This window comes from Stegostoma tigrinum, chromosome 37, assembly GCF_030684315.1.
Source record: "Stegostoma tigrinum isolate sSteTig4 chromosome 37, sSteTig4.hap1, whole genome shotgun sequence".
NCBI classification, from domain to species: domain Eukaryota; kingdom Metazoa; phylum Chordata; class Chondrichthyes; order Orectolobiformes; family Stegostomatidae; genus Stegostoma; species Stegostoma tigrinum.
Genome location: NC_081390.1, coordinates 18,814,861 through 18,959,039, shown reverse-complemented (window position 1 = coordinate 18,959,039; position 144,179 = coordinate 18,814,861). Strand labels below are relative to the sequence as shown.

General features: G+C 42.2%; 2 protein-coding genes across 11 annotated transcripts in view; both read right to left on the bottom strand.

Moving 5' to 3' along the window:
* polr3a (polymerase (RNA) III (DNA directed) polypeptide A) overlaps positions 1-44,182 on the bottom strand; it is a 62,575-nt gene extending 18,393 nt beyond the window's left edge. For 2 of the 3 annotated variants that reach the window (XM_048563603.2, XM_048563602.2), the window contains exons 1-20: positions 44,069-44,182; positions 38,744-38,879; positions 37,888-38,025; positions 34,310-34,481; positions 31,770-31,924; positions 31,111-31,350; positions 23,939-24,101; positions 23,146-23,282; positions 22,961-23,064; positions 20,135-20,276; positions 19,518-19,658; positions 16,756-16,825; positions 15,567-15,694; positions 12,979-13,117; positions 11,341-11,505; positions 10,992-11,164; positions 9,803-9,914; positions 8,578-8,696; positions 4,207-4,344; positions 991-1,161 (exon numbers count right to left, since the gene is read on the bottom strand). In XM_048563603.2, the coding sequence (XP_048419560.1) occupies positions 991-1,161; positions 4,207-4,344; positions 8,578-8,696; positions 9,803-9,914; positions 10,992-11,164; positions 11,341-11,505; positions 12,979-13,117; positions 15,567-15,694; positions 16,756-16,825; positions 19,518-19,658; positions 20,135-20,276; positions 22,961-23,064; positions 23,146-23,282; positions 23,939-24,101; positions 31,111-31,350; positions 31,770-31,924; positions 34,310-34,481; positions 37,888-38,025; positions 38,744-38,879; positions 44,069-44,112 (2,787 nt within the window). In that variant the 5' untranslated portion in view covers positions 44,113-44,182. Of the gene's footprint in view, positions 1-990; positions 1,162-4,206; positions 4,345-8,577; positions 8,697-9,802; positions 9,915-10,991; positions 11,165-11,340; positions 11,506-12,978; positions 13,118-15,566; positions 15,695-16,755; positions 16,826-19,517; positions 19,659-20,134; positions 20,277-22,960; positions 23,065-23,145; positions 23,283-23,938; positions 24,102-31,110; positions 31,351-31,769; positions 31,925-34,228; positions 34,482-37,887; positions 38,026-38,743; positions 38,880-44,068 lie in introns of those variants that run through there. The other variant, XM_048563604.2, reaches the window with a different exon arrangement.
* Positions 44,183-57,753: 13,571 nt separating this feature from the next.
* LOC125467516 (annexin A4-like) lies at positions 57,754-133,361 on the bottom strand. 8 transcript variants are annotated; one of them, XM_059640234.1, is made up of 16 exons: positions 133,210-133,361; positions 105,600-105,720; positions 103,824-103,992; positions 100,573-100,673; positions 94,449-94,865; positions 89,492-89,579; positions 87,909-88,003; positions 86,680-86,793; positions 83,184-83,274; positions 75,627-75,706; positions 73,109-73,165; positions 68,891-68,984; positions 67,500-67,595; positions 62,835-62,893; positions 60,788-60,910; positions 57,754-58,956 (listed from the first exon to the last, which is right to left on the bottom strand). In XM_059640234.1, exons 3-16 carry the CDS (start codon positions 103,957-103,959, stop codon positions 58,897-58,899), a joined length of 1,611 nt encoding a protein of 536 aa, XP_059496217.1. In that variant the 5' UTR covers positions 103,960-103,992; positions 105,600-105,720; positions 133,210-133,361; the 3' UTR covers positions 57,754-58,896. The 8 variants fall into 8 exon arrangements, with proteins under 8 accessions (XP_059496217.1, XP_059496213.1, XP_059496214.1 ...); XM_059640230.1 differs by lacking the exon at positions 105,600-105,720 and adding an exon at positions 132,723-132,790 and having other exon boundaries at positions 133,210-133,360; XM_059640231.1 differs by lacking the exon at positions 105,600-105,720 and adding an exon at positions 132,723-132,790 and having other exon boundaries at positions 103,824-103,960; positions 133,210-133,360.
* Positions 133,362-144,179: the final 10,818 nt, after the last annotated feature.

Below are 144,179 nucleotides of genomic sequence, written 5' to 3'. Positions count from 1 at the left end.
ATTTAAAAGGCATCTGGATGGGTATATGAACAAGAGTTTGGAGGAATACATGTTAAATTTTGGTAAATGGGACTAGATCAGATTGGGGTGTCTGGTTGGTGCAAATGAGATGGACCAAAGGGTCTGTTTCTGTGCTGCATGACTCTATGACATTAAATGCATGTAAGTTAGAAAGTGAAAGAGGCATATAATCCTTGAAAGAAGTTAATGGCTCTGTAGGAGCACGCCAGCAAAATGTGAGATTTGCCCATGGCCGCCTTCCATCAAAGGAGACCTGTGGCAAATCACCTCAGAAAAGACTGGGACTTAACAGAGTCTCATCCTATAAATAACAGCACATAACCTTGTTGCAAAAATACCGTTGCTTACAGAAGAAACAACTGGCACAACACTGAACTTAGCCTTTGGTAAAAGGAATGAAACTGAAGAAGAATTGTTCAGTAGCAATATTGACAGAGACAGGAAGGTGGTTGCCTACTGGACTTAAGTGAGGCCAGAAAATAATTCTGTGGGAATGCATGGTGATGATGGCTTAAACTGCAAGATCAAATATATTTTGATACAATCAATTAATCCTTTAGAATACAAGTTTTAGAATTAAATCTTCATCTCAGATGCTTCCAAAGTTGAAGAATTCTTATTAATTCGGAAAATCCACAAATCTGAAAACAAAAATGGTGAAATCAAGATATGGGGCTTTGGTTTCTCCTATTGCCCAGTTAACACTACTTGAAATGGATCCTGATACAATAGCAATAATTTTAATAAGATCTTCTCTCTAAATAGGAACCACAAAACTCGTCGATACGTTTTAACTCATTACAATTAAGCCCGTAGTCAAAGTACATTATTTAAATATATTTGGCCTCAAGCAGGCAGAATCCAATTTAAGCTGGATGTTGTAGAAGCAGAACAACTTCAAGTTTGACCAGGCCCCACAGCATATTACAACTTGCTGCATTTCAATAGCTATCAACAGAAAATCATTACCCGAATATTATCCAGAACCCTCTTAAATTCTAAAGGTTCATCTTTGCCTTCCATAGCTGCTGGATCTAAGCCATCGCCACCATAGATAAACTGGATGATATCACCAGTTGAGCTGCGAACAGTTAAATCATACTGTGTGCAAAGATCCTCCAAAGATTTAACCAAACGTCTCTGGAGAAAGGCAAACAGAAAAAAAATTCAGACAAGATAATTAAACAGTAAACATTCCAACCGTTTTCCAAATGTTTGCTGGCAATGAACATCTACAGATATACAAGCAAGACTTGTACACAGGACTGTGTCACTTTCAGAAATGGTTCTTAAAACCAGATGGGGCAGATATTCAGCAAATGCATTTTATTTATTAGCACTTAGCTCTGTGATGTACTCCAAAAGATAAATGTAAAGTCAGTGCAATTGTAGAATATACAATTATAAAACATTTTTATTTAATTCACTCTTGGGACTGGGTGCTGTTGGTAAGCCACCATTTATTGCCCATCCCTAGTTTTGCCTGTGAGGTGATGGTGGTCAGCTGTCTTGAATCTCTACAGCAAGTGATCTACAGCAGTGCAAGCAGGCAGCTCATTGCCACCTTCAAGGGCAACTGAAGACAGACCAGTCAGTAATGACCACGTCCCACGAGTGAATAAAACAAAACTGGGTGCTGAAGTTTTACTAAACCTAACCTAACCCATGGTGCATGCAGGACTGCATAGGTATACGCATGTAGAGGGAGGGGGAGGGGGAGGGAGGGGGAGGGGGAGAGGAGGGAGAGGGAGGGAGAGGGAGGGAGAGGGAGGGGGAGGGAGGGGGAGGGAGGGGGAGGGAGGGGGAGGGAGGGGGAGGGAGGGGGAGGGAGGGGGAGGGAGGGGGAGGGAGGGGGAGGGAGGGGGAGGGAGGGGGAGGGAGGGGGAGGGAGGGGGAGGGAGGGGGAGGGAGGGGGAGGGAGGGGGAGGGAGGGGGAGGGAGGGGGAGGGAGAGGGAGGGAGAGGGAGGGAGAGGGAGGGAGAGGGAGGGAGAGGGAGGGAGAGGGAGGGAGAGGGAGGGAGAGGGAGGGAGAGGGAGGGAGAGGGAGAACAAAGGCAAGTGGGTGAAACAGAAAGCTTGTTAACAGTGACATGCAGATTAGTTGGGAATAGGCGTGCTGTGTAATGATTTCAGCTCAGCTTGTTCCAAACCATTTCTGTCAATGGTTAGAGCATACCCGGCAGTGTCAGTTGGTCTCAAGATGAACTGCGGCTGACATCACAGTGATTCCAGTACAGGCAACGGGTCTCCAGTGACACGTGCCATATCAAATACTGGTAATCACCAAGTGTTTCTCCAGAATGTCGATCAGATTTACTTTCATTTAATGATCTCATGCATTTAAGATGCAGCATGAAAATGCATTGGTTTCAACTTTGGAAGCTGGAAATGTTTTCTTGTTGGTTCAGTAAATAAACTTCCAAATTATTCTTGTACAGTTTTAGAGAGCTCCAGAAAGTGAACAATACAGATAGTAAGTAGAACACACCTACCAGGTTTGAAAATACATTCAGAGTCCCCTTAGATCAAGCGGTCAAAGCTAGATTAGTCAAAAACCTCAGCCACACAGGTGTACAGGTGAAGCAAGTTTTCACAAAGTTGTAGTTGCATTGTTGAAAATTGTGACTTTAAGTGAGACAACTAAGTAGACTATAGGTACTCACAGAAATCAATGCTTAAAAAAAGACTGAGTTAGGTTCCTTCATATATTTATTGCCCAAAGGAAACAATGTATAGGTTGAAAAACTGTACTTTAACTTGCCCTGAACAGTTGAAATGGCACAACTAAATTAAGTCAAATGTAGAAGAAATACATTTATATTGTAAATTCTGTAAATAAAATAATACTTGCCTGAAGTTTTAACTGACAGGGCTCTATATAGTAACAGGATTTGAGTGATGCAGATAGTAGCTGAAGTCTGGAGCTACTTGCAATGACCAAGGTCTGCCACTAGGTGGAGCACATAATGGGAGTTGCACGAGGAGCAGCAAACTTGAGACAACCCAGAGGCTTTAAAGTTAAGAACAAAATGAGGGAGGGAGACTGACAGTAGTGAAAGAGGGACTGACTGCAGGGGCAGGAATGGGAGTGGGCAAAAAAAAGCAACAGGAGTCGTCTCCCCTGGAGGCAACAAATGCAACGGATTTCTAAAGAAAGAATGAAGAGTAGGAATAGGAGAGCTGGGGGAAGGAAGAACTTAAGGATTGAATAGGAGGAGCAGAAGAGCTGGCATAAAGGTTTTGAGAACACAGGCAATAAAACAGGAAATCTGTAGCAGATAATGATAGTGAACGTTCACAATATTAAATGATTGAACTTCAAACAAATTTACTGCATACCTAAAACTGAAAGTGTTGAAACATAATACATCAGTTAAGTCCCATTTAATTGTTGGTAAGATACTGACAAAAATTTAATGTTAAATTGTCTTCAACTGTATAAGTTATTCTTCCAAACAATGGCATGCCATACATTTCAGACACTGAACAAGTCATTAAGACTTGCAGTAAAGTTGAAGATCATGGCATAATTGAGGTATTCACAATACTTGAATGCAGAGATTCAGAATTACGAGTATTCAACAAGGGTTATTAACAACTGTTAACGTTCACATCCTCCTTATAGCACAGGACTTTTCTCATGTCTACCCTGAATAATTATCTGCATTATGCCAAATTATCACAACAATTTATCATTAATTAGTTCAAGCATGACCCAGGTTCATGGCCACCTAGGTGTGTGGTAGACGTAAGGATGGAGAAGAGATAGAAAAGGAAGTAGGGCAGCACGTTATTCACACTGTGTAAATGTGAATATTATTGTTACAATTGTGCACAGAATTTTGAGAACTTACATTGAAGATTATATTACCATTTCTTTTGCTGTCCACTGGAATGGAAAATTTCACCGAGATAAACAGCATTTGTCAATCATAAAGATTTATTTACTAGTAGAGTGCTACACAAGTTATATATACTTAGAAGCAGAATTACACCATTGGTATAACCAAGTGCTAATATGATAAGCTATTTACTACGACAGCCAGCAACATTTTCCCAATTTTGACTTTGTTTGGATGAAAAAAAAAGTGGTTCAAAGTGAGTAGTCAAGCATCCTGTTTGTAGAGACAACTCAGTATTTTTAATACCACTCATTATTACAAAGATGCAAAATTCTGCCATTACCTGCATGTACCCAGTCTCTGCTGTTTTTACAGCAGTATCCACAAGGCCCTCGCGACCAGCCATGGTATGGAAGATAAACTCTGTTGGAGTTAAACCAGAATAGAAACTGTCTGCTACAAATCCCTTTGCGGCTGGAAGCTGCACAAACAAATTTGCAATTTTAATTAGAAGTTAAACATTTTGCAAAGCAATTTTTAAATTAATTATTAGAAGAATCCATTCTACTCACTATTGTAGATTTACAGAAATAGCCACGTAGCTACTCCCCTGTGGGGAGATCACAGCAGGGGAACAGCTAAGCGGCTAGTATTTTTTTGTAAATCTACAATAGTGAGTAGAGTGGGCTGTTTTTGATTATATGTTTTTATTGAGATCAGTTTCTTGATTAAACTCTAAAAATATAAAACACAGGTACTAAGTTAGCCTGGAGAAGTGTTTGTAGAGCAGTAAAACTGCACTATTTTCTGGGCCTTTAGTAGAACGATGCGCTCTTTCTGTTGGATATGGGAGACTGGGGAGAGTCTCCATGCTAGTGATGATTATGTCTACAGGAAGTGTGCTTGACTGCGAATCGTATCTGTTCACATGGATCGGTTGCATCAGCAGTTACTACTTCCTGCAAATTTCTCATCGCTTGAGAGTGTGATGGAAGTCAGTTGCAAGAAGGACAGATGGGTGATCTCCAGGAAAGATAGGAAGAGGAGTCAGGTACTGCAGAAGTCTCCTGTGGCTATCCCCATCTCAAACACATCCGCTGTTTTGGAAAACATTGGGGGCGATGGACTCTCAGGAGAAGATGGCACTGACAATCAGGTTTCTGGTACTGACACTGGCTCTAATGTATGCCACGTTCCAAGCGGGTGATTGTGATAGGGGACTCACTAATCAGAGGCGCAAGAAGAGGTTTCTGTGGCCAACAGCGAAACATCAGAATGTTGTGTGGCCCTCTTGATGACATGATCGAGGACATCTCGGACAAGGCTCAGAATATTTATAAAGCTGAGAGGGACCAGAAGGAGGCTATTGTACACGTTGGAGCTAACAACACAGGAAGACACATGGACGAGACTCTGAGCAGAGAATATTCAAAGTGAGGTAAGAAATTAAAACGGGAGGTCCTCAAGAGTAGTAATACCTAGATTACTCCTGATGCCACAAGCTAGTAAAAGGTTAGGAACAGGAGGATAGAGCAGATGAATGCATGACTGTGGAGCTGGTGCAAGGGAGAAGGATTCACATTTTTGGATTACAGGTATCTCTTCTTGGGTAGACGTGACCTGTATAAGAAGGGCGCATTGAGCCTTAATTGCAAGGGGGCTAATGAACTGGTGAGGAAATTTGCTAGAGCTGCTCAGGAGGATTTAAACTAGTAAAGTTGGGGGGGGGTGGGGGGAGAGGAGGAGACTCAAAGAGACAGTGAGAAAAGAGAGCTGTCTCAGATGATACAGTTGGGAAAAGCAGTAAGTCTAACAGTCATGGCAGGCAGGAACAAAGCAGGACTGATTAATTAAACTGCTTTTATTTCTATGCGAGGCCTCACATGTAAGGCAGATGAACTCTGGGCATGGTTGGGAACATGGGACTGGGATATCATAGCGGTTACAGAGAAGTGGCTCAGGGATGGACAGGACTAGCAGCTTAACATTCCAGGATACAGATGCTCTAGGAAGGATAGAAAGAGAAGCGGTTATTTTGATTAAGGATAACATTATTGCTACACATAGGGAGGATATTCCTGGGAATACCCCAGGGAAGTTTATTTGGGTGGAACTGAGAAATAAGAAAGGGATGATCACTTAATTGGAACTGTACTACCACAAAACAACAGTCTGCAGGAAACTGAGAAACAAGTTTGTAAGGAAGTCTCAGTTATCCGTGAGAATAATAGGGAGGTTACGGTAGGGAATTTTCATTTTTCAAACATTGGCTGGAACAGCCATAGTGTTAAGGACTTGGATGAAAAGGAATTTGTCAAGTTGCCCATGAAAATTTTCTGATTCAGTATGTCTAAGTATCTACTAGAGAAAATGCAAAACCTGACCTACTTTTGGGAAATAAGGCAGGGCAGGTGACTACAGTGACAGTAAGGGAGCACTTTGGAGCTAGTGTCCATAATTCTGTTAGTTTTAAAAATAGTGATGGAAAAGGATAGACCAGATCTAGATGTTGAAGTCCTAATTGGCCTTCCTGCAATTTTCAGCGGTATTAGGCAAGAACTTTCAAAAGTTGACCGGGGTGGGGGGTCAGATGTTTGCAGGTAAAGGGTCAGCTGGAAAATGGGATGCATTCAAATGAGAGATAAGGAGATTCCAGAGACAGTATGTTCCTGTTTGGATGAAGGGCAACGCTGATCGGTGCAGGGAATGCTGAATGATTAGAGAAGTTGAAGCTTTGGTTTTGGTCAAGAAAAAGAAGGAAGCATATTTCAAGTACAGACAGCAGGGACTGAGTGAATCCATGGGAGAGAACAAAGGTAGTCGGAGTACACTTAAGAGGGATATAAGGATAGGGTTAAGGAAAATCCAAAAGAATTCTACAAATACATTTAGGGCAAAACGGTAACTAGGGGGAGAGTACAGCCTCTTAAAGATCATTTACGGGGCGGGGGGGTAGTAAACGAGTATTTTGCATCAGTGTTTAGGAGGAGCTCATCGAAGATACAGAACATGGGGGGAAAAAAGCGACATCTTGAAAAAGGTCCACATTCCAGAGGTGGTGGTGCTGGACATCTTAAAATGCATAAAAGGAGGATAAATCCCCAGAACCTGATCAGGTGTACCTCAGAACTCTGTAGGAATTGAAGGAAGAGATTGCTGGGACCCTTACTGAGATATTTGTATCAGTGGTAGCCACAGGTGAGGTGCCAGAAGGCTGGAGGTTGGCTGTTGTGGTGCCATTTAAGAAGGAGTAATGGTCACTGGCTCCAAAGTGCTCCCTTACTGTCACTGTAGTCACCTGCCCTGCCTTACTTCCCAAAAGTAAGGAAAAGCCAGGGAACTACAGATCAGTGAGCCTGATGTCAGTGGTAGGCAAGTTGGTGTACAGAATCCTAAGGGATAGGATTTACATGTCTTTGGAAAGGTAAGGACTGATTGGGGAAGAGTCAAAATGGCTTTGTGCATGAGAAAACAGTCTCACTAGCTTGATTGAGTTTTTTTGAAGTAACAATGAGGGCAGAGTGGTGGAGATGATCTATATGGACTTCAATAAGATGTTTGACTAGGTTCCTCAAGGTAAACTGGTTAGCAAGAATAGATCACATGGAATACAAGGAAAACCAGCAATTTGGATACAGAACTGGCTCAAAGATAAAGACAGAAGGTGGTGGTGGAGGGTTGCTTTTCAGACAGGAGGGCTGCAACCAGTCGTGTGCCACAAGGATCAATGCTGGGTCGACTGCTTTTCATCACTTACATAAATAATTTGAACATGAACGTAGGAGGTGTGGTTAGTAAGTTTTCAGATGGTACAAAAATTGTAGTGGACAGGGAAGGTAGTTACCTCACAGAGTACAACAGGACTTTGATCAGATGGGCTAAGAAATGTGAGGTGCTGCACTTTGGAAGGGCAACTCAGGGCAGGACTTATACACTTAATGGTAAGGTCCTCAGGAGTGCTGCTGAACAAAAAGACCTTGGGGTACAGGTTCATTGTTTGTTGAAAGTGGAGTCACAGATAGGGTAGTAATGAAGGCGTTTGGTATGCTTACCTTTATTGGTCAGTGCATTGAGTATGGGAGTTGGGAGGTCATTTTGTGGCTGTACAGAACTTGCTTACAACACTTTTGGAGTACTATGCATAATTCTGGTCTCCCAGCTATAGGAAGGACACTGTGAAACTAGAAAGGGTTCAGAAAAGATTTACGAGGATGTTGCCAAATGGGAGGGTTTGAGCTACAGGGAGAGACTGAATAGGCTTGGGATATTTTCCCTGGAGCATTGGAGGCTGAAGCAGTGACCTTATAGAGGTTTATAAAAGCATGAGGTCCATGGACAGGGTAAACAGGCAAGGCGTTTTCCCCAGGGCAGGGGAGTCCAAAACTAGAGGGCATAAGTTTAAGGTGAGGGGGGGAAAGACAAAAGGGATCCAAGGGACAACTTTTTCACACAGAGGGTGGTGCGTGTATGGAATGAGCCGGCAGAGGAAGTGGCGGAGACTGGAACAATTACAACATTTAAAAGCCATCTGGACGAGTATATGAACAGGAAGGGTTTAGAGGGATATAGGCCAAATGCTGGCAAAAGGGACTAGATTTATATAGGATATCTGGCTGGAATGGACAAGTTAGACTGAAAGGCCTGTTTCCATGCCATATATCTCTGTGACTCTAAGTGATAACAGGAGCTTCACCTGAGTAAGTCGAGTGCTCACCTTAGAATGCTTTTCAAAGTGAGGTAAAGATCTGTTCTCAAAACCATCAGGAACACGGGATCCACTAATAGCCTGCTGTCCTACACAGGCAATCATCTGGGAGATATTGATGAAGGATCCTGTTAAGAGTGTTCATTGTCATAATCCAGTGGTAAAGTAAAGGTCAAATTGCAGATTTTAATTCTACAGACTAGAAATAGTAGTTTAAACAACATATTACAAATCTACATATCTGCTTCTATTCTGTGCCTTTCTGATTATAACTGCATTGCTACCAGGCAAACCAGTCGGAGGAGAGCCACTTCCTTCCAAAAAGGAACCATGCACAAAAGATGGCAGCAACCTGCAATCAACTTGAAACTTTAATTATGCCGTTTTAGTGGCAGAGGCAATGGAGCTGGCCTCTGCTTACCTTTAATGAATTATAACAGATTACATTTATAACATTTATGATGCAAAGTTATCTAAGACGATCCTTTCTTTTCACTGATAACCTTTCAGCTGGAGCCACAGGATAACTTTGGTTAGCTAGCAGAAACTGTGTTGAATTCTCACTCTTACTCACTAATCAATGACCCTTAGGGGATCCTTACGGCTCACAGACACTCAGTGTCTGTGGGCACTGTTGGAATGCTTGAATCGATATTTCAAAGGAGGCAAAGGCACATAAATCTACAGTTTACTTAAATTTAAAGGCAGAAATACTGCATTGAATCTAGTACTAGTCATTACACTGCTAAAGAAATGTGTTTGGAATTAACATTTTAACATTATAACATTAAAAACAATGTAATTGAAAGCAGATATCAATATTCTTTAAGACTTCACTGTTTATTTTGGCAGTATTCTCAAAAATCAAATAATTTGATTGCATTTATACATGTGAAACCACAACATTTCCTTTTGCTATTTTTTTCCTGTTTCAACATAGTGGCTTCACCAAGAGAGATGTTTCAGACTGCTTAGTGAGCATAAACACAGGCTGCAGAAAAGAAACACATTCATATGCAATTACTTAAGACAGAGAATTTTTACTGTGAATTCCGATTAATAAAAGATAACGTGACATTTCTCAATTATTAAATAGGCTGAAGTACAGAAGTTTTCCTTCTCGATACCCACTCAGTGTCCTTTTTTTTAAATATACGGTCGATACAAAATGCCTGTCCGCCTAGACGTTAATGATAGCATTTGTAATTTAACAATGACAAAATTGCCCAGTTACCTTTTGAACCACAGAGGGCCATAGTAAGAGGGCTGTTACTCTTGTCCAGCTCCCTAAGACAAGCACTGCCAGCATGGTCTCTAATCACAGACAGCTCCTTAAGGATCAAGGCCTGTAAGCAGTAAAAATGTTATGACAAATCTATTCACCAGAAATACATGTGGATATATTTTGCTTTTTCCACAATTTAAGTCACAGAAGTGAGAATAATAGTGTAAAGTTATTATAAAACCGAAATTCAGAGTGGAATGACTTGGATATTTTTAAAAAATAATTTTACATAAATTTGGGGATAAGTGGCATATGTCTTTTACATCAACTGTTTTCAGCCGTAGCATAAGGGAAATTCAATGACCTGTACTAAGACAAATGTAGTCAGATTTCCATGGATAAGCACCATATATTTATGAGATAACCAATTTTTTAAAAAAAACTTTTAATCTCTTGCTCTTGCAAACATGATAAAAGTTTGCAGTTTAAATTGTTGCTAAGTAACAAATCAACTATTATATAATAATCAGTGCTCTGATTATTTGTATGTTATAACTGGCAACATATTGGATCATTGAGAATATTTTTATCATTAAATGGCTTGTTTACACATCAAAAAAATTAGCCACCCTACATTATAATGATCCCTTTAAAGAATAAGGAATGCATAATGTTTAATGTGGTTTCACTTACAAAAGCACACAAATATGAAGGATTCTGATCATGCTCCACACCATTCACATTACAGAAGCAGCAATTTTTAAAACTTCATTTATAACTAGTTACCAAGTTAATGGCAAATTAGTTTCACACAGGTTTTTGGAAGGTTTAATCACAGGCTTACCTAAGTGTGGGTCTTTTCATTATATTCGTAATTGACTTTTTTTTAAACTAGTGAATTTTAAAGCAAAAATCTATGTTTTATAACAAATTTTTACAAACAATAACTAGCTAATTTAAGTGAGGCGTTTAATTACAGGCTAACAGATTTCTTCATAACCCCGCTAGTTATTCTACCCCCAATACAGATAAAAATACTTTCGCATTTAACTGAATGGAGTACTCATTATACCAGAGGAGAACCAAATACATTTGTAAATTAAAGAAAAGATGAAGAAATTATTTATGAAATTGACTAACAAATGAAATTTCAAATGTACACCTCTTTTTCCAACACCAGAAGGACAAGCCAGCTTACTTCTAATGTTTCTTCTGCTGTGCATCCAGGTTGTTGTTGAAGTTTGCCTGTGTTCAGTGCTTCAATGAATTCATCACACTTCTTGTAGCCAGCATCCAGTAATTCCTGTTTGGCTTTTAACAGCCCCTTACCTGGTGTTACATCACCAATACCAATAGAAAATCCTCGATTGGCTAGATTTTGAAAAAAAAACATGGAAAATTAAAACGTTTAAAAGAAAAAGTCTGCTTGACATGTTCCATTGCACAATATGTCCATTAAATTGTGAAGTATCAAAACAAAAGATGTCCTTAAGGTAGATTTAATGTTCATTCAGATAACAATATTTTACAACAAAATTAATACTTACACAGATAAACAGGAGCCAGTCGAGCAAGACGAGACATAGCGTCTGCGGCTGCCATCTGTCCCCAGTCTCTCAGCAGGATGTAGAAGATGTTGTTCTTGGAACCTGATCCCAGAGTTCCTTTATCCAGACTCCCAGACATCAGCTCACTGTTCTGGATTACAACGACTGCAAGATGACAAAAAAATGTAATAACACTTCAGGATAAAAGATTCAGAATACATTTTGAAGCCAAAGAGATAACTGTGTATAAAAATGTGCAAGAAACATTATTACTGTGCTTGCAACACACAGATCTGTGGTGAAATAGTTTCTGTATCAAAGTCCTCACACAGAGAAACCAGAGTGGAAATAACAAACTGCATTTTGACAAGTATATCACTAAAGTTTCAACTAATTTTCTAGGGCCACAGGCCGCTTCTAAACATTCAAGACATATTATGATCTTACACCATTTTAACATTCTCCTATGCCTATAATATTTTTGACATTAAATAACAAATATGTACACAACAACTGGATAATTGCCATGCAAGGGGGCCATGATCTGTTTTAAAATTGGCATGTTACTACTAAAGAAATAGCCATCATTTCTGTTAATAATTATGCAGTGACCAAAATCTCTTATTGAATTTTCTTACAGGATTTACTTCATACCAAATTTTAAATTGATTGTTTAATAGCTTCAAATGTATCCCTGAAAGCAGACAAAAGACAGAGAAATTCCAAACAGACAGAATATAAATAAACCATCGTTAGACTCATTTAAAACATCTCTCAGGATCTGAAAATAGGCTTCAAAAGATCATTTTCTAGCCAACTGTGTTTTTTTAAACAGTATATATTGTATTGCTGGTTGGTGGAAATTTAAAAGTGCAGGCTATATCAAATAATGTAAAGAAATGCCCCAAGTTGTTTCAGACAATAACACAGAAGCAGTGGTGGACGTCAAATGAAGATTCACCTGTGCGCCTAATAAAAGGAACAGACGAACTGTGGTTATTAGATAGTGAGCTGCATGTCGTAATATGCATTTCTGCAAATACATGCTTATCGAGTCATTGAGTCATACAGTCAGAGATGTATGGCACAGAAACAGACCCTTCAGTTCAACTTGACTAGACATCCTAAATTAATCTAATCCTATTTGCCAGCATTTGGCCCATATCCCCCTTAACCCTTCCTATTCACGTACTTATTCAGATGTCTTTTAAACGTTGCAACTGTACCAGCCTCCACCACTTCTTCTGGCAGCTCGTTCCATACACGCACCGCCCTCTGCATGAAAAAGTTGCCTCTCACCTTAAATCTATGCCTGCTAGTTTTGGACTCCCCTACCCTCGAGAAAACAGCTTGGCTGTTCACCCATCCATACCCCTCGTGTTTTTATAAATTTGTATACAATGTCCCCTCAGCCTCCGATGCTCCAGGGAAAATAGTCCCAGCCCGTTCAGCCTCTTTCTACAGCTCAAATCTTGCAACCCTGGCAACATCCTCAGATTTTTTCCGAACTCTCTTAAGTTTCGCAACAAAGAGTGTAAAGATTGGGTTATATTCTACTCTTCATTCCGCTTTCTAGAAAGCAACATTACGTTTTGAAGATTTTTTTTCTTTGTTTGAATAAAATTTTACATGACTTACAGGAGTCATTATAACAGAGGTCTTCGCCTTTTCCGCAGTACTGTTTTCCCTTGGTACGCAGGTTTGCCTTAATAGGACAGTCCTTGTTTGGTTTAAGAATGAGGCTAAAAATTTGCTTCCCTGTCCACAATGTCACAGGCTGTAAAAGGATATATCATAATATTATCTTGCACTTTAGCACAGAACATGCTTAGTTCTCATCCACATAGAATGGATTTACAAAGTGTACAATTCCAAATTTTCTACAACAGATTCAAGGACAGCAGCAGTTAAATATTAATTATGTACTTTATATCGTAAACATGGAATATAAATTTCATTGAATTGTATACACCTCTTAAAAGTCAGGCATTTGTTTGCCATGTGGAAAGCAACAAGGAATTTTAAGCTCCATAAGCTCGTGGGTAATTCAAAGCAAACTCTAGGCTTGAATGTATTCCTTTGTTTGCAGAGAAATGGCCTGTCTGTGCATATGCGCATGTGTGTGCGCACATGTCTGTGTGTGTGCTTGTGCATGTCTGTGCGTGCGTGTGCATATGTATGAATACATCTTGCTTCTAGTTAATTTTGACCTTTGTAAACACTGGTCATATCTTGGAATCTCCACATTGTTAATGCACTCAAAAATAAACATAGACCTTGGGCCAGGTAAAGCTACAGTTGCCATAGTCTTATTGGACCATAAGGGTGCTGACTCATTAGAGTGAGAGAGAAACAACTGGTGATGGTTTAGGAGAAGTTGGGAAGGAGAATCCTTCAAGGTAACCTCAGCCAGTAGAGGAGTTGTATCCATATTGTCGGTATCACTCTGCATCGCAAACCAGCCAACTGAGCTAACTGAGCCACATGTGCACCCTTTAAGAAACTTAAATTAAACTTGTCCCTGTTTCCAGCAGTGTTGAAGATTTAACTACTTTTATTAATAGAGGGATCGAGTTCCGGAACCAAGAGGTTATGGTGAAGCTGTACAAAACTCTGGTGCGGCCCCACTTGGTGTATTGTGTACAGTTCTGGTCACTGCACTATAAGAAGGATGTGGAAGCTTTGGAAAGGGTGCAGAGGAGACTTACTAGGACGTTGCCTGGTATGGAGGGAAGGTCTTACGAGGAAAGGCTGAGGGACTTGAGGCTGTTTTCATTAGTGAGAAGAAGGTTGAGAGGTGACTTAATTGAAACATATGAAATAATCAGAGGGTTAGATAGGGTGGATAGGGAGAGCCTTTTTTCTAGGATGGTGACGGCGAGCACGAGGGGGCATAGCTTTAAATTGAGGGGTGAAAGATATAGGACAGATGTCAGAGGTGGTTTCCTTACTCAGAGTAGTAAGGGAATGGAAGGCTTTGCCTGCAATGGTAGTAGATTCGCCAACTTTAGGTACATTTAAGTCGTCGTTGGACAAGCACATGGACGTAGATGGAATAGTGTAGGTTAGATGGGCTTGAGATCGGTATGACAGGTTGGCACAACATCGAAGGCTGAAGGGCCTGTACTGTGCTGTAATGTTCTATGTTCTAATTGCTATGTTACCTGCAAATTTACATATAGTTCAAAATAGACAGTTATCAGTGATGAGGTCGTTCAAGTTGCCTGCTATGAAATGTCCAGTGGTTTTGTTATCAACCAAATAATGTTTACAGATTGAGTTCGAAATTGACTAACCCCAAAACATATATTTACCAGTGAGGGAGACAGGGAATTCCACTTGAAAACAGGCTTATGACACCCAATTCACCATTACCAACTGGTGCAGGTGACCACCATCCAGCTCCCAATGGATATTATAATTTCTATTTGAGCTTCAAAGCCTCTTGGTTTTCTGGTCACCATAACGCTAGTTTGGAGCAGATAAAGAAACTGAAGGAGCACTACATATTTTAAAAACTATTTCTTCTTTTCCTCAAGGCCCCGTAAAAACAATTGGCTTTCCCTGTCCTCTGTCCAATATACTTTCTCCAGGCTTGCTGAATGTGGAGCTAGGGACTGCCTGATTTTATTTGGAGGCTGGTAGCTGTTTCTTATGTATTCTGGGTAAAAGTGGAATGGCAGCTTGTTACTCAGATCCAATGCCTGGAACTGTCAAGTCACATACTTTAATACACACACCATATAATGCAGCAGATCTGGGATAAAAGCTCACTATCAAGCTAAATCTTAATTCAATCTAAATTTTAATTCAATCACACCTCCTAAATCTCAATCTGGTAAAGCCTTGATTACAAACATGTTAACAATACGTGACAATATGGTGCAGCAATAACCAAAGTGGGAAGTATGCATAAATCTCAGTCATTTGAAATCTGCATGCTAATAAAGGTTTTACATAAGCCTGTAATGAAGTTTAAAAAAATGATTCAGTAGGAGATACATAAACTACTTGGTGAAAATAAGTTCAAGTTAAATTGTGTAAGTCATGTTGGTTGCACATCCTGCATAATCTCCATTTGTAGAAAATTACCATATAATATTATAAACATATGCTGCATAAAAACTACCTCTTATTTACAATCTTGTGAAACAAACTGCTCAAATTCTCAGCATACTCGGTTTTAACTGTTTCCTTCAGTTTTTCAAAGTAGTTGGATGTATTACCTTTAAGATAGCAGGAGGTGGAAGGCTAATTTTGATTCGCTCATCTTTGCCTGAAAGAATAGCAGCAGTGATCTGACATGTCTTGGCTCTGTCAAAGAAAGTGTCTTTCCTGGTAAGCAGATAGGCACCTGGACAAACAATAATGAAATATCTTTTCAAAACAGAATATTTTCCAGCAGCCATGGATAAAACCAGGTGTATGTGTGGGAAATCAGCACATAATTTTGCCACGTAATACTGTGTATAGACATGAAAAGTTACTTCAGAAGCTCCTTCTGTCTACACATAGTTCCAAACACCAAATTACTGAGCTCCATTCTATCAACTATGGGACAAGACAAGCATCTCCTATAAAGGAAAAGTTGTGATGGGAGGGGAAATATCCCTAAATCTTGGGTGTACTCAATGTGCCAGCTGGTTGCCTGTTTGAGGATAGCTCTGGTTACAGACTAGAAGAAAGCAGACCTTTACAAAATAAAAACAAGAAACATTGCTTTCAGGGTGCTTACGTTTTGGATCCAGATAAAATCCTGAACTGTATAGACTGATATTTGTCACTTGTATACTGTTCATAAATGAACAGGAAACAATAGTGAAGTTCAATGCCTCAGAAATGTAATCTTACAATATTTACTTCATTGAAACAAAACATGGGTCATGCTTTTGATGTTGATACAAAATAAGCTGTTGCCAGCCAATAGTACAATCTCACTTGCACACACACTTTCTAAGCATAAAGCAAGTCTAATGTAATGATTTTTCTAACAAGCAAACACCTCAATGCAATTACAAATAAATGCTAACAAAATAAATACTAATGTGCATGTTAGCAGTATGTTAGCAATAGAAATTCAGAAGAAGAAAGATTACGTGGTATATGAGCAAGAGCTGTTCTGGCAGAAGTGTAATGACCTGAAACAACAAGGAGTTTTCCTCTCTCAGCATGTTAGCCTGACTTGCCGAGTATACAGCATTTTCTGTTTTTAATTAAGTTATAATGTTTACTAAAACCTCAGTAAATGGTTGGTTACACGTACATTTGATCTAAACTTAGAAGAAATAAAGTGTGCTGAGAATCTAAATTACAGTTAATTCACAGGGGCTTTGTACTCAATAGTTTCATCATTCGTAACAGATCCTTTCCATGAAATCACAACGGGAGACCTGAGCAAACTCAAATCTAACTCACCTGTTAGAAAGTCCTGGATTGCAGCAATAAGAGGCTCCCCATTCCTAGGAGTTACCAAATTGGCTTTTGTCTAAAGAGAAAGGAAAATGAATTGTGTCACGGTAAACTAATTCACTTGCAATCATTTTTGTATATGTCCAATGCTCCAGAGAATGAGACATCTTTACTTGTTAGGCAAAGTTAAAGGAGAGAGCTTGGACAAACAATTTGTAGCTCAAACCGAGCAAAAAGGGCCTGAATATTAACCTTCTAGTTAAGATGGCCATGAAAACAAGGAATAAAAACAGAAGGTGCTAGTTAAACTCTGCAGGTCAGCAGTATCTATGGATGTTAACTTTCTGAAGAGTTATATTTAACTCAAAACATCACTCGTTACTTTCTCCATAGTTGCTGCTAGACCTTTTCAGTTTCTCTAGCAATTTTGTTTCCAGTTCAGACTTCCAGAATCCACAGTATTTTATTTTCATTTTAGAATAAAAATGAGGAAGCTGCCTTACAAGATTAGGATATTTGAAATAACAGTTTATCATTCCTCTGTTGTGTTCCAGCTTCACCCAAGTAGGTTTCTTGATATTTGCCAACTAAAATACTAAAGTCGATAAAATTGGTGTTTTAAACAACATTTTTCACACTTCTACAGAAAAAGTTGATTTATCGTATTCATTCTGTGGGGTGCTATGCTGTGCATAAAATTAGCCACGTTTATTTACAAAACAGCAGTGATCTCACTTCAAAAATGAATAGGCAGTTGTGAGCAGACTGGGATCTCTTGAGGTCATTGCAACATGGTGCACACGTACTTTCTTTAAGTTGCCTTGTCAATATTGGTAGCCCCAGATTTGGTAACCTTAAAATACCTTGTTAAACTACTACCAATAGTATCCTGTTAACAGGAGAAAGTGCTACATTACAAATATGAAGATTAGGTTAAATGGTTATTACATAGAAAGCGTGTTACAAATCCAGCTATCTAAACCCTGGGATTATCCCAAAACTAGGCATTTTCCACTGCGTGTGCTCCCAGACCACAGTAAGTTTAAGCATAAAGTGGCTATTCTTGGGCTAATGTCAGAAGATGGAATTAAAGAAATCCGAGCACAGACAGGGCTGGAATGTATTTCAGCACTTGAAATGGGTCCCTCCAGCCCTCCCTATTTTCTGAATACCAAACTACCTGTTGCACTGGCAGGAATGTTCCAATTAGAACAAACCTGACTACTTTCAGGTGGGATAATTAGAAATCAGCCATTGTACAAAAAGCGGAGGAATGGAATTGAGAGAGATATAGCAGGTTGAATCGGAAACTGGCTTGCTGAAAGAAGACGGAGGGTGGTAGTTGATGGGAAATGTTCATCCTGGAGACCAGTTACTAGTGGTGTACCGCAAGGGTCAGTGTTGGGTCCACTGCTGTTTGTCATTTTTATAAATGACCTGGATGAGGGCGTAGAAGGACGGGTTAGGAAATTTGCAGACGACACTAAGGTCGGTGGAGTTGTGGATAGTGACGAAGGATGCTGTAGGTTGCAGAGAGACATAGATAAGCTGCACAGCTGGGCTGAGAGGTGGCAAATGGAGTTTAATGCAGACAAGTGTGAGGTGATGCACTTTGGTAGGAGTAACCAGAAGGCAAAGTACAGGGCTAATGGTAAGATTCTTAGTAGTGTAGATGAGCAGAGATATCTCGGTGTCCATGTACAAAGATCCTTGCAAGTTGCCACCCAGGTTGACAGGGCTGTTAAGAAGGCATACAGTGTTTTAGCTTTTATTAATAGAGGGATCGAGTTCCAGAACCAAGAGGTTATGGTGAAGCTGTACAAAACTCTGGTGCGGCCCCACTTGGTGTATTGTGTACAATTCTGGTCACTGCATTATAAGAAGGATGTGGAAGCTTTGGAAAGGGTGCAGAGGAGACTTACTAGGACGTTGCCTGGTATGGAGGGAAGGTCTTACGAGGAAAGGCTGAGGGACTTGAGGCTGTTTTCATTACAGAGAAGAAAGTTGAGAGGTGACTTAATTGAAACATATGAAATAATCAGAGGGTTAGATAGGGTGGATAGGGAGAGTCTTTTTCCTAGGATGGTGACGGCGAGCACGAGGGGGCATAGCTTTAAATTGAGGGGTGAAAGATATAGGACAGATGTCAGAGGTAGTTTCTTTACTCAGAGTAGTAAGGGAATGGAACGCTTTGCCTGCAATGGTACTAGATTCGCCAACTGTGGGTACATTTAAGTCGTCATTGGATAAGCATATGGACGTACATGGAATAGTGTAGGTTAGCTGGGCTCGAGATCGGTATGACAGGTCGGCACAACATCGAGGGCCAAAGGGCCTGTACTGTGCTGTAATGTTCTACCCCTTTCTGTGAAAGCTGTGTGAAGGAACAAAATAGGTTGGTATCAAATGTACACAGTGGTCCTGGGTGGTCAGATCTGGGACACTGTACCTCAGTTTTTGGTTTATTCTTCAGTGCAACTTCAGAATTAATTGACTAATCCCAGCCCTCAAGGCACAGCTCCTGGATAAATTAACATTATAGGTGTATTAAACTAAGCCTCTTCATTATTTGAATGGAATATGTCATCTGATCGATTTAAGTTGCATAATAAGTCTGTTTTACTGATTCTGATCTCATCAAACCTTTGACCATGCTGAAGAATAGGCATTTAGTGATTAACTCGCATCAGTTAATAAAACAAAAGGTGTCATTTCAATTCAGCCCCACTATGTTAAAGAGTGCATCAACGGAATCAAATGGCACTTACCCCCATTAGAACCAGTGCTTCAGCCTTGGCCTCCTCGGTTTGAGGAAGATGAAGATTCATTTCATCACCATCAAAATCTGCATTATAAGGTGTGCAGACACATTCATTGAACCGGAATGTTCTGTGTGGTTTCACCTTGGCCTGAAATTTATATCAATACATAAAACTACTATTTCCTTTTCCCCACCCTTGACAGACTTTACATTTTGTAAAAAAATACTGATCTTGGTTATAACTTGACAAATACTGGGTCAACTATCAGCAAAATATTAGAAGATAATATAATTTGGGTGAGGGTGAGTTGAGGAATTGGAAGGTTTGAAAGAGTAAAAATAGAAATAATTACAAAAATTCTGCTTATGCAATTTGTACTGTATTTAAACTAAATATATTCCTAATTTTTTTTTTATCTTCCACACTGCACACACATGTAAAAACCACCAAGAGCACAAAATATTAGCAACACAGTCAAAACCTTTTTGCACTACTGGGATATAGCAGCCGATATACAAAATCTATTCAAGCTATTTTGATGTACTTCAAAAATAATGAAGTAACTGAAAAGATCAGTATGAAACAATTGGTTTATACCACCCAAGGTATTAAAGAACACTTACAATATGGGCCATGATGCTCAGTTTGTGCAGGGATGGTTGTCTGTTGAACAGCACTACATCTCCATCAATTAGATGTCGCTCCACAATGTCACCGTACTTCAGTTCCTGTGCCATTTTCTCCCTATTTCCATATCTTAGAAATCTTTATTTAAAGAGGAAAAACAATTAGGCAAATCATGAACATAATTTCTGTTTTTCTGTATATTTACATTCATCCCTAGAAGAGTAATTTATATTTTAGCACAACCAAAAAGTTTGGTACAAATATTGGGTAGCTGCTAGAATATTAGAAATCTAAAGACGTACTTGAATGTACAATAATATCCTATAACCCATTCAAATCACATAATGGAGTATTTTACAGATTATTTCTCCTTTCCAAACTTTCAGTTCAAAAGAAAGCCGGGAAAATATGAAAGAACATATCACAACCTGACAATCAGTCTGGGTTAGAATAGCGAGTGACAAAAATTTGCACTTTTTACGCTCGGCATTCATTTGTAAATAAAATAATGTGACAGTTCACAGAAATTGCCCTGCGCACAATGAGATGTCTGTTATGTTACAGTATGTTTTATGATATGCAGTTGACGTGGGTCTTTAAAAATTATTTCATGGGATGTGGGTCTTGCTAGTAAGGCCAGCACTTGTCCATTCTTAATTGTCCTCAAACTAAGTTGTTTGCTCAGCCACCTCACATGGCAGTCAAAAGTTAACATTTCTGTTGGTCTGGAGTCATTTGAAACTCAGACAAGGAAGCTAGACTTTTGCCCTACAGGTCATTAGTGAATCAGATGTATTGTTACAATAATCAAGGATAGTTTCATGGTTACTACTCCTGATAATAGCTTTCAATTCCAGATTTTCATATATTAAATTAAATTTAAACATAATCAACTGCCATGGTGGAATTTGAACCAAAGTCCCCAAGCCAATTACTATATCATTAACACTTTGCCACCGTCTCCCTATGACTTGAATCATCAATACTGAAAGCTGAACTCAACAACAGAGGCTCTAACGCTCTGCAAAAACTGCCTTTCATAACAAAAAACAACCAGCTGAAGGAATTGGGGGGAAAAAAAACAAATTACTAACTTCATCGTGATTTGTCTCCTTGCTGTACTGTGAGATATTGTAGAATGGTGCTGTGTTTACAATACCAGGTTTCCATTCATAAAACTGCATTTTTGGAGTACATTTTACTCTTACAAGATAAACTAAATTAAGCTTCCCTTCCTAGGCTGCCAACCCATTATTGTTTCTTTACACCTTTCAATTCTTATTGGCACCATGCTGCAAGCAGTGTTTAGGCCTGTTTCTGTATTGAAGGCTACCCCTGAATAAGCATTAGTTCTGCAATCTACTCAGAACAATGCTATCCCCACCATCATCCATAACTCACTCAAAACTATGGAAAGGTTATTACGATAATTAGCACATAGTAACCATCCCTTGGGATGTGAATAGGGTGTAGGACATCAGTTTTCTCCTCCAGCATGTCCCTGCAGTTTGCTGCTTTCTATCACTTTCCTTATGAAATTTCCTTACGCATTACCTCTTGCGAATAATATTGTACTACTTGTTTCTAACTTTTATTTAGGACTACTATCTTGTACTAATGTACAAACTTATACTTTTAAGTACATATTACATAGGGCTGCTACCCTCTAAGAAATTTACTATCAAAATGGGCGGCACGGTGGCTCAGTGGTTGGCACTGCAGCCTCACAGCGCCAGGGACCCGGGTTCAATTCCAGCCTCGGGTAACTGTCTGTGTGGAGTTTGCAAATTCTCCCCGTGTCGGCGTGGGTTTCCTCTGGGTGCTCCGGTTTCCTCCCACAGTCCAAAGATGTGTAGGCTAGGTGGATTGGCCATGCTAAATTGCCCATAGTGTTCAGGAGCGTGTGGGTTATAGCGGGGATGGGTCTGGGTGGGATGCTTCAAGGGGCCAAGTGGTCTTGTTGGGCCGAAGGGCCTGTTTCCACACTGTAGGGAATTTAATCTAATTTAAATCTGTGCTTATGTGAAAATGCATGAATGAATGCGGAAATATCAAAAACCAGCAATAATATATGAAATCTGACAACCCAACTGCGGGAGATCAGTTTAATATTCTCTATACTTGTATTTAGCACAAATATTTGTCACTTATTCAGATCATATTGGTCTAGTATTTTTACTAACGTTACTAACTTTAAAGACAAAAGGACGAACCCCTCCTAATTATGCAAGCTCAGACCGGGCAGACATTCCAATCCCATCAGGAGTGACAGCCAGCATTTAGCAAGTACTTAAAAATATCTCATGCTTCCCCACAACAGATGTTACACATACTTACGTACAATAGATATCACCATGGTGTCACACAGTTGCAAGTTTTTATATACATTAAAATTTATGTATAAAAGAGGCTACGGTAAAACAGTTCTTTGGATTCCATTGCCGCCTCAAACTGTGCCACTGCGGATGCTCAATGAGAGAGGCTATTTTTTGCCACAGAACAATCTCAATCATTATTGAACACAATCCCACAGTATCCTTGATAACTCAGTGTGGAGCTGGAGGAACACAGCAGGCCAGACAGCCTCAGAAATCTTTTCTGAAGAAGGGTCCCGAACTGAAACATCAGCTTTCCTGCTCCTCTAATGCTGTCTGGCCTGCAGTGTTCCTCCAGCTCCACACTGACATCTCTACTTCCAATATCAGCAACCCTACGGTATCATTGTTGAGAGAACATAAGCTGAAATGAAGACCAATTAATATTTAAAATTGGGAAGGGAAAGATATGAATATAAGCTGTAAAACTTAATAGAGAATGATTACCTCTTCAGATTTGTGTGTCGCTGTTGAATAAAATTAGCCCCTGGATGTACTTCAGGTCCATTACGTACAAGCTTCCGCATAAATTCCAGGTTGGCTTTTGTCACCTGTTGCAAAATATCTCAGTGAATACACTTTAACAGACACTTTACATACAGAGAAAAGAAAATCCTTAAATAAGAACTCACCCTTTCAGGATACGTCAGGATCTTTGCCACATGTACTGGAACTGCTACTTCATCTATACGTAGGTTGGGATCAGGAGAGATTACAGTTCTGCTGGAAAAATCCACTCTTTTACCAGACAAGTTTCCTCGAAATCGACCTGAAGTTCGATGTTAAATGAACTACCATTAATTATTAAAATTCTTCCAGTGCGGTATATTGTTAGATTTTAGGCCTTTCAGAAAACCAACAACTTTTTCAGTCTTATAGAACCCTATAAATAATATTCCCAGGTGTGTTGTTATGCCTGAATCACCGAACTTGCATATTTAACAGTTTTTTTTGGGGGATGGTTTTCGAGGGGTGACAGGGAGGGGGAGGGGGGTGGTGACAGGAACACAACAGAAATCAAGATGGAAACACGGCTTAATGAAGATCAAGATCTTAATGTTAAGTCAATGGAGTTAGTAGTTCCCAGATGAAGTGACAAAACCTAAGCACAGCTAACATTTTTTTAAAGCTTTATGCAAGGAATTAAGTTTACGGCTTCTCAAAAGGCCAGTCATTTAAAGAAATACACAGGAGATCATGCATTTCATGGCACCTGATGTTCGGATTAATTATCCAATTTCTTAAAACTTCTGGCCTAATTGAATTTCTATTATGTTGGAATATTATACTAGTATTAATTGTGGAAATACTCAAATGTACTGTTTTGTTCAGTCGTGGAATCACTGTGGGAAGCATTTGTTAAGTTATGTTTGTCATCTAATTACATTTAACAGAAAGAAATTCACTGTACTGTGAAGTAAGTACCTTGTTTTCCTTTCAGCCTTTGTACAAACCCTCTGGTCCACTTCTTGGGTGCCATGTTGAGAGGAATTCCAGAAAGTTCACTATTAATATAAAGTGCACACTGTAATTGTAGGAAATCCCAGTCTTCCATGATCATTTGAGTTTTTGCTCCAGACATTCGATGCTGAGGAAAAAGAAAATTCATCATCCAAATCTGTTTTTTGAAATGGAGGCATGCAAATTGATTTTGAACTGATATTTACAAATGGACTACATACTGACAGGGGTCAGTCTAGCTCATTTGGCTGGACAGCTGGTTTGCGATGCACAGTGCCAGCAGGGTGGATTCAATCCGGCACCAGCTGAAGTTACCATGAAGGATTCTACTTCTCAACCTCTCCCTTCGCATGAGGTGTAGTGACCTTCAGCTTAAATAACCATCATCTCTCTTGTATGAGACAGGAACCCTATGGTAAGACTATGGTGACATTTTACAGCAACAGTTCATAATGTTACAGCAATTTCTATATCCCTCTTTTTCAGAGACAAGATTTACGCTTGAAAAACCATTTTAAATCTAATTTTACCTCAAGAACACTCCTGTCCAATTCACTATATGGGTCTGTACCAGCATTTCCACACGTCAGTCCAAGATATCTTTTTGACATCATATAAATGCTAGTCAAATCTCTTTGTCTAAAACACTTTTATTCCTTAAGCTTTATTTCTTTCAAATCTTCTCTTCTTTCCATATCTTCTCTATTCTGTAGATAGTTCAAATATTTAAGTTATACATTTCGTCACCAACATTTCTTTGATGTTTTGCTGATAGTATGCAATGACTTTCATTCAGCAACATTCTGTGTCAGAAAAGAAAACTGATTTGGTGGCGAAGTTGGATCACAGTGAAACAAAGCAAAATAATAGTTTAGGCATGACTTAGGTTCTGATACAGAGAAGAAGCAGAGAATTTGGAAAGGCAGAGTGACTGTATACCAGATGTAGTTTTGGGGAAGCTACAATCTATCTATAGGGCTAAAGAGTACTAATTTCGCCACAGAAAAAAGCATAGTTAGAAAAACTATACAAAAGAACAGAAAGCTGTTGCTTTTGTCCAGTGTGAAATCTTCAAAAATTTCCTAACATATGTTTAATGCACTACTATGCTTAATATATAATATACCAATGTTTGGTGTATTATTTGAAGCTATATTATTGAATGTAATGTAAAAACAAAGTTAAAACATGGTCACAAGACAGTATCTAATTTGCTCTGCTAAAAGTCAAAATGCTTTTACATCATAGCAGGTAGCTAATGGGAGAGTTATGAAGTTTAGAAGACCATACTTAAAGGAGTCCTGCAACCTAAAGTCTGCCTGAACAAACTCTGTATGGTTTGATTGTTAGAGCTTAAAAAAGCCCAGACTGTCTTACAGGAAAGAAAGTGCAAGGTATTTATACTTGGAGATAGTTGCTGCCAGCAATGTGCTAACAGTGGATAGACTGGAGGCCTCCAAAGTTTCAGAAAAGTATTGTAAACAGGTGTGCTTTAAACTGCTTACTTCCAAGGTCAAAGAGAATTGGGTCTCAAGGATAGCCAAATGGCATTTTCACCATGTGATTAACACTGCCACCTCAAGAGGTGCAGAGGAGACCAGCGTAAAAACAAGTTTCCATGTTTTCTTAAAATATCACTGGCTATTGCAGATGATGGGTTAGTCTGTCAAGATCTGGGAGATAGCAGGTGAAGATTTAAGGTTTCTATGCTCACCGTGCAGGAACACAAGGAGAAGCACATGCTCAGATTAAAAAAAGATCAAATTTATGAGGAGTTGAAAAGATAGCTGAAAGATTTGTCTAATTCATGCTAGGTGGAAGATCTACACTCATACTTACACTTTGAAGATCAGTTCTCAATTTAGAAGTTATCAAGTTGAGAAAGGAAAACTAGTAAACCATCAGGAGCTAAAAAGCACTTTGGACTGATCTGGGAGAATTTAATGTCTGGTTAAAGACAGTATAATTTATACCTTATATAGTGTTCTTTTGTTGCATGAAAGATACGGAATGTGGGGGCATTCAGTTCTGTAAATTGAATTGAGTTGACTACAAAAATGTGTTTAGGTGACAGTGCAGTTAGTTTATTTGTTACAACAAGTTTAAAACAACAAATCTTGTAATCTGTTCGGCCAGTTTGAAGCTCAAATAATTTTTAAATATTATAGGTCTCTATGGGGATCTTAATATCAAAGACATTGAAAATATACCGAGGCTAAGAGGTCTTGAAGCTGCTACATGACAGATTTTCCAAAACTATTTCCTCGAACAAGTGTGTTTTGCACAATGCACAAAAAATAAAATTGCTGCATCAGATACATATACACAGAGGTAAAGCAAAAGCCACAGTTGCGCAGGTAAAACAAAAGCCACAGTTATGCATTCCTTTCATTTAACTTGATACCAACGAAAGTCCCTCTCATTTTGTGATGGCGAAGAGAACTTTATCACCAGAACTAGTTGCTTCACCCCCTCAAGAAATATTGCCTTGCTCAGACATAACTATAATGACTCAAGTTCAAATAGCAGCCAACATTAATGGTCCCGATGTCTTCACATTCTTTGACTTGCTCGTAAACATACACAGTCATAGAGATGGCTGGCATAGAAACAGACCCTTTGGTTCAATTTGTCCATGCCAACCAGATATCCTAGGTAAATCTAGTCCCATTTGCCAGCATTTGGCTTATATACCTCTAAACTCTTTCTATTCATATACCCATCCAAATGTCTATTAAATTTTCAGACGTTTCGTCACCATTCTAGGCAACATCATCAGTGAACCTCCGACGAAGCGCTGGTGTTATGTCCCGCTTTCTATTTATCTGGTTAGGTTTCCTTGGGTTGGTGATGTCATTTCCTGTTTTTTTTCTCAGGGGATGGTAGATTGGCTCCAAATCAATGTGTTTGTTAATGGAGTTCCTAGAAGCATGGCATTCCAACCGGAACTCCATCAACAAACACAGTGATTTGGAGCCCATCTACCATCCCCTGAGAAAAAGAACAGGAAATGACATCACCAAATGCAGGAAATGACATCACCAACCCAAGGAAAACTAAACAGATAAATAGAAAGCGGGACATAACACCAGCGCTTCGTCGGAGGCTCACTGATGATGTTACCTAGAATGGTGACAAAACGTCTGAAAACTAACCTTCCAGCTCAGCGAGCAAACTCACATCCAGAACCTCAACCTGAGCTACAAATCTTCTCAAAACTCGCTGTCTATTAAATGTTATGGTACCAGCCTCCACCACTTCTTCTTGCAGCTCATTCCCCAGCCCCAGCTTTTTCAGCCTCTCCCTACAGGTCAAATCCTCCAACTCTGGCAACATGCTTGTAAATCTTTTCTGAACCCTTTCTAGTCTCACAACATCCTTCCTGTAGCAGGGAGATCAGAATTGCACCATGTACTCCAAAAGTGGCCTAACCAATGTTCTGTACAGCCGCAACATGACCTCCCAACTGCTATACTCAATGTAAGCATACCAAACATCATCTTCACTATCCTATCTACCTGCGGCCCAACTTTCAAGGAACTATGAACCTGTACCGAAGGTCTCTTAGTTCAGCAACGCTCCCCAGAAAATTACCGTTAAGTGTATAAGTACTGCCCTGATTTGCCTTTCTAAAAGACAGCATCTCACATTTATCTAATGTAAATTAATCATATACTCTGGAGAATAAAATCTTCCAGAATTAAACACAATCTGAAATAGATAAACCCAATGAGAGGGTTTCTTTGATGAAATACAAAGTGCTGCTGTTTAGTAGGTGGGTGGATGAGTTTAGGAACTTACTCTGTTAAATGAGTGGGCAAATCAATGGCTGACACAATATAATTTGGATAAATGTGAAGTTATTCACTTTGAAGCAAAAACAAGGCAGCAGCTTACTACCTGAACAGCTGTAAATGGGGAGACAGGAGTGTGACCTGGGTGTCCTTGTGTACGAGTCACTGAAGGTAAGCATGCAGGTGCAGCAGGCGGTAAAGAAGGCACGTGGTATGTGGGCCTTCATTACGAGAGGTTTTGAGTACAGGAGCAGGAATGCGTTGTTACGGGTATACAGAGCCTTGGTGAGGCAACACCTAGAATATCGTGTCCAGTTTTGTCTCCTTTTGAGAGGAAGGATGCTCTTGAGGGACTGCAGTGAAGGTTTACCAGGCTGATTCCAGGGATAATGGGAACTGCAGATGCTGGAGAATTCCAAGATAATAAAATGTGAGGCTGGATGAACACAGCAGGCCAAGCAGCATCTCAGGAGCACAAAAGCTGACGTTTCGGGCCTAGACCCTTCATCAGAGAGGGGGATGGGGAGAGGGAACTGGAATAAATAGGGAGAGAGGGGGAGGCGGACCGAAGATGGAGAGTAAAGAAGATAGGTGGAGAGAGTGTAGGTGGGGATAGGTCGGTCCAGCGAAGACGGACAGGTCAAGGAGGTGGGATGAGGTTAGTAGGTAGCTGGGGGTGCGGCTTGGGGTGGGAGGAAGGGATGGGTGAGAGGAAGAACCGGTTAGGGAGGCAGAGACAGGTTGGACTGGTTTTGGGATGCAGTGGGTGGGGGGGGGGGGGGGGGGGGGGGGGGGGGGGAGCTGGGCTGGTTGTGTGGTGCAGTGGGGGGAGGGGACGAACTGGGCTGGTTTAGGGATGCAGTAGGGGAAGGGGAGATTTTGAAACTGGTGAAGTCCACATTGATACCATATGGCTGCAGGGTTCCCAGGCGGAATATGAGTTGCTGTTCCTGCAACCTTCGGGTGGCATCATTGTGGCACTGCAGGAGGCCCATGATGGACATGTCATCTAGAGAATGGGAGGGGGAGTGGAATTCCAGGGACACGTGGTCTGACATATGAGGAGAGATTGACTAGATTGGAATTGTTTTCACTAGACTTCAGAAGAATGAGACTTATAAAATTCTAATAGGACTGGATAGGGAAGATGCAGGGAGGGTGTTCCTGATGGAGGGGGGGGGGGTGTATCCAGAACCAGGAGTGACAGTAGGAGGATTCAAGATAGAAGATTTAGGATGGAGTTAAGGAGACATTTCTTCAACGAAACAGCAGTGAGCCTGTTACCACAGGAAGTAGTTGATGCCAAAACACTGGATGTATTCAAGAGGCAACTAGATGTAGCAACTGGGGCAAAAGGGGTTCAAAGGTTACGGGGAGAAAGCAGCATTCGGCTATCGAATTGGACGATCAGCCACAATAATGAAGAATGGTGAAGTAGGTTCAAAGGGCCAAATGGCCTCCTCCCGGTCCTACGTTTGTGTTTAATCAAACTTAGGCCAAAAGTTAACTGAATAAAAGGCATTTTGCATCAGAGTATGCTTGATATAAATATTTTTTGTTTAAGAAGGCAAAACCTACCATTTTTATAAACCGAGATCCTTTGACATTCAATTGCGTGCCACTGTTGAACACCACACTAACAACATCCTATGGGTTACCATTGAAAATAAATTGAACTTCACTATAAATTTAAATACCGTGGCTACAAGAACATATTCACAGCTAAGAATCCTGCAGGGAGTAACTTACATAGGGCAGGAAAGTGATGGAATGCAAGCATACCAAACATCATCTTCACTATCCTATCTACCTGCGACCCACTTGCTTGAATGAGTGCAACAACAGTCATCAAGCTTGATGTCATTAAAGACAAAGCAACCCATTTGATCATTACCACGTCCACAAATATTCGTTTCTTCCAGCACCAACACCCAGTAGCAGCAGTTGGTACAACGTACAGGTTGCACAGCAGAAATTCAGCAAGGCTCCTTGGACAACATCTTCCAAACCCAAGGTTACTGAAGTCTAGGATAAAGGTAGCACATACATAGGAACAGCACCTCTGCAAGTTCCCTTCAAAGTGACTCATCATCTTACTTAACACGTTGCCATGCTTTCATACGTCAAAATCCTGGAACTTCATCCTCACTGTGAGCATAAATACAATAAATGGACTGCAACAGTTGTAGGAAAGAGCTCACCACCATCTTCAAGGGCAACAAATTCTGGTTTAGTCAGTGAAGCGCACATTACTTGAATAAATAACAAAAGACTTCAACCCCTCTAGTATTCCTGAGGTTTCTCTGGAAAGTAGTTTTCTGCATTTTGTAAATATATAATTTCAGTACAAACAAAATGTATAAGTTTAGAATACCAGAATTCTGACGTCTTATAAACATTATACAGCAAATGTTTTATTAACTGGCAGCTATGGGACCAGGCGTTTGCCATTTGATCAAATGTTCTAATTGATCAAAAGGTCCACATAATCAATGCATAAACACATGCTAAGTAATGCAGGAGTATACATATCATTTTTATATTTTGTTTACCCCATCATTTAAATAAAAATCACCTGCAGACAGCCTTCTTATTCGCACCCTTGACTAACTACTTAGACATGGTAGAGATTGCGGTAATACGGTAAATGTCTGGCATTTTAGGCATATAATTTTTTGCTGGTTTAACAAGAGGGCCAGTTAAAACAAAGTTTGCTGTACATAAAACTTTACAGGAACTTTTAATAAAATTAGTTACTTGGGTAATGTATCATCTTAAATATGTACCAATTCTCTTAAATATGAAAATATCTTAATATTCAAACAATTAAAATATTGAGTATTTAACTTGATATTACAATCCTACATTTGATCCAAATGTCTCAATCCTTGCCAGTGACACAAAAAAGCCCCTTTGTAAGAACTGGAAATACACAGGGTATCATAATGTTTGGGTAGGAATGGGAATCTTTGCTCATTTATCACTCGCTTAACAAAGGCACTGGGAATGAAATGATGAAATTATATTAAATGTTTCACACTTCAGATCACACAATGAGAACATTAAAGGCCAATCCTCAAATATAAAGTCAAAAAGGTAAGTAGAGAACAAATATAGATAAGTAAGGAACAAAGTCAAACTTACACCCATTTTGGTTAATCTTATCTAATATTTTCAGGGAATGCCTTTTCAAGAAAGCTGTTATTTAGGATTTGTATTACTTAGTGTAATTATTAGATAGCAGATCAGTACACAACAGATTTGCATGTTAAACACAAGTGCATCATCAAATACTATATTACAATGCTGTACAAAATATCAGTACTAGAAATGTGGCCTGACCTTTTTAATTACATCATTTAAGAAGATGATTTCTGTCAGCTTCATTGTTAGGTCATCCTCGTTAGTTCCCGATTTAAGATCGCTGACCACAGAAGGCCTGATACAAAGTGGAGGAACTAGCAATCGAGTAAGGACCAGGTCTGCAGGTTTTCCTGCTTCCAGGTTCATAAGCAGCAGTGGGATATCTTCTGAGGGAATTCTTTTGAACATATTTAACACCACAAGGGGATTCAGATTCTCCTGAAATATGAAGTGACAGAGTTGTTAACTTCTTTTCCCCAAATGCTAAATTAATGTTGCTTTTAGAAATGTTCTGCAAGCAAACTTTAACAAAGTAGTGTGCCTCAACAGCATACTAATTAAAGTATATATCCAAAATATTGGTGGTGCAGTGTCCATATCTATCACAATACTCTAGTTAAAAGATTAGCTCTGTGAATACCTTTAGTGATTGTCAATTAAACATTTAAACTCTAATAGATACATTAGAATTTGAAGTGCTAAAGTTAATTTTATTGCATATTCATATTCTCTCTAATGAGTTATTACACTCAAGAGCACAGCAGGTTCTCAAATGGACCTCACATTATCAATCTTACCTATCTATACAACTGATAAAACTATACAAGAATATTCAATTTGAAGATCACAACACTAACCTGAGCTCTTCCAAGCAATGCCTCCACTTCTTTGTTATGTTCTATTGCAATATCAAAAGACTGGAGAAAATCTGATACCACAGGATCCATCACTTTCTTATTTGTCTTGTACTTTTCGTGAATAATTTTCAACAAACCACATTTTTTCACAGGGCCTTTTAAAATAAAGTGCCAACATTTTTAACAACAGAACTAGCTGAAAGAAAAACAAATACAGAAAGCTGTCCAATTTGGGATAAAGGGTGGAAAATGTTTTAAGTTCTTGGGATTTCTAATGCTCGTTAAAAATAATAAGGTTTACAAAATAAGGTACCAGTCTGGTGATGAGTAGTGATATTGGCATGGAATCAGTTTGGTTGTAAATAAGGAACAGCAAGGAAAAGGAGTCACGAATGGAAGTTCTCTATAATCCCTGGAGGGATCACTCACTGGAGGGACAAAACGTAAACTGCGAAGCAATGGAGGTGTCAAAGAAAGGCACTACAATTGGCATGGACGATTATACTCAGCATAGCGTCCGGACAAATCAAATGGGCTTGGTTAACATGAAAGCAAGTTTATAAGGTGCATCAAGGATTGATTTTTATTTGAAGAGCAATACATTTCAGGCATTTCCCAAAGAACAAGCTATTTTAGATCTAGTAACGTGTATGAGTTAGGATTAATAAGAGGTCCTGAGGATGCCTCTGGAGGAGTAGAAATTTCAACATGGTAAAATTTCACATTCAGTTTGAGGGAGAATAGCCTGGGTCTCAAATCAGTATCCTGAACTTAAGAAAGAGATATTACTGAAGAATGAGGAAGGGGTTGTCGAAAGCAAATGGAGAAAATAGATCAAGGGCATAGTCAGTGGATGAGCAGTGCAAACATTTAAGCAGCTATTTCATACTTCTGAACAAAAATGTATTCTAGTCAAAAATAAGGACTTGATAAGAAGGATAAGCTACCTGAGGGTTAACAAAGGAAGTCAAGGAGCGTATCCAAACAAAAACTAAGGCAGACAAAATAGTAAAAACTGGTGGTAGACCAGAGGATTTGGGCCTTTTATTTCCAGAAATTAGTAGTAAATGACTAAAAAGTTAAAGAATTTTGTCTCCCAGTTATGGATGTCTGTAATTTTCTACACCAGAGGGTAGTGGAGGTGAGATCACTGAAAACATTTAAATAAAAGGTAGGCAGATTTCAAAATATCAGGTGTACAAGGCAATGAGGAACTGGCACACAAAAGGAATTGAAACCAGGGCAAGATCAGCCATAATCTTGTTGAATAGTAGGGCAGATTTGAGGGGCCCAGTGCCCTGCCCCATTCTTATTTCTATGGTCTTGCCATACTTTATAACATTTCAGAAGGAGCCTGGAACAATCCATCTTGAATGAATCACATTAAAAATTCCATGTTGTTTACATACAAACAACAAAACTCTTCAAAGAACAAAATGAATTCATAGTTAATCTGCTTTTCGGCAGTCTTGGGTGAAGGAGGACGATTATAAGAGACTTATTCTTTGTTGAATAACAGTTTGAAATTTAAAACACAATTAATTGTCAGACCGGTTGAGGAAGTTTCAGTTTGACGTCTCATCCAAAAAAAATACCTTTGACAATCCAGCCCAACTTCAGCACTGGAGTGTCAACCTACATGTACTCAAGTTTTGATGGGGATCTTGAACCCATAGTGTTCTGACTCGGAGGCAACACTACTATCAACTGAGTCATGCAAAGTTGGCGATTTAAAAACCCATTTACTTTTAATATGCAGGCCAATTCAGAGACTGAACAGCTATTCTTACGCAAGGATCCTGTTATAAAATAAGGCATCTCATTTGGCTGACTGCCACCCAGACCACATTTTTACAAATTCTTCAAGATTTGATGCAAGATTTTGCCACGAAGCAAAAGGATTTTTTATCGGGTGCTATTCCAAAATACAAGTAAAGTTTTTTTTTGAAAGATTCGCAGGCTAACTAAACTCTTCTGTATGTTGCCAAAATGTCCACTGTTTTCTTCTTTTCAACCTCGAAGTTAATCAACACAAATACTTTTGGTGCAAAGATCAGGACTGTTTTGTTGGCAGTGTGCAAGCTCCTGATTATTTGTGGAAGATGCTCTTTTATTGGTCAGCTTATCCTCAAAGCAGGACACAAAGCAGAATACCTGAAGGTATCAAAGCATTCAGTGTGGCTTCAAAATGCATGCTAAACATTGAGTCAAACAAGTCATGAGACACATACATTAGGGATTCCAGTTTGTTGACCTTTCATATCCAGCTACCTATTTAATACAGAATTATGGAAAAGTTTGTGTTATGGACTCTTCTATTAGGAACTGGGATAAAATTTTGACTCATCAATTTTTCAGAAAAATGGAATGCACTACCCAGCAATATCCCATGCTTTACAACAGTGATAAAAGCGATTAATAAGAAACCATGTTGACATGAGGCAATCTGAAACACTCACAGATACGATAAGTTAAGGTTTTTTCGTGCACAGCTTCCGTAATTAACAGAATATCAGCAGTAATTTACAATGAACTCCCACCATTGAAGGATCCACAATATAGACAGAAGGTCCTTTTCCTGCATTTTTCAGAGACTTTCTTCTTTAGGCCTCGTTTCTGAAGATAGGTTAAACCAGGCCTTTTTAAAGTATCAAGAAACAGCTTCTTTTCTTCTTGAGACAGCAAGATATGAGAACATACTTTACAGATCATCTGGGAAAAGTAAACACACCAATGCGTGAGCAGCTTGAATCATTAGCTTCCTAAACAACTACAGATAAGTTTGCATGTATGACATTGGTGGACTAGACTTTTAAATCAGGGATTGGGAACTGAACGTGAAGGCAAGTTTTAGATCCATACCAAGGACAACCTAGCTGAAGGATATCAACTGCAGTTTACAATATCCCAGGAAATTAAATACAAGAAGCAAACTTGCTGCACAATAATTGACACAAGAGCAAAAGTAAGCTAACTAGCCCAAGTCTGCTCTGCTATTCAATGAGACTGTGACTGTACTGAAAATCCTGAACTCAACTTTCCTGCTTTATCCCCTTAATTCGCTTAAAACATTAAATATCGATCTATCTCAATCTTGAATATAATTAACAACCCAGACTGGACAGATTTCTGCCATAAAGAATTTAATAGATTCACCACCGCCAAAGAAGTTCCTGCCCATCTCAATCTTGGGTGCCAGCTTTCTGTGATTCATGCACAAGGACCCCCAAATTTGTGTTGCAGATTTCTGCAGTCTTTTCTATTTAAATAAGAATCGGCTCCTCTATTCTATGTGCCAAAGTTCATAGCAGATGGAATATAATGTGGGAAAATGTGAAGCTAAGTTATTCTCCTTACTAATTTAACCTGTCTATATCCCTTCGCAGACTGTGCTATCCTCATCACGTGCCCTCCCACCCAAAGTTGTGTCATCTGCAAATTTGGTGATAGTACTTGCACTTCCCACATCCAAGTCATTAGTATATACTGTGAATAGTTATGGCCCAGCAATAATCCCTCTAGCAACTGCCATATGATATTTGCAAAACTTTCATAATAAAATACAGGAAGAGCTATGTTATCATGAACATTCCAAATTATAAACTAATGTCTTCAATGCACCAAGTGCTTGTACAACTTAAATCACAGCCCATACGGATGCAACAAATTTTTGAAAAGAACAGTTATTGTATGTTCCCCCTTCCAACATTTTCAAAAACTCACTGGTACAACACATCCTACTACTGCATTTTCTTTTCTTCCCTATGACCAACCTAATGCCGGTTGAGTAAAACTGAAAAAACCTAGTTCATTATTCTCTGCTTGACAAGACAGCAGCTTGAGATCAAAATAAATAGTGACCACAAAATTCTCCCTGTTGAGCTGAGCAGGTGTTTCAACAATGGTACTTATTATAATTAGTCACAGAGTTATACAGCATAGAAACAGTCCAACTCGTCTGCGCTAACCAGATATCCTAAACTGACCTAGTCTCATATACCAGCATTTGACCCATATCCGTCTAAAACATTCCTAATAAAATCTCAGTTGGTTCTTCAAGATTGTTGAAATGGATCTGCAGCATATAAGATGATCATTTTGAAAATTAGGTCACCTAGAAACAAGGCGCACAGCCTCATTTTTGCTCAAGTACAGAGACATCTATCAAAGTCAAAAATGGCAAATACTTTGATGATCTCTGCCCACTTCTTCCCATACACTGACGGCATCAAATACTTCAATGTCAGATGGCCTAATCCACAAAGTTCAATCAAAAGTTCACAGAGCTTCCTGCTGCTCTGTAACATTTCCATCTTCCAAACTCTTTCCTTTGAGCAAGGTTTTAAAACTTTACATATGAAAGAGAAATGTAATGCAGACAACTAGAAACTAGTTTCAGAACATGACGCAGTTTGCCTTCACAGCTGAACAAACCAGTTTTAGATCATAGGTGATGGCGTAGAAAGACCCTACAACCCCTCATGTCTGCAATAACTGAATAAACTACCCATGAATTTAAGCCCACTTCCTAGCACCTGATCCACAGTTTTGCAGATTAAAGCATTTCAGATGAGGATTCAGGTTTTCTTTTTAAAGACTTCAACCACTAAACTGGGTAGCACCTTCAAGTATCTCTTCAGGTCCCTCTAGTTCTTCTATCAGTTACCATGAATTATGTCCCTGGGTAAACTGCCTCTCCACTAATGGAGAAATAGGTATTTCCTATCCACTCTACACAAGCCCAACCTGCTCTGTTCTAAGGAATTCAACTCTTGCCTATCTAATCTTCCTCGTATCTAAACTTTTCAAACCCTGGTTACATTCTTATAAATTCCCACTGTACAATATCCAGAACAATTATGTCCTTCCCACAAATGTAGCCAGCCTAATTGTACAAAAAAAAATTCAGCTGTGACCTGACTAATGTCTGACATAGTTCCACAATAAATCGCTGCTGGTATTCAATAACCCATGCAATGAAGGAATGCAGATCGCATGGCCTATAATTAGTTAGCCTATCCTTTGCACCCTTTTGAATATGGTACAACACAATTCTCTTCATGATTCAATTTCAATCCCATAGCTAACCAACAAGGTTACTGTTTGCAAAATCAGTAACTGTACTACAGCAACTGCATGTAACTTTTGAAAACCAAAAGAGTGGATGCTGTAAACCAGGAACAAAAACAAAGTTGCTGGAAAAGTTCAGTAGGTCTGGCAGCATCTGTGAAGGAGAAAACAGAGTTAACGTTTCCATCACATATTCCCCTCCCTTGTCTGCCTTCCGCAGGGAACATTGCCTCCAGGATACCCTGGGCCACACTTCCTTCACCCTCAACACCTCTCTGCAGCCCTATGGCACCTTCCCCTGTAACCGACGAAGGTGCAACGCCTGCCAATTTACCTCCTCCCTCCCAGTATCCAAGGGCCCAAAACATACTTTCCAGGTGAAGCTTCCCACTTGAACTTCCCAGAATCCAGTCTACTGCATTCATTGTTCACAACGTGGTCTCCTCTACATTGGGGAAACGAAGCGAAGACTTGGTGACCGTTCACAGAACATCTACGTTCTGCTCGCAAAAAAGACCCTGAACTACTTGTTGCCTGCCACTTCAACGCACCACCCTGCTCCCTGCCAACATCTCCATCTCTGGCTTGTTGCAGTGTTCCTGTGAAGCACAACACCTCATTTTCTGCTTGGGGACTCTGTAGCCCTCCGGAATCAATGTTGAGTTCAATAATTTTAGGGACTAAACTCTCCCTTGTCCCAGCCCCCTACCCCACATACTAGACCTTGTTATCACATAACCTACCATTACACACCCTCCATTGTTAGTCACTAACAGTTCCCAGACTGATTGTTAGCAATTCCTTTGTCTGTCCAACTGTCTTTCCCCCTCTTTGGGCCCTATCCTCTTGTTGACTCCCTACCCCACCCACCTCCCTATTTTCTGCATATAAACTGACGTTTTCCCAGCCACCATCAGTTCTGAGGAAGGGTTACTGGACCCAAAGCATTAACTCTGTTTTCTCCTTCACAGATACTGCCAGACCTGCTGAGCTTTCCCAGCAACTTTGTTTTTGTTGTTGTTGTTGTTGTGTATGTAACTTTGCCTACCTGCAAGATGCCAATAATAGCTTTAAAATAACCAACATGGAAACACGGCAACTCCAAGTCAATGTAACCATAATGTCCAATGCAGTCAGCCAGATTCTTTCCACATGTTTCACATGGACGATCCTTTTCACTGGTTCCCTATTGAAGTACAAGGGTTAAAATTGATTAAGAATATATTACAATTCAATGACAAATTATTGAAGTCACAAAACTGCTTTTCGATCAATTTAACACCAATATCCATTCCATCACATTTAAATGTATTTTTCTTCCAGGTTGCTATTGTTTGGTACTTAGATTTGGTCTTAGACAATAGAAGGATGCAGGAATCATAGAATCCCTACAGTGTGGAAGGAGGCCATTTGAAGGTGGCACCAACCCTCCAAAGCGTATCCCACCCAAAACTATCCCCCTATCCTATCCTGGTAACCCCACATTTTCCCGTGGCTAATTCACCTAACCTGCACATCTCTGGACATTACCAGCAATTTAGCATTGCCAATCAACCTAATCTGCACTTTTTGGATTGTGGGTGTAAACTGGATTACCCCAGAAGAAACTCATGTAAACATGGGAAGAATATGCCGACTCCACACAGACAGTTATCAGGGCCTGGGTCCCCCATGCTGTGAGGCTGCACTGCGAACCACTGAGCCACCCCGATAGATGGATACAAGATTAACACAGTTTATGACTGGTACTTCAAAAAATTAAACTCCATCCAGATAACGTCAGAAAGGAGAAATACAATACAAGCCAATTAGCAACATTACTTAATGCTTTGAGTTGATGAAGCAATCCTTAAGATACATGGTTATCTTACTACAATATTACTGCATACGAATTTTGACCTTACCATGCGATGATCCAATACGCCATGGGACAAAGGAGTATGACTGTTGTCTTGACTATACAGGTTCTTGCTGACTACCTGGATATGCGCTTGCTGCCTCATCTGTTCTGCAGACTTCATCCCAAAACAGATGTGGCTTCTATGAGAAAACAAACCAAGAGTCACTATGGTGTTGTGTGTTGCATTTAATAAAGGATCAGATCAGTCTGAATTAAAAAGATAAAGGGTGCAAAATAATCATGTTAAATTTATCAGTTTATATCTTTCCAACAAACATTAGTCGAATTGTCTGCTCACAACTCAGTTGTCAACAGGCCACTTCTAACCCCAGAACTGCACTTGAAATATTAAGTATACATATCAGGTACTCATTGATTCTTCTATATGACTTTGATGTATAAACCCTTGTATCTTTCAGCAAAAAAAAAATCAAACTTACTAAAACACACATGGCAATTCTACAGGGGACAAACTGCTTTTTTTAAAAAAATGCTTACTGAAGTTTCTGAATTATCAATGCCTGTTTCTCCTGGTCGTTGTATGCATGATGTTTCTACTATGAGCAAGAACTTTCTTGTGTGAATGCAGGCCCAGAGTGTTCCCCTTTTATTTGCCAATAAGGAAACAGCAAAAAAAATCTTCAAAACTCAAATGGCTGAAGTCAGCATTCTCACAAATATCATTTTTTAATACTTTTATAGAAGGTGGGCATCACTGATAAAGCCAGCACTTGCTGATTATCCTTAATTAGTCTTGAACTGCCTGGTGTATTGAGTTACTGAGAAGGCAGTTAGGACATGCAGACTAGAACAGGTATCCAACACTGAATTCCCTCATTAAAGGGCAGAAATAAACTAGGCTTATTTTATGACAATTGACAGTAGGGTGAAAAGTCAGACTGTAATTTAAAAAGCAGAACCTCAAAAACAACCAACTAGATTTACAGATAATAAAATGTGAGGCTGGATGAACACAGCAGGTGAAGCAGCATCTCAGGAGCACAAAAGCTGACGTTTCGGGCCTAGACCCTTCATCAGAGAGCTAGATTACAGACTTCAGCTACATGAAAAGAGGCAGAAGATAGATAAGAATCAAGAAGTGAAGGGTGGTAAATACTGAGAGGGGTAGCCTTAGCTTACAACAGGATGTAGACAGGGACGTCACATGAGCTGATCAGTGGCAAATGGAACTCAATCCAGATGAATGTAGGATGTTCTTGGGCAGGACGTACAAGGCAAAGGAGTACATGATGAATCATAGGACTCTGGAAAGCAGCAAGGATCAGAAGGATCTAGGTGTGCAAGTACATTGGTCCCTTAAGATATGAGGACAGGTGGATACAGTTGTTAAGAAGGAATATATGTTTAAAAGCAGGGTACTTCTGCTGGAAATATATGAACATTGGTTAGGCCAAAGCTATAGCATTGTATGCATTTCTGGAATCCACATTATAGGAGGATTGCAACAGCGGTGCAGAGGAGATTTACAAAGATGCTGCCTGGGCTGTGGAAAGTTTCAGTAATGAAGTGAGATTAGACAGACTGGAGTTGTTTCTCTTAAAGTAGAGAAGATTAAGAGAATATATGACCAAGATGTAAAATTTACAAGCAGACAGACATCAAGAAACCTTTCTCATTGACGGAGGGATTTAGGGAAAAGGACAAAGTTTAAAAGAGAGGCAAGAAAAAACATTTTCACCCAGAGGGTGGTGGAAATCTACCACTCTCACAGGCAGTGAGTTCTAGAGGCGGAAACCCTCATAACATCTAAGCATTTAGATGCTCACTTGCGATGGCATACAAGGCAATAATTCAAGTGTTGGCAAACACGATTAGAATAGTTAGGTGACAAAGTGTGAAGCTGGAAGAACACAGGAGGCCAAGCAGCATCTCAGGAGCACAAAAGCTGATGTTTCGGGCCTAGACCCTTCATCAGAGAGGGGGATGGGGAGAGGGTTCTGAAATAAATAGGGAGAGAGAGGGGGAGGCGGACTGAAGATGGATAGGAGACCGTAGGTGGGGAGGTGATAGGTCAGTCCGGGGAGGACGGGCAGGTAAAGGAGGCAGGATGAGGTTAGTAGGTAGGAAATGGAAGTGCGGCTTGAGGTGGGAGGAGGGGATAGGTGAGAGGAAGAACAGTTAGGGAGGCGGGGACGAGCTGGGCTGGTTTTGGGATGCAGTGGGGGGAGGGGACGAGCTGGGCTGGTTTCGGGATGTAGGGGGGCAAGGGGAGATTTTGAAGTTTGTGAAGTCCACATTTGATACCATTGGGTTGCAGGGTTCCCAAGCTGTTGCTGTTCCTGCAACCTTCGGGTGGCATCATTATGGCAGTGCAGGAGGCCCAGGATGGACATGTTGTCTAAGGAATGGGAGGGGGAGTGGAAATGGTTTGCGAATGGGAGGTGCAGTTGTTTGTTGCAAACCGAGCGGAGGTGTTCTGCAAAGCGGTCCCCAAGCCTCCGCTTGGTTTCCCCAGTGTAGAGGACGCCACACCGGGTACAATGGATGCAGTATACCACATTGGCAGATATGCAGGTGAACATCTGCTTAATATGGAAAGTCATCTTGGGGCCCGGGGGTGAGGGAGGTGGCGTGGGGGCAAGTGTAGCACTTCCTGCGGTTGCAGGGGAAGGTGCCGGGTGTGGTGGGCAGTGTGGAGCAGACAAGGGAGTCCTGGAGAGAGTGATCTCTCTGGAAGGCAGACAAGAGTGGGGATGGAAAAATGTCTTGGGTGGTGGGGTTGGATTGTAGATGGCGGAAGTGTCGGAGGATGATGCGTTGTATCTGGAGGTTGGGGGTGGAATGTTAGGACTAGGGGGGTTCTCTTTGGGTGGTTATTGTGGGGGCGGGGTGTGAGGGATGTGTTGCGGGAAATGCAGGAGACACAGTCGAGGGAGTTCTGACCCACTGCAGGGGGGGGGGGGGGGGGGGGGGGGGGGGGAGGAGAGAGTTGCGGTCCTTAAAGAATGCGGACATCTGGGATGTGTGGGAGTGGAATGCCTCATCCCGGGAGCAGATGTGGCGGAGGCGAAGGAATTGGGAATAGAGGATGGAATTTTTGCAGGAGGGTGGTTGGGAGGTGTATTCTAGGTAGCTGTGGGAGTCGGTGGGTTTGAAATGGACATCAGTTTCTAGCTGGTTACCTGAGATGGAGACAGAGGGGCCCAGGAAGGTGAGGGATGTGTTGGAGATGGCCCAGGTGAGCTTGAGGTTGGGGTGAAAGTTAGGTGGTTGTTTTTGACTGACACAGACTCAACAGGCTGAAGTGGGTTCTGATTTGTGGGGCACCAGTATGGGGAACGTGGGATCTGTGCAAATGGGATAATCCACACCCGAGCCATACTGGAATTGGTGTTCGTATAAGCCACATAGCGAGGAAAATAGAAATGGCTTGAAACTAAACAAGGAGAGTGAGAGATAAAGATTGGGCGATTGTAACATGACTAAGTATTACGAGATAAAAAACAGAACTAAAGAATCCGTGTCTCAATGTATACAACATTCATAATGAAGTTAATGAATTGATAGTGCACATTTAAAAGAATAAATACGATTGACAATTATTACAGAAACATGACATACTAGATCGATACATAGAATGGGAGGATTATCGTGAGAATAAACTGGACAGTGCTTGCTTTAACTACAGTTCAGAAGAACAAAGGACGACAGACTGAAGTTTAAAAATAGTCCTGACAAGATGGACATAGAAATAGTGTTTCATCTTGTGGCCCAGTCCAGGACTAGGGGACACTACTTTAGAATTAGGGATCACTCCTTTAGGACAGTGATGAGGGAGAAAATTTGCTCTTCAAGGGTTGCGAGGCTTTGGAATAACCTATCTCAGAAAGCGACGGAGATGGGACGACTGAACGTTTTCAAGGTGGAGCTCATTTGATCCATTTGCTTAACAAGAATTTAAGAATATTAGGGATAGATAGGAGCTTGGACTTTGGAACACAAACAGATCAACAATGATCTTAAATAAGACAAGGCAGAGCAGACTTGAAGGGCCAAATCGCCCACTTCCACGAATTCATACACATGCCCAGTGCCATTGCTACTATAACATTGCATCCTGTGTTAATTTTCAGAATGACTGATCCTGGCACTTCCACTGTTGAATTAAAGGGGATCAATTAATGGGGCTTGAGAGACATTTTGCTTACAAATTAGCAGAAGCACCATCTCTGAATTATGTTCAAGGAAGGTGGCATGAACATTAAACAAACAATGTCTAATCTCACAGAATGAGTTTTCAAAATAAACTTCAAATGAATAATTTCAGAGACCTGCACTCAGAAAGTCATACAACATTTCCACCAGCCCAAGTTGTCCATTATCGTGTACTCCAACTCTCAATCACATCTTAAACTCCCAGAAGAATCTAGCCCAAGCCACCTTTTTATCCAAAATGCCCTAGTCCTGTGCATTCCACTCCCCAGTCCTCTGCCAAACAAAAGGCTGTCCCCAGCATCGCTCCTACCCACCCTCACTTAGGATACCAGGATTAGCTGCCAAATGACTGATGGAGTCATCTAGTGTACTCCAAATTAAAAATTACAGACCAAGTCTACACCTGGCCGTGCCATGCCTGACCTTCAGCTGGTCAATATAGACCATAGATATTTGGGCAGCTGTAATGATTGATGGACCAAAAAAATACACGTACCACTGTCATTTACAGTACTTGGCCTTTAAACATCTCCTTTATCCAACTCCACATCAACTATTATTTCTATCACTCCAATCCTCCTCCAGTTACATCCCCATTTCTCAAACATCTCCCTCAACCCTTCCTCACACCTCTGCCTTCCAACCACCCAAAGACCTCTCACGATATGCCCCACTTCAAGGTCCACACCATCCCTCTCTGAATCACCGCATGTTCATCCCTCACCTTCTCATGTCTCCAATGACCCCTCACTTCACTAAAAACCTCCTCCTTACATTTACCCTCTGCTCTCCAACCCCCATGAGCCCCAAGAACCCTGATGACGAGGCCCTCCCAAGGCATTATGTCCAATCTCACCAAGACCTTTCATGACATCCCCACATTCCCCATCCAAATCATGTTCAAACCTCAACCTCTCATGTCTGTGATGACCACTCTCACATCTCCCATCGTGTCTCCCACCCACCCCCTCCATTTTCCCCTTAAGTCACCATCCCATCATGTCTCCCACCCACCCCCCTCAGGTGTCCAGCCCCTCCTCCTCTTCTACCTCATATCTCCCATCTTCCTCTCCTGTCTCTCTCTCTCTCCCAACCTTCCTCCTTCCACGAACAGGCCCTGCTCTCCAGTGAAGCTCCAACTGTCCCAACTCACATTTTCTTGGCCACATCCGTCTCCCTGAACTGCTCCTTCCCCATGCCGCCTGCTGTCCGAGCCACCACCTCCGACCATCACACCCCGACGCCCGGCACTGACCTTCCAAATACCCTCCCCCGACAGCGCCTCCCGCTGGCGCTCACGCCACCTCTGCAATTGCAGCGAGTAGCGGGCAGGAGGCAGCAGCACAACTAGTGGTGGGAGGATTGCACCGCAGCCAGCGTCTGAAATACACTGTCTGAAACAGACAAGTTTGTAGCGGAGGTTAAAATTGTATCAGTGATAATGGGAACTGCAGATGCTGGAGAATTCCAAGATAATAAAATGTGAGGCTGGATGAACACAGCAGGCCAAGCAGCAACTCAGGAGCATTGGCCTGCTGTGTTCATCCAGCCTCACATTTTATTATCTCTGAAATACACTGTCTGAAACAGACAAGCTTGTAGCGGAGGTTAAAATTGTATCAGTGATAATGGGAACTGCAGATGCTGGAGAATCCAAGACAATAAAATGTGAGGCTGGATGAACACAGCAGGCCCAGCAGCATCTCAGGAGCACAAAAGCTGACGTTTCGGGCCTAGACCCTTTATCAGAACTTTTTCTGTCTCGTTTTGGTGTAACACTGCGGAGAAAACGTGGCGAGTGGAAACTTTCCAAGCCCTGGAAAATACTATAACGGGATAAGCTGCTAAGGAAATAGCCTTGGCCCAATATTTGAAGTCTTCAACACCCATCTTTGGATTTTTTGCATATAAAAAAATTTCATTATCAGCAAAAGTTTTCATAATCTCTAGAGTTTTACCACATTGATGGTTCAAAGTCTGGTTTAGGTATTTTTAAGCAGCACCTTTTATGACAGACTGCTGGCACAGGGACGACTTGAATCTTCACCTGGATCAGAGGTAGTAGCAAAGTCGCTGCACCATCATGCTGTTTTAAATATTTTAAATTAACCTGTTCAGGGATTTTATGATGCAGAGATATTGTTGCAGAAACTCAGCAGGTCTGGCTCAATCTGTGGAAAGAAAGCAGGGTTAACATTTCAAGTCCAGTATCAGTAAAGATGGATAAATCCGTGGGACCTGATCAGGTGTACCCCAGAACTTTGTGGGAAGCTAGGGGAGTGATTGTTGGGACCCTTGCTGAGATAAGTTCTTCTTATGCTCTTATACCAATAAGAACCAGGAGTAGGAGTCGGCCAACTGGCCCTTCATGCCCACTCCACCATGTAGCCTCAGCTTCCCTTACCCATCTCTCTCTATAACCCTTAATTCCTTTACTGTTCAAGGAGGAAGCCTCAACTACTTTGCCAAGCAAGGAATTTCACAGACTCATAACCATTTGGGTGAAGAAGTTCCTCCTCAATTCAGTTCTAAATCTGCTCCTCCTAATACTCTTAATTTTGAAGCTATGCTGTCTTGTTCTAGTTTCACCCACCAGTGGAAACATCCTTCCTGCTTGTATCTTATCTATTGCCTTGATATCCCCCCTCATTGTTCTAAATTCCACTGAATATAATCCCAGTCTACTCGGTCCCTCCTCGTAAATTAATCCTCTCAACTCCGGAGTCAACCAACACAAAATGCCTGTTCAACGCCTCGTCTATTTCCTCATTTCCCATTATTAAATCCCCCTTCTCATCCACTAAAGGACCAATGTTTACCTTAGCCACTCTTTTTCCTTTTATGTTTGTAGAAACCTTTGCTCTCTGTCTTTGTATTCTGAGCTAGTTTACTCTCATAATCTGTCTTGCTTTTCTTCCCAGCTTTTTGTGGCTTTAAAGTTTTCCCAATCTTTTAGTTTTCTACTGGTCTTTGTCACTTTGTATGCCTTATCTTTCAATTTCCCTTATTTCCTTAGAAATCTGTGGCTGATTACTCTTTTTTCTACCATCCTTCCTTTTCACTGAAATATACTTTCGTTGAGCACTTTGAAGAATTGCTTTGAAAGTTGAGGCACTGTTCCTCAACTGTCCCACCATAAAGTTTTTGCTTCCAGTCTACTTTAACCAGCTGCTGCCTCATCCTATTGTAGTCTCCTTTGTTTAAGCGCAGGACTCTGGTGTTGGATTTTATCTTCTCACTTTCCATCTGTATTCTAAATTCAACCTTACAGTGATCGCTTCTTCCAAGAGGATCCCTAACTATGAGATCATTACTTATTTCTGTCTCGTTACACAGGGTCAGATCTAAGAATAGCTTGCTCCCTCATCAGTTCCATTACATACTGTTCAAGAAAACTATCGTGGATACATTCAATGAACTCCTCCTCAACGCTGTCCTGATGACCTGGTTCGACCAATCGACATGTAGATTAAAATCCCCCATGATAATTGCCGTACCATTTTTGCAGATATCAGTTATTTCTTTGTTTATTGTCTGCCACAATGTGACATTATTATTTAGTGGCCCATAAAGATTATGCTTATCAGTGACTTTTTCTCCTTAGAATTTCTAATTTCCACCCAAATGGACTCAACTTTATTCTCCATAGAACCTGCATCATCTCTCACTACCGCCCTGAGGTGATCCTTAAATGTCTGAGCTACACCACCTCCCTTACCTTCCCGTCTGTCCTTCCAAATAGTCTGATGCCCCTGGATATTTCATTTGCAGTCAAGACCATCCTGCAGTCATGTCTCCGTACTGGCCACTGAATTATATTCATTCGCAATGATTTGTGCCGTAAACACATCTACCTTGCTATGAATGCTATGAGCATTTGAGTAAAGTGCCTTTATGCTAGTTTTTATGCCTTCTTTTTGAATTATAACATCTCCATTAATAACATCTCCTGAGTTTTCCTTACTTTTAACATCTCTCATAGTCTTTGATGTAGTTAAACCCTCTTGCACATATTCACCTGCTTATTTCTTTTCTATTTCCCATTATACTTCTGTGGTTTTCCCCTTCCCTTCCCCCCAGTTCACTAGTTTAAAGTCCTAGTGACCACCCTATTTATCCTTTTCTCTAGAACACTGATTCCAGATTGGTTTAGGTGGAGACTGTCCCAACGGTACAGATCTTTCCTGTTCCAAAACTGATGCGAATGCACCATGAAATGGAACCCCCTTTTTCTCACTCCTTTAGCCATGTGTTTACTTCCCCAATTCTTTTTCAATCCCAAAGCCAATTTGCATGTGGCTTTGGTAGTAGTCTGGAGATTATAACTCTTGAGGAACTATTCCTTAATTTTGTTCCTAGTGCTTGATAATCCCCAAACAGATCTTCCTTCCTAGCCTCGCCTATGTTGTTTGTCCCAGTGTGGACCACAACAGTTGGATGCTTGCCCTTCTGCTCCAATATCCTTTCCAGCCGGTCAGAGACGACTCCCACCCTGGCACCGGCCAGGCAACACACCATGCAGGTCTCTCAATCCTGCTCACAAAGGATGCTATCAATCCCCCTAACTATAGAGTCCCCTACAAATACCATTGTGTTCTTGATTTCCCCCTGTTGAATGGCCTCCTGTACCGTGGTGCAGTGGTCAGCTGGTTCAACCTCCCTACAGACCTTTTCCTCATCCTCACTGGAAGCAAGTACCTCGTACCTGTTGGACAAGGTCAAGAGCTGAGACTCCTCTGTTCCTGAATTTGGGATCCTCCTACCTGTCTCGCTTGCAATCACACCCTGCTGTCCCTGATCACTGACTGAATTTGAAATATTTAATGTACCAAGTGTGACCACCTCCTGAAACAAAGCATCCACGTACTTCTCCCACTCCCAAATGTGCTGCAGTGCTTGAAGCTCAGATTCCAGCTCATCAACTCTGAGCCAAAGTTCCTCAAGCAACCAACACTTGCTGTAGTTGCAGTCAGTGCAGTTTGCAATGGGATCAGCCAGCACCCACATCATACAGCTACTGCACATCACCTGCCCAGCCATCTCGATTTAGCTAATTACTTTATTAATTTATACACATTTATTAATGAGTTAATTAATTTATGAATACTTCTTTGCTGTCTTCTTTTTCAAATTTAGTGCAGATTTCCTGTGATGTCGCTCCAGTTTTTTTCTCGCAGCTACAATGTGGCACCAGCCCAGTTAGTTTTATACTCACTCTGAGGTGCTGCTCCACCCTCCAACTGCTCCCTGCTGACTAGGCCGCGATCCCTGAGCTCTGTTTGTTTTATACAAATGCTCTGCTGCTGCTCCACTCCCCAACTGCTCCCTATCATGAGTAGGCACGGGTGTGGTGTGTGGAAAACTGAAGGTTGACCAACGTGGTGCCACTATTTAAGAAAGGTGGTAAGGAAAAGCCAGGGAACTGTGGACCAGTGAGTGTGACATGGTGGTGGGCAAGTTGTTGGAGGGAATTTTGAAGGACAGGATTTACATACATTTGGAAAGGCAAGCACTGATTAGGGATAGTCAACATGGCTTTGTGAGTGGGCATTTGTGTTTCACTAACATGATTGAGCTTTGTGAAAAGTGATGAAAAAGATTGATGAAGGCAGAGCATGGACATTGTCTATATGGATTTCAGCAGGGCGTTCGACAAGGTTCTGCATGGCAGACTGGTTAGCAAGGTTAGATCACATGGGATACAGGGACAGCTAGCCATTTGGATACAGAATTGGCTTGAAGGTAGAAGACACAGGGTGATGATAGAGGGTTCCATTTTGGACTGGAGGCCTGTGACCAGTGGTGTGCCAGAAGGATCAGAGCTGGGTCCACTGCATTTTGTCATTTATAGAAATTATTTGGATGTGAATGTAGGAGGTATGATTAGTAAGTTTTCAGATGACACCAAAATTGGAGGTGAAGAGGACAGCAAAGAAGGTTACCTCAAAGTACATCAGAACCTTGATCAGATGGGCAAAAGGATCGAGGAATGGCAGATGGAGTTTAATTTAGATAACTGTGAGGTGCTGCATTTTGGTAAAGTAAATCAGGGCAGGACCTGGGGAGTGTTGCTGAACAAGGAGACCTTGGGTACAGGTTCATTGTTCCTTGAAAGGGGAGATGCAGGTAGTATAGTGAAAAAAGTGTTTGGTATGCTTGCCTTAATTTGTCAATGCATTGAATACAGGTGTTGGGAGGTCATTTTGCAGCTGTACAGGACATTGGTTAGGCTACTTTTGGAATAATGCATTCAATTCTGGTCTCCCTGCCGTAGGAAAGATGTTGTGGAACTTGAAACGGTTCAGAAGCGATTTACAAGGATGTTACCAGGGTTGGAGGGTTTGAGCTACAGGGAGAGGCTGAATAGACTGGGGCTATTTGCCCTGGAGCTTCAGAGGCTGACGGGTGACCTTATAGAGGTTTGTAAAATTGTGAGAGGCATGGACAGGGTGAACAGCCAAGGTCTTTCCCCCAGGGTAAAGAATCAAAAAGGGCATAGATTTAAGATGAAATGGGAGAGATTTAAAAGGGACGCAATGGGCAACGTCTTCACAGAGGGTGATGCGTGTATAGAATGGGCTGCCAGAGGAAGTGGTGGAGGCTGGTACAGTTACAACATTTAAAAGGCATCTGGATGGGTACATGAATAGGAAGGGTTTAGAGGGATATGGGTCAAATGCTGGCAAATGGGACTAGATTTATTTAGGATATCTGGTTTGCATGGACGATTTAAGCTGAAAGGTCTGTGTCCGTGCTCTACATCTCTGTGATTCTATGATTCTTCTCCAGTGATTTCTGTTTTAGTTTGAGATCTTCAGCATCTGCAATCCTTTTTTCTTAATTTAGTGACAGACTTTTGGCACAGGTGTGATTTTATGGAAAGCTCCACTGGCCCAGCTGATTGTGTGCCGGATCTTCCCTTTAACGGTCACCTGTTGACAAAAATAACTGCCCAGGCTCAAGAAATGCTCAACAATTTCCAGGATTCCCACATCAATAACCCAACTGGTCGGGAAAACTCTTTGAGGATATTTTCTAATCATTCTGTTCAGAGATGATATGACACACCTCTAGAGCAGATGGGACTTGAACCCAGGCCTCCTGGCCCAGGGGTAAGGATACTACAAGGGAAGCTCTTGTCCTGTCTGTCCAAAGGCATGTGGCTCTAGGACCAGCGGAGTCCCCTGAAGGAATGCAAATCATCAACACTAGCAGCCATCAAGTTTACTGAAAAAATGACAAGTTGAGGAGAATTATCTTGGATATTACAAGCAGGCAAAATATACCCAATCCAGATATTTTGATTTAAAATCAATATTACTTCTATATATTTCTGTTCAAAAATTAGCTTTTTAGCTAATGTTTAGCTTTTAATTTTTATTTGTGGGGACATCTTGGCAAATATTTAATGCTTTCAATCAAATTGAGCAAACAATCATTGTTTTTCTAAAACTTTTATGAAAGCATTTTAAGAATAGCCAATATGGCTGACTTGAACTTGATAAAAACAGAGATAACACAGTGTAGAGCTGGATGAACATAGCAGGCGAGGCAGCATCAGAGAGGCAGGAAAGTTGACATTTCGGTTCGCCACCTGGAAGCGTCTGCTGCTGCCTGGCCTGCTGTGTTCCTCCAGCTCCACGCTGTTTTAATGTTTGACTCCAGCGTCAACAGTTCTTACGATCTCTGACTTGATAAAACAAATGTTTTAGGAAAGGACAGCTGGAGGTCAGGGTTAGTAACTGTAGGGACTAATGGGAGAGTTTTTACAGCAGGATGAATGGCCTCCCATGCTGAATGATTCTATGAATGCTATCGTTCACAGGTTTATTCCGTTTTGAGTAGCAAACTTTTTTTATTGGAGCAAATTCTAGGAGGAAGAATGTGAGGTGAGGTGTGAGCATGTCAGACGAATCAGAGAGCTCTACATGAACTAAAAACAGAAACATCAACAGGTGTATGTATCTTGCATCCTTCCAGAATCATCATCTTTCAAATTATTTATTCGATAAATTCAACACATCTTGGTCTAAGCCCTAGGTCTGAATCTCCAACCAACGAGACATGGTGTTTTATGAAGCGGAGAACACACAGATGTGGAGAAGAATTAATAAAATGAAGAATCATAGAATCTCTACAGTGTAGAGGCAGGTCATTTGGCCCATGAAGTCCACACGGGCCCTCTGAAGAGCATCGCACCCAGACCCACCCCCTACCCTATCCCTACATTTCCCACCCTAGACACTATGGGCAACCTAGCACAGCCAATCCACACCTTTGGACTGTGGGAAGAAACCAGAACAACCGGAGGAATCCCAGCAGACACGGGGAGAATGTGCAAACTCCACACAATCACCCGAGGCTCGAATCGAACCTGGATCCCTGGTGCTGTGAGGCAACACTGCTAATCACTGAGCCACTGTGCTGCCCCTTTAATGGTTAGAGCACAGCAGGCCATTTGACACATCACGTCTGTGCTAGCAACAGCAAGTCCCAGCCGCAAGCCCTTTCCTTTTTCCTGTAGCCACACAACTGCTGTTTTTCAATTACTATGCAAATTCCTTTTCAAAGCCACGATTGAAATGTTCCCTATTGGACTCTTAGCTGCACCTTTCAGAGCCTAAGTACTCACAACTTAAATATGTTTTTTCCTCAAATGCTATCATTGCTTCCTTTGCCATCTAAAATCAGTGTGCTACAGCTTGTAATTTTTTAAAAAACCCACTCGCAGGATATGAGCATTGTTAGCCAGGCCAGCATTTGTTTCCTGTCCCTATCTGTTCCAACAACGGGAGCAGTTTCTCTCCTTATGATCTTGGAAAGGAAAGAGCAAAACAAAGAGGTTTAAGAATAATCTCTAGAGGTTTAAGATAGTGGCAGATTTATCCAGCAAGCTGGGAATACAGGAAGTACAGGCAATCACAGCTGACCCAAAACTGAGGTGGCCTTGGTCTGCTTACTTGAGAAATGACGGACTAGCACTAGAGGGACTGCAGAGGAGCTTCACTAAGTTGATTCGAAAATTGAGAGGGTTGCCTTATGAGGAGAGATTGAGTAGACAGTGACTATACTCATTGGAATGTGGGGGGGGGGGGGTGCGGTGTAGGAAATCTTGTAGAAACATGTAACATTATGAAGTGAATAGATAAGATCAAAGCAGGGAGGTTGTTTCTGCTGGATAGTGAGACTAGAACTGGGGGGCATAGTCTCAAAATAAAGGGGCGGGGGGGGCGCAGATTTCAAATTGAGTTGAAGAAGAACTTGTTTACCCAAATGGTTGTGAATCTGTGGAATCCCTTGCCCAGTGAAAGAGATGAGGCCATCTCATTTTTAAGGCAAAGATTTTTGAACAGGAAGGGAATTGAGGGTTATGGTGAGAGGGTAGGTAAGTGGAGCTGAGTCCATGAAAAGATCAACCATGATCTTATTGAATGGCAGAGAAAGTTCAAGGGGCCAGATGGCCTACTCCTGCTCCTATTTATGATGTTCTTACTAGCTACCATTTGGTAGTGAAAGACCCTTCTGAAACACCGTCATGTAAACTGCAGTGGGCTACTATCACCACCACATAAAATATATTCTATGGCCAGAGAGTATACAAATGGAATGGATATTTTGTCCAGGACTACTGTATCAGTAGTGGATGCCATTTGATTTTTGAGATCCTCAAACAAATGAGAACTACCTAGCACACAAGTTATTCCAGCTCCTGCTGGCCCGGGAGAGAACAAAAACAAAAAAGAAGGAAATCTTTTTATTTCTATCAGATTTAAGCAGGTACAGAAGCTCAGACTAATTACTCCTGATTTCAATGATGTAACCTGGAAAGTGACCTGTAACTTTAAGCAAGGGTCATGTTGGTTTTGGGCAAGTATCCTTGATATTTACTATTTAAAGCATAGCCATCAGGATTAGGCTGGGGAGCCCTCCACTTGCCTATAACTGTGGCCTTGCCCCATTTTCTGTTGGCAGAAAGGTGGATTAAAACATTATCTACAAAGAGAACGATTTGGATGAGAATGTAGGAGGCATGCTTAGTAGGTGTGCAGATGACACCAAAGTTGGTGGTATAATGGATGGTGAAGGAGGTTATCTTGCAAAGAGATATCGATCAACTGGGTCAGTGGGCTGAGGAGTGGCAGATGGAGTTTACTTTGGACAAATGTGAAGTATTGCATTTTCATAAAACAATCAAGGGCAGGACTTATACAATTAATGGTAGGGCCCTGGGTAGTGTTGTAGAACACAAACACCTAGGAGTTCAGGTATGTAATTCTTTGAAAATTACATCACAGGTAGACAGAGTGGCTAAGAAGGCATTGAGCACACTTCCTTTCATTACTCAGACTTTGAGTTTCGGATTTGGGACATCAAGTTGCGGTTGTACAGTACGTTGGTGAGGCATCTTCTGGAGTACAGCATGCAATTCTGGTCACCTTGTTATGGGAAGGATATTATCAAACTGGAGAGGATTCAGAAAAGATTTACCAGGTTGTTGCTCGGAATGGAGGGTTTGCGTTATAAGGAGAGGCTGGGAGTTTTTTCACTGGAGTGTTGGTGGTTGAGAGGTGATGTTATAGAGGTTATCAGATCGTGAAGACCCTCAGGTCAATAGCACGGGTCTTTTCACAAAGGTGGGGGAGTTCAAAAATAGGGGGCATATTTTTAAGGTGAGAGAAGAAAGATTTAAAAAGACATATGGGGCAACTTTTTTTTAAATGCAGTGTGTATTTGGTGTATGGAATGAACTCCAGAGGAAGTGATGCATGCAGGTACAGTTACAACATTTGAAAGACATTTGGATAAGTTCATGAATAGGAGAAGTTTGGAGGGATGCGAGCTAAATAGAGGCAGGTAAAGACTAGTTTATTTTGAGAACAGAGTCGTGTTGGCTAGGTTGGCCCAAAGGGTCTAATTCCATGCTGTATGGCTTTAAGACTCATCCCTTACAGATTACAGGTTTATCATGTTGCAGGATAATAGGCATATTTTATTACTTTGGCAGGTCCCTGTCACATGAGCTTAAAGTTGTGCATCATGCCTTTATAAAGTCACAAGAAATGAATGTCATGCATGAAGGTGTGAGTGTGAAACTCAGCAAAGCACAAAGTGTAATGTGAAAACACCAATGGTCTAGAACCATTATCTCAGTCTTAAAGTAATTGTTTAAAGAAGGGATATGTTTCAAGGAAGTGTTGCAATTCTTCACATTGACTTGAATCAGATTCACGTAAGGACTTGTAAAAAGTAACTGTGCAGTTTTAGATGAGGGTGGTCGAGCATCAAAGAGTGAGAGAACGCAAAATAGATTTTCTTCATTGTTTCAGAACCTGAAAGGTAACAATTTGTTACAGAACCTACCTGCCTTTCATCAGTTGATTCCAAATAGATTGAAGATCATGTGGGTTCCATAAAGATCACAGGCAGTCCTCCCAACAGATCTCCAGCAGCAGTGGACACAAAAATCTACAGTGTGTGTGGCCTTGTTTGGTTGCGAAATTTCAAAAGTTATGAAACTTCAGGATGTATTATCAAGACATTACAGTAAGGCTTGCATGTCTGTGGCTCCTTTTAATTAAAATTCTAAAACCCATTACTGCCATTTAAGTACTTTCAAAAGTGGTGTCAATGCAGAAATGCGAGAAATGTAACATAGCTGGAAGAATCAGGTGACACTAAAATTTAATCTTTTTAGTTTGTTTGCATTTGAAGATGCCTGGTGCTAGTTTCTGATACTCAATCTCGGTCACACAGAGTCTTGGTTTGACTGTCTTGTTTCTTTCATTGTTCAGCATTGCTGACAGTGTCTGTCAGGTAGGTCATCCTGACCCACTCACCTGGTTACTTTCCTCTCAAAGCAGTTGATTTAGGATCACGGCTGAAGCTACAAAGTCTCAAAGAAAAGAAACCACCAGATCATCTGGCACTGACCGAGGCACTGGAAAAGACAACAGCAGAAACAGCCTTGTAGACCATGCAGAGTCCTCCTCACTAACATCTGGGGGTTAGTGCCAAACTTGGGAGAGCTGTCTCACAGACTAGTTAAGCAACAGCCTGACAGTCATACTCATGGAATCATACCTTACTGACAACGTCCCGGACGTCTTTCCTGCATATGTCCTGTCTCACCGGCAGGACAGACCTCGCAGAGATGGTGGCACAGTGGTATACAGTTGGGAGGCAGTTGCTCTGGGAGTCCTCAGCATTGACTCTGGACCTCTGAGTCTCATGGCTTCAGGTTAATCACAGGCAAGAAAACCTCCTGCTGATTACCATATACTGTCCTCCCTCAGCTGATGAATCAGAACTCCTCCACATTGAACAACACCTCAAAACACTGAGGATGGCAAGGCAACAAAATGTACTCTGGATGGGGATTTCAATACCCACCACCGAGTGTGGCTCGGCAGCAGTACTACAGATTGGGTTGGTCGGGTCCTAACGGACATAGTTATTAGACCGGGTCTGTGGTAAGTGAGGAGGAAAGGAAGGAAAGAAAGGAAGAAAAGGAAGAAAAGGAAGGAAAGGAAGGAAAGGAAGGAAAGGAAGGAAAGGAAGGAAAGGAAGGAAAGGAAGGAAAGGAAGGAAAGGAAGGAAAGGAAGGAAAGGAAGGAAAGGAAGGAAAGGAAGGAAAGGAAGGAAAGGAAAGGAAGGAAAGGAAGGAAAGGAAGGAAAGGAAGGAAAGGAAGGAAAGGAAGGAAAGGAAGGAAAGGAAGGAAAGACTTGACATCATCCTTCCCAATCCGACAGCTGCAGTTGCATCTGTCCATGACAGTATTGGTAAGAGTGACCAGCGCACAGTCCTTGTGGAGATGAAATCCCACCTTCACGTTGAGATAAACCTCCATCGTGTTGTGTGGCACTATCACCGTTGTAAATGGGACAGACTTCACACAGATCTAGCAACTCAAGATTGGGCATCCATGAGGTGCCGTGGGCCATCAACAGCAGCAGAATTGTACTCCAGCATAATCTGTAACCCCATGACCTGGCATTTCCCCCACTCAACCTGATTAACCCTGGTTCAATGGAGAGAGTGGGAGGGCATGTCAGGAGCAGCACCATGCATACCTGAAGATGAGGTGTCAACCTGGTGAGGCCACCAAACAGGACATCTGCACATCAAACAGCAGAAGCAGCAAGTGATAGACCGAGATAAGCGTTCCCCCAACCAATGGATCAGATCTAAGCTCCGCAGTCCTGCCACATCCAGTCTGGAGGATGAGGCTCCACAAATATCCCCATCCTCAATGATTGAAGAGCCCAACATATCAGTGCAAAAGTGATGATCTAACCACCACCCCTTGGCATTCAATGGTATTGCCATCACTGAATCCCCCACTATCAACACTCTGGGGGTTACCATTAATGAGAAACTGAACTGGACTCACCACATAAACACAGTGGCTGCAAGAGCAGGTCAGAAGCTAGGAATACTGTGATGAGTAACTCACCTCCTGACTCACCAAAGCCTGTCCACCATTTACAAGGCACAAGTCAGGAGTGTGATGGAATACTCCCTACTTGCTTGGATGAGTGCATCCACAACAACACTCGAGAAGCTTGACACCATCCACACAAAGCAGTCTGCTTGATTGGCACTACATCCACAAGCATCCGCTCCCTCCACCACCCTCAGTAGCAGCAGTGTGTATTATCTACAAGATGCACTGCAAAAATTCCCCAAAGATTCTCAGACAGCACCTTCCATCTAGAAGGACGAGGGCAGCAGATATATAAGAACACCACCACCTTCAAGTTCCCTCCAAGCCACCCACCATCCTGACTTGGTCATTTCTTACTGTCACCGAGTCAAAGTGCAGGAATTCCCTCCCTAATGGTGCTGTGGTTCAAACTACAGCAGGAGGACAGCAGTGGTTCAAGAAGGCAGCTCATGACCACCTTCTCAAGGGCAGCTAGGGACAGGTAATAAATACTGGCCCAGCCAGCAACACCCACATCCCAAACTAATAAAAACAAAAATTCCCAATAGTAGAAGCCTCTCAGCCAAGCAATTGCCTGTGGCACTCCCTGTAAATGTAGTTGCTCACAATTTATCAGTTGTCCCAATGCAAATAGCTGTTGCCAAGCGAGAGTTGCAAACATTCAGTGGAAAACAGCATAATCCAGGGGTCTCCTACCAGATTACACTAAATTGCCTGAATTATCGTAAATTGCCTTGGACTGTTTGCATCCAGTAATGATTGACATGAAATGTAAATATACATTGTTAATAATTCTATGTAACAGTGCCACGTTCTGTGATGGAAGAAACTGTGCTACTAAATTGAGGGCCCCATCTGCACACTCAAGTGAAGGTAAAAGGTCCATGTTACAATTTGGAAGACAACCACAGGAGTTAACCTCTGTGCCCTGCTCAATATTTAACCCTCAATCAACATCACAAAGATTATCAATCATTATTGTAGTGCTGCCTGTGGCGATCTTGCTTCCACAAGGGGCAGCACGGTGGCTCAATGTTAACACTGCTGCCTCACAGCACCAGGGACCCAGGTTCATTCCATCCTTTGGCAACTATCTGTGTGAAGTCTGCACTTCTCCCAGTGTCTGTGCGAGTTTCCTATGGGTGCTTCGGTTTGCTCTCAGTCCAAAGATGTTCAGATTAGGTGGATTGGCTATGCTAAATTGCCCATCGTGTCCAGGAATGAGCAGGGTAGGTGGATTAGCCACTGGAAATGCGGGGATGATGTGGTTCTGGGTGGGATGCTTTTTACAGGGTCGGTATGGGCTAAATGGCCTGCATTCACATTGTAGGGTTCCTATGATTCCTACACATGGTTTTCAAGACATTTAGTAATTGTGAAACGTTTACACAAGTGCAAGAATTTCATATATTTATATTTTCATGGTATATATTCATGGAACGGACTCTGACCTCAGGATGACTGACAAAATAAAGTGCCACTTCCTACATGTCAAAAGAAATACACATTTAACATTAACCAATTTGGAATGAATTGAAATTGATTTCATCAAACAGTTTTAAATTAGTTGCATAGTATTTATTTACGTATTATTTATGTTTTTAGCACATTGTCTCCCTTCTGTCTTGGGCCCTCACTTTCAGACAACTTCCTTCACCACTGACAAACTCTGCAGAGTGAGCCAGGCTTGATAACGCAAAACACATTTATCTCCTATCTTGGGTGTTCCTGCTGCAATCTGAGAAACACCAGCAGGACGAGGGGTTATCGGTGGATTCTTTGGTTAGGAAGCCAAACAGAAACAAATAATTCTCTTGGCACTTGGATAATTCCAGACAGGATAGAGGCTGCAAATCATTGCTGTAAACTGTCAGCTCAGGGAAGATGAATGACATTACAGAGAGCTTGCCACTTGCCCTAGATTGAAAGAATGGGTCAACATTGGCTCAGCAAAACAAAAAAAACGTTCTTGGCATGTGTTCCAAATCTGCAAACAATGCAGCGTTTGAAATAAAAAAGTTCACGCACACTTGATGCATGTTGATTATCTTTTGATTGAAGACTGTCAGAGAAGAGAGAACTTCCTGCCATCAGGCAGATTAGAATTCTTAAGAAGAAGGCACAAGGAGAATATCCTAAAGCAGCGTGAAGCAACTTTACAAAGTCCATTTCTAAAAATGCAGATTGCTCACCTCCCTTAAAGCAATGAGTGCAGTTCATTCTTCCCCAGACAACTGCATACTTGTGATTTTTGACAGCTATAGTATTTTCACTTATTGAGAAACTCAGGGCGAAGGGAATCAGTAACTGTGCAGATGGTCTTAAAGTGTTCTTGGAATTGAAAATGTACTCGATTAAACTTTGGCTAAATGAACATACTTAAAAATGCTGATTAAAAACAGATTACAGTTACAAGCCAATACAAAACAAAATGAATCCATAGAAGGAAGACACAGAGGCTTTCACACATTGACGGGGCAAGCTATTTCTTTGGAGGACCTGCATCAAATTGCCTGTCACCTCAGCCATTCGCTTGTTAATCATTTGATCCACACAGTTGCAGCAGGAGCTTCCTGTAATCTCCAGAGGTGTCACCCTGTCAATAAAAAAGAATCAAGAGAGGCCACTGATGAGAAGGAATGTACAGAAGTGTTAATGCTGAACATCAAATGTGACACGTCAATAAAGTAAAACTAAGAACTGTAGGTGCTGGAGATCGGAAACAAAAAACAGAAATTGCTGGAGAAACTCAGCAGGTCTGGCAGCTTCTGTGGAGAGAAAGCAGAGTTAACATTGAATCCAGTAGTTCTTCGTAGCGTGATATGTCATCTCCTACTGTATTTGTATTTAAAGGTGTGACAAGGAGACGGTCCCATCTGATCATTGCTGGTTTACTTTGAGCAGAAACCTTGGAGTTAATCTGATGATGAACTGGGCCATTGTGTCTGGTTGGACCCCCGGCCTCTGCAAAATTAGCAGAGGGAGTGTTGAATGAAGGACCAAGTCAAGGAGCTCCTTGAGTCTCTTAATTCAGCGAGACCATGACCCAATCCATTGAGAGCAATTGGCATCGGATCCCGAGTCAAGAGTAGGCCGGCACTCCCACACTTGTCTGTGGTTCAGTGGAGGTCAACATATGAAGTGTGCACAAGGACAGGTCGAAATCTACCACTGCACTGATCAAGCCCCCAGCACTCGCCAAAGCTCCTATATTTGTTCCAGAGAAATCTACTACACAGCAGAGATTCTGGAATGCTGTGGTACAAAGGATACCTTGCATATAATTCATGAAAAGTCAGCATGCAGGTACAGTAAACAGTGCAGAAGGAAAACAGAATCTCAGTCTTTATTGCATGGAGGATGGAGTAGAGAAGTGGGTAAGCCTTGCTCCAAGTGTACAGGGCATTGATCAGACCACACACTGAGGTCCATGTCCAGTTTTGGTCACCTCAAGGAGGGATGCATTTGCATTGGAAGTAGTTCGGAGAATGTTCACAAGGCTGATTTCTGGGCTGAGGGACTGGTTTCATCAGGAGATGTTCAGCAGGTTAGGCCTCTTATTATTTGCCTCAACCACTACAAACGGTAGAATGTTCCACATTCTTAACCCACACTCTGAGTAAAGAAGATTTTTGAATCCCCTTTTTGATTTATTAGCAACCAACTGTCTTTTATTTGCTTTTGCTTTGCAAAATGTTCCAGATGGATGGGGACAGCTCCCCTTCTGAAGTCGACACCATCTTTGCTTGGAACTATATCACCATTCCTTCGCTGTTGCTGGGACAAAACTCTGAAATCCCCTCCCTTACAGTATTGTCACTGTCTCTAAAACACATGCACCACACTGGGTCAAGGAACAAAGTCACTACCACACCTTACTAAAGTTTAGTTGTAGGTGGACAATATATACTAGCTTAGCCAGCAAAGCCCACATCGCATGAATTAATGAAAAAAAACAAATAGAAATATCCACTCTAAGTCTAATCTAAATAAAAAACTGTATCAAGGTCGCCCATCAGCAGTCTCTGTTTCTCTCCCAAATAGTGCTGGCTGTTGCTGGGCTATGTTTGCAGAGGCACATCTACACTACTGTGTTTCCTCGATAGGCCCATCCTTCATGTGGTGCCTGCTGCTTCTTGGAATGGTAAATGGCACTGGGGCAGCCTCCCACCCTGCGCTGAGCAAATACAAGAACTGTCTAGGTCACTTGCACTATTTGGAATAAACATCAGTGTATCTTCTGAGAAGATTATGAGCCTGTTTCTGGCTTCGGTTTTCACACCCAATCTGTGATCAGCTCATTAGGTCAATACAAATTAGCTTCTGTGCCACGGGTCAAGTGTAAACAAGAGCTTGGAGCGCAATGAACAGAACCTGACAAAACCATGCACATTGAGCACATATTACCAATGAAGTGGCATAGTTACCGCAATAAAGGAGTACAGCGACTGTCCATACATCTTCTTGAATTCAGCCCGGATGTCTAACATGTCAACCTCGCAGCGAGATACCATGATGCGAATCAGTGTTTTGTCATCTGTCCCCAAACCCTAAATGGGAAAGAGGGAACACCAACATAACAATAGGTGAGGTACAACAAACAGTCCTACTTTCCTAATCCTGCCTTCTTAAAAGTCTACATCAGTCTGTATTCCAAACACTTGGCTCCTTCATTCCCACCACAGTTATTCCAAGTTCCTCCATTTCCTAACTGTAATGGTATGATAGTCACGGTTGGGGTGAATTGCTCAAATTGACGGTACTTTTTGAACCAGAGCAAATGGCAAAGATTTTTAATATCTTACTCAAAACGCTGATCATAATACGTCAATTTAAATTTCAGTGCCAGTGCAATGACAGGTACGGAGGGCCATATGACTAATGGGCAGATAGTGCCAAAGAGCAATTTTTCCAGCTGTTTTCAATGAACAGAGATGAGGTTGGCTCAAGGGGTTGGCTCAACACAGAATGTAATTTCTTACAGAAGAGATGATCCCACAATTGAAGAACTCTTGCCTCAGTGACAAACTGATCAGACAAGGCCAATCTAACGAGAACAGTCAGAAAACTACAGACTGACAATGAGTAATGGTAATATGCTACCTAAGCAATACTAAGGAGACAGACAGAAGCGGAGATGAAAATAATACCCTTTGTGTTTTTTTTTAATATTGTGGTGTGTTATCATTACTTACTTTTTAAAATTCCATAAAGTTACAATTATGAACTCTTTCACTAGAATCACTGCCACAAAACACAGGGGAGAGGAAAATGTAATATTCGTTCTCTGGGGAATTTAAAAAAAGGGTGCATAGGAAAAAAAAGTATCTCCACCTTAAATATTTCAACATGTTTTTCCCCACCCTTCCGTCTTGTTGCCTCCGCCCTGGAAACCGGTGTTGTGTTATCCCCTGGCAGCTCTGACGAACAATTTGCATTCAAAATATTAACTCCTTTTTTGCCCGTTGCAGTTTCTGAAGTAAATTGGGGTAAAGCTTTTTCCACTGGTCGGTCACTAACTCAAGAGCAAATTCCAGAATTTGGAGCCTGGTTAGCTTGGCAGCCTTTGATCACTCAAAAGGGATGGGAACAATATAAGTGGCTGAAGTTTGAGGTTTCTGGAGGACCGCAGGGCTGAATTTCAAATCTAAGTTCAGAAACTGTACAAAAATTTTTGTTTGGTGATACAGAACTTGAGTATCACTGGAAAAAAAACATCCATTTTGTCAAATCTTGCCCTCATCAGAACACTGGACAGTCACATCAGTGTTTCTTATAAATTGTCCTGATGTGGTCAAGACAAGAAGCTTCAACAGACAGTTCTCTTCTCAAAAATGTGTATTTGTTTTTAGAAAGATACTTGTTTACCCCTAAGTTTCTGCATCTTTTCCTAACTTGAAGAATCCTTGCTGCAAGCACCTCTCTCTGGTTGGAACGGTACACCAACATAGTGCTCTTTCGACCTCTTTGCATCTACAGTGAGATTGGTTGAGAGACCAGTAGGGTGCAAAAGCTGAGAAAACTTGGCAGCTTCTTTATCTCCACTACTCCTTGTGCAGCAAGGCAGACCACTTCGACCCTGCCACATGTCAGTAGTCTAACACAGCTTCAGTGCCAATTACACTCAGGGAGACACTCACATACAGGGCTACAGCTTCATGAGGACACAATTCAAAATCAGCAACATGGACCACCATTAAAACAAGTGGGGCCAACTTGTACAACTCCCCACTTCAAACCCCAGCTGGATTCAGTCACAGAATAACCAGGAAAATTGCACGACTTAAAAGGGAGCTCTGTCAACGTTTTATTTTAAGAAAGAGCAAAAGTATCATCCATTGCACTAATACAGTAAAAGCTTTAGAGGAGAGAATCAATTGTGTCAGCCAAGGAGGGAGCAAGCAGGGAGTATTGTTGTGGTATAAATAGTAGCTGATCCAGCCAAGCAATCTACATTACAACATTAAGCTTTACCTTCATTGATTTGTAGAGTCTTTCAGCAAAAAAGGCCGGGGTATTTCTCAGACATTTCACTGTGAAATGGACATTAGTTGTTGTAAATACATAGATCTCAGTCTGGTGGTACAATACACACAGGCACACACACAGACACACACACAGACACACACACGTGAAAGAACCAAGACACTTAGCAGCAAATAAAAGCGAATTACCTTGGTCGATAATGTCAGGCATTGATAGACATACAAGGAACAGGAGAAGGCCATTCAGCCCCTTGAGCCTCCTGCACCATTCAATAGGATCATCGCTGATCGGGTTGTAACCTCAATTCTGTACATTCACCTGATTAACTTTTACCCCTTTGCTTAAGAATCTATCACGGTCTTGAAAGTATTTACCGACTCTGCTTCCATCACCTTTTCAGGAAGAGTGTTCTAAAGGTACAGCACACTCAGGAAAAAAAAATCATCTAATCCGTGTTTTAAATGGGCAATCCCAATTTTATTTAAAAAAAGGCAGTGACCCCGTGGTTCTAGATTCTCCCAAAAATACTTTCCATTTCTTTCTTGCCACGACCCCACAGAATCTTATATGCTTCAATCAATATAATGTCTCAGCCCAGCTCTGAAGAGGTACAAACTGAAAAATACAGAGGTCACACAGTGTAGAGCTCGATGAGCACAGCAGACCAAGCAGCAGAGGAGCAGGAAGGCTGCGTTTCCGGTCGGGACCCTTCTTCGGAAAATACAGAGGTCACGTAGTTCTTTTGACAAGAGGCGTGGAGAATTCCTGAAAACATCCAACATCTAACGGCAAGCTCCACTAGCACTTTGAGAGATAACTGAACCACTGGTCGGGAATGTGGGCATTCAATTGGTGCTCGAGGACTGGAAGCTATAGCATATCAGAGTGCTGCAGTCAGTATTCACTCAGAGTCCTAGAGTACTACTCCGTGATTCGGTGCATATACTCTGTTCCCAGTCTCAAACAGACAAAAGAGCTCTTCATCAAGGTTGGGGTAAGGAGAGGGGTTTTAGTTTTCTATCAGAAACACGGATTTATCCACACCAGTTCACCACCACCTTTGGGGCAAATACAGATGGGCAGAAAACACTGCAATGCCCACCACCCAGGGAGGAACAAAATAAAAGTTACACCTGCAAAAAGATTTACCAGACTCCTTGCTCCCATTGACAGATTTCTTCAGGGTGTCATTATCCCCCAGCTATACATTTTTGTGAGTGTGACTCAGGTCGATTGCAGGTATCCCCAGTTCCTTGCATTGATAAAAGCCTTCAGCCTTCCTGCTTCTGTACCCTGATGTCCTTTCAAGACCTCTTGATTCATTAGGCGTCTCCCCAACTCCAAAAGTCTCTTTTTTAGCTGCACTTCCATGCCCCTCCACCCTCACCTTTCTCCAAACTCCTGTTTACTGAAGTTCCATGAGGTACTTTGCCAGGATAAATGCAAGAGCTCAAGATGCAGCAACTGTCTTGTGCAGGAACACAACATTCTGACTCTGGGTTTATATAGTTACACTCCCCTACTCCCAGCAGGTGCCACGATCTAAAGCAAACACCAGTGTGGGATCACAGATACAAAACAAATCCACTGTTCATTACTACATTGATGTTTGTGGGACATGCAGTGCACCAACTGGAAGCCAAATCTCCTACAGCTCAACAGTAACCACAATTTTACAAATACTCCATTGGCAGCAGACCACTTAGAGACATTGAGGTTGGGAAGGATGCTAAATAAATGCAAACCTTTATTTTGTGAAATGAGGGTGAACTCAGCCGGACAAAGTCAGGGAGAGGAGCAGTTTAAAATGAAAAGGTCAAGGATAATGTAAAATAGACATCTTGGGTATCTAAAGAATTCAATACAGACAGTAAAGCAGCTGTATTTTGAGGAGAGTTGAATGGGTCTCTGCACAGAAGGGCAACCAGAAACTTTTGACTGGTTCAAAATATTTGCAATCTTAGGGCACACCACCCGATGGAGCAACTTGCCTGATCAGGGAAAAGCAAATGAATGCAAATGCTTGTTGAATCTGTACTGAAAACAAAAAATGCTGGTAATCACAGGTCAGGCAGCATGCATGGAAAAGAGCAAGCTAACATTGCGAGTCTCAATGATTCTCTGATAAAGAGTCATCTAGACTTGAAACATCAGCTTGCTGTCCCTCCATGAAAGCTGCCTGACCCGTTGTGATTTCCAGCAACAAGTGTGGAGCTGGACGAACACAGCAGGCCAAGCAGCATCTCAGGAGCACAAAAGCTGACGTTTCGGGCCTAGACCCTTCATCAGAAAAGCCTTGTGGTCCAACTGGTCCTTCTAGTATTGACTAAGCCTGTTCCCACTCAAATCACTGCTTCCAAATTCCTCTGGTCCCTTCTCTTTCAGACAGTCGCTGTTTTAAAGTAAATGCTACCTGCTTCAGCCATGTCACATGGCTGATGATTCCACTGTCTGTGAGAGGTATAGCCTCATTTGCAAGCCAGGAGTGAGAAAAACTCAAAAAGATACTTAGACTGGACAAAACTCCAATAGCAAAGCTCAAATGTCATGTGCCTCCCGTCATATTACAAGATATGGCAATATTTGCCTACAACAAACAACTGTACACTTCAAACTTTTCTGCTCTGATGAAGACTCATCCAGACTTGAAACATTAGCTTTCTCTCTCTCCATGGATGCTGTCTGACCCGCTGTGTTTTCCAGCACAGACTCCAGCATCTGCTCCAACTATACACTCCAAACCTTACATTAGAATAGAAACTTAAACCGCAGAGCACCAGTGGTAGCATCATCTCAAAGTTTTTCCACTGCTTGGAGAACAGAGGGGCTAACCTATTGCCAGACACTATTGTGTGATTAATTCACGTATGCGAACACCACCAGTCTTTAGCTTTTTCAGGAGACTGCTGACTCAGACAACCTGGTTTACAAACTCTCAGATGGAAACTGTCCAGTGACATCAAAGAATGAGGACTCGGTCACAGAGCAGAGACTCAAGAGTATGAAAACGCGAGCAGCTTGAAGGGTGAAGACCAGCTCCAGAATATGCCAAGAGCCATTGAGAGAAAAACTGCCTAGAACGGGATTATTAAAACACCACACAACCATTGCAATAGGGGAAGACAAACAGTGGGAAATTCCTGAAAAAGCATCGGTTTTCAGCAGGGCAAGGGGCAGATGGGTGGCCTTTATTGTCACTGTATGTCTGTGAGTAAGGTAATCCAGGCCAGAGGGGTGGAATTCTACAATTATGTTGCATTGCCAAGACAGTACAAATCAGGGCACACATATTACATTTCATTGATAAAGTACTGCCCACATGTTGTATTTGGCAAATACTTTTTCATTGGGATTTCCACTACCTGTTGCACACAAACACAGTGAAGACATGCACAAAGACAAACACCAACATTCATTGTACTAATCCATACACCGAGAATCCGGAAAGCTTCAAAGAATGAAACACAAGGAAAAAAAATTACCTGTGCGTCAATACATAACATTCTGACGTGCTGTTCTCTCTGCTCTCCCTAACTTCCCCCTTCTTCATTCAGCAGTCTCCAATCTTTACCGTCCATTCTAAAACCCGGATCACGGAATCTTTGTTGCCCTTTTCAAAAATACAAGCCACTACCACCTCACTCTTGCCAGGATCTCTCACGAACGAAATGAAACATTTCTGACTGCGTTTCAACAAGTGGCAACTTGAATCAGTGACAGGTTCACACCTCGGAATCTCAGAGGTCCAAGGACATGAACCTATTGCCCAGGCAAACTTCAGTATGACACTAAGGGAATGCTGCCTCGTCAGAGGTGTTTTCCATTTCAGACTATGATGTACAATGATTCCCAGGTTGCTTTTGAAAGACAGTGGGGCATGTACCTCAGAGACCTAGGATTAGCAAGACTTCATTTAGCCCCTCAAGCCTCTAGTGTCATTCTTTGAGATCATGGCTGACCTGTGACTCAAGCCCATACACCTCAGCCAATATATACCTTGTCAACTCCACCTGAAACAGATCATTCAGTCAGTGATCATTCTTCATCGGGTGACCTTGCTGTACAAGCTAACTGCTGTAATTGTCAACATGACCAACATTTAATAAATAATTCCTGGGACAGTGTAGAGGGCACTGGGACATCCTTCCGACACAGAAAGCACTACAATTTCTTTCAGGTGCTCGCACCATTAGTGCTGTACCCAGGAAGCTCTGATGAATCAACTGCAAAGTTCCATCCCTTTCCTTCAGTAATAGTTTCCACGTATTGGTGCATCATTTCCTTTTGCTATAGATTTTAGAAAAAATAGCTGGACAAAACAGAGCGTTCTGCAATTAAGCTAACAAAGTGTGAGCTGGATGAACACAGCAGGCCAAGCAGCATCTTAGGAGCACAAAAGCTGACGTTTCGGGCCTAGAACCTTCTTCTGCAATTAAGCACTTTTGTCCTCCCATATTAAAATGGCAACAATTCTAAACTCTGAAAAACACAGCTAAAACCTATATTGACATAATCCAGTTGTTGAAGATCTTCCTTCTTTACTTAACTAATCTTATTGAACAGTAAATGTATATCAAGGGAATACAGTACCACATTAGTGTGTCAGTATATGTAGATATAGGTATTTATATCAATATTATGAGGTTGACTCACCTACTGCCAACATGCCTCGCTCCAGGTTCCCAGACATCTCCCGGCTGATGGTCTTCTCAATATCATATTTACAAACCTGCCGATACTCCTCAAACACTGAAATTAAAAACGCAGAGCTTTTAACCTTAAAAGATTTTGGTATTCTATTTCTGGAACACAAATAAATAGGTTTTCATAACTAAGAATATACATAACCTAAACCCTAAAAGACTCTGGAAGAGTTTTATTCATTCCTGGGACATGGTATTGTTGACTAGGCCAGCATTTATTGCTCATCCCTAATTGTCCTAGACAAGGCAGTGGTGGGCTGCAGTCCTACAATGCCCTTAGGGAGTGAATCCCTTGATTTTGACCCAACAACACCAAAGCAAAGGCGATATATTTCCAAGTCAGGTTGATGAGTGGCTTGGAAGAGAACTTGTAGCTGGTTGTGTTCCCATGTATCTGTTTCCCTTGCCATTCTAAGTGATAGACTTTGTGGGCTTGGAAGGTGTTGTTGCAGAAGCCTTGCTGAGTTACTGCAGTGCATTTTGTATAGATAGTACACATCGCTGCCACTGTGCACTGCATCTACAAAGATTCACTGCAGGGTAGACATTGGATGATTGTCAGCCCTGACCACAGATGTGTTGACCATTTAGGACTGAGATGAGGAGAGATTTCTTCAATCAGGGGATTATGAATCTTTGGAATTCTCCATCCCAAAGACTTGCGGGTGCTCCACCTCTGAGCATATTTCAGGGTTAGATAGACTGAAGTTTGATCTCTCAGCAAGGGATAAGGGTGATAAAGTGATACAGAGTTAGAAGATCGCTCAAGATCTTATTGAACAGCAAAGTCAGGATATCGACTACTTGCCTTCCTATTCTGTTCTTAAGTAATCAACGTGGCTCAAGTTAGCAATTCAACCATAAAATGGGGAGAAATGGTGGAGTGGCACAGTGGCTCAGTGGTTAGCACTGCTGCCTCACAGCACCAGGGACACTGGTTCAATTCCACGCTCAATTATATGTCTGTGTTAAGTTTGCCACATTAAGCGTGCATGGGTTTCCTCCGGGTGCTCCGGTTCCCTCTTAGTCCAAAGATGAGTAGGTGAGGGTCAACTGGCCAAGCTACATTGCCCATAGTGCAGTCTAGTTGGATTAGCCATCGTATATGCATGGTAACTAGGATAAGGTAGGTCTGGGTGAGATGCTTTTTGGAGGGTCAACGTGCATTCAATGGGCTGAATGGCCTGCTTCCACACTGTAGGAATTCTGTGAAGCCAATACAATCTAATATGAATGGTGATGCCTGAAGATTTATCGGAAATTCACAATACTCTTTAGATTTTCATTTTTACAGTAATTTCTTTTTCAAGATCAGTCAGTCAGTCAGAAACAAGCATTTACCAGCTTTCAGGTGGGATCTGTTCCTTGCACACAGGATGGCATTAAACTTTGACTCATCTGTTCCCATACGTCCTTCGCCTGCATTATATAAATCCTGAAGATAGCAAGAGAAAATTCTATGAGATTTTCAAAGCAATGGCCCACTTCAATGTGAAAATCTGCAAATTCATTTCAATTCTTCCCTTCTAAGTTACTGATTCATTTCAATAAATCACATTTGTCAATACATCTTGTCAATAAGCATGCTACTTACCAGAGAAAATATTATATCAGATACAAATTAATTTAAACTGGTTGTTCTTGTAGATAGTAGGTTTCCTTCCTTGTTCCATTACGGGAGGCGATGCCATTCTGATACAGTCACTGTAATCCAGAACTCCAGGCTAATGTTCTGCAAACATGTCCTGGTGATTGAGTCTCACCATGGCCAGTGATGACAATTAAATACAATTAAATCTATGATAAAAGACCAGTTGAATGGTGACTATGTAATCACTGTTGATTGTTGTAAAAGCCCATCTAGTTTACTAATATTTTTCAAGAAAATAGGTTTTCTGTCATCACCTGGTCGAAAAGGTCAAGGTAAAGTAACATAGTCTCAGGAGACCCTAAGACTCGCGAGGGGGCGAGGGCGCGAGGGGGGAGGGCCGAGAGAGGGGGCGAGGGCGAGCGAGCGCGAGAGCGAGGACTGGCGGAGAGTTTAATCTGAGGGTCACCTTGCCTCAGGTGAGAATCATAGAATCTTTACAGTGTGGAAGCAGGCCATTCCGCCCATTGAGTCCGTAACTGACCCTCTGAAGAGCATCTTACTCAGATTCACCTCATCCCTGTAACCCGACATTTCGCATGGCTAATCCACCCTAGCCTGCACATTTTTTGGATTGCGGGAGGAAACTCACGCACACATGGGGAAAATGTGGCAAACTCAACACAGACAGTCGCCCGAGGGTGGAGCGGAGCCTGGTCTCTGGTGCTGAGTGGAAGCAGTGCTAACCACTGAGCCACCTGTGAAGAGGAGAGGTTTAGAAGGAGACTCCTTCCAGCCAGTGCAGGAATTGAGCCCACACTGTTGGCTTCATTCTGTATCATAAACCAGCCATTCAGCCAACTGTGTTACCTGGTTTGCTGAGCTGGCCCAGCCAGAGTCACGTACAGCCCATTAACAAATAAAAACAAAAATAACTATGGCCCATATGCACCTCAAGTGCCACACAGGTGCTGTTCCCTTATTACAAAGCTGCACCAAATGAAAACAATGGGGATGGGCAGTAAAGAGCAAGAATGGCACCATGAGTTCTCTTCAGGAGTCTAATCACCTCCTCAACATCACAGTAACACCAGATCAACAGTGATAGAAACGTACAGGGTATCAGTGCATTGTAAATGTAAAGCAGTGCTCCACTGGGGACAAAGCACACAGAGAGGATCATGTTTGGAACTGTGTAACTGGCCAAAAGTGGCCAGTGGGCGGCAAGGTGGCTCAGTGGTTAGCACTGCTGCCTCACAGTGCCAGGGACTCGGGTTCGATTCCACCCTCAGGTGTCTGTCTGTCTGTGTGGAGTTTGCACGTTCTCTCTATTCATACCAAATCACGAACAAATGTGGCTTGGTGGTCAGAATGCAGAAGTACAACTTGCAATATTTTTTGGATCATTAACTCATTAATGAAAGCACTCAATTTTACATCTAGGGAGGAAAACAAAAATCTATCACTGACATCTTCTCTGATCTCTGGGATGTGATTTTATTTCACGTTTCGTGGAAAAACTTTGGACTGATACAACTTTTTTTAAAATAATAAATTCTGGGGAGTCTGGAGCCTAAAATACCTTATTCAAACTAAACTCTTCCGGTTAAGTTTTGTTTTTTAAAAAATAGTTTATTTTAGCCAGGGCTACAAAATGTCTCCCTCCACCCAAGTCCAGAATTAAAAGTGCGGGTGGAATAAGCTCATAAATTTGTGAAGCCAAACTTTGATCTGAAGCACTGGCAACATTCTTAAAATGGGAGTGTCAGACTTGAATCTCTGCCACACTTCCGGCTTCAAGACTTGTTTTGGCCCTGGAGGTTAGTTAGTATTAAGAATGCAGGCTGCCCAGTTTGTTCTCATTCTGCTTGCTGCAGCCTCCAATGGTTTTGATGAGAAAGCACTCAAAAATCTTTAAAACTTACAGAAAGTTTTTAAATGCTACAGGCAGAAATCACTAAAGCCAATGACAACTTTCTCCATAAGCAGACTTACAATGGTCTTGAAGATGTATTTATTACTAACATTGAATACACTGTGATAACAACAATATACTTGACAGTGTGTCAGTTAAGATTTGATCTGCTTTATTGCTTTGAAAAGGTTTCTATGGGCAAAAATGCAAAGGACTTTCTGATTAATGATGGTTTGGACTTTTTAGCAAACTCAGTTACTTGAACAATCCAAGTTGGTGAAATTATTGCAAGCTGGCATTCCATGGGAAGGGAAACTCTGTCGTTTGTAACACTTCAATAAGTTCCTGTTGTTGCCATGGATTTGTCTTAGCTCATGCTCAGAGCCAGAAATTGACATTTAAGTGCCAAATGCCCAGTTTGGAATTTACAGGGATGTTTGTCAATTTGCTAATTTAAGCCAATCCCAAACTCCTTCAACAGCAGCAATTAACCTGTAATCGACTCCTGCTGCTCCCCCATTGTGTCATAAGTGAGCTTGATGTCCTCAACACTAGTGACATCAATGTTACAAATATATGCAAATAATGAGAATATCCAGAACTGAATGCATTCTGCTAAAGTAAAGATGTCGTCAAAATAGTTTAAGGCAGAATAGCTATGTTGATACAAATTGACCCCAAAGTCATCAACAGCTAAATGTTGTTCAGTGAAGAGAGTGAAGCCTGAACATGTATAGATTGAGTTCTTCCAATGACAAAATGCTACAAACCCTTTCTCTGTACCCGAGAGTTCAAGGAAAAAAGTAAGTGTCTTTTCGAGATACACTTCAGTTGTTGCAGCAAGTTGAGGGAGAACTGGGAATAAACCATTCATTGTCAATGCCCAATGCTTCCATGTCAAGTACAGTGCTGGCTGTTGCAGAGCGTAAGACTATTAAGCACCTGGGGGCAATTAAGAGAAACAAAGCCACAGCAACTAAGTGCAACTGTTGCAGGTATTCAGCCTTGACCTTATTAAAAGATGAGGCAGGCTACAGGGACCATGTAGCCTAAACCTATTTCTTACATAAAACTCCTCTCTCATGACCTGAACCATGTCATTGACGATTAAACTTAGAATAAGCTCTGCACACTCACTATTGTCCTCCATTGTGAGCAATACCAATACTCACCACCAAGACATGCAAGTTTGGCTGATCATTTGTACTGAAACCACTATGCTTCTTGAGCAGTTCACTGTCTCTCAATATAAATAAGAAAATCCACACATTTTGAACTCTCAAATCGGCAGGACCAACAGCTTTAGAATAGAATCCATAGAATCCCTACGGTGTGGAAACAGATTCTTTGGCCTGACAAGTTCACACTGACCCTCACAGCATCCCACCCAAACCCATCCCCTTTTCACCCACCTAATCTACACATCCCTGAACACCACGGGGAATTTAGCATGGACTATCCACCTAACCTGCACATCTTTGGACTGTGGGAGGAAACCCACGCAGACACCAGGAGAATGTGCAAGCTCCACACAGACAGTTGCCCGAGGGTGGAATCGAACCTGGGGCCCTGGCGCTGTGAGCAGCAGTGCTAAACACTAAGCCATTACGCCACCACTTTGCAGAAGGTTGTCTATTTGCTCCTCAGTGAGCTAGCTTCCAGAATGCAAGAATCCTTAGATTTCAACACAATGAATTCTTACCTTGTCTCTTCCCTGCCCACCTCACTCTCCCACTGATAAAACTTGACAATGACACAATCCCTATGACATTTACCAAAAAGTTCTGTGCCACCTTGCAGATGTGAGAACACAAACTTGAAAAACAGAAATGGAGTAACAAGTACATTCCTACATACAGATAACGTACAAAACTGGAAGAAAAGACGGTGTTCTAAAATGTTCGGGGTGGGGGGGGTGCTAGGTCATTGCACTGTCACCATTGCCAAGACAGCAGATCATCCAATGGGTTCCAGGCTGCTTCAAGAATTCCACCATGGCTCATTCCAATTAGGATTTTGGCAACAGTGTTGCATGGTACTGTACTGTCTGACTCACCTGAGCATCCTTCTTAACCAGTGTTATGTCGACATTTTGGCTTTCATCACGGTTACCCTGGAGATCAGGAGGAAAGAAGGCTCAATGGTCATCCAAACCAACTCAGGGTCACTTTGATTCATGCATATGATACAGGCACAGTCAGCTGGAATCAAAATTTGTCTTCCTAAACAGATCTCATTAACTCTGCTCATTTAACTATCTGGTACAGGCACAATGTACACAGACCCATAACACTTCTATGATTCTGTACACACTTCTGGTGGAGCGAGAAATCCAGTAATTAACTGGTTGCTGGATCTAAAAAAAAATTCACGTAAACTCTGCATGGGCCAGGGGTTGGGGGGGAGGGGGGGGGGGGTGGAGGGGACAGTTGACCTTGCATTCAAAATTATTTTTTTTTCTAAAACCACAATTCTTGACGGGTTGTGTGCAAGCATTTTGACACGTGAAATTTTGAAAGAACAGGACTTTGTGCAACTCTAGTTCCATGGTTTGTTTTCCTAATCCCACTGCCTCATTTATAAAAAGCCTCCCGTATCACATTTCCTGCTTTCTAAGTTTTCACCCTTAACCTCCGCTTTGCATAAGCAAGTTCCTCAAAACTCAACTTTGCCTCGCTCTTGCCTCAAGGCAGAAGGTTGTGGGCTCACGTCCCACTCCAGTGGGTTAGCCAAACACAGGAATCTTGCACGACAGTCCAAGTAAGAGAGCACCACACTGTCAGAGGTGCCTTCTTTGAGATGAGAGTCAAACTGCCCAACCCACACTTGAGGTCAAGGTCCATAGACAGAATCTTAGATTCCCTACGGTGTGGAAAGAGGCCATTTGGCCCATCGAGTCTGCATCAACCCTCCAAAGAGTATCCCAAACCATCCCTGTAATCCCACACTTACCATGGCTAACCCACCTAACCTGCACATCCCTGGACACTTACAGGGTAATTTAGCATAGCTATCTTTGGTCTGTGGGAGGAAAACAGAGCACCCCGGAGGAAACCCATGCAGACACAGGGAGAATGTGCAAACTCCAGACAGTCAGTTGCTCGGGGCTGGAATTGGACCTGGGTCCCTGGCACTGTGAGTCAGTAGTGCTAACCACTGAGCCATTGTGCCACCCTGGCACTATTTTCAAGAGCAGCAGGGGAGTTCTTCCCAGTGTCCTGACCAATATATATCCCTTAAATTAACATCACTGAAAAAGACTAGTCGTCTGTTTGTTCATTTTTATGTTGTTATTTATGGAAACTTGCTGCGGCTACAATTCTCACATTACAACATTGGCTTTTCTTTATTCATTTGTGGGATGTGGGCATCACTGGCTGAGCCAGCATTTATTGCCCATCCCTAGTTGCCCTTCAGAAGGTGATGGTGAGCTGCCTTCTTGAGCCACTGTAGTCCACCAGCTGTAGGTTGACCCACGTTGCCTTTAGGGAGGGAATTCCAGGATTTTGACTTGTAACAGCGCGTGAATGGTGATATATTTCCAAATAAGGATGGTGAGTGGCTTGGAGGGGAACTTGAAGGAGGGGGTGTTCCCATGCATCTGTACAGTCGTGGATTTGGAAGGTGCTGTCTGGTGAATTTGGTGAATTCACTTAACCACAATTTAAAAAGTAGGTAATTGGCTGGAAAGTACATTGGGCTGTCAGAAGGCAATGAAAGTTGCTCTATAAATTTCTTTAATTGTAGTGACAGCTCACTCCTCTGCTGGGCCTGCTACCTCCCTCCAACCCCTAACCATTAATGTTCTCCCCTCTGCACAACACATTGCATTATTGTTCTGTATCTGATCAAAGTAATGTAAATGTGTAAGTGTGCAGATGAAATGTAGCTGTGCTTTTAGTCGCATCTTGGTCATCGTGCTTTCCTATATTGATATATAATTTATTGATTCTAGTCCAGTTGTCAGGAGGGTACATTTTGAATGACTGTGGAAGTGAATGACACACACGCCATCAACATCCAGACCCATTAGCTGGCAGAGGGTTGAGAGTAGACAAACAGGAAGGAAGTTCAGGGTACAGTGTTACAGATAGTGTAACAATTACAACAGAGTTTCACCTGCTGGGAGATTTAACTGGATTGGAGACGACATTCTGATTAAAACAGAGACAGATACAGCACACAGCTAATTTACTGGTAAAAAGGATTTAGTTTTCTATGATCACTATAATCAATAAGGAGTTAGGTATAGTCCTTCAGGCTAAAGGAATCAAAGGGAATGAGGAGAAAGCAGGAACTGAATACACTGACCTCCTTGATCATGCTGAATGGCAGTGTAGCCTTGAAGGGCTGAATGGCCCAAAATCCTGCCTCTATCTTCTATCCGATTATCCCCCTGTCTGGCTCAATGTCCAAATTTCTCCGGTAACTCTCCTGTGAAGCCCCTTGAGATGATCTACCACATCATTGTTGCTGCACAAATGCAAGCTGATGATCTTGTAAAGGACTGTGATCAGTTTTAATGATGGATTTGATGAGAAACAAAAGCAGGAACAGCACTATTTCCACATTACCTGGACAAGGGAGACCAGCAGCCTTTCAAAGTGGCCTGATGTATCACTCTTGATGTCCTGTTCCAGAGTCTTTTTAAACTCTGCAAAAGAAAATGCAGTTATGCTCAGGGTGTCTGATTGTGGCCTTTTACTAGAGAGGGTTTAACATTTCAGGTGGGTGACCTTTTTTGCAGATTGACCATGATCATTCACTAATGAAAGGTCAGTCACCAGTCTGCAATATCCACCGCGTTTCATCCTCCCTCCACACAGAATGCTGAGCCAGCCGAGTATTTGACATACTTGAGACAGGAGCTTGGAAACAAGCCAACCCTCTGCAGCAGATTTGATAATCACATGTTCAAACCAGTCAGAATCTCAGGCAAGGTGAAGTATGAAACCAGGCAAATCCTTTCCTTGACAGTGTATTTATTCACAAAGTGCAGCATTAGACAGACCTGCCTCCTAATCACTAACCTGGTGCCCCAGGAGACTCTCTTTAGAGTTTCGCATTACACACCTTAGGAACATGTAGGACTTGAAGCCAAGTCTCCTGGCTCAGAAATAGGGACAATACAACTGCAACACAACAAACCATGGGGCTCCCTTTACTGGATCCTAAAGGCAACCAATTAAAATAATGGATAACAAAGTGTAGAGCTGGATGAACACAGCAGGCCAAGCAGCATCTCAGGAGCACAAAACCTGACGTTTCGGAACGGTCCTTATCTCTCAATTAAAATAATGGTTTTAATTTAGTTTGATTTGATTTGGTTCAAATTTAACAGGGTGCAGGCCCTTAAATGGAGAACTGTAACCAAGGTCAAATCTTAGAAACTTAAAACATTAAAATTACAATTTGGTTTGGGGGAGTGGGGGTCTAGCCCTTCTGGTGCCCACTAACTGTGGAAGACTTGGGAGACTAGTGGACACTGTATGTTTGTGCTCCAGGAACACCTGGCGATAGACTTTAATTAAATATTTACAGCACTAATAATGTCCTATGTATCTTAGCATTATGACAAACATTTCTTTGACGTCATGCTCATAGCAGTCATATTGACTGCTCAGGTTGATTTATTCATGGGAATTGCAGGACCAGACATGAACGTGAACCTGAACTCTTCTCATTTGGTTCCAGCAAGTGAGAGAAAGTCAATACTTTACACTAGATTCTGTTTTCCAGGACGGAGAATCAGAGAGTCCCTATAATGAGGAAGCAGGCCATTCAGCCCATTAAGTCCACACTGACCCTCAGGCCTACCTCCTTACCCTGCATTTCCCACGGCCAATCCATCCAGTCTGCACACTTCCAGACACAATGTACAATTTGCCACGGCCAATCCACCTAACCTGCACGTCTTTGGACTAAAGGAGGAAACAAGAGCACCTGGAGGAAACCCACGCAGGCACAGAGAATATGCGAACTCCATACACACGGTCACCCGAGGGTGGAACTGAACTGGTGTTCTTTGTGCTGTGAGGTAGCAGTGCTACCCACTGAGTCACCGTGCCACCCCAGAAGGAGTGGGAGTTTCACAGTACTGCTAAGTAGCACAATGTTACCCAGTTAAACTCTACCTGCAATGCCGTGGACATAACTCTCTCAAAATTATCGGTTGGGGTGGGGGGGTGGGGGAGGAGAGACAATTTCTCAGTAAATTAAGCCAATCACTCCAGAGTTTCTCGGGAAACCACAGTTTCCCAAGAGTTTCTTTCTATTTGACCCAATGATATAGTTTTATTTTAGGGAGAGGGACTGGGTCGGTGAACCAGGACAGCTTCTGTTCTTGGAGTCACAACAAATCCACAAAGAGAACAAAATACTGTGCACCTCTCAGAGGTCAGCATTAGGGGAAGATTACCCTGGCTCTGGGGGGACTGCAGCAACCAGAGACCAGAAGCAATAGGGAATAACCAAGTGATTGCCGAGAGTGTGAACAATTACAAAGCAAGGTGATGACTGATGTGTCCTGCATCAACCATTTTCAAGGTTAATCATACGGCTGAATGTAAGAAAAGCAGTATCTTGTTCAGTAATGCTATTAGTATCCAAAAGAAGAGCAGTAGCAAAAGATGATGTTGGTGCTTACTCTCTGAAAAAGTTACCAAGTTAGCCCTGCTCTTTGCCCACTTCAAAATTTAATTGTAAAATTTGTAAAGAACTTTTTTTCTAAAAAATTTATTCCCACGTCTTTATGTTTTAGTGCTTTTTAAAACTGTCGACTGAAATGAGAAAGAACTGTTTTGAAACCCAAGGATTTGCTAGGACGGCTGCATGTTTTGAAAGGAAGGAATGTGACACCTATTGTGACCCTTGCCTGTGGATCTGAGAGATCCAGCAATGTGCAGACGAGACGGAGCTAAGGGGTTGTGTACGAACGAAACAGATTAATAACTGGTCTCTGGTTTTCGCAAGCCACTGACAATGATCCTCTGCTTGCCAAACGCTATCCGATTGGTTGTCAGGGAGCTGAAAAACTAGTTTGTGGATAAGGCAGATATTCACTTTGTCAGACCAGAAGTGGAACCAGCAACAGCCCAAAAAATATTCTCTCTCAGATGTCTGCAGTAAGCCACTTGAAAAAGGAACACCAGCTTATCTTTCCTTCAGCCAATGCTACAAGATGATCCAGGATGGGGGCACAGTTGGACTCCTCAGCCCCTCTGTTTCTCTTCCCTTTTTTCCCTACTCTGTTTCTTTCTCCTTTCTGCTTGGCGATGTTCTGAACTCCTGGCCTCAATGTAGCCTCGGACTCTCAGCCTTAGCACAGACATGGCATGGCAGTCTCTTGGCGATCTCTCGCCTTGGCATCGCCTCAGCATGAGTTTTCAACCTCAAGACGATTCCAGAGCAGTCTTTCAGCCTCAGAAGCCTTGAGATGAAGGCCTGTCTCTCTGATGAAGGGTCTAGGCCTGAAACATCAGCTTTTGTGCTCCCGAGATGCTGCTTGGCCTGCTGTGTTCATCCAGCTCCACACTTTATTACCATAGCCTTGAGATGAAACCCTGTGCAGTCTAGAATGAAGGTCTGGCATGGACTCGAGGCTAGATGCTGGCATGGGCTGGGTTGGAACAATTGTTATTCTTAACTTGTTTTTTTTAATTCATTCCTATGATCTGCAATACTGGACTTTTTTTTTCTATGTTTTCCCCTAAAATGGTGCCATAAGTGGTGACTTGTAAACTTCTCACTATGCTCATTTGAGTACATGTGACAATAAAGCTAATTCTAAGATTAAAAAAAAAGTTGTTGACTTTGAGTTAGGCCAATCAGAGTCTTTTCATAAGTGAGTCAGCCACCCTGTGCCTCCCACAAATGAGTGGAAGCATTTGGAAAAAGGAAGGTCGAGGAGAAACCTTCAGAACTAACTCTCTGTGAACAAAGACTGCAGAACTGTGTCTTTTTCCCCAGTTTTCCCTTCTCCCATGTGTTTATTGCCCCCTGTTTGTGTTTATTTGTGTTTGTAAAGCATTGAAAGTTTTAATCTGTTGAGTTTATGTAATTTAATATCATCAATTTCCTGTAGCTGGAATCCAATGACCTGTAATAAATGGTGATTCTTCTCAAGTACAGGAACCTGGTCGGTGCTTTCTATTCACCTCAGTATGAACATCAGGTAGTTTGGAGATTTTGCATACAATGTTTTAAAAACTTAAACTTTTGTGTTGACTCAAGGAGTAGTGAGATTAAATGATTTCCATCACACCACTCCAGTGAGGTGGGACAAGTTGCAAAGTGATTACTGAATTACCTTATGACATTCTTCAATGGAAACAGTGGTATTTCCCTGTACTTAAGATATAAGCGAGAGCCACTGACTCCAGAATGTTATTTTAGATGCAATTTTAGGAACTGAAGTCTGACAGCAGAGTTTGCCTAAATGTAACAGCGTTGGTTTGTGCAATAGGGTAGACATTAATCATTTGGAGTTGAAACTTGGGTTTTAATCCAATCCAGAGGCAATGGTTCCAGGATTCCCAGAGCCTTGGTTCCTTGTAAGCCTAGAATCGTTCACCAGACCTGTTTTAATCATTTACCTCCTTAAGCATATTCATCTGTCAATAGGCTTTTTATGGTGCCATGGTCGTGTCCCTATCAATAGGCCAGGAGATCCAGGTGCAAGTCCCACCTGCTCCAGAGGTGTGTTATAACATCTCTGAACAGGTTGATTAGACAGGAAGGAAAACGTCTATTAATTCACGTTGAGAAATGATGATTGCAATTTGGAACCCATTTCCTGAAAAGCCAAAGGGGGCTAACACAATAACAATCCTCCAAGTGGAACTGATGAAATTCGGTTGGAAAATTTGGCTAATTGGAAAATGCATCCAAAGATCCAGCAGTGAGGAACAAATGGTCTCCTTCAATGCTGTATCATTCTGCAATGGAGGGAGAATGATCCTCCTTCTTTGATACAAGCAGGATAATAAATAGAATTTTAATAAACAAACTTTTGTAAAACATTTTCAGATACATGAATATATTTTTTGTAGAAAGTTCCATTCTATCAGAGATTACATAATCCACTGAGCTTTATTATCCAACTGTCAGTTATTAATTTAAAAAACAAAAGCAGCTCATGATTTTCATACATTTGATTTGCTTTTTTAACAGAAGTGTTTACGTCTCAAGTTACAGGATTGGTTTGGTGGTTCTGCACTTCTGTCTCTGTGTCTTGGCTCCAATTTGGCACTGAGCTCACAAGACTTGAGATATGTGTGACGCTTGTGTGTCTGTCTGTGTGTGTGGAAACAGTTCAATTCTGGAATTAGCTCCCAAGACTTATCTTGACATGGGGTCTGAGATGGACTGTGTCCGTGTCCCTGTGTGTGTGTGTGTGTGTGTGTGTGTGTGTGTGTGTGTGTGTGTGTGTGTGTGTGTGTGTGTGTGTGTGTGTGTGTGTGTGTGTGTGTGTCCGTATGTCAGTCTGTCCATGCATGAGAGTGCAAGAGTACGTGTACGTGAGTATATGTGCATGTGCACGTGCACGTGCGCGGGCGCGTGTCCCCATGTGTCTCTCTGCATCTGTTTTGGTGTCTGCATGGGGATTGGTGGGGTGCAGTTGGCAACTAACCGGGGCTAAATCATCGGTAAACCATGATATCAAACTAACTTTAAAAAACAGAGAGAGGGAAGAGCGTACTGGAGTTCCTGGGCACTTGATTAATTGTTTAGTGAAACAAGTTGAAAAATAGCACTTCCCTCTCACTTTCTCCCAGATTCCCAGTCCTGACAGAGCTTTGGTTAGCAAGAACTGTTGGGTTAATCCTGCTTGAGAGGGCTGGATCAGCTCTGTTTGTGGTACATTCACCTAGTTCGTAAGGCTCTCTAGAAAGGGCATTCTCTTAACAGTAAGATCTTTCTCACCAGCATCAGACTTTATCAACCAGGAGAGTTAATAATAAGACTACATTGCAAGAATTCCCGGTTTAGAAAGTCTGTTGCTGGTGAGAAAGATTAATACTAAAATACTTCCTCATTAATAACCTTGACCCTGTGGCTCACGTTTGGTACTGTTTGCCAAGTGAACAGTTTCTGTGATGTTTGAGATCAAAAAAGTTGCATCTGCACAGCTGACCTTTAACAGCCATGCTATCTCCCTTACATATGCCTACAAACAAACAGACTTTTGTCTTCTCAGCGATGTTTACACAATAATAAAATGTGAGGCTGGATGAACACAGCAGGCCAAGCAGCATCTCAGGAGCACAAAAGCTGACGTTTCGGGCCTAGACCCTTCATCACCCTCTGATGAAGGGTCTAGGCCCGAAACGTCAGCTTTTGTGCTCCTGAGATGCTGCTTGGCCTGCTGTGTTCATCCAGCCTCACATTTTATTATCTTGGAATCTCCAGCATCTGCAGTTCCCATTATCTCTGATGTTTACACAATGTCTGGTTCAGTCCTGGTTGTTCCCATAGCAACTCCAATATCCTCTCCCTGCCTCGGTCACCCACTTCCTTCATTACCAGCGCCAGAACTACAGAAGGCACTGCGTAACTAGACTGATTTGTGATCTTACTGAATCATTAACTCGAGAGATTGTTTCTGCACTTGTTCAACTCGGAGAGAATTGAGTAATCGGAAATTTCATTGAAGCATCAAGTTTGGGTTCTCCTACCAAGAGTGGGCTTTTATTCCAGGTCAATACCTTAGTGTTATGCTGAGGGAGTGCTGCATTGCTGACAGGCATTGTCTTTTGTGGGAGGTCACACTGGGACCTCCTACCTTTTTCAGTGGTTTGGGTATATTTAAAGTTGGAGTGGAAAGTTGTGTGATATTCTCCAATGTTTCTGTTTCAGCAACCTCTGAAAACAAAAAGCACAGTAACTGCTCATTGAAAGCATTATTTCAGGGATCTTATGAAAATAACCGTGCTTCAGCTGCTCCTTGCATGCTTTGGGGTTTCTGCAGGTCACTGATATCGATGCTGGTCTTATCTTTTGAAAGAGTGGGTCATTGTATAGACTTTTAAGGGGAGGCAATGGTCTAATGGTACATTGCAAGACTATTAGTTCAGATATTGTTCTGGGGATCCAGGTTCAAATCCTGCCATTGCAGATAGTGGAATTCAATATAGCATCTGGAGTTAAGGGTCTAATGATACCATGGAAACCATTGTCAATCCTCAGAAAAGCCCATCTGGTTCACTAATGCCCTTTAAGAAAGGATATCTGTCATCCTTACTTGGCCTGTAATTCTAGAGCCACAACAATGTGGTGAACTCTTAACTTCCCTCAGGGTAGTAAGTGCTAGCCTGGCCACAGGTGCCCACATCCTGTGACTGAGTAAGTTGTCAGGGTGGCTTCACTTACTAGAATGGTACTACATCCCTCATATTGGGAACAAGGGTCTACTGACACCTTGGAGATAGTAAGAACTGCAGATGCTGGAGTCAGAGATAACACAGCGTGGAGCTGGAGGAACACAGCAGGCCAGGCAGCATCAGAGGAGCAGGAAAGTTGATGTTTCGGGTTGGGACCCTTCTACAGAAATGGGATGGGCGAAGGGAGCTCAGAAATAAGTAGAGGAGGGGTGGGACTAGGGAAGGTAGGTGGGATTCCTTCAGGTACAAGCCCATGTGCTACAGCCCAAAAATTATTGGATGCTCGCACTTATTTTAAGGGCCAAGGAACAAGCATTCACAGCAAGGATCGGAGATGTGTGTCTATTACCCAGTTTGGAGGCACTGTGGACAGCTGCAGCAGTTCCTACTTCCATTAGAACTGACATCAACCCAAACTGCACTATCGAGTAGCTCACTGGACAGTTCTTTTAGCAAAGGAGATATGATGTCAGTTGCCCTAGCACAGTTATGGCCAATGCTTTTTGTTTAATCAATTCACACAGTGTTTAATGCAAGCATCACAATTCTTAGAATATATGGCATGACAATGCTGTTCCTTTGAAATGAATGTCACAGAGAAATGACCCCTAAATCAAAAGTGAATGTAGTTCCACCCCAGTCACCAATGTAACTGCTACAGATGAGCAAACAAACAAACAAACAATCCATGACAAGCTACAACTCTGGCAAGAGGTCTGTAAATCCGAAACCTTGCTCGTCATACCTCACCTGTTTTGTAAGCACTGTTGATGGCGTGGATTTCTGTATTGGAACGGGATGTCAGGATCTCGATTAAACATTCCTCATCTGTACCAGCCCCCTGCATTCAGAAGCAGAATAATCAAGAATTCTCCTTTTGACGACCATGAAATCAAACATCCACAAGAACAGGCATGGACTGTAATTGGGGGTAAGAGTTAGAATTTATCCAGATGCCAGTCTCTTCCCTACCCATCCTGAGGGTATCCCTGCTCAAAGCAGGATCAGACTTCAGCAATCGGATGTCCTCAGGGCTCATACAGGAACGTATTTACTTATTTTATATCATTCCTGGATTGTAAGCAATACTGACAGATGAACTTATATGACTTTCTCCAAAAGCAGGAAGAAGTGGCAGGATTGTAGAGAGTACTGACAGAAATGAATTCATTGATCAATGAGTTTTTCTGAAATCAGGAAGGAGTTGCATAGGTACAATTTGAATGAATCAGTAATTTGGAGACCTGGACCAATATTCTGGACTGGAGAATGGGTTCAAATTCCACAATGGGGGTCGGTGAATGTAAATTCAGTTACTAAAGTAGGTTCAGGTTCTTTCTTTTAGGTTCCTGCTGGTTGTGCAAATGCAAGTAACTTCAGTATCTAAAATGTGAAGTTAGTCAGTAACACTTCTATGTGACCATCATAAGCTTTTTTTACAGTAATCAATCTGGTCAAAAGGTAGGATTAAAGACCAACTGGAATGCACTATCAGAAAGTATGGCAGAACAGAATCCATCGTGGCTTTCCAAAGGGAATTGGATAATTACCTGGAGAGAAAAAAAATTGGAAGGCCATAGGGAAAAGGTGGGAGAATAGTAATAATTGAGTTTCTCTTGCAGTCTCAGACAGGAAGACTGAATGGCCTCCTCCTTTGATGTAACTATTCTATAATTCTACAAACGATACAAAAAACTCTGTCGTATTGGCTGTTCATGAACTGTATGGTTCTTGTAACATCATTGAACACTGTTGGAGTGTTCATGCCACCGTGCCACCCAACTAGAAGGATGAGAGTGCTGGGAGTGAAAATACATGTAAATACACTTGGGTTTGCGATGTACGTATTTAAATAGAACTGAATTGTTCTCTCAACATTAAAAATATCATTTGGTTATTTGCAAGTCAAATTAGCTTGACAAGTTGCTTTCTCATATCAAACGTTCAGGGTTGGGGCATAAGAGCTGGAGCAAAAACAAAGTTGCTGGAAAAGCTCAGCAGAACATGAGTTCTGAGGAAGGGTCTCTGGACCCGAAATATTAACTGATTTTTTTTTCTTCACAGATGCTGCCGAACCTGCTGAGCTTTTCCAGCAACTTCGTTTTTGTTCCAGTTCTGTGGAACAGTCACCGGTCCCAAAACGTTAACTGACTTTTTTCTTTGCAGATGCTGCCAGACCTGCTGAACTTTTGCAGAAACTTCTGTTTTTGTTGTTGTTGTCGTCGTGCAGGGAACAGGAGTAGGCCATTCAGTCCCGCAAGCCTGTTCTGCTTCATTGGGTCATGGCTAATGGTGGTCTAACTCAATATACCTGCCTTAATACATTTGCTCAACAAAAATTGAATCTATCACTAGTATAAGATTATCAACCGATCTCGCATCCATTTGTGGAACAGAGTTCAAACCTTTGTCACTCTCTATGTGTAAACATGTTTCCTCGTATTCCTCCTGAAGAGTCTGGCCCGAATTTTCAAGCCTCCTATTCTAGAATTCCCCACAACCAGTGGAAATAGTTTATCTTTATTTACCCTGTTTTTTTTCTGTTAATATCTTCACGACTTTGACCAGATCACCCTATAACCTTCTAAATTCTAGGGAAAACAGGAAAAATTATTTTTAAAACACCCTTTTCAGAGATGTTACAACGTACGTCTGAGACAGGTGGGACTTATGGTCTTATGGTCTTAAGACATAGGAGTGGAAGTAAGGCCATTCGGCCCATCAAGTCCACTCCGCCACTTAAATCATGGCTGATGGGCATTTCAACACCACTTCCCTGCTCTCCCTGTAGCCCTTGATTCCTTTTGAGATCAAGAATTTGTCGATCTCTGCCCTGAAGGCATCCAACGTCCACGGCCTCCACTGCACTCCGTGGCAATGAATCCACAAGCCCACCACTCTCTAGCTGAAGAAATGTCATCTCATTTCAGTTTTAAATTTACCCCCTCTAATTTTAAGGCTGTGCCCACTGGTCCTAGTCTCCCTGCCTAATGGAAACAACTTCCTAGCAGCCACCCCTTCTAAACCATACATTGACTTGAACCAAGACAACACAAGAGGTGTCTGAGAGATGAATGCCTTTCTTTCTAAAAAGGGAAAGCAACCTTTTTGTACATATTATTAAACACCTCCTGGGCAGATAAGACTCTTCAGACCCATGGAACATGGCCTCAGCATGGACTTGCAGCCTTGAGGTGATTCCAGAGCAGTCTCCTGGCTTTGAGGTAAAGCCCGGCACAGTCTGGAAGCTAAGTGCCAGCATCCACTGGGTTGGAAGGACTATTATTCTGAACGTTTGATTTATTTTTCCAATTTGTTCCTATGATCTGTAAAGCTGGACATTTTATTTCTTCATTTTTCTAATTATTTTCCTAAAAACTTGTACCGAGGAATCTGTTTATGCGTATACAAGATGGCGCCTTAAGTGGCAACTTGTAAACTCCTTTCAGTATATGTGACACTAAAACTAATTCAAATCAAAAGTAAATAGAACTCAATTTTTATTAGGTGGTTGAAAGCATCAAAATTGTTGGACAAGAGGCATTAAGTAGCTAATCTGCTTTGGTACTTCACTCTGCACTCTTATCCTGCTAATTATCTCTCGCGTCATGCTGTTCCATGCTTATTAGCATTGTTGAAACTAACTCAAAAATATTAGGCACTGAGTTGTCAATGTATTTTTTTGTGTATGATATAGATAAAGTTAACGCCCACATGTAACTGTTTCAAAACTGTGCAATTTGCTCACTTTGCAACACATTAGACTGGAAGAAGGAATCAAAGAAAAACCCACAAGGTGGACTTTGTATCTGCACCAGTTGTTAGAAAATAAAGGCCAGAGCAGTGATTTGGTAGAGGCCTTTAAAATTATGAAGGGGTTGAACAGGGCAGAGGTGGAGGAAGTACTTCCACTGGGTCAGGGAGACCAAAATCCTGCACCATCTAATGTAACATAGCCCCAGTAAATCTAATAGAGAATTCATGAGAAACGTCTCTGCCTAAAAAGCAATTACTTTGTGAAACTTCCTACCACAACAAGTGGCTAAGATGATTCACACAGACACATTTAAGGGGAAGCTAAGTGCACGAGAACTAATTATGTTAACAGGGTTTGGTGGAGTAAGGTGCGAAGTTACTCAGACAGAGCATAAACAAGTATAGCCTGTTTCAGTGTTGCTAACTCCATGCTGCAGTTCTGTGCAAAAACAGGTCTGTTGCTGTACTGCTTCAGCAGCTCATCACTGACCTTGATGGCATCCTTCAGTTCAGCTGCATCATAAAGCACAGATGGCTTCAGCAATGCCAGGACTGACTTCTCAAAATTACCCGACAACTCGGACTTCAGCTCCTTTATCAAATCCTGCAACAGACAAAGGTCAAATATCAAAGGCATGGCAACACGTGGTCTGGAGCTTCTCCTAGACCAGAGAATACTGCATCTACGTCATGTCATCATACATATAATACATTGCTCCTGACAGGATCCCTCACAACCACCACCGCTACCCTCACCTCAAAATTATCAAGAGGGTGGCAATATTGCTAAATGAGAAGGTTCGATCAGTGCTCCAATGAGCTCCTACATCCAAGGATGTGCAAAAGATCAATAACTGGGCTGGAGGATTCCACTGAGGATTAGAACAATGTTAGTAGTTGAGGACGATAAGGAGATATTCAAACCTACTGCTAGGCACATTTCCTCCATCAAATACTTTCCCAGTTACAACTGTCGAAATTGTATTTATTTTGTTAGAAAACTATTTTGTGTTGTCATTGTGTCACCTATTTTTTTCTCTAAAGGTTCATACACAATGTATAAATGTTGCTCCCACAATTTCCTGTTGACACAGTATCTTTCACTGCCTCAGGATATTCCAAAGCATTTCATAACTTTTCAATATTGGACTATAATATTGAAATATAATATTAGAACACAAATAGGATTGAGGAAACAACACAGAATTGGATTCTGAAATGCACTGTCTGGAAGTGTGGGTGGAGGTACTTCTGATTAAAGCATTCAAGAGGGCATCAAGGGTTGTGGGGATAAAGCAGGAAAGTGGAATTGAGGGCTGTCAGATCAGCCATTATCTGACTGAATGGTGGAGTCAGCATGATGAGCTGAATGGCCTACTTCTGTTCTGTCTCAAGGTCTTGGAATATAGGAAGGAACATGAAAGCCAATTTATCCCACAAGCAGTAGCACGACAATGACCAGATAAACTGTTTCTGGGAGCTTAGTTGAAGAATAAATATTGACCGGAACAGGAAGGATTCCATTGCCCTGCTTTGGGATACTGGCACATGGAATCATTCCCCTCTCAAGAAAATCTAATGGAGGACTGAAGGAATTTTTGCCTTCAGCCCACACTATGGCAGTAACATTAAGTTATTTGGATGTGGTTTTCTTCAAAAGTGAGGGGAGGTGAAACAAAGATCCTGAGCCTCGCTCACCCAGCAACCAAAGATACTTGCCTTTCCATACGCTGTTTTGAAGGACAATACTATCTGTTGCCTCTGCTTATTCGAACGATGAGCAACTACGTCAATAATGGCCTGTTCATTTGTGCCTAGGAACAGAGGAATTCATAATCAAGAGTAGTACCCACTGTTACATCCCGATCAAACATTGCATTCGAAATTTATTCAAAAAAAATTCCAAGTAAATCACCCGCTAGAAATGCTCTGCAATTAGAGTATGCTGAGTCACGTATGAAAATGATTTCAACATTGTTCTCTATTGCAGCTTCTTTGACCCCCCCCCAACAAGGTTCAGGACATTTTCTTTATTTTTTTATTAAACATAACTTCAAATCACCACAAAATAAGCTGTAAATATGTAGATTGATTTTATTACCTTAGCTGAAAGATAATGCTGCTTTTGTGAGCAGCTTCCTGAGCTATCAGTCAATCTTTGTTTTTGCCACTATTTTGTACAACACTTGCTAATGGGAATTTAGAATATTGCCAGTGTAAAAATAACAGCTGAAGTCTAATTAAAGTCATTTTTTAGACCCACTTTGATATCAGAGTGCGAATTCCAAATCAGTTAAGCAGTTAAAAGGAGCCAAAAACATACTTGGACGAACAAAATGTCACAATTAAAGTAAAAAATGACACTCTTGTCCCATAGGGCTCTCTCATTAGAGACAAGACTCCTGGAAGTAGAACCCAAGGGTCACCACACCTCAGACAAGGGGAGAGGTCAAGACAGTGGGACCATTGAGGTGACTTCAGCCAGTACAGGAAGTGAACCTACGCTGTTCTGCAGAACAAACTAGCTAACCAATCAGCCCTGGATTACTAGTCTGGTGAAATAGGGTCTTGTTGGGGAGGCGATGGTGCTGAGGTAACGTGTCACTATGTCACAGAAGGAAGCTATACGGCCCATTAACTTCATGCCATATGATAGAATTAACGCACATCTAACTCAAATAGCAGAGAGCTTTCCTCCGTATCCTGGTCAACATTTATACCTCAGATGCTGCCACCCAAAAATAATGCCCTATCACTTTTCTTGTTGTTCATGGGATGTTGTTATGTACAAAATAGCTGCCTTAGTTGTTGAGCCATATAACAGTGAATGCAGAGATAGTAAAAAGTGCAGATGCTAGAGTCAGAGATAACACAGTATGGAGCTGGAGGAATGCAACACGCCAGGCAGCAGAGGAGCGGGAAAGTTGATGTTTCAAATCATTTTTTGAAGAAGGGTCTCGACCCAAAACGTCAACTTTCCTGCTTCTCTAATGCTGTCTGGCGTAACAGTGAACGCACTTTTAGGTGAATCACAATAAATGCTGGCTAAGCATATTAAGAATGCGAGATCATTCTTAAACAGGAATCATAAGCAGTTCTTTGCCCATGAAAGGCATCACAACTGACCAAATATCCCACAAACACGCACGTGTACTTTCCAGCAAGGGTCATTAAAAGGCAAAGAGGAAGAACCACCACATCGAACATTTTCTCTTCCCATTCCAGAACCATCCACTCAGTTTCTACCAGGAATGCAGGCCGGAGGAGGAAGAAACAGCAACATACTTTGCAGATTCACTCACCAAAACCTTTCATTGCTTTCCTAAGTACTTCAGCATCCCTCAAGGCATCAAACCCTGGAGCTTCTCTTACAGTTCCCCGGTTCACAGGCTGAAGATAACAAGAGATTTCTGTTAATTCAATAATTCAAAATCACAGCATTATTTCTTCATTGGGATACAGTCAGTCATCGGACAGTTGCTTTTCCAACAAAAAAAAAGGGTGGGTGTCCCAATGACCATGAGTGAACAGGGAAGCTTATAGAAACCTATAAAATCCAAACAGGACTAGACAAGGTAGATGCAGGAAGGTTTTTCTTGATGGTGGGCCAGTCCAGAACCTGAGGTTGCAGTCTAAGGATACGGGCTACACTAGGACTGAGATGAGAAGACATTTCTTCACCCAGAGAGGGATAAGCCCGTGGAATTTACTATCATACAAAATAGGAACAGGGAGTAAGCTGTTTGGCCTTTAAGCCTGCTCCACCATTCAGTAAGATCATGGCTGATCCAACATTCCTCACATCCACTTCCTTTCCCCATTAGCCTTGACTTCACTACTGATCAAGAATCTACTTCAGCCTTAAATATACTTAAGGACTCTGTCCCCATAGCTCTCTGTGGCAATGATTTCCAAAGACTCTCAATACTCAGAAGAAATTGCTTCTCATCACAGTCTTACGTTGGCACTCCTTAATTCTGAGACTGTTCTGGTTGGAGACTCTCCCAGGAGGACAAACATCCTTTCAGCACGTACTGTCTAGCCCTTCAGCACAGAAAGCAGTCTGGCCAAAACAATGAATGATTGATGAGGAGTTGGATATAACACTTGGGGCTAAAGGGATCAAAGGATATGGGGGAAAATGTGGGAACAGGCTACCAAGTTGGGTAATCAGCCGTGATCATACTGAATGGTACAGCAGACTCGAAAGGGCTGAATGGCCTACAACAGCTCATATTTTGTAAGCTTCTATGTGCCCAAAACCTCTTTGCATCTCTTCAGCATCATCCAGTCCACCATGGGGTAAACTTCTCAGCTTCATTAAGTCTCATTGCAATGTCTCTTAATAAGTGAATGGTCAGAGTCAGGATTAGATTAGATTCCCTACATTGTGGAAACAGGCCCTTCACCCCAACAAGTCCACACTGCCCCTTGAAGCATCCCACCCAGACCCATCCCCCATAACCCACACACCCCTGAACACTACAGGCAATTTAGCACGGCCGATCCACCTAGCCTGCACATCTTTGGACTGTGGGAGGAAACCGGAGCACCTGGAGGAAACCCACGCAGACACGGGGAGAATGTGCAAACTCCACCCAGACAGTCGCCCGAGGCGGGAATTGAACTTGGGTCCCTGGCGCTGTGAGGCTGCAGTGCTAACCACTGAGCCACCATGCCTATGTGTATGTCCTAATCCAAATTAGGCAATTTAGGCAGATTAAAATCCCCATTTATTAAGGGACATGTTACTTCATTCAGTTCTGTACTGGAGCATATATAGTTTTATTGTGATTGTAATATGGCAATCAGTACGATCCCTGGAGTATTATGTTGCGATCAGAACTGACCACTTTTGGGACAATACGTTAACCTTGAAGTTACTGTAGCATGAATTTATCACTAAATGGATTCCAATGGTTAAGTAACAAGACAAGGTTGCACAAACTAGGATTCTATTCCCTGGAATTTAGAAGGTCAGGGGGTGTTTTGATTAAGGCCTTCAAGACATTAAGAGGAACAAAAGGGTAGATTGGGGGAAATGTTTTCATCTAGTCAGGGAGTCTAGGATTAGCATCATAATCTAAAAACAAAAGCAAGATCTCTCAGATGTGAATTTAGCCAATACTTGTTCACAGAAAGGGTGGAGGGGGAAATGGAATTATTTTCCATAAATAATAATTGATGTTCAATCATTTTTAATTTTGAATCTCTGACTGGCAGATTTGTGTTAGCTGGAACATCAAGAGGCACAGACGAAGGAAGTACATGAAGTTATGTTGCAGATCGGCCATTGTTGCGTTGGGTCTCAAAACAGGCTCAAGGGGCTAAATGAGCTCTTCCTGCTCCCATATTCCTCAGTTTTTGCAAAAGTTAAGGGACTACTAGTTTGTGTTAACTGATGGAAAATTTTACAAAATGTGTGGTAAGAATTCCAAAACATGAAAGGATCTGGACAGAGGCAAGAGGGAAAATTCGTATGGAACTATGTTCTCCACACAAATTCAATCCCATCCCTGTCAACTCAAGAACACGTTGAATATACCGTTTCAGCTGGCGTCCAAAGATTTACAGCGACATCCCACTGACAGGCAACATGCACACAGAAGTGTCACAATAAGCCAGAACAACCATCTATCAAGATATCATGCAGCCAGGTCTCTCTGCTTTTTGTCTAATCTTGTAAATTATTAATTGTTTCAATCAAACAACTTTAAACGTAAGCACTTCTTGTTTTCAAGTAGGATGGCAGGTTTCTTGATGGCACTCCCAATTTGGAGCTTTTCCTTCGTCCACCCCAATTCTTCCTTTGACAGTTTTGTCCTTATCCATATCTAATCCATTTCAAGATACAGTTCTACTTGTGCCATTCACTGCCTACCCCTTAGGAACTCAACCATCAGGCATTGTTAAGAATATTGTTATCACAGCCTCTGTTTCCATATGACATTGGCACGGACGCACTGACAGCAGGGATCTTCACTCAAGAATGAGCAGCAAGGGAAGCTGGTTCACTCTTTAGCCTTCTGTCCCCATGGACAATGGGGATGAATGCCTCACCTCCTGCCTCCAGTCACCCTCACCGAGATCTTAACCTAACCTTGACTAAGGAACCATTCTGCTCTATATAGTTCAGTGTCATAAAATGCTTAATGCTCAAGGCTATGGGTCAAGTGCTAGAAAGTGGAATCAATGTACATTTAGAGCAGTTTTTACTGCTCCAGACTTGATGGGCTGAAGGGCCTCTTCTGTACCGTACGATTCTACAAACTACTCAATGAAGAACCTATGTTGCATGGGGTAGTGTCTGTACCTCTGGACCAGAGGCCTTGATTCTAGTCCCACTTGCTCCAGAGGGAGTGAACACATCTGAATAAGATAATCAAAAACAAATAAATTATCTACATGGCTATCTGGGGAACATCGAATTGCCCACCTGTATTTCGAGGATCTGTGGATACACATACTATGGTCCTTCTGATCTTCTGTATTTCCTACAGTGCTTCTGTTCACCACATACTCCCTTGCCTGGTTAGATCTTCCAAATGCACTACCTCTCACTTTCCAGGATAAAATTCCATTTGCCACTGTTCAGCCCATCTGACCAGCCTGTCTATACCACCCTGTAAAGGAAGGCTTTTCTTCTCGTTATTTATCACACTGCCAATTTTCAAAACATCTTCGATCCAATTGATCACACCTCCTGCATTCATATCTAGATCATAAAATGTACACAAACCACAAGGGAACCTACACTGAACCCTGCGATACACCCTTTGACCATCATCCTCTGCAACCCCATCACTAAGCCAAGTTTCAATTCAATTTGCAAATTATGCTGGACTACATGGGCTCTTCAGTATTTTATCCAGTCAGCCTTGTGACACTTTGTCAAATTCCTTACTGACATCAATGTCGACCACATCAACTCTATTACTCTCATCTATACACCTCGTCATCTCCTTGAAAAATTCAACCAAATTGTCCCCTTACAATGCTATTAATCCTTGTCTCTCCGAGTGAAGGTTAATGCTGTCCCTCAAAACTTCTCCCAATGATTTATCTACTAAAGGTGGCAGACTCACTGGCTTGTAAGTTCCTAGTTTATACCCAACACAACTCTTGAAAATTTCAAAAAGATAAATAAATCTGAATACCTTTTCACACATATGTCTCAATTTAACATGTCTTTGAATTAACTGCAGCAAAACACTCTCTCTTAGATGATGGGTCATCAGTCTGAGACTTTAATGTAATTTCTATCTTCATAGACACTTTTGAATACTTCAGGCACTTTCTACTGTTAGCTTTTATTTTCATCTAACCTCCTAACGGCACTTATGACATCCTTTTTGAAAGCTTTTTATTTCATTATTTTCAGCATCACACGGTATTTTGATTATGGGTTAGTTGTTAATAAAAGGGAGAAATCTCTGGATTTGAATCTATGATTGCTGAGAGTAGCTTACTGTGAAGATGATTGATCTAATGCAGGATGACATGCAGTTATCTCAGTAGAAACAATTCCAAAACACACATTAGTGAAGCTTACCTCAAATTCTGAGAAAACCTGATGTATAAAATGCCAAACAACATCAAAAAATCGAAAATTAGGATAGTTTCCACCAGCAATCTGTTGCTTCATTTTCTTCATTAACAAGACTCATCACATTCATGGTAAGAATGGTGGTCACACGTGAGATTCATGAACATGCGGGTTTGTGTGTCTTTCCTAACAATATTGCAAAAGGGATCGCAATGGGGGCTTCTGAATGAAGCGGAATGTATGAGTGACTGACATCTAAGAGACAAAGGCAAAAAATTTGACTTATTCTGAAAAATAATCGAGGGAACAGCCCATTCAGAAAATAGTCACATACTTCCTCTGGCTACATCTGTAAAATTTCTCCAGGACCTTACCCTTCAGTTCCGACTCTGCTTCCATTTCTTGAGGCAACCAAATGTACAAGGTTCCTAGAACATACACTGACTCATCCATTTTGTCAACCCACTTCAGTCAATGCCTGCCTATTGCACACCAACCCTCCCCAGTCCTCTCCTGACCATAGCTACCTTAGTCTCTAGTCCACATTGGCTACTCCAGATGTCAGTGCTGCAGACTATTTGATGAATGATATTTACATTACATTGTTCAGACACAAATTCTAGAAATAAAGCAGCACTGAATATACCAGATTTTAAACATTGGCACATAAAGCGAGTTTACTCTAATTTGTATACTAATCTGGCCTCTCATACCTTCACTGGTGCTGCAACTGAAGAGGAGTTTGAGGGGTACCCTTGTGATGGACTAGCTCCATAACCCGGAGACGGGCCGGACGGATACCCTGGAGACGGGCCGGACGGATACCCTGGAGACGGGCCGGACGGATACCCTGGAGACGGGCCGGACGGATACCCTGGAGCCGGGCCGGACGGATACCCTGGAGCCGGGCCGGACGGATATCCTGGAGTCGGGCCGGACGGATATCCTGGAGTCGGGCCGGAGGCTGGAAATCCTGGGTTGGAACCAGGATATCCTGGATTGTAGGTGGGAGCACCAGGCTGACCACCCTGGCCTTGTGGATACATTCCAAATTGAGATGGTTGCTGGTTGGGAGGTCCTCCAAAAGCATCAGAAACTTGTGGTCTTATTGCAGCTGATAAGTTCTCAATCTAAACAGAACAGAAGAAAACATCATTAAGATTCATTTTGTTAAACCACAAATTTGATTCTCTCTTTATTTCAATTTTGCTTGAATAAAACTAAATTCCAAAAACTTCACATTTGATTTGTTAACCTCTCATAGCATCTCACAGGATGTTAAGTCAAAACAGAGCTGCATTTTCCTTATGGGAATTGGGAATAGAACTGGGTGTTGGAAGAACGATACCAGACTAAGATGTACAAAGCAATTCAATCTTCAACTTTCCTTCAATCTACTTCTAACTTCGAATAAATTGGTTTGATAGTACCTTTCAGGCTAAACTGCTTGACAGTATGATGATTCAAAGAGATCCAATTTGCATTCCATCATCTGGTGTTAGTTTCTAAGCAAGCTGCAAAAATAAAAGTCAACACGATGTTCTCATCCCAAATATTATCAGTAAACTAAATAGTGAAGCGATGACACTCGGCCCAAATCGAGAGGTCATTTGAGTTAGATAGATAAAGGCAGGCTAAGGGGCATTATTAGAAACTATGAATGCCTGGATTTAGTTTAGATGCTTCTTTTCAAAGGGGATCACCACCTCTGGAGTAGACTACCAGTAAATACAGCGAGTGTGAATTCGCTACAGACTTTTGAGCAAGAGTAAGAAACACCTATTTCATCATCCCCATAAAAGTCAACATTTCGGCAAGTCCAAAGATTATGCGCTAAAACAGCTCATTGATCGATACCCAAAATACATACAGCGACTAAGCTGGATGTTTAATAGATGTTGAAAGGCATTTCCATCTTTTACAGGTTGTGGGCATAATCATGGTGCTCGCCTTTGAATTATAGTCTATCTTCCATTTATTGAGACTTGAAGACCTTGTGCCAGAGTTCTTTATAATGGCTCCAGAATCACAGATGGCACCTGCTGCATGAAAACAATCTCTACATTATGTCATTTTAATTCTTATTTCTTTTTTGATCCACAGACAGGTGTGTTTTGTGGTGAGGAGGAGTGGACAGCAGTGGGTGACAGTTTTATTATTTATTCTGTTTTGGAATGTATTCGATAACTCAAACTATCGCTACTATGCCTCAGAATCACTGAGCAGTTCAGCATGTTCGGTCCAACTTGTCCATGCCAAACAGATATCCTAAATTCATCTAGTCCCATTAGCCAGCATCAGGCCTATATCCTTCTAAACCCTTCCTATTCATATACCCATCCAGATGTCTCCGGGGTCATAAATGAATCCACTCAATGCATTTACTGACAAGCTAAGGATATGGTGAAGGCAGATAGTATGTATTCATTGAAATACAAACAATTATAACTCTTTCAGGCAATAATCTTTAGAATATGGTACACAAATAATTTGCGACATTAAACACAGTAAGTAGAGAGATCTTGGGAGGAATAAGTGGCTTGTGACCTTCGTTCCTAGTGTTCTCTCCTACTCAATTTTCCCGCATGTCTCGCGTATTGTAAACTCACTGACGGAGATTATCAGCATTACTCAGCTATTCTAATAATATGTTATCATGCAACTAGCAGCATGGGTAATGGCAAACTGGATGGGCTTTAGTGCTTTTTTATTCTCCAAACTGTCCAGCAATTCCTATATGTAGTGATTTGGTCATATAAACCTCAAATCTTGCTGAAAAGAGAGACATGTTGCTAAAGGTTTTCATCTTGCACTCATCAGGACAAATACAAGAATGCCAAATTTCAAACAATCACAACAGTTTAAACTATGAGAGAAAAAGGTGCTATTTGTTTGGCAAGTTGACTGAATGCTTTCTCCAAGCTCTGAGGTAATTCAAGTAAGGTATGGCCTTGAACATATTCCTTTTGAATGCAGAGATTGGGTCCCTGTGTCTTAACATGTGTCACTTTCAACAAGTGTAACTGTGCCATTTTAGTACAAATGAATATCCTAAGTTAGCATAGCCATTACAAGGTGACATGGTGGCTCAGTGGTTAGCACTGCTGCCTTTCAGTGCCAGGACCCGGGTTCAATTCCACCCTTGGGTCACTGTCTGAGTGGAGTTTGCACTTTCTCCCCATGTCTGCGTGGGTTTCATCCCACAGTCCCAAGATGTGCAGAGTGGGTGGATCGGCATTGCTAAATTGCCTGTAGTGTCCAGGGATGTTGAGATTAGGCAGATTAGACATGGGGAAGTGCCAGGGTAGGAGATTGAGTCAGGGTGGGATGGTCTTCAGAGGGTCTGTTTGGACTTGTTGGGCTGAATGGCCTGTTTCTACACTGTAGGAATTCTATGATTCTATTAGCACAATCAGCATTGATCAATGAGTACTTGGGCTTTGAAAGCATAAATCAGTTGAGGGCAGACTGCAATCTGCCTCACAAGTATATCTTTTGCAATATGTCTCGCCTTTGATAAAAAATGTCCTATGTTCTAAAAGAAAATGGCATGGAATAACGAGGACAGTACAGTTGTTTTGGAGAAAAGTGCAAAACACAATAGTGAGGAGTCACGTCCAAACCAAAGGAGACGAACAGCATATCTGCATATTGTAAGCTTGTTCCAATGATGGTGGTTGAAACAACTCCATGAAGGCTGGTATCCCATCACCAAATCACCCTTTATTTATACGTACAGAGCATATGACACTGATCCAGCTAGCTCAGAGCCAGCTCCTGGAGTGAGCAGAACCTCTGAAGCTTCTGTTTATGTGTGTCAGCCAGGGCTCCCTGATTGGACCAGGTTAACAGCCACAATCAGGGAACACATGCACTATGAGATCCACCTGGCTGACCTTGCTCCAATCACTACATTGGTCATTCCGAAAAATAATTTCTCTCTTTCTTTTTCTATTTTGGTTTCCTTTGGTGGTTTTGCCTGCTTGAGGAAAGTCATTTTGCAGTGATGAGATGACCAGCACAAAATACACAGCGTGGAGCTAGTGGGAAGAATTGAATGTCTTCCTCCATGGCAAATTTGGGGAAAAATAAGGACATGGTAAATCGGTCAGGAGGGTAGTGGTTGGTGACCGCAGTACATACATGAGCACTTCTATGAGCCTGTACTGTGTTAGTGCTTGGGATGAGGCCCGTGTTTGGTAAGAAAAGGAAGACCATCTAGGAATGCCCAATAACGGGCCTCTGCCCCGATGCCATGACATTCATCAAGGGACAAATAGGTGACCTGCCATGAGTGGAACATATACAGCAAACCTTGCTGACTTCCAGGTAGGGCAGGGTCCTTCACTCAGTGCCCGGTGAAGGATGCCAGCATTGGGAAGGGTGAAGGAATTGGTTGTCAGCCAACTGTCACCGCTACCCACACCTCCCCCCTCCAAATGCCCCACTCTCCCATCACCCACCCATTCTGGGGTCCATCTATGATCCTTTGGCCTTGGGCAGATGTAGTACTGACAGCAGGAACTGTCTCCCCAGTAGGACTGCTGAGCAGTGAGGTGTTGCCAATCCGTGACAGCGTCTCCACTTGTGTGGCCCTCATTCCCAGGGAAGACTTGCCTTGCCCAGTTGGCATTTAAGTCAGCGACCCTTCCCAAAAACAAAATATGGAGAGTGGAGGTGTCCAGTTGGCAGATGAGACCCAATCCCCACAATGTTATCACATCATTAAATTCTGTAAGGTGTGTTTTTGGCCATGCTTTAGATCTGTTCATTGTTCCTACTGGGCATTCCATGGATGTCCATCAATGTTTATACAGGCTATGAATAGGAATTGAAGTCATTTAATGAGGCTTCTGTTAGGTAAATCTGTTAAGCTGGTGTTTCCAGATGGAACTACAAAAGTAAGCTGACTAGCTTTCCTTATCTATATTCTATTTGCTATTTTGAGATGATTAATGAGCACACCACATCTCTTTGTCCCCTTGTACACTTCCACCAAATACCATGACTAGAAAGTATTTCCCTCAGCTTCCACTGCCCTTGAAGTAACACAGTACAGATGGGAAAGGCCATTCAGCTCAGATGCCAACAGGCACCGATGTTCACCCACATCCCAGAGAGAAATGCAACCAAATATTATACATCAGCAGGCAAGAAAGGGTGAATCCTCCTACACAAACTGCAATTCAAGTTAAAATAAAGCACATGTCAGAGATCTTTCAAATCACAAATGGTTCAGACAGGCAAAAGACAGAGTGTTTCCGCTGTTGGAGAATTCAAAACTCGGGACCATAAGCACAACACCGTCAATGCTAATTCCCAATCAGGAAGCTAGAGTGGTCAGAATATGGAACTTGTGACCTCAGGAAGTGATTGAGATAAATAATGAAAGTGCTTTCAAAAGTAAACTACAACAATTGAAAGAGAACAGAAAAATCAAAAGGCAGGCTGCGCAGAGATGCCAAAACAAGAAGAGACTTGTGTAGAGTATAAACAACAGATCTTTTGGATCTGAATATCCAGTTTCACTGCTCTACATAACCTCAAAGAGTCATGATTTTTCATTGAAAAAAAGAAGCTTATTCTCCCTCTTTTAATAATTTATTGGCCTTCTTTTTGTCTCAGTACTAGCTGGAAAGCTGGTACGAGTTTCACCTTGGCCATTCGGGGCATTCCCAGCCCCAATGTTCAGCCAGTCCTATCAGGGACCCTCCTCCCTATGATGCCAGTCAATCTGCAAGGCCTGGCAGCTCGTTAGCCCCCAGCAGCGCCACTCAGAGGCTGTGGCCTCAGCAGGGACTGCACCTAGTTGAGAGAAGCAGCGATGGGCACTGTTCCTTTTTAGGTTGGGTTTAGGAGACACTGGGTCCAGTCAGACAAGCCCTAGCAAGAGGTGGGATGGTGTTCTGACAAGTGGGAGGCAATAATTGGGAGCAGGGGTTGTAGCAATATTCCCACTTGGACCACCCCAAACAGCACCCCCTACCCACTGGACGAATGCCAAGGTGAGAGGATGGTAGCAAGCATGCCAGACCCAGCTGCCCCTCACCATTTTCAAGCTTCCAACCACCTTTCTCCACCCCATCTCTTAACCTCCTACGTACAGGCTCCTTTAAAATTCAGCATGCCACATGCAAACGTAGAGACAGTAAGGTGGCATTCTCTTGTATGGGATGCTAACCTGTGCTAGGTCAAACTGCCCCAGACTGTACAAAGGGGTGCTTTATGCCATAAGGCTGCTTTCTTCCACACCCCTCTGCCAGGAGTCCACTCAGCCAAAACTGGGAATTCACTGCTTCCAGCAAATGAAAAGTGCATTCCCAAAATGCAGACAAAATGAACACATAATACAACAGGAAAGAGATGTGAATTAAACTTCTTGAACATACTGTATATGAAGATCAAAAACCTTGGTCCAGTGCAGTTTTGTTTTATAAAAACAAGATAGCTCAGATTTTCAGCATCTGGGTTAACAAGGTGTAGAGCTAGATGAACGCAGCAGACAAGTAGCATCAAAGAAGCAGGAGGAGGCAGCAGCGGCGGCTGCTTGGCCTGTTGTGTCCATCCGGCTCTACACCTTGTTATCTCAGATTCTCCAGCATCGGTAGTTCCTACCATCTGCTCTAGGAGCATGACAGGGTTGAATGACACAGCAACATTGCTGAAGGCAGAAACAGGTGAAATTTAATACAAAAGTTTAAAAAAATCCTATGCTCCACCAACGCTGCCAGACCTATTGAGTGTTTGCAGTATTTCTTTATAGTTATATTTTGCTGTTCTGGGATTTATACCAGAGCCACTAAAGACACTTGCACGTACAGGTTTAGTTTCACTTACCCTTCCTGCCATATTGGAGAAATCAGCACCTGTAGTGAGGCTTCCAAAAGAATCCACCAATCCAATGGGCATGGTTGGATTGGGGCCCCACGGACTACCACCTGAAATTGAGCAAGAAACTTCAACAATCATCAAGAAAGAGCAAACACAGATCCCTAACGTCACCAAGAGTTCACATAGCATTCCTGCCAACTTGCCAAAACCGACTCAAAGAAATGACAGCATTGTGGATTAGACACTGTAAGGGCTGAGAATAATCAGGGGATAGGGATAGAAAAATCACCAACAGCAGCAGGTGCGTGCTCCCTCAGGCTGTGCCACATTGAAGCCTAAAGAAGAAAAATTAAAACCAACTAAGGCATACATGTTTTCTTACTGGCTACCCAAACCAGGACCATCGCATTAACAGCCTGACAAATGTAGGCAAGGAAACAGAGGTTTCATTGCAATGGGTTGCTGTCACCAAAGTCAAAGGAGGTCTGGTGTGAAGAGTCTGTGAAACTCTCTTCTCCACAGAGGCGTGGATGCAGGGTCATTGAACATTTTTAAGGCAGAGGTAGATGGATTTGAGTAACAACAGAGTTACAACAAGCAGTAATCAGGTGTTAGCAAGAAAGTGAAATTGAGACTACAAACAGATTAGCCAAGATCTTACTGAATGGTGGAGGAGGCTCACAATAGCTAACTGGGCTACTCATGCTCCTAATTTATATGCTTGTAAGTGGGAACCATTACTTCACCTTCGTGGCTGGAAGCAGGTGGATCTCATTGGCCATGAGATCCTTGACTGGGGTTGCAAACCTGAGCCAATCAGGGAACCCTGGCTGACAGATATAAACAGGGGATTCAGAATCACCTCACTTCAGGGATGGGCTCCGAGATGGCAAGCCACAGCTCATATACTGTGCACTTGTAGGTAAAGGGTGACTTGGTAACAGGATACTGGCCTCTGTGCAGTTATTTCACTTATGTATAGGAGTAATGACCTAAGCTGATGTAGGGTTTAATGAAACGCTGCTCAAAGTTAAGCAGACATAAGCGCAGGGTTAACAGTTTCCCCGGAGGTACGTGCACAACCGATTTAGTTCATGGTGTGATATTCCCACTTTAGACTCAGAAAGCTGTAGCTTCAAGCTCTCGGGTGTAGAACAAAGTCCTAGGTGCTACATTGATAGTATGTTGCATTGTTGGAGCACAAAAGTAATACAAGTGCTACATTGTTCAAGCACAAAACTGTATGAGTGCTACATTGTTAGAGTACACAACTGATATGAACTGATGTACAATACTGATATCAAGTGGCACTGTTGCCAGTTTTCATCCTTTATTTAAGACTGAGGCTTAAGATTCAACCTACTCCAATTCATGTGAAAAATTCTCATGTATGACCAACCAACATTTTGCATAATAACTACCTGGATTCATGCCACTCTTTAACTTACCAAATCATCTCAAAGCATTTTGAAGAGGCACTGACATTGTTAAGATGTTGGTAAATAGCCATAGTCTTTTCCCCAGGGCAGGAGTGTCTAAAAGTAGAGGGCATAAGTTTAAGTCGTTGGGGGGGGGGGGGGGGGGGGGGTGGTGGGGGGGTGCAGTGGTGGTAGGATTTAGAAGGAAACTGACGAGCAACCTTTTCACATATAGGGTAGTGTGCATATGGGACGACCTGCCAGAGGAAGTGGTAGAGGCAAGTATAATTGCAGCATTTAAAAGACATTTGGACAGGGACATTGATAGGAAATATTCAGAGGGATATGGGTGAAATGCAGGCAAATGGAAGTAGTCTAGTTTGGGAAACCTGGTTGGCACAGATGATTTGGACCAAAAGGGGCTGTTTCAGTGCTCATGACTGTGGGTGCTGGGGAAAGGCACATCGAAAGAGATAAGATTTGAGGCAGTTTAGGTGAAGGAGACTCAAACATCAACTCCCAGGTAAGCAAGGTTCCAGCAGAATGTGTAGCACTGGGGGACAGGGAATAATGTAAAAGATGATTAGGCACAAAAGGACCTGTAATGGAATATATGACTGGAGAAGACTCTGACATCAGGAAAGTTACTGTCATGGAATTCAATCCCAGCTGCAAAGGTGAATGAAAAGGTCAATTATATTAGAGTCCATGAAGTAGGCAAGCTTGACAAAGGAGTGATAGCATGCTCCGTAGTCTCTCGCAATGTTCTGAGTGACTTTGACCACAGTTATCTTAATTCAGTCAGGAGAGAATCCTTGCTGCACTGGTACAGTTTAACCTTCATCTTGCAGAATGGGCAGCAAACAAATTTAAACTCAATAACCTGAACTGGGCAGAAATAAAACACTCATAATCCGTGAGTCCCTTTGAGAGTGTGGCATTTCAATCAATGTGCTTATGGTTGGCGCATTGTCTCTGCCAATTATGGGCATCAGCAGCACTGAGCGACTTTCCTGAAGTCAAGTGGAGCCAACGGAAAGATAGAACTCAAGTAAGATGCCAAAAACAGAAAAGGCTCTCGAAACATGAAAGCAAAATGGCAGGCCAAATAAAGACTGCAGCGTCAGACTGCAGAGTGCCCAGCAGCTTTCCTTAAGATTTATAATTATATCAGCAAGATGTTGATGAGAAAGTTATTTTATGGAAATTTGAACCTGTCCGTGACCTAGTGATGGCATCATTAGTAATTCACATTCTTAGATACTGTTCTAGGGACATGGTTCAAATATGGCAGATGTCAAAACTAAATTCAATATTAAAAAATCTAGAATAGAGCCAAGCTGGCCAAATGGTGACTATATGGATGACACTGTTTAACCAAAATGGATTGATGTAAAAACGCACCTAGCTCATTAATGCTCTTCAGGGAATTAAATTTGCTGTCCTTGGTCTGGCTACAGATGACTCTAAACCCACAGCAATCTGGCTGACTGCAAACTGCCCTCTGGACAATTAAGGATGTGCAATAAATACTGGCCTGGCCACACTCTGTGAATGAATTAAAAGTGAAAGGTTTGAATGGACGAGAGATGGCCTCACTGAGGAATGAAGAATCATAACTCTCAGCTGGATGGTCGCCAGGGAGGGTGTGTGAAGATCTTTCGGATTTGATTAATGTGTACTTTGTTGAAAATTGGCACAGTCCAGAAGTTAAGCATCAGGCCCCTCTAACCACAACTCCTCCCCCAACACACAGACACACACACACACACACACTCTCTTCTTCCAAAAGCCCCTGGAGAACCATAAGTTACTTGAGTCAAGCAAACTTTATGGTACCTGGTGCAGGTGGGTATCCTCCTGGGGCTGGTGGGTATCCTCCTGGGGCTGGTGGGTATCCTCCTGGGGCTGGCGGGTACCCTCCTGGGGCTGGCGGGTACCCTCCTGGGGCTGGCGGATATCCTGGGTAACTCATCCTTTAAACCCGAGAAGGAAAACAAATTCAAATCTGAAAAAAAAAGGTCAACTTGGCAATGCAACAACAACTGTCTCAAAAGGAAAAGGTGAAATAACTTGGATTTATACAGCATCTGTCCTAAACTGTCTGGACATCCCACAGCAGTACAGCTAATGAATGAGATTAAAACCAAAAGAACTGTGGATGCTGTAAATCAGGAACTAAAACAAAGTTGCTGGAAAAGCCCAGCAGGTCTGGCAGCATTGGTGAAGGAGAAAACAGAGTTAACGTTTCAGGGCCGGTGACCTTTCTTCAGAATGAAGGATATTTACTGTTTTGATGTAGGAAATAAACCAGGTTTTGGGGGTTACTATTCTATAGATGTTAGCAGCTCAGTTAACTGAATGGCTGTGTTGCAATGCTGAATGGGCCAATAGGGTGGGTTCAATTCCCACACCGTCATCATGAATGTTCTTCCTTCTTCAACTCTCCCCTCACCTGTAGCATGGTGACCCTCAAATTAAACCACCTGCAGGTGCTTCTTCTATGAGGGAGTGGGGCTGTGGTGAAGATTTCTTCTATGTTAATGACATTATATAAATGCAAGTGTTGCTGTCAAATTGATCACAAGGCACTCTGCTAAAGTAGCAGAGAATGAAACTTGATTAATATCTTTGGATAGCTACATATCACGCACTGAATAAAAAAAATTGCTGTAACCAAAATTGGTCCTTCAGAATCAAGATCTTTGCCCATTTTATCCAGCTGAATGGCCAATCGATTCAATTCACTTCACCAGGCAACGTGGTCAGATCAGATCTGGGATCGGAGCTGATCAAGTTGGACAAGAGTGCGTTGGAACAAAAGGCAATCTATGGTCCATAGAAATCCTTGTCACATAGAATCATAGAATCCTTAGTGTGGAAGCAGGCCATTCAGCCCATTGAGTCCACAATGGCCCTCTGAAGAGGATTTCACACAGAACCACCCCCCTCCCTCTCCCTATAACCCTGCATTCCCCATGGCTAACCCACCTAGCATGCAAATTCCTGGATGCTATAGGCAATTTAGCAGGGCCAATCCACCCTAATCTGCACACCTTTGAACTGTGGGAGGAAACTAGAGCACCCGGAGATAATCCACACAGATACAGGGAGAATGTGCAAATTCTACACAGACCCCAAAAGGCTGAAATCAAATCCGGATCCCTGATGCTGAGAGGCAGCAGCGTTATCCACTGAACCACCATACCGCCCCACATGCCTGGATCACAGCCTGAATTCTTTATCAACCAATAGCCTTACAAGTGGAAACTTGGTGATGAGCCAAAGCTCCAGATTTTCCCACAAAGCAGAAGTGGGTGAAGGAATTGGAGATTGATTAAATATGAGACCATAAATGCTGAGACAACTGTTTGTTTGTGCAAGGAAGATTTCTTCAATGTGCAACTGTGCAATAGCTTAAACAAATACGAGTGACAAACATTAAGATAATAACACATTTGCAAGAGTGTAAAGGACAGATCTGAGATGTGTAAACACACAACATCGGTATTGGCTGGACTTCACTAGTATGTGGGAACGTAGCCACAAACTTGGGGATAAGGCTGTCGAGGAAGAAGCAGGTTGTTTAGAAACGCATCTCTTTCTTGCACATACCTGCTGTCTCATGAAGTGGCCATTGTAGATTACTATTAGTTCAACTTGCACCTCAGTTTATGAGCTTCGGCGCTGGATCCATACACAGCCATTTTACTCAATGATACGATTGGGGTCTAGCCTAGAGGGATGGGAAAAAGTCTTGCTAACCGTTGACTTTCAAGAGTCTTGCTTTGAAGTGGCTTTAGCAAAACTCAATCCCACTTCTACGGTTGTGGAAGAAAGTCATACATTTATAGAACATAGAACATTACAGCACAGTACAGGCCCTTTGGTCCTCGATGTTGTGCCGACCTGTCATACCGATCTCAAGCCCATCTAACTTACACTATTCCATGTATGTCCATATGCTTGTCCAATGATGACTTAAATGTACCTAAAGTTGGCGAATCTACTACCGTTGCAGGCAAAGCGTTCCATTCCCTTACTACTCTCTGAGTAAAGAAACTACCTCTGACATCTGTCTTATATCTTTCACCCCTCAATTTAAAGCTATGCCCCCTCGTGCTCGCCGTCACCATCCTAGGAAAAAGGCTCTCCCTATCCACCCTATCTAACCCTCTGATTATTTTATATGTTTCAATTAAATCACCTCTCAACCTTCTTCTCTCTAATGAAAACAGCCTCAAGTCCCTCAGCCTTTCTTATACAGTGCCTTTTATGACTTCATGATGTCCTAAGGTGATTCATAGGCAGATTACACTTTTAAAGGTATGGAACTATTCATCCAGTTCATGACGTTGTTATCTCAGACTCCAGCATTGGTAGTTTCTAGTATCTCTTATACTTCTGAAGTGTGGTCACTGTTTGTGATGCAGCAAGTGTCATGACCAAGACGCACACAGTAAGAAACTGCGATGAGATAACAAACTGACAATTTAGGTGTTTGTGCAGGACTAGACCCTTAAGACAAATTGGCATCAAAATGCCAATCTGTAGTTCAAGAAAGCTGCACCCCCTCCAAATACCCAGGAATCTCCTGATGCTCAGTCCCTAATCCTTATCAAATACACTGTTTATTCTATTGGAAACAACGTTTAATCTATCTAACAATGCACCTTAAACAGCTATTACTATCTTAATGCCACTTTGTCTCAAGAAGATTTAGTCCTGTATGAACAGCAATGATTACCAGATCATTATCACAATGCTATATGCAACATCTTGCTGCGTGCAGGTTGGTATCATACTGGTCAGGCCTCAAATGTACAGGTGCATGCAAAATGTGTTACAACATCCTGAAGCTGCAAAAGGTGCTATATAAATTCAAGTATTTCTTCCTTACCTATTGATAAAACTTCAATCTAGCTTCATTTAGTCACCTCAGGCAGAACACTTGAACAGCCAGCAGTGAGTGCAAGGCTTCCGCACTTAACAAATTGGACTTGACTTGAATCAAACTTGAGTTAATCCACATGTGCTGCTTAATAACAGCGTCTGTGCCAAAGGCAGCTTGTTGCCATGGCAAACCACGGAAAGGTCAAGAAAGGTTAATACAGTGGGCCTCTCAGAATTATATGACAAGTACAATTTTGTCACCATGTTTATCAGATCATAATGTAATCACTGTTCCCACTAATAATGACCAATAATGGTTACTGATTCGTCACCAATCTAACCGACTGGTTAGGCTTTGGGACACACTGGCCAATAGCATGATGGAAACATATTTAAAAAGTAGATTGAAGGGGGTGAAAAACAGCAAAGTTTGGGGAGTTGGAAGAACTCCACCACTCTTTGAAAAAGCTGTCGTAGACTCAATGGGCTGAATGGTCTCTTTCTGCTCTGTACAATCATCTAAGTGAAAATTTCTCTCAATTTTGATTATTCACACCATGAGGCTGCAAAAGAACACAAATAGCTGGAGAAACTCAACAGGTCTGGCAGTATCTGTGGAGACAGAAACAGTCAGTGTTTGAATCCGATGACCCTTCTTCAGAACTCTCAGTTCTCGGTCTTATTTTTAGCATGTTAATTCCTTATGTGGTGGTGAAATCGTAAAAAGTCCTAAACTGGGGCCTTTAGAAAGAAAAACTCACTAAATTCTGACACAACTCACTGCAAATTGAGTAATGCTGCAACCTTCTCGAGCTAGGGAGTATTTGGAGGACAGCAAAATAAACTGCATGAATTAATTCCTCCAAGGAGCTGTGTGCATGTCTGAGACAAGAAAGGGAATGAAGTGGTGAGAAAGATACAGACAGATGCAGAGAGGGATACAGACAGACACAGAGAAACAATGCAAAAGCATTGAGACATTGGAGAGAGGCATGAATGAACAGAGAGTCAGTAGAGGATGGAAACGGAACAGGAGAGAGAGGGAGACAGAGGAGTTGGAACGTGGAAGTGTGTGTGTGTCAGTGGGAAGGCATTGGGAGGAGATCGAGAGAGAGTGAAGGGGAGTGGGACAAAGTGAGTAGGAGTGGGACGCTGGGCAAGGAAAGAGTGAAAGCACAAACGGTGGATTAGAGATTGAGGAAATGAGAGGGAGAATGTAGAATTGGGGAGACGTGTGGGTGGTGGAGATCTCTATGGAATTAGGCAGGAGGCTCAAAGGTTGATGTGGGGAGCATGAAGAGAAAATAAATGTTTGTGTGCATGAGAGAGGGAAAAGGAGCGAGAAGGACAGATGTATACACCAAGCAACAGAGGAGCAGGAAGGCTGATGTTTTGGGCTTAGACCCTTCTTCAGAAATGGGGGAGAGGAAGGGGGTTCTGAAATAAATAGGGAGGCAGTGGGATGTGGACAGAAGGAGGATAGAGGAGAAGATAGGCAGAGAGGAGACAGACAGGCCAAAGAGGCAGGGATGGAGCCAGTAAAGGTGAGTGTAGGTGGGGAGGTAGGGAGGAGATAGGTCAGTCCAGGGAGGATGGACAGGTCAAGGGGGCGGAATGAGGTTAGTAGGTAGGAGCTGGAGGTTGGGCTTGAGGTGGGAGGAAGGACAGGTTAGGGAGGCGGGGATGAGCTGGGCTAGTTTTGAGATGCGGTAGGGGGACGGGATACTTTGAAGCTTGTGATGTCCGGATCCAACACATCATCCTCCAACACTTCCACCATCTGCAATCTGACAGCCCCCGACCAAAGATATTTTTCCCTCCCCACCCTTATCTGCCTTCTGGAGGGACCACTCTCTGTGACTCCCTTGTCCGCTCCACACTCCCCTACAGCCCCACCACACCTGGCACTTTTCCCTGCAACTGCAGGAAGTGCGACACCTGCCCCCACACCTCCCCCCTCACCCCTATCCCAGGCACCATGACGACTTTCCACATCAAGCAGATGCACATCTGCCAATGTGGCACACTGCATCAGCTGTACCTGTTGTGGCCTCCTCTACAATCGGGGAAGCCAAGCAGAAGCTTGGGGACCGCTTTGCAGAACACCTATGCTCGGTTCGCAATAAACAACTGGACCTCCCAGTCGCAAACCATTTTAACTCCCCCTCCCATTCCACAGACGACATGTCCATCATGGGTCTCCTGCAGTGCCACAATGATGCCACCCAAAGGTTGCAGGAACAGCAACTCATATTCCGCTTGGGAACCCTGCAGCCCAATGGTGTCAATGTGGACTTCACAAGCTTCAAAATTTCCCCTTCCCCTACTTCATCCCAAAATCAGCCCAGCTCATCCCCGCCTCCCTACCTGTTTTTCCTCACACCTATCCCATCCTCCCACCTCAAGCCAAACCTCCATTTCCTACCTACTAACCTCATCCCGCCCCCTTGGCCTGTCCGTCCTCCCTGGACTGACCTACCCCCTCCCCACCTACTCTCACCTTTACTGGCTCCATCCCTGCCTCTTTGATTGGTCTGTCTCCTCTCCACCTGTCTTCTCCTCTACCCACCTCCCTATTTATTTCAGAACTGCCTTCCCCTCCCCCATTTCTGAAGGACGGTCTAGGCCCGTAAGGTCAGCTCTCCTGGTCCTACGATGTCGTTCGGCCTATTGTGTTCATCCATCTCCACACCTTGTTACCTCAGATTCTCCAGCATCTGCAGTTCCTAGTAAATCTTAAGTATTTTGTTACTAGTGAGTTTTGAGAAGATTTTAGCTCAGGTTGAGGTTCTGGATGTGAGTTTGCTCGCTGAGCTGGAAGATTAGTTTTCAGATGTTTCGTCACCATTCTAGGTAACATCATCAGTGAGCCTCCGACGAAGCGCTGGTGTTATGTCCTGCTTTCTATTTATCTGGTTAGCTTTCCTTGGGTTGGTGATGTCATTTCCTGTTCTTTTTCTCAGGGGATGGTAGATTGGCTCCATATCAATGTGTTTGTTGATGGAGTTCCGGTTGGAATGCCATGCTTCTAGGAATTCTCGTGCGTGTCTCTGTTTGGCTTGTCCTAGGATGGATGTGTTGTCCCAATCAAAGTGGTGTCCTTCCTCATCTGTATGTAAGGATTCGAGTGATAGTGGGTCTTGTCGTTTTGTGGCTAGTTGATGTTCATGTATCCTGGTGGCTAGCTTTCTGCCTGTTTGTCCAATGTAGTGTTTGCCACAGTTCTTGCAAGGTATTTTGTAGATGATGTTCGTTTTGTTTGTTGTCTGCATAGGGTCTTTGAAGTTCATTAGCTGCTGTTTCAGTGTGTTGGTGGGTTTGTGGGCTACCCTGATGCCAAGAGGTCCGAGTAGTCTGGCAGTCATTTCAGAAGTGTCTTTGATGTAGGCGAGCGTGGTTATGGTTTCTGAGCCCATTTTGTCTGTTTGTTTGGGTTTCTTGCTGAGGAATCGGCAGACTGTGTTCATAGGGTACCCATTCTTTATGAATACGCTGTATAGGTGATTTTCTTCTGCTCTGCGTAGTTCCTCTGTGCTGCAGTGTGCAGTGGCTCGTTGGAATAATGTTCTAATGCAGGTTCGCTTGTGGGTGTTGGGATGGTTGCTCCTGTAGTTCAGTATTTGGTCCGTATGTGTTGTTTTCCTGTAGACGCTGGTTTGAAGTTCCCCATTGGCTGTTCGCTCTACTGTGACATCTAGGAATGGCAGTTTGATTTGGAGCCAATTTACCATCCCCTGAGAAAGAACAGGAAATGACATCACCAACCCAAGGAAACCTAACCAGATAAATAGAAAGCGGGACATAACACCAGCGCTTTGTCGAAGGCTCACTGATCATGTTACCTAGAATGGTGACGAAATGTCTGAAAACTAACCTTCCAGCTATTTTGTCACTGTTGAGTTGAAAATAGCATTTGTCATCAGGATAGCCGTAGAGCTAAGTATGGGCCAAATGGCCTGTTTCCACACTAGAGGGATTCTATGATGTGTAATCTCAGTTTCTGATGAAGGGTCTAGGCCTGAAACGTCAGCTTTTGTGCTCCTAAGATGCTGCTTGGCCTGATGTATTCATCCAGCCCCACACTTTGTTCTCTCAGAAGCTGAGCCAGCTTGATTATGGGAAAACTGCAGCGACAGTGGGCAGTTACACAACTTGCCTTATCGAGGATCAGTTTCCTAAGGGATTGGACATGAAAGCTCGTGGTGGGGGTGGGCGGCGGCATGGGAAGGTCGTGATGGTGGGGTAGAAACAGACTGGGAGCACAGGATGCATTTAAGAATCTTCTGAAAGTGAAGTGAGAGTTATAAGCAAACAACACAGCTTTGCAAAACATCTTCTAAACATAAGGAGAGCAGAGACAACAAAACAGCAACAACAAATTGGTGAAATGTTCAGAGAGAAGTGTGCCAATTCACTTTACTGACTGCATTGTGCAACAATATATTTAAAAGAACAAAACTGACAGTTGCTTATTAAAGCCAGAAAATGGGGCAACAAATTAACACATACATTCAGTTTCAAAGCAAGCGTGGGTTGCTCACCAAACCTGCTTATTCAATTCAGCTAAAACCCTGCCTCCCACAAAACAATCCAGGCCCTCAGGTTAACAATGCAAGGCCCATCTTCTGCACTGCGATCAGGCAGGCTCTTCAAACCGTACTTTTTTTTAAACACGCTACTGGAACCCACGCCATCAAATGCCTCTCTCATGCAATGTTTTCAGTCTATTATCTATAATCATCCCAACCTCTTTACAACCTCTACCGTTTTTCGTTAACAAAAGTAAAATAACTCCACGAAAACTGGTATCCCTTTACTGAGTCAGCCTTCATTTATACAGACATAGCACATGACACTGACCCAGCAGGCTCAGAGCCAGCTCCGAGAGTGAGCAGAGCCCCTAACACTCCTGTTTATATCTGTCAGCCGGAGCTCCCGAATTCGACCAGATTACCAGCCCCAATCTGAGAACTCATTCTATGGAGGTTCATCTGGCTGGCCTCATTCCCATCAGTACAAAAAAAAACTTAAATTTACAAAGAAACTGAGTTGCATGGTTTGTGTCAATCATGGTTCAGGAGCACTTTTGCCTCAGATACTCAAGATTCATGTCCTGTTCCAAGGGGGAGAATTTACTGCCTTCACCCCAAAGCAGGTTTGATGGAAAATTTAATGAGGTTGTGGAGGAGGGAGCGTGGAAATGGAACGTCTTTTGAGCAGGCACGGAGTGCTTGACAGAGACCCAGTGTCCGGAAGGGGACAGCCCACTGAGAGCCACCTCACTGCTCATGAAGCTAGTACCTCTCCCCCAAGACCCACGTTCTGCCATTGGTCACTCACACCTGTCTTAATGGTCAACACATCCTGGGCCTTGGGTGGGTGTAATACCAGTAGCTGCCACCTTCCCCTCAATGGCGCTGCCAAGCAGTGGGGAACCACCAGCTTTTGATTGCCGACAGCCCAGCCTTACACCTCCTTTCACAGCTCAGTTTATTTTTCCCCAAATCCACACCCGTATATACAGCAATTAATCCCGTCCACGACATCAGGGTGTACTTGTTAACACAAAGGAAGCAAAAGGAACCAATTCTATCTAGTTGTCCAATTGCCTTGCCTTGCGGAAGATTTTACATGTGTAGTTACACAGATAATTTTTAACTGAAAAAGTTAAAATCAAAATCAATATGGCAAAACTTAGGTGGAACTTTCTCAATTTGTCCCAAGGTGGAAAATCTACCTCAGACCAGGCATGACCTCTCAGGATGTGGCAGGTCTACCCATGAAAAGAAGTCTCTTTAACTAAACACAACCCTTGCAGGGCATTCCATTCAACTAACAAATCCATTGGAATTCCTCACATCCTATCAATCCAGCTTCCTTTCTAAAAAAGGGAGGGCGTGGATCAACTGCCATCTCAGTCTTAACTAAATGACTGAAATAAAAGGCACTTTAACATTTATCATCTAAAGTCTGCATAGATCATACACATAGCCTCTGGTCCAGGTTTAGTAGTTTTCTCATTTCAGTCTTATGTATTTTAAGAAAAACTACTTTAATTGACCATTCTTTATTGCTGATTGCACCATGCTTTAGAGTTTAGTTCCTTCCTGGTCTTCTCTTTGGAAAGCATGCTGACACACACGTCTTTTTTCGGTGTGGGTTTAAAATGTAACAAAATGCGTTGACAGGATTGGCCAATCTTTTAATCTGCACACCTTGTTTGAACATGTAAATCAAATGTCTTTCTCTCGCATGATATTTTCAGCCTGCTATGAACGACTCCTCCCAAATCTTTTACCACCTCTTCCACGGGAGACCCATTCATAAAATGAGATCCCTTCATGTTACAGACATTTACTTTTGCCAGCGAGGTCATGCATTATCCAAGTTTTACCACCACAAAATCCGTCTGCCAAAAGAACACAAAACCTCTGCATAAACCTCTAACAAACTACTTAAGAGGACCAATAACTTTCATAGAATGGTGACAGCACAGAAGGAACATATTTGGCTAATCAAGTCTCTAACTAAGTCCCTACAACAGCATCTCAGCTAGAACCACCCCTGGCTATTTAACCCTCACAGTTGTCTTTCTTCAGAAATATGCAATAAAATTGTGCTTACTGGATTTAAAAAAGAAACTAGCAGAGCGAATGTACAAATAATCTGATTGAACACAATTTTCAGGTTGACACTTTGCCATGCAATATAGTTGGAATGCATTAAACCATTTTTTAAAAAGAAGACAAAGAAGACAAAGCTCAGTCAAAGATGCCGTGGCTCCAAAAGGAGATGGTGAAAAAGAAAAGCTGAAGGAGGAAATTCCAGAGTTCAGCGCCAGGATATCTAAAGGCATAGGCACCAACGATGGGGCGAAGGAAGGGGAAACATGTACAAGCCAGTGAGAGAAGCATAGTGTTTGCTAAGACTAGAGGAAGTTACAGGCTTTGCGCAAGGTGAGCCCATTGAGGAATTCGAACATGTATGTAATAAACCTATTGTAGACCAGAAACCACTGTAGGTTAAATGAATAGAAAGGGGAAATAAGCAAATTGAACTATCCACTCCAACATGGTGGGAGGTGACGTAGAGGTGATTCTGACTCAGCTGTAAGAAACAGTTGTGCTTGGCTCTGTCTCAAAACAGTGAAACAGAGAGATCCAGAGTTCTGTAAAATCACACATCTCTCACTAGGTTTCTTGCTCTGCCACCTTCACTAATGGCCAAAAGTAAAATAATGGCCAAATATTCAATTTTTTTTAAAAATAAGTGAACCAAGTTGCACAGGGATGATTGGAAACTCCACGCTGACTACAGCTATCCATGCAAAGAACTAGACAATGCAACATTTCAGTTTTCTTCTCCTTAGCTGTTAATCATTTCTCAGACTGTCTCTGTACCACATCTGCGCAACCAGCAAAAGACAGACCTGAAGTTCTGAAGTGTCCTTCATGACTTCAGGATGTGGGCCAATAAAGTGAAGCATTGTTCCCGTTGGGACATGGGGAGCATGTTAGCTAAATTGTGCACAACAAGCTCGTACAAACACCTAGAAATAATACCCAGACAATCTGATTTAAGGTAATGTGTTGGGCGGTAAACGTTGAAGTCACCAGGGATAATTCCCTGACTCTGTTCAAAGTAACGTGTAGAATCTTTCAAGTCCACTGATGAGGCCGAAAAGTTAGGCTGTAATTGTGACAAGGCCACCTGCTAAGGTCACACCTTATACATTTGTGCAACATTGCAGTGTGGCTTTTAAATTTGTGTCCAGCAGTGATACGTTGCATATTAGAAATAATACGTAAATAAGGGCCAATGCAATGAAAGGAAACTCGCGAGGAGCCGTTGAGTGAGTAGCTTTCAAAAGTGGTGACCATGTTTCGATTTGGTCTTGATCCTTTTCCCTGTGTTTTCACAGACTTTATTTATTTCACTGTCAGCGCTGATCTCACTTAAGTGGCTGCCCTTTCAGCCCTGCATAAACTCAATCTCAGCACTTTCCTTTTAATTTTCTGGCAAAAGGTTATTTTTAAATCATGCTGAAATCAGTCAGACTATACTTAGCAGCAAATCATCGGCATTAAAGTCTTAACTTCTCAGAGATAATCACCTTAAGATACAGCGAAGGCAACTTATGGTTGAACTGTTTAAAAGTGCATCAACTTTTTGAAAGGGCATCAAGAATTTGCAGTTTGTACATGTCAGGCTGAAGCCTGTCTAATGCTAATGGTGTGTGATCACAGGTTGAACATACTGCACAAATGTATGGAGTAAAGTGGCCATTTGTAATGCAGGTCCTCTTAGCTCCTGCGCTGGGAATAAACACTGTTTTGGGATGGTCTCAGTTGGTGAATGACATTACGTACGATCAGTTTCGTCCTACTCCTTCCTTTCTTTTCCCAACTGTGGAACAGGCCTATTTCATCCACCCCAACCTCAAGTTCACCTGGGCCATCTCCAACACATCCCTCACCTTCCTGGACCTCTCAGTCTCCATCTCAGGTAACCAGCTAGAAATTGATGTCCATTTCAAGCCCACCGACTCCCACAGCTACCTAGAATACACCTCCTCCCACCCACCCTCCTGCAAAAATTCCATCCCCTATTCCCAATTCCTCTGCCTCCACTGCATCTGCTCCCAGGATGAGGCATTCCACTCCTGCACATCCCAGATGTCCACGTTCTTCAAGGGCCGAAACTATCCCCCCACATTGGTCGAGTACGCCCTTGACCGCATCACCCGCATTTCCTGCACCACATCCCACACACCCCGCCCCCGCCACAACCGCCCCAAGAGGTTCCTCCTCGTTCTTACATACCACCCCACCAACCTCCAGATACAACGCATCATCCTCCGACACTTCTGCCATCTACAATCCGACCCCACCACCCAAGACATTTTTCCATCCCCACCCTTGTCTGCCTTCCGGAGAGACCACTCTCTCCGCGACTCCCTCGTCCGCTCCACACTCCCCTCCAACCCCACCACACCCGGCACCTTCCCCTGCGACTGCAGGAAGTGCTACACTTGCCCCCACACCTCCTCCCTCACCCCTATCCCAGGCCCCAAGATGACTTTCCATATTAAGCAGATGTTCACCTGCACATCTGCCAATGTGGTATACTGCATCCACTGTACCCGTTGTGGCTTCCTCTACATTGGGGAAACCAAACCAAGCAGAGGCTTGGGGACCGCTTTGCAGAACACCTCCGCTCGGTTCACAATAAACAACTGCAACTCCCAGTTGCGAACCATTTCAACTCCCCCTCCCATTCTTTAGATGACATGTCCATCATGGGCCTCCTGCAGTGCCACAATGATGCCACCCAAAGGTTGCAGGAACAGCAACTCATATTCCACTTGGGAACCCTGCAGCCCAATGGTATCAATGTGGACTTCACAAGCTTCAAAGTCTCCCCTTCCCCCAATGCAACGCAAAACCAGCCCAGCTCATCCCCTGCCCCCACTGCATCCCAAAACCAGCCCAGCCTGTCCCCGCCTCCCTAACCTGTTCTTCCTCTCACCTATCCCTTCCTCCCACCTCTAGCTGCATCTCCATTTCCTACCTACTAACTGCATCCCGCCTCCTTGACCCGTCCATCTTCCCTGGACTGACCTATCCCCTCCCTACATCCCCACCTATACTCTCCTCTCCACCTATCTTCTTTTCTCTCCATCTTCAGTCTGCCTCCCCCTCTCTCCCTATTTATTCCAGTTCCCTCACCCCATCCCCCTCTCTGATGAAGGGTCTAGGCCCGAAATGTCAGCTTTTGTGCTCCTGAGATGTTGCTTGGCCTGCTGTGTTCATCCAGCTCCACACTTTGTTATCTGTGGAACAGGCCTGTTATTTTCCACAATGAATCTACAGGCTTCAAGAATTCAGATAAATGCCCATTGTTAACATTCTCTGCAAATGGTAAAATAATCAGCTGTTAGCCAGAATTGAAGGAGTCAGGCAAGATTAACAGGTCAGAGTTGAGGGGTCCTGTTGTCTCGATCACTGTCATACTACCAGAAAGAAATCCACAAAAGACATTATCTCCCTTTCTCACTCACCAAAAACCCCCATGCAAGGTCAAAACAAAGCATCGCTTCCGGGAGTCAGCTTTGACACCAATTAGTAGCACAGAGGTAAAAGCAGAACATGCTGGAGAAACTCAGCAAATCTGAAGGCATCTATGGAGAGAGATAGAAAGATGTTTTGAGTCCAGTAGTGGTACTGAAAAACAGCCATGTTGAATGGAATCTCTCTCTCTCTCTCTCTCTCTCTCTCGATGCTGCCAGATCCTCTGGATTTCTCCAACACTCTGTTCTTCAGAGCTGTGATTAGACTTAAAACATTAACACTTTCTCTCTCCATAGATGCTGTCAGATCTGCTGTGGTTGCTCCAATATTTTCTGTTTTTATTTCATATTTCCAACGATCACAGCATTTTGCGATTTTTAAAAAAATAGTAGCATCTCCCTACCCCCCTCCCTACCCTCTCTCCAACTATCTTCTTTTCTCTCCATCTTCGGTCCGCCTCCCCCTCTCTCCCTATTTATTCCAGTTCCCTCTCCCCATCCCCCTCTCTGATGAAGGGTCTAGGCCCGAAACGTCAGCTTTTGTGCTCCTGAGATGCTGCTTGGCCTGCTGTGTTCATCCAGCCTCACATTTTATTATCTTGGAATTCTCCAGCATCTGCAGTTCCCATTATCTCAGCATAGAGAGATGTGTTTCAGCTTGAAGCAACCAGCTTTCATAATTGCAAGTTGGCACTGCATAACAATGCCAAAAGGTTGAGTGTGGTGGATAGGAAGGAGGTAAAGTGCAAGGATTAATTGATTCACACAAGCCTCTATTTTGAAATCATACACTTCTCTCCAAATAGAACCAATGTATGATGTCATGGAAACTGACAGAACTCACTGCAATTTGGAAAGGGAAGAGAGTTTGGCTGTAGCCACCAAAGCAAAAATTTCTGAACTGATCCAGAGCACTGAAGGTTTATTTCTCAAGAAACAGGCAAAAAAAGAGATCTGATTACATGCCATTAATATATCACATTTGAGAGAACTTGCTGCATGAAATTGCGGCATTTCCTAAACAACAGAGGGACTAAACTTCAAAAGTACATCACTTGCAGTAAAGCACTTGTCCTGAGGTGAGGTGCATTTTATTTTTAAAAAAACGTTTTCTCCTGCCAACATAATCTCAAGAAATGTGTAACATTTGTGAGAGTTCATTACCAAACATTTTCTCTTGAAAATTTACAAATGTTAATTAATGTTCAGAAATAAAAATAGAAATGACTGGAAAAGCACAGCAGGTCTGGCAGCATCTGTGGAGAGAAATCAGAGTTAACATTTCAGGTCCGGTGACCCTTCCTTAGAACTTGAATAAATAATGTTCAACTTGTCTCCATACAGCATTTCCTCTTTCGGGTGCCAGGATATGACTGTAAAAGTACAGTTGCCAGAATCCGACAGAGAGAGCGACAGAGAGAGCGACAGAGAGAGCGACAGAGAGAGCGACAGAGAGAGCGACAGAGAGAGCGACAGAGAGAGCGACAGAGAGAGCGACAGAGAGAGCGACAGAGAGAGCGACAGAGAGAGCGACGACTAGTGGTCGTATAACCTGAAGGTCACCACGTCTCAGGGGAGGGGAGAGGTTGAGGAGGAGACTCTCTCATGGTAACCTCAGCCAATGGGGGAATTGAACCCATGCTGTTGGCATTACTCTGCATTGCAAAGCAGCCATCCAGTCAACTGAGCTAAACAAACTATTCACTGTATATATGCCACTTCAGGCATACAGCCCAAAGGCGAACCATTTCAAATTGGAAATTAAAAACGTGCAATAGAAATATACTTTTTGCCACACTCCATCTTCCACTCTGGGGTCGCTCAACATAATTTCAATACTGTTGACAGTTGTAATGTACGTTCAATGTTAGGCTTCCAGCCCAAGAGGTCTGAAAGATTCCCATCCCTAGGAATTCAAAGGCTGAAAAACTTTAGGCAGCATCCTTTTCCAATGTGTCTCTGCACCCCCAAACATTTCTGCATCCCTCAGGAGACTGTCCTGGAACTTGGAAGGTGCCAGTCTGCAATAGTCGGTCAAGGACAAATCTTTCTCCTGGAAGACCGGTAAGTTTCACACAGATCGTCTTTCTTTGAGTTTAAGTTATCCTTCATCAGCGGATAAAGTTGGTCTCAGTGTGGACAACCCATGGGAGTACAGAGCCCCGAGTCACATAGCTGCTCAGGATAAATCACTGAATCCCTACAGTGTGGAAACAGGCCCTTCGACCCGACAAGTCCACACTGACCCTCAGAGCATTCCACCCAGGCCCATCCCCCTTTCACCCACCTAATCTACACATCCTTGACCGCTACAGGCAATTTAGCATGGCCAATCCACCCAACCTGCACGTCTTTGGACTGTGGGAGGAAACCCACGCAGACAAGGGAAGAATGTGTAGAGTTTGCACAGACAGTCGCCAGAGGGTGGAATCAAACCCAGGTCCTTGACGCTGTGAGGCAGAAGTGCTAACCACTGAGCCACAGAAACAGCTCCAGACCTCAAAGGTATATTCCGCAAGGAGGTGTACAAGAAATTTTATAAATTCTAGGTTAAGCAGTACCATAAAATGATATGCACACCGCATTAATATCACGGGCAAGATGACAAACAAGTGCCACTGCGTGTAAAATAGCAAAAGTACTTTCTGAGGAAGGAAAAAGTGGAGATAAACAATATAATGGCAAATTTAGTGGCAAATGTAGCAACTGCCACTTACATAGACACAGCTGTGTTGAGTTGATGGTTTGTTGATATAATCTACAGCCTAGCAATACAAGCACCTGGAGACCAATTTATGCAAGAATGCTTCTTTGGAAAAGGTTTGGTTCTGCCAGGTAACCTGACACCTACTTACACTGAGAAGCCACGCAGTGCAGAATAGGCAGCCAGCAAATGGAGGAAGTTGTCAAAATATTGTCACTGCTCTGCTGGCAAAAGGAGTTCTGGGTTCATACATGAAGATCACAGCATCTCACAAGGCACTGTTTTCCCAAACATTTTCTCCGTGTGACCTAATTTTAAGGTTTAAACATTGTTGTGAGCCCTCAGTGTGAAATGAAAGAGTTGGTATGGGGGGTGGGGGGAGAAGTGCGGCATGGATAGGGGTCCAGAGGAATACAGCTGTTATAAAACTTACTTGAGGCTGCATATTGGCCCAGAGTCGAGAACCCCAAGATTTTGTTTCACAACCCAGCCTGGGCTCCAAACTCTCCACTTCTGGAAACAGGAACAGGAGTAGACCTTTCAGCCCATCTCGCATGTTCCACCACTCAGTAAGATCATGTGGCTGGACTACATATACCCACTTCTGGCTCATTTCTCTTAATATTTGCTTAACAAAAAAATTTAACCCCAGAGTAAGGCTTAAAATAACAAGGGCATTCTTTTAATCATGTCTCAATGTGTAGAAGTGTCAACGCCTCCCAACAAAGGCTTGAAATCACTTGCAGCATATATAATTGCTGGCACTTTAACATACGTCAAAAAGTGGGCATTCCATTCTGTCAGATCGATCCAAACTGACAATTATGTCATGAAACCTGTTGACGAGGGTGGAGTTGTTTGTTTGGTGAAGAAGCATCTTTCTATTGGAACTGAACACCACTTCCACGTTCCACCTGCTTTACTTGGTTCCTATTGTTTGCCTTCATCATCCAGTCTCTGTCATCCTCCACCTGGCTAAACTCATTCTCACGTGGAACAACCTCGCCTTTGACCTTTCTCACTTCTACCTGGTGTTCTTGTGGGAAGCTGTATAGGTCAGAGCTACCAGTGCTTTCTCAGAAGGGAAATGAGAAAACTTTCTTGCTTCACCACTCAGGTCAGATCCTCCAACTCGAGGCACAAGTCAGGAGAGGGGTGGAATATTCTCCTCTGACCTGGTTGAGTGCAAGAATATTCGAGAACATCCAGGACAAAACAAGACTACTTGCCTAGTGCATTATTTACCACTTTCAACGTTCACTCACTCAAGTATAATAATGGCAGGGGTGTACCACCTATAAATGCACTTGCAGCAATTCACCAAAGCTCTGTCACCAGCACTTTCCCATCCTATGACTTGTACCATCTGGAAGGACCAGAGCAGCAGATGCATGGGAACACCAACATGGTCCCATTCAAACTCCACACCATCCTGATTTGCTATTCCATGAATATTGTGGGATCAAAACACCAGTTCCCTTCCTAATAACACAATGGCGGGGGGGGGGGGGGGGGGGGGGAGCGGTTACCTACATCATGTCAATTACAATGGTTCAGGGAAGTGGCTCACTAACACCCAGTCACACACAATAAAGAAACAGCAACAAATACTTACCTCACCCACATCCTGCACAAACATTAAGCATATATTTTTTTCCAGCACATTAATGGCTATATCTATGTTGTTTTCTGTTTTCACCCCAAACTGGAAAATGTAATGAGATTTGTTGCTGTACTCTGGCCCCTAGGGTGTGCTTGTGACCTTCTGGCTTAAAGGCAAACATTCTACTCAAGACCAGGATCTTCTATTAAAGAGACAACTTGAAATATTAACCCTGGTTCTCTCCCACAGATGCTGCCTGACTTTTGAGTATTTGCAGCACTTCATACTTTTGTTCACACTGCCTATAAATGTGTGGGGTCAGCTAGCTCAATTGGTTGGATGACTAGTTGGTGATGCAGATTGGCACCAAAAACATGGATTCAATTCTTGCACTGTCTGAAAGACTTACTTTCTCAACCTCACCCACTGTTTGAACAGCAGGGACCCTTGGGTTAAGGCAACAACAGTCATGTCTCTCAAATGAGATAGAGAGAGAGAGAGATAGCAGCCCTACGGCCTGGTAGACAATGATAACCTTACAGTGAGCCACAGCAGACATACACTCCTCAAATAAAGACAAGCTGTTTGTCAGTGGTATTGGCTGAGGGTGGAATTCTGTCCAAGATAGTGGAGAACGGCTAAGGAGTGCCAGGAGATCTGTAATGTACTTTTGAATCACCAGACATGGCCAACACACTCAAAAGAAGAACACTCTCAATTTCTAAAATTGCAACATATTTTTCCCTGGTTTTGTTGGGCTACGAGTGTCTTCTTCCTGTTTCTGTAGAGTATTAATAGACATTTTCTGCAATGTTAGCAAGGTTTATTATGTGGGCATTTGCAGGTCTCTTTCAATTGACGGTTCAGTATTCCTGGGAGAGTTGCCTCAGTATTTTCAGGTGATCTCTGGGAAAGAAAATATTGAAAACCATTGGCTTAGATTAAGTATTGAAGCATCATCTCATACCCAAATCTTTTTGTCACCCACAAAGAAAACTGGCGTGAACTCAAAAAGAAGTTTGTTCCCACAACATTAGGTAAAATGGGAGTAAATCCTGTTTGCTGATTGGGAGACTGCATGAACACAGCCCTAGGGGAAATGTAAAGAGTGGGTTTATAGTGCAGAATCATTTTTAAATGTGGGACAGGACACTGGCCAGCAGTCATACTTGCTATATTAAAAGTAAACATACAAGGATTACTTCAGTGCTTAATGGCGAGTTGAATGAATGTGCAATTGTCTGACTTATGCAGCCTCTTCAATGACCCGATCTGTCAAAATTTCCACTCACCCTTGCAAGCTTGTGGTGAGGGTCGGAAAATACTGACTTGCCTCCTGTGGTTTAGTTTTGGTCTGTTCTTTCATCCCCGGACCAACTTGCGACATTGACCGTCTCACTAAGAAAACAGTCAGCAAGAGCTTCCCCTATGCTAACACAACATCATCCACAAAAAAATCCAGATGATGCAAAGCATTCTGTATATGTTCAGTTAAAACAAGCATCCCTCGTCTTTTCAAAAACACTACACATGGTGGGAGAGAGAAACATTCAGTTGATTAGAACATGCTTCGGAATAATTCCAAAAGCAAGGGTTCAATTCCCATCCCACCCAAGGTAGGCTTAAGACCTGCCTCCTTTCTCTGCCCTTGAGGGTGGAAGGCAATGGCAAATCACCAGAAATTAGAAACTGCCAAGAGAAACAGTTCAGGATTAAACGTTAACAGACAAAGCACTGAGGACCTGGCTTCAAGCAGAATTCATGTGATGAATTAGAATTAGATTTTGTTGCCATGTGGACTCAAGTACAGAAATACATGAAAACAGTGATAAGTTACAATGTCAAAATTCCCGGCACCACATTAGATACAAATCTACCTGGACACAAAACCTTAAGGTGCGAAATAGAAAAAGAAAAGAAACAAAGTTAAAAGTTAAACATTACAGTCCTTCGTAAGATAAGGCGGAATATATTGACAATACGTTTTCCACAAGCATCCACTCCCTCTACCACTGACGCTCACTGGCAGCAGGATTAGCTACAGAAATTCACCAAAGATCCTCAGGCAGCATCTTCCAAACCCACGACTATCTCCATCAAGGAGGGCAAGGGCAGCAGATATAGGGGAACACCACCCCCTTCAAGTCCCCCTCCACCTTTCTAATTTGGAATCATCTTGCCTCTCCTTCAGTATCACTGGCTCAAAATCACTGGAATTTCCCAATAGTATTGTGAGTCTACCAACTGCACAAGGATGGCAACAGTTTGAAAAGGCAGCTCATTGGCACCTTTTCAAGGCCAACTGGTGACAGGCAATAAATGCTGCCCCAGCCAGCGACACACACAGCCCATGGACGAATAAGCAAAACGACTCTCCCCATCAATGGCATGCACTTCCTGTATTTATGTGTTAAGCTTATTTCTTGTCTCACACAGAAATATAGGACTAAATGTAAGTCATTTGGACCCACAAACCTACCTGACTGATCCATATTTTAATTCCATTCATGTCCTTACTTCCTTCGAATTCTGTTTGGTAGAATTTCTAAATTTTGACATTTTTGATTGCCCCATCTATCTTCTATAATTTTTCAGGAGAGGTTGGCCCAGATCCCACTACTCTGCAAGGACAGAGATGCTTCCTGATGTTACCTGAACAAAACCTTAAAAAGGTATCATTACCAGGGCTGCATTATAGCAAAATCTGTTGGCCACCAAGTATCATTGTAAAGGTCATGCACTCCTGAAAAACAGATGAAGCATTTGGAAGGGTTGATCATATTTCACTAAATAGACTCTGAAAGAATGAGGTAATTCCAGAGTATAGATGCAGGCCTGGCAGCATCTGTGAAGGAAAAATCAAAGTTAACACATCGGGTCTGGTGACCCTTCCTCAAAAATGTTAACTCTGATTTTTCCTTCACAGGTGCTGCCAGACCTGCTGAGCTCTTCCAACAACTTTGTTTTTGCTCCTGATTTACAGCATCCGCAGTTCTTTCGGTCTTTATGCCAGAGTGTAGGCTCGCAGCGTTGTGAGGAGAGGAGAGCTGAAAGAACGAGGAATCAACAAGAGGGCACAGGTACAGAGCTTGTGAAACATTCTTCATACAAGAATGATGCATGCAAAATGCCAGGGTGAGGTTTTGATTCACTTTGATTGGAAGCTCACAGAGGAGACCTGGCTGGGTTTTTTTTTCCCTCTGCTTCTCGATGCACATGCAGAGACACCAAGGTCACACACAATAGTCGATTGCATCCCCAGCTGAGGCCAGTACTGCCCAGGTCAAACCTGGAACTTGCCTGATCTTTGTGTTTCACAAAAACACTGCTCAGTCCATTGACTGCGTACAGACCAAAACTAAAGCTAAAAGATTATTTCAATGAGATACTTGCTTAAGAGAAATAAACAGAATCGGAGGGGATTGATTTGGGACTGATTCCAACATTCTTCCATGATTTACTGGATGAACCAAAACGTATTTGCGATGGTGGCAATTTTCTTCACTGAAATACCCAAGCATCCATTCCAGGCCAGAAATCCACCTCCTCTGGAATATCAAAGGTAAAGTTGATCCACGATCAAAGCATCAAGAGGGCGTCAGATAATCAGATGGCATGAAGGGATAGGAGTAAAAGGCAGAAAACTAGCACTGGGTATTAGAACTGGTTTAGTTTTCATGGGCTGAATGGCCTCCTTCCACGCGATCACAATTTTGGGATTCTACAAGCCACCCATGACTCACATAGTATATATCCCCTGTTGTGCTCCTAAAGTTAGATAATGAACCACCTTGTCCTGGACAAAAACAGATGTCCATTAGGGTGACGTGATTGGTTGGAGTAACACAGTGGTTCCTTGCAGGGCCTCACATAAACTGATGAGCTCCCACTATTCCCATTGCTTTCTAGCCAATGTAATGATCAGCGATATTTTTCTCTCCATTAAATTCTGATTCTTGGCTTTCCTAGTTCTGCCAGAAACTACAGGGCTGTCTGACACAACTGAAGACATTAGAAGGGCTCCAAGATAATAAAATGTGAGGCTGGATGAACACAGCAGGCCAAGCAGCATCCCAGGAGCACAAAAGCTGACGTTTCGGGCCTAGACCCTTCATCAGAGAGGGGGATGGGGGGAGGGAACTGGAATAAATAGGGAGAGAGGGGGAGGCGGACCGAAGATGGAGAGCAAAGAAGATAGGTGGAGAGGGTGTAGGTGGGGAGGTAGGGAGGGGATAGGTCAGTCCAGGGAAGACGGACAGGTCAAGGAGGTGGGATGAGGTTAGTAGGTAGCTGGGGGTGCGGCTGGGGGTGGGAGGAAGGGATGGGTGAGAGGAAGAACCGGTTAGGGAGGCAGAGACAGGTTGGACTGGTTTTGGGATGCAGTGGGTGGGGGGGAAGAGCTGGGCTGGTTGTGTGGTGCAGTGGGGGGAGGGGATGAACTGGGCTGGTTTAGGGATGCAGTGGGGGAAGGGGAGATTTTGAAACTGGTGAAGTCCACATTGATACCATATGGCTGCAGGGTTCCCAGGCGGAATATGAGTTGCTGTTCCTGCAACCTTCGGGTGGCATCATTGTGGCAGTGCAGGAGGCCCATGATGGACATGTCATCAAGAGAATGGGAGGGGGAGTGGAAATGGTTTGCGACTGGGAGGTGCAGTTGTTTGTTGCGGACTGAGCGGAGGTGTTCTGCAAAGCGGTCCCCAAGCATTACAGCAACTCATATTCCGCCTGGGAACCCTGCAGCCATATGGTATCAATGTGGACTTCACCAGTTTCAAAATCTCCCCTTCCCCCACTGCATCCCTAAACCAGCCCAGTTCATCCCCTCCCCCCACTGCACCACACAACCAGCCCAGCTCTTCCCCCCCACCCACTGCATCCCAAAACCAGTCCAACCTGTCTCTGCCTCCCTAACCGGTTCTTCCTCTCACCCATCCCTTCCTCCCACCCCCAGCCGCACCCCCAGCTACCTACTAACCTCATCCCACCTCCTTGACCTGTCCGTCTTCCCTGGACTGACCTATCCCCTCCCTACCTCCCCACCTACACCCTCTCCACCTATCTTCTTTGCTCTCCATCTTCGGTCCGCCTCCCCCTCTCTCCCTATTTATTCCAGTTCCCTCCCCCCATCCCCCTCTCTGATGAAGGGTCTAGGCCCGAAACGTCAGCTTTTGTGCTCCTGGGATGCTGCTTGGCCTGCTGTGTTCATCCAGCCTCACATTTTATTATCTTGGAGTCTCCAGCATCTGCAGTTCCCATTATCTCTGACATTAGAAGGGCTTCTTTTTCTTGGTCGGCACCAGAGAGAGAACAAAGAAAAACCCTACTTTGCCATGAGAACATTTTAAAGGAGTCTGCTTCTGTTTATGTCATTACAAGGAAAGGTTTAATTTTAGTTATTTCTTTCTGAACCTGACGCTCCCACATCCCAGCAGATCAAAGGATCATAAGGAAAGAATTTCAACAGAGGGAAAAATACATCACTTCCGGAAGTTGGAATATTTTCTGACATTGTTAGAATGATGGATCGTAATGGCTGTTTTATTTTCTTCGTTTGGTGATTTAAGTATTTTTCCATTCTCATTGTTAGAGCCGGTGTTTAGAATGGGAGTAAGGGATATGTTCGGTATTTTTGCAGTGGCAGTGCACAGTGTCAGGGCCACCCAGGTTTAATTCCAACCTCAGTCAACCCTCGGTGTGGAGTTTGCACACTCTCTCAGTGTCTGCGTGGGTTTCCTCCGGGTGTCCCGATCTCCTCCCACAGTCCAAAAGAAGTACAAGTTAGGTGGATTGGCCATGCTTAAAAAAAATTGTCCACAGTGACAAGGGATGTGCAGATGAGTTGGGTTAGCCATGATAAAAACCACCAGGTAGTGTTACAGGGATGGGGTATGGTGGGATGCTCTTCAGTGAGTCAGTGCAGACTTGATGATCTGAATGGCCTCTTTCTGCATTCTAGGGCTCCAATGATCTTTATCCCATGTTGTCTCATTACTAGTCTATGAACTGGGCTGCCAGAAATCATTGCATATATTGCTCAACATTTGCATTTTGTGGGTCAATTATCTTTCAGTGTTGATCTTTCATTTTATAGGTCTATTTTTTAAACTACTAAAATTTTATGAAAAGAAAAACATTCTGTCTTCAATCATTAACAAATTTCTGCACAGGAAGATTTTGTTACTCCTACAGACTCAAAACATTTCCATTTCAATTACTAATCACAATATAAATGTGCTGTTATTTAACAACTCAATTTTAATAATCTTTTGAATACAAATACAAATTACTGTTTATTCTGATGCAGTTTTAACAGTAGTTCCCTCGAATTGGGAGTGACTTCACAGGTAGATTTCAGTGTACTGTATTACAAATCAAATTGTGACGTCATGATGAGGCTCATTTTCCAAAACTTTAAACTCAAACAGGGTCACAGAATTTTGCATTTTCAAGAAACCCGTTTGATGGAGCCCATCCACCCATCTAATCGGAATCACTCAACTAAGCATTCTTTTCCTCCCATTCCAATTTTTTAAAAGAATTAATAAATATTCAAAGACAATGGAAATAAAAACTACTTTTTTAATGCCCGATAATAGTGGGCGGCGAGGAGAACAATCTTCAAGTGCTTGAGCGCTATCCTTGAGACAGTAATCCTTGGGTATCACAATATCTTCGCACTGGATGCTAATAATGTCTAATTAGCAAATCAAAAAATTATTGCAATTAATAGATGTAAGTCAGGCCCCAGTTTCAAATCTTAAATAAATACTGGATCCATCCTGAACAGTAAGTTTCAGGAGAGATATCAAAAATGGAGAGAGGAAAAAAGAAAAACACCAAAAATGCGTTGGGAATACACACTGCAAGATGCGTGGCACAGAGTGGCACATACATGCATGGCCTCCTTTCTAAACCAGTAACTTTCATACCTTATAACGCAGACACTATAATCAGAAGACATGACTTGGAGTGACATCTGTGGAACCCATAATTTGCATTAAAATTAATATTTACATCCACTATTTAAAGATTATTGCAATCAGAATATCACAAAAGCGACAAAACATACAACTGAAAGCTCTTGCCAACCACAATTTAATAACCATGATAGGACACGACTTATTAAGGGATTCTCTCATGCACACATTTCTGAAGCCTCTCCATGCAGAGGGCCGCACTAAAGCGGAGAATAGCTGCTGCAAAGTGTCAACAGGGAACAGCCACATTAAAGGCCTGCCTGCCACAGTCAACTGAAGATGCTGGAACCTCCGTAAAACCCTTCAGACTATATGCAGCTGCAAACATCTGGCATGAAAGATCCATATACATTGTAAATATGACCAGTAACAAGTTTTTTAAAAGAAATTTTAAAAAGTAGCAGTAAAATTAGTGGTCTCATGACAGCAATAGTGACAGAGCAGGGGCCCAGGCTACTGTCTTGCCTACACAGGTCAAAGTCCCACCACTGCATGAACAGAGGTTTATAAATATTGAACATGAAGCTAATCTCTGTCACGGTGACCATGAAACTAGCATAACTTGTCATAAAAATTACCCTGGTTCACTAATGCCCTTTAGGGAAGCAAACCGGAGAGGAGGAGGTAATGTCACTAGATTAGAAATGCAGAACATTAGGCTAATGTTCTGGGTACAGGGGGGTCAAATCTCACCGAGGCAGCTGGCTAAATTTGAACTCATGTAACCACTGCTGATTCTTGGAAAAAACCCATTTGGTTCACTAATGTGCTTTAGGAAAGGAAATCTACCATCCTTATCTGATACCATCCTTATCTGATCTGACCTATACATGACTCCAGACCCACAAAGGTGACTGGCCCTTAAATGCCCTCCAGGCAATTAGTGTTATGCAATAAAATGCTGGGTCTGCCAGTGACACCCACATCCCGCGACACAATTTCTTTAAAAAACAATGTTTACCCAGTCTGACCCACGTGATTCCCACCCCAAAATGCTTGATTCTTAATTGCCCTCTGAAATGGCCTAGAGAACCCCAGGTCAAGGGTTTGGTAACAAGTGCTAGCTTTGCCCGCTATGTCCACATCCCATGAAAGAATAAAGAAATGGTATGTGGCAACTCGAAGTACTAGTTTGGAACAAACAATCTGTCTTGCACTTTATGTGATGTCAAATATGAACTGTTATATGGTGTGTTTTTACAAACATTATGAAAAATATATTTTCAGGAAAAATACTTCCTGTTGGGTCAGATAAACAGGCAAAGTACCAATTGTCCTCCCTCCTACACACATCATCCCATGGGGAAAATAGCTCCATATACACCACAATCCCTTTGAGACATTTCACAATTTCCGTACCGTTCCACAGTGAGCATGCACAAGCTGATGAGTTGTAGAGACAGGAGGCAGGTTCTGTCCTCATCCCAATATCCAAATAACCCAGCACGGTGACGACATATACATTAAATAAAAATAGGAATTCCGACTGATTTTATTTCCCCCTCAAGGATGTTGTGCCCAAGGAGTAGTGAGAAATCCCAGAGTCTAAGAGCTCACTCGGTCCCTGCTTAGCTGAAAGCTTGGGTCTGAGGGGATGTTAGGAGACATTCAGCCACACCAGCAATATTCACCTGTTTTCAGTTTTGCTTAAAATAAAAGACCCTTGCAACTTAGCAAATCTGTTGAAACCAAATGTGGCTGCTGCTTTCCTTTAGCAATTCAGCAGAATAACAGAACTCTTCCAGCTCATATAGTTTCTCTTGATCTTTAAAAACACACAAAAATTAAATGTCTTAAAAAAAGGTAAATCTGGTCCCATACAGAAGACATTGATAGTCTGTGATATGAGCCTGAGGGAAGAGAATTTCCAATTGCAGCCACATTGTGAGAACAGCCCTCACAGTCTAATGTACATACACTAGAAGGAGGCACAAAGTAAACTGTAAGCAATGGAATCTCAAGACATGAGCTGCAGAGCTTCACACCAGAGCTGAATGGCCATGAGAGCTTCTATGAAGGAAGGTCTTGGCTGACGTAGTTTCTGTTAACATTCAGCTGTGCTTCTTTCAACAGAGCCTAACATTTCAGACCAACACTGAAAGCGATGCTTTTCAAAACATATTCTACAACATGAATCGTCTACCTGGCAATTGGTTCTTGGTTTATTGCCTTAATGTTTGCAGCTTGGCTTTGAACTTGTTCATACCAGCTCTGAGCAGAGGCAAGAACAAGCTGCACTGGTCCTAACCAGTTCTTTTGAACAAAACTATCTACCTTCTAACCTTTAAAAGGTCAGACTTAGGAGTACGAAAGTATTTTATTTCCAATTATAAGTAATCCTTGAAATACAGCAATATTCCACGGATAAACAAAGGTAATAACAGAATGGTAACAGCATTGAAAGAGGCTATTCAACTCATCAAGGTTATGTTTGAACTTTGCAAGTACAGTTCGGTTCATCTGACTCCCAGCCCTTATACTCAACCATCCAAATGTTTCCTGTCCACAGCGAGCTCTCACAAGCAGCAGTAATATGCACAGCAGGTAATCTATTTGTGTGATATTGCTAGAGGAATAGGTATTGGCCAGGGCACTAAGGAAAACTACAAATTTAAAGAACTGTGGATGCTGGAAATCAGAAACCAAAACAGAAATTGACGGAAAAGCTCAACGGGAGCAGTCACATCCGTGGAGAGAAATCAGAGTTTAACGTTTCGGATCCAGTGACCATTCTTTAGAACCTACTGGCTTTTTCCAACAATTTCTGTTGTTGGCACTAAACAGAACTGCCTACATCTATTGTCCCGTTGCTTATTCAATCCCCTTCAAAAGCTCTGATTGCATTGGTCTCCATCACCTTTTCAGGGATCACAATCCAGATACAACAAACCTCGTGGAATAAAAAGGTTTACCATCCCAATTTGGCTTTGATTCTTTTGCCTTTCATTGGTTGTTAAGTCTTCTGCCAATAATGGCCATTATCTTGACACCATCATGACTGTGAACACTTCTAACAAATCTCCTCTTGATCTTCCCTTCTCAAGAGGAAGCTGGTCCAGTTTCTCCAATCTATCCCTGTAATATCCTCTTATACATCTTTTCTACAGTCTCGCCAAAAGGTTCATATTCTTCTTAAAATATGGTGCCCAGAATTGGAAGCACTATTGTTTGGTAGAGGCATAGAAATGTACAGCACAGATACAGAGCCTACGGTCCAAATCATCCATGCTGACTAGATATTCCAGATTAATCTAGTCCCATTTGCCAACAGTTGGCCCATATCCATCTAAACTCTTCTTATTCATATAACTATCTAGATGCCTTTTAAATATTGTAATGGTGCCAGCCTCCACCACTTCCACTGGCAGCTCATTCCACACATGCACCACCCTCTGCATGAAAATGTTGTCCCTTATAAATCTTTGCCCCCTCACCTGAAACCTGTGCCCTCCAGTTTTGGACTCCGCTACCCTGGGGAAAAGACTTTAGCTATTCAGCTATCCACGCCCTTCATGATTTTACAAACTCTATAAGGTCACCCTCAGCCTCTGATGCTCCAGGGAAAATAGCCCCAGCCTGTTCAGCGTCTCCCTGTGGCTCAAACCCTCCAACCCTGGAAAATGTCCTTTTGGGCAACAACTCAACTGTCCTTACCTGGGTCTGGCCTACATGTGACTCCAGGCCCATAGGAACATAGATGACTCTTAACAAGCCTTTGAAAGGACAACTAGGGACGCACAACAAATGCTGGGCTAACTGGGACTGAAGGAAATTGAGGCTAATCCAGTATTTTATAAATGATTCATCCCATTCAATGTGAGGTGAAGCTGATAATTCCATTCAATAACTTGTTTAAATGAAAGCAGTAGGGCAGAACTACACCTTAACACCCTGAAGGTGCTGGGTATGCTTACACAGGCTGTTTGAGCTGCGCAATTTGTCACATCCCCTTCAAAAGATTCATATTGTCTTATAACATGTGCTTGAAGCTCTTGTTGCAGAGTGGTAGCATTCCTGCTTCTAGCCAAAAAACATCCAGGTTCAAGTCCCATCTGCTCCAGAGGTGCGTCATGACATGTCAAAAGAGGCGAGTTTTTTTTAAAAAATCTATAACTTTGCTAAAAATTAAAACAGGAGACCAGACCCACTCCTTAATACCCAGAAGATGGTAAATGTGATCATGTTCAAGATTCCCCTCTGATATTATCTAATATTATTATTAATATTAGCTAATATTGTCATTAAAAAAGACTTGAGCATCTTGTAACAAATTGTTAGTGCTCCTATTTCTAGACCACAAGGCTTCAATTATCACTTTAAGATTCAATGGCTACAGAACTGTCAGACGTCTAAATAGGTTGATAGATTTTTTTTCTCTAAAACACGCTCATCATTTCTGTGCCAAGTAGAATGCATTCTCAAGACTGGACCAGAATATGAGGGGAAAACAATCAACAGTTTTACACAGATACACACGCTTGCGGTTTACTGTTCAGGAGAACTGCAGGACTCTCAAGTCGATCAGTCGACACTAGACGATGTAATCAATTGGCTTTCCTGAAATCAGAAATTAAGTGATAGGCATTGCTTTCAGAGAAAGTGTCGCCACACTAGATACTTAAAAAAAGGAAAGGCTTCAAACGGGCGATGGTCATCATAAAAAGAAACTGCAAGGGAACAGGAGAGCTGGCAAGTTGCCCATCTCCTTGCTCCTTGTGAGTTTCAAGCGTCTTTTAATCACTGGGATATAGATTCACGCCAGCATCGATCCCCATACCAGCACCCCAACCAAACACACCCCTGTCCCACCCCAGCACAACCATAATCCGTTTCAAACCAGGAGCTGCGATGTTTAGCGAATGTGCTTTGCCGGGGAGAGAGAGAATGAGCAGAGCAATTACATCGAGGACGAACTGATACATTGTTTCGGGAAAGAAAACAAATCAGATTTTGATCGGGATGGTATTTTCACCTACCTGCAAGGCGCTTGATCCGTACAGCAAGTTCCGCAGACTTCTTCCTCTTCTTAGCTCGTCCGCCCTGTTTTTTTCGGTATACTAAAATAGACGTAAATCTATTCAGCTGACCTTCCTACTCAATACCACCCGCCCATCACAACGTCAGAAGCTAAAGCAACAAATTAGACGGTGGAAAAAGAGGACGTGGAATTTGTTCAGTTGTAGCCTTGATATTATCTGCATTGTAAAGTTGAAGAAGGAAGTGCGGGGACTTTATTTTGAAAGACTGAGTCATCTCAGAGGGGCTATGTAATTATTTGGGGGGGAAATTCTCAGTCCATAGTGTCAGTCGTGTTCTCTTGAGCGCGCCTCTGTTAAAAAAAAATTGTAACAAGCTTCCGTACAAAAGTTGCTACATTACAGATGAAACCTCACATCTCATCCTGCTGCGGAAGAGAAATTATTCGTACAATTGCTAGAAAATAGGAGATAAGGACCTGCGCAGTCAGAGGACGTCCCAAAGCACTTAACAGTCAATGAAGCTCTTTATCAAATTGGTGTTCTAGAGTAGAAAAATTGCGGTAGCATTTCACTCAAACTATGCCCCTTTGTATAACACTGAAACAAAACAAACAAGCTGGGGACCTTAAACAAAAACAGATGCATCACAGCGTGTTTCAGCGACTGCTCTGACCAGGACGTTACAAACTCCAGTCTAATCCAGCCTTCCATCCATTGACTTCATCTATACTTCTCCCTGCCTCAGAAGGGCAGCCAACAGAAACCCCTCCCACCCACGTTATAATCTCTTTCAACCTCTTCCCTCTGGCAAAAGATACAAAAGCATAAACACATCTCCCAACAGGTTTAAGAACAGCTTCTTCCCTGTTGTTATTAGACTTCTGAATGGACCTCCCAAATTTCAAATTTGATGCTGATCTTGCTCTTTGTGCTGTAACATTATATTCCTCGATAATAAAGTGTGAAGCTGGATGAACACAGCAGACCCAGCAGCATCTCAGGAGCACAAAAGCTAACGTTTCGGGCCTAGAGCCCCTTCTCCACTTTGTGTGGTATGATCTGCCCATACTGCACACTAAACCAAACGTTTCACTGTACCTAGGTACATGTGACAATAATAATTCAAAGCCAGTCAAAATCAAATTTTAAAAATTAGAAACTGCTGGAGAAACTCAACAGGTCTGGCAGCATCTATGAACAGAGCGACAGATAACATTTCGAGTCCAGTGATCATTTTTCACTTCTGCTTCTGTTTCTCTTTCCGCAGATGCTGCCAGACTTGCTGAGTTTCTCTAATAATTACTGTTTTTACATTCCTTTGTAACAGGGGTGCTGTCTCTTTGTAAACGTGCACAACAACGTCTTACAGAAGGCAGCAATGTGATAATGAGCAGAAAGCGGTGTTGTTGATTGAGAGCTCGATATCAGCCAGGGCTACTGTTCTTGGGAATAGTGACACAGGATCTTTGATACCTCACTCGAACAAAGTGTGAAAGGGGTCTGGCCCCCATTTGAGAGGCAGCACTTTCAAGAATGCAGTATATACAAGTAACAAAAGACATATCATTTTAGTGAGATAACAAGGTGTAGAGCTGGATGAACACAGCAGGCAAAGTAGCATCAGAGGAGCAAGAAGGCTGACGTTTTGGGCCTAGAGTGCATTGGCAAAACCCAGTAACCAGCTATAAAGGATCGAAGATCTTGTAATACTATCTGAATGGCAAGAGGCTAGAAATTATGAAGGGGACGGAGGGGCTTAGGTCCCTATATGCATGACTCATTAAATGCTAGTACATTGATTCAAAATATAACAAATACAGAAAGCAGGAAGCAAATAAGTGTCCTTCCTGTCAGGTCTAGGCAATTAAATTCAATATCAGGGACCCTTTAAACCAAGCAAACATGATGAACAAATAATCAAACTAGTGTTTGTCTCAGAGGGCAAATAAACATTTCTCGCTCTTTCTCACAAAAAATCCAATGAAGTGTATCTTCATATGTCCCCCTTAACACACTAGACCTCATCAGAGGCACACTGTTGTTACAGGAGTAAACTGTACACACCACCTACAGAATAGACTGCAAATTGCCAAGCTTGCTTTGACAATATTGCCCAGCCTTGTTGTCATCACCAAGATGGAGAAAAACAGCAGCAAAATCATGGGAACATTATTATGTTTAAATGGCACAAACTATGAATTGTAAATGTGCCTCTACTTCCTCATCCCTGGATCAAAAATTACCTGCCTAACAGTATTTTAATACTGACAATATTAGGACTTCAGCAGTTCATAACAGAAATTCACTTCCATTATCTCAATTGAACTAGGGATGGAGAATAAACATGTTTCTACTAATTTGCACTTCATACATTAAAAAGCCTTTGTTCAAAGGAAGCCAACTGTTATGATCTAATCTGGGAAATGCATAAACATCTATCATCTGGAAATGATCGCTGGACAGTTGCAGCAATGAGTCAGAAGAGAGCAGAAGATAGACCCCTGGTGAGTTCTAACATGCAGGGACACTTATCCTACATAACAGAAATAGATACAAGCCACATTGACTGATCAGGCATATTTGCTTGTGTCTATCAAGAGCCAGCTTTGTCTTCTAACCCTATCAAGATCTCAAACGAGAATGCCAGATTCTCCAGTGAAGACACTATCAGATTGGGTAGAGATGAATACAATGTCAACATTAACTGTTTCAGAATTATTATTTTTATAACACCTGTCACCCTGTTATAAACCGTCACTTTTGTATCGTCCTCTCTCTCCTTTCTATGACTTTCTATTTGCTTAAATCCTGTTATATTTTCCAGCTCTGAAGAAATGTCACAAACCTAAAATATTAACTCTGTTTTTCCACCCAAGCTGCTTCCTGGACAATCGCTACATATTTATCCAATCAATGGCTGAACAGGAGTAAATTTTACAAGAAATTGAATAATATAAAAGCAACCTTGCTATTGTGTTCCTGAAAAATGTGATCTCATTGTGAATAAAATAATTTATTTTAGGAATTGCATCAAATGAGTTCTGGTTGCTTAAGAGAACTTTAAAGAATTCCTGTGTGTGGTTTGGTTACAATGAAAGTAATGTCACTTCTTTAAAGAATCTTATCTCTCCATGAAGAAGTCTTTTGTTGTTCATATTATTTGTTCTGCTGTGGGAGCAACAAGACAATATGATACACAAAGGGTGGAGATATAATGTTACTGTGATACTGTCCTAACTGTTACAATGCAAAATTGACTGCATAACTCCAGAACTGGATCTAGATTTGACTTCAGAATGGAGCGGTGTGAAACCTCTGAGGGAGAGAACCACGTTGTCACTCATTTGTGGCATCAACCTGGGTTACAAATGTATTTAAATATTGCTGTGGATCTTCTGGGTATTTTCAAACTGACCTAGACTTTGAAATATGTTGAGAGTATAGCTTTCTCCTAATCCGTATGGCTTAACAACAGAGCTCAATTTATTTTTAAGCAAGATGCTCTCTGCATAGGTTCATAATTTCAATTAGGAGCGAGACATCGCCAAGTTTCCCAGTCTGATGTCTGAAGTGTAGACACAACCAAAGAAAGATGTGTTCATGGGTCTTGTGAATGAGAGTCTTTGTATAAGGTTGACTTGTGGTACCACTGAAAGGCACATAAACTTTAACAGTTTCCAGCACTCATTCTAAAAATATTGTCTATAAATAGTTCCAAGGTTCAACAAATCCAAGTGATATACATTAAGCTCTTACAACTGCATCTAAAAATAAGTCCATTTTCTATGATTCGCACGGATCCTGATTCCTACTCTGCCTCTTCTTAATTGAAAGAACAATCATTGTTTGATTTATGGGCTGCTTCTCAAATATTATCTGACAAATAGAAATGAGGCCCTACCAAAAGTCAATAAAGAACCTCTGTTAGTTTAATCATTTACCTGTAAACTTTTCCTATCATCAGTTGTCTGTTTACATTTTTCAGAGTGCACAGTGAGTCTTTGAAATCCTCTTTTAAACTCATCTGTGCTACTTGCTTCACACCCATCCTAATTTTGATTTTTTAATTGTAACACTATACATGATATTATAGCCACATAGAAGCTTCCATTCTCCTGAATGCAATTTGCTTACGGCACTATTTAACTAACATGTTGAGTTGAGATCTCCATGTTGCCATGCACTCTCCATTAAAATATCACTGGGTTAGACTCAAAGACATGTGACAAAATATGTCCAGGGTGTCTCTCACAGAAGTGTGTTAGCCACAACTGGTATAATTTGAAGATTTGTGGGATCTGGTTGTCAGGTTTCACATAGATAAGATCATGTACACAGAAAAATATTCGACAGAAACAGTAATAGGGCAAATGGGATACTGGCTAGGTCAGAAGACAAGAGACTGGCACGTGAACCAAAATAATGTCAACATACTAATACAGAGTTTGAAATTTATTTTTCTTAATCAATTGGCATTTGCAGGTGATTGTGTTAAACTACAATTTTTTGTGCTATTTCTCTTCAGTTACCATGTTTAAAAGACATTTGGATAATGCTTTCTGCCATTTATACAAATTGTATGGATGGGAACATGGGATGTATGGTTAGTAAATTTGCAGATTTAGGAGAAAGATTCAGAATGATAGAGTTGTATTCACAGAAACCGACCTTTTGATCGAACTCATCCATGCTGATCAGATATCCTAAATTAATCTAGTCCCATTTTCCAGCATTTGGTATAAACCCCTATAAACCTTTCATATTCATATAGCCATCCTTTTAAATGTTACTACTGTACCAGCCTGCACCACTTCCTCAGGCAGCCTATTGAATACATGCAACTCTCTCTGTGTGAAAATGTTGCCCCTTAGGTCCCTTTGAAATCTTCCCCCTTTCACATTAAAGTTATGCTGTCTAGTTTTGGACTCTGCTACCCCAGGGAAAAGACCTTGCCCATTTACCCTATTCACACACCTCAAGTTTTTATAAACCTTCATAAGGTCACCCCGCAGCCTCTGAGGCTCCAGGGAAAATAGCCCCAGTCTTTTCAGCCTCATCCTATAGCTCAAACCCTCCAACCCTGGCAACATGCATGAAAATCTTTTTTGAACCCTTACAAGTCTTACAACATCTTTCCTAGAAGAGGGAGACCAGAAGTGCATGCAATATTCCAAAAGTGGCCTAACCAATGTTCTGTACGGCCACAGCATGACCTCCCAACTCCTATACCCAATGCACTGACCAACAAAGGCAAGCATACCAAATACCTTCCTCATTATCCTGTCTAACTGTGACTCCACTTTCAAGGAACTATGAACTTGCACTCCAAGGTCCCTTTGTTTAGCAACACTCCCCAGGACTTTACCATTAAGTGTAAAAGTCCTGCCCTGATTTGCCTTTCCAAAATGCAGCACCTCACATTTATCTAAATTAAACACCGCCTCCACTCCTCAGCCCATTGGCCCATCTGACCAAGGCCCCATTGTACTCTGAGGTAACCACCTTCGCTGTCCACTACGCCTCCAATTTTTGTGCCATCTGCAAATCTATTAACCATACTTCCTATTTTCACAACTAAATCATTTATATAAATGATGAAAAGCAGAGGACCCAGCATCGATCCTTGTGGCATACTACTATTCACAGGTCTCATGCCTGAAAAGCAACCCTCCTCCATCAACCTCAGGAAAGGGACCTCAAGGGCAACATTTTCATGCGGATAGTGGTGCAAGTATGGAATGAGTTGCCAAAGGGAGTGATGGAAGCTGATACAATTACAACATTTAAAGGTAATCTGGATGTGTATATGAATGGAAGGATTTAGACAGATATGGTCCAAATGCTGGTAAATGGTATGAGAGTAATTTAGGATAACTGGTCGGCATGGACAAGTTGGACCAAAGGATCTGTTTCCATGCTGTACAGCGCTTTGACTCTGTGACTCTAGGTACATGAATAGGGATGTTTTGGAGGGATATGGACCAAATGCAGACAACTGGGACTAGTTTTGTTTGGAAACATGATCAGCGTGGACAAGTGGGACCGAAGGGTCTGTTTCCATGCTGTATGACTTAATGACTCTATTACCACATGGCTTAATCCCTGAATTAGCCACAGTAGATCTGTGGTCTGATTCCTCACCCTACCTATCGCAATATATCCCCCAAAATAAATCACAATACTTTGCTGAAGTTCAGCAGCTGATCACTGAGGACTTATCTTCATGTAGAGAACTGAAAAAATAGTTCAGCCAGCTCATTAGTCCTGTTTCTCATTCAGCACATATGACGGTTCCTGTGTCTTAACTCCATTTACAAACATTAGCTCAGTAATAAGATGAAAGTCTTTCTTGGAGAAGGCCTACAAAACAATTTTCCCCTGTGAGTTGGTCAATGACCAGGCATCATAGAGAGAAAATCACATTCAAATGAGCGAGAGTGGAAATAAGAAGAATTGTTTTCACCAAGAAAATTCTTGGAATCTGGAAAGATCAATCACAATAGACAGCTGAAACAGATTCTATAAATAATTCTAATTCTAGAAATTAGTTAGACTAATGAAAGTGAAGAACATACAATGTTAGAGGGGTGAGATGCTTAAACACAATTGTTCTTTCAAACAGGTAGCATTGATGTAATGGGTTGAATGGCCTCCTTTTATGTTGTAAGTGTTAGTGAGTTCTATGAATCCCCAATACCCTTTCTGAACACATATTTGAGGTTGTAAAATGTCAGACAGAAGACTGGAGAAACCAGGAATTAAGGATTATTTAATTCCTAGATTTGGCTGTAAGAACCTATCTTTACTGAGAGCAGCAGCACTGAATGAACTAAAGAATTTCCTAGTTCCTGTGTTATTAGAAAAGAATGAATCAGCAGAGATCTTCAATCTCCCTCACAAGCATTTTGTATTACATAAAGATGGTGGTCTTTTAAAATTTTTCACATTTCTTTCGAAATGACAAATCTGCCACACCCTTCATATTATTTATGGAAAATATTTTGTAATGAGTGTTGGGAATTTATAGCCATTCCATATGTATTTAGTGACTCCACCTCATACTCCCCGTTGATCTTTCATTCATAAGAACCATGGTTATACATCATTCTGACTGTGGTGTGTTATTTTTAGTACTATTTCAATGTTACTGTGGTAGTAATGTCTGAGAAATCTATTATTATAACCTGTCACAACATTTATAATGTTATAAGATAGTCAGACTTCCTACATCTGACATCGACCAGTACAACAAAATGTCACAGATGTAAGACATGAAAAGATAATAGTCAAAGGTAACAGAAGAAAAATCTAAAGGAAGAACATGCAATTATTTAGGACCTTTCATGACTTTAGGATGTCCTAATATACTTTACAGCTAATGAAATATTCTCAAAAGCAATGTTTCCCAACCTTTTCTTGGTTGTAACCCTGGTTTAAGGCTTCACTCTTGGTGTGACTAGTGTGAAAATTAGAGATGCTGGAGAAGACTAATTGAAGTTTTAAATAGCACATGTTCAGGCATAAAAAGAACTTTTGCAGGCTCTGTTGGTGTAAAGACTGGGCTTCAGGCAGAACAAATTGCATGCATTTAACAATCTAAATTACAGCCAATCCCTGGATAGTGAAATCTGAGTCTCCATTCTGCAAATTCCATTGCTATCTTGCAGTTGCCGATTCCCAGTTTGGGCCCCTCATTCTAATGTGTGTTTGCATGTCTATTTACCTGAGGGGACATGGAAACTGTAGTGATTGGAATAAGGGCCAGGTGGATCCCATCGACTATGAGATCCTTGAATGGGGTTGTTAACCTGAGGCAATTAGGGAGCCCTGGCTGACAGATTCAGAGAGTCTCCACATTTTAGGGATTGGCTGTGAGCTGACTGGTCAGAGCCCTTGTACTGTGCATGTGTAAACAAAGGGTGACTAGGTGACAGGATACCAGCCTCTGCGCCGTTATTTCAGCAACAAAGAAAAGGACTTCCCACCTCACCTAACGTATTGTGATTTCACTGCCTCTTTGTGTCATCTTCTCATTTTTATAAGCTCTTCTCATGGGTCAAAGAGGAACACAACACCATCATGCAAAAGATCTTGCTCAATGACCAGCTATTTAATTGCCTATTGGCACCTGAGTGAACAGTCAGTCATTGTACATATTATTAAATGTTAATCTGATACACAGAGAATGCCAATCCTTGATAGGAATACTGGCAACAGAGACATGGTGGTATAATGGTAAGGCCACTGGACTAGTCATCTAGAAGTGCAGGCTAATGGTCTGAGGACATTGGCAGCACTTTTGAATTCATAGAAAATAGGAGCAGGAGTGTGCCTTTTGGTTGTTCAAGCTCGCTTTGCCATTCGATATGATCATGGATAATTAGACAAAGATCTAGAATAAAAGGCAAAGCCTAATGGTGACAATGTAACCAACCTCAATTGGGATAAAAGTCTGGTTCATTAATCTCCTTTGCAGATGGAAACCTCTCATCATGACCCAATCTGGCCTACTTGTGACTCCAGATCCACCAAATTGTAGTTGGCTCTAATTGCCCTTTGGACAATTAGGGATAAGTAATAAATGCCATCAATACTCACATCTCATGAATAAATTAACTGAAATATTACCAACTATGACTCAGCGTCCAGAAATTTTCAGAACTTGCCGGAAGATAAATTTAAAGGGACTGGATCTTTCTCAACCCATCATGACTTTCACATAATGAAAAGAAAAGACACTTCTATTCCCATTTGTGGACCTCAAATGGATATGGCCCCATCAGATGGCCCAGGCCCTTCACTAATTAAGTATTTTTCTTCAAAACATCAAAATGACCTCACTTCTTCATAGTGTATCCTTAACAGGATGACAACGTGATTGAGCCACATACAAATGCTCCAAAATAAACACTATCAAATCTTTCTCCATTTGCCAACCAACATGACAGAGTGTAATCTATTCAAGTGAGATAGGGAAAGGAACAGCAAAGGTGTCACTAGCTATGTAACATCCTAAACAACACTTAGAGTGACAGCTTCATCATTGAGGAAATGCTACAGCAGACTTCTTAAAGGCACCAGTCAGACAATATGACAGAGAGATGACTGAGATCAACAGGACACGTATTTCATCTCCCCTATGTATGCCCCAGAAGAGTGGCAATAGAATATGCACCAAAAAGATTGAAAAGAAGTTGAGACTAACTAAAGAAAATCTGGTGAAGTGTGATAAGGTAGAACGTCAAGAGTGACACTGAGCTGGAGAAAGTGAGATTACAATGGATCAGGGCAGTTGAGGCTTGCTGACTAATGCCCTGCCTGGGGATTGGAAGAATTCAATCAAAGTGTATGTAGTGCATATCTAACAACATTCTCCAGAGCTTAGGGTATCAATTGTTGCATTCAGGTCACCTTGAAGCATGAAGTGAAGAATGGCGAGGAAATCCTTTCCTGCATTGCTAAATGCAGCTTCCTTTAAAATCAATTTGGAATTTTTTACATTGCCCATGACCATTCTTCCATCTGAGTGGGTGAATGTTATGAGTTGAATCGAGGAAAATTAAAATAGGAAGGAAAACATATTCCCTCCTTCATCAGCACCCTTACCATTTACTTCCCTTCCAATCCCAACTACAGGTTTTGAGTCTCCTGAAGGTTGTTAGCTATGAATAAATGAAATAAATGATGAGTAAATATTTGCAAGCACATATTCATTCTAATTCAGAAGTTCTGATGTAAATGTCCTATACAGTATTCTTTTAGCACCTAAAGCATAATGTAATCAAACCAAATAAGATTTCATTTGTCAGTCTGCAGAGGCTTTATTTAAATTGATTAAACAATTGTGCATCAAAAAAATAATCTGGGCAGTGCTGAAGCTTGGCGATGAAAACTCATGCTATTCCAAGGTTTAAGTAAATGTATATAGTCCTTACGTCAAGACGAACATACATTGTATGTAGTGCTTTTCAGTCACCCCCATGTTCATTACTTTTTAATCATTGACGTTTAAACTTCTAATTGTGAGGTTTAAGCTTTAGCTGTACCAGCTTTTCAATGTGCTGCAGGAATATTGCTTGCTATTGCCTCTTGTACAGACTTAACTCCACATTTGTCATCCAGTGAATTTACAAACTTGTTTTTCCTTCGAGATCAGAAGTTTCCCAGAGGACACAGTGGAATCAAAAGTGTAGAATTTTCTGGATCAGCCACCTGCTGTGCCTGGCAAGACATTCCATTCAGTTGCATATAATGGTGAAAGGGTGATCTTTGTTATAGTCAATGTGGCTTCAGTTTATAAAATTTCTACAATTTTCCATCCGTACTAAATTTCCGCATCAATGTCAATATGAAAGAACTGGAAACAATCATCTGTAGCATTCAACTACAACATTGAAATATTTACATCTTCATCCAATCACTTAATGGAGTTTCAGATTGGACTGGCAAATTTATGTTATACTCTGATGGGGGGGCCAATAATTTACATTTTTAAGATAGACAAAATATGAGATTTAGGGAAATTATAAGAAGAATAAAGACACGCGATTCCATTGTTTTGAACAAACAACAATAAACTTTATTATACAAGATTACATCAATAATACCTGCAATACATATATAATTAATTTCTAACACCCAGAATTAAGACGTGGTAAATATGGGCAATAGACTGTGATTCAACATTTCCAGAGCAGACATTTAATACCAAATATGGGTAAGACAAATGCTATTGATATCTGAGCAATTCCCTCTGAGATATTAATGATGCAGTTACTCATCAAATTTAGTTAAACTTCACAAGGTTTCACACTTCAATTTTGCTGATCTATCTTTGAAAATCTTCCAGAACTGCTCCATCATGGATTGCCTCAATGACTGCTCCTGTTCAGCCCAAGCATCTTCCTTTCCTGGGTCTAAGCTCCCCTGGACTCCAAGACTCAATGGATTTTGACCCAGAGACAGTG

What these genes read in the sequence shown, in the direction of transcription:
- LOC125467516 (XM_059640234.1), bottom strand. Translation starts at nt 103,959, where the DNA reads ATGAGTTACCCAGGATATCCGCCAGCCCCAGGAGGGTACCCGCCAGCC. An exon ending in TGGTTAAGAAGGATGCTCAG is followed by an intron (nt 68,985 to 73,108) that starts GTGAGTCAGACA and finishes TGCTATCTTCAG; the next exon opens with GATTTATATAATGCAGGCGA. An exon ending in GACTCTACAAATCAATGAAG is followed by an intron (nt 60,911 to 62,834) that starts GTAAAGCTTAAT and finishes TTTCCCATTTAG; the next exon opens with GGTTTGGGGACAGATGACAA.